General features: G+C 40.1%; 3 protein-coding genes and 1 long non-coding RNA gene across 11 annotated transcripts in view; 2 read left to right on the plus strand and 2 right to left on the minus strand.

Annotated features, from left to right (window-relative positions):
• Window positions 1–4,144: 4,144 nt before the first annotated feature.
• LOC120514306 (adenosine receptor A1-like) lies at window positions 4,145–5,212 on the plus strand. Its single transcript, XM_039734632.1, has one exon. The coding sequence runs from the start codon at window positions 4,145–4,147 to the stop codon at window positions 5,210–5,212; it is 1,068 nt and encodes a 355-aa protein (XP_039590566.1).
• Window positions 5,213–52,052: 46,840 nt separating this feature from the next.
• LOC120515112 lies at window positions 52,053–89,472 on the minus strand. Of its 3 annotated transcripts, XR_005630592.1 has the most exons (4): window positions 89,191–89,472; window positions 71,182–71,256; window positions 53,874–53,895; window positions 52,053–53,779 (listed from the first exon to the last, which is right to left on the minus strand). It is a non-coding gene; the product is annotated as an uncharacterized LOC120515112 (long non-coding RNA). The 3 variants fall into 3 exon arrangements; XR_005630593.1 differs by having other exon boundaries at window positions 52,053–53,895; window positions 89,195–89,472; XR_005630591.1 differs by having other exon boundaries at window positions 52,053–53,895.
• Window positions 89,473–89,668: 196 nt separating this feature from the next.
• Window positions 89,669–111,169, plus strand: LOC120514848 (tumor protein p53-inducible nuclear protein 2). 2 transcript variants are annotated; one of them, XM_039735453.1, is made up of 4 exons: window positions 89,669–90,041; window positions 105,772–106,082; window positions 108,944–109,418; window positions 110,152–111,169. In XM_039735453.1, the coding sequence occupies exons 2-4, from the start codon at window positions 105,959–105,961 to the stop codon at window positions 110,399–110,401; spliced, it is 849 nt and encodes a 282-aa protein (XP_039591387.1). In that variant the 5' UTR covers window positions 89,669–90,041; window positions 105,772–105,958; the 3' UTR covers window positions 110,402–111,169. The 2 variants fall into 2 exon arrangements, with proteins under 2 accessions (XP_039591387.1, XP_039591388.1); XM_039735454.1 differs by having other exon boundaries at window positions 89,671–90,041; window positions 109,283–109,418.
• An 8,850-nt stretch (window positions 111,170–120,019) lies between these two features.
• The window catches only part of ncoa6 (nuclear receptor coactivator 6), a 71,346-nt gene continuing 47,186 nt past the window's right edge, over window positions 120,020–144,179 (minus strand). For 4 of the 5 annotated variants that reach the window (XM_039735065.1, XM_039735063.1, XM_039735068.1 and 1 more), the window contains 3 exons: window positions 138,149–138,176; window positions 133,853–134,013; window positions 120,020–124,437 (listed from right to left, as the gene is read on the minus strand). In XM_039735065.1, coding sequence (XP_039590999.1) covers window positions 124,385–124,437; window positions 133,853–134,013; window positions 138,149–138,176 — 242 coding nt within the window. In that variant the 3' untranslated portion in view covers window positions 120,020–124,384. Of the gene's footprint in view, window positions 124,438–133,812; window positions 134,014–138,148; window positions 138,177–144,179 lie in introns of all 5 variants that reach the window. The other variant, XM_039735067.1, reaches the window with a different exon arrangement.

The raw sequence follows: 144,179 nt of genomic DNA on the forward strand, positions 1-144,179 counted from the left end.
AAGAGCGATTACCACAATGAAAAATCCACATGGTGTAACTGGGCTTCATATTCAAGCCATCCATTTCTTCACTCACATATCCAGCGTATCGCAGGCTAACCTGTGGCCATTGCGCTTAAGTCGGAAGCCTACTCAGACTGTGTCGCTGGTCCATTGTAGTGCAAATGCATCACACATACGAACATTTACGTGGCAACAGTTTTACAAATCCTTAGGATTTGGGAAAGAACGTGAAATCTGCATTGAGACAGCATATGCCAGCAACTGTGAGAGAAAAGCGCTAACCGCTGCGCCACCGTCTCCTTCCTAAAAACAACCCAGTCCAGATTATCCTATCCAGGAAGCATTGGGCACAAGGCAGAACAGGCGGCGGGTGACGGCAATCAATGACAGCCTTAACGTATCAAAGAATACTGAAATCCATATAAATGTCCAAAAACCCCGGAACACTACTTCACTACGCGTTAATATAACAACCATAAATGTAATATAACTTTAGCTATTGACGTTGCTTTTATGCTGGTTATCTTATCTCGGGCTGTCAAATCAACACTCGCTCGTGCCTTTCCCTATCCTGGCAGTCCATCGGTCGCAGAGTCCAAACCGGCACAAGCGATGTAAAGCGGGCTTGTTTTGAACACAATTACCGGGTGGGCTCGTCCATTAATCATCGCTCCCATCGGACAACTGACGGGCGCACTACTCGGAGGATCCATCAAGGTGAATACAATAGCGCTCGACTCTGCTGTTCGGGCGGACTGCGAATCTGCACCCATCCGCTGGTCCATTCGCGTGTTCCCGCTGTTAGTCCACTTTAAGGACAAGGAGTGACGTGGTTTTGGAAATGCAATAAGCCCGAAAAGCAACACGAAGAGAGAGAGACTCGTCCAGAGGTATGATTTACTTAACTAGCTTCACTTGAGCATTTAAGAAATGGAAATGCCGATTGTTTATATATTACAAAGAAAGAAAGACTTTTCACACGCACTAGTTCTGAATAAAGAGTTGTAGTGAAAGAAAAGCTGATCGTCTTTGAAAACTGTTAAAGTTTAAATAGCATTCCACTTCAATTCATTATAAAGGTCAATTAAAGAATGTGATGGTACGAAGACACAATGAAACGATTCGTATCTAAAAATTAGTTTAAAGAAACGCGAAAAGCTGCAGGAGAAGAGAAACGCCGGACACCGACAGTTGCGCAAAGTCAACTTCAGAGAATGATCCATCCATCCGTTTTCTTCATTGGTTTATTGCCAAGTCCTGGTCCCCGATTTTTAGTTAACATAAATAGGTGTCGTCGAAACCACCGTGTCAAATCGTAGTGGATGCACTGAACTGGATCTCTGAACATTATGGACTCTATATTATGATTAAGTATTATTAAAAGGGCCAGATTTAGGCAAACTGCACAGTGGCGCAGTGCTTAGCCTTGCTAGTGATCAGTTCCTGCGGCTGTCATATCCCGTGCGTCTGTCCTCTCGTTTTTTTGAGCGGGTTCTCTGGATACTTTGATTTCATATAATCCAGTGTGACAGTCCAGTTGGGCCTGCATAAGTGACTGCAAGAGTGTGCACGGACTGGTGTTCCAGCCAGGGTTGGCTTCGACATCGAGAATTGCACGTTTAAAAATGGATGTGTGAAAAGAAGCAATTATAATACATTAATAAGAAAAACTGAAGCAGTTAAAAAATTAATAATTGATTGCCATTTTACACCAGAATGAAATATTTTTTTTAATTATAGGCAACAAAGACCTATAGATCTGAATTCTGTCATAACCTTGACTTCTTTTCTTGCTCCAAGTAACTATTTTGGAATGTTTGCACTGATTGAGCACAAGAATACAGTATGCTTTAAATCCATGTGCGCCCATTAATATAGAAAGGCTGTAGTGTCGCAGTATGACAAGAATCAATTCAAACTTAGACGTAAAGATCCCATGTAAATGAGGAGAGATTTGTGACTATGGAGCTTGGGGGGCTTGAAGAGATTTGGAAATTGGCACATATGACAAATTAATATTTGGTGCAGTTCTTTTAAAACAATATTTCATCTAAAATAATCTAGTTTGGGGTAGCATGGTGTTGCAGCAAGGAGGCTGGGGTCCACATCCCGGGTCCTGCCTGCGCAGAGCTTGCATGCTACCTCTTATCTGCATAGGTTTCTTCCCACAGCCTAAAGACATGCACATTTGGAGAAATGGTGATGCTGAACTGGTGGTCCTAGTGGGGTATGTATGTGTGTGTGTGTGCGCCATTATGATGGACTGGCACTCTGCCCATGGTTTGTTCCAACCTCGTGCACGATGCTTGCTCAGGATAAACAGGCTTAGAAAATGGAAAGCTATGATGTCATTTCATTGATGGGCTCCAGCAAAAAGGCAATGTGTCACCTGTGGGCATCATTAGAATTTTATGTAGAACACAATGCAGACATATATTTCGAGTATTGCATAAATTAGTCTAATATTCTATCTTAAAATAGCCCTTTTGCATTGTGCAGATTGGGGCTCTTTTTTAACTGAAAAAGGTGACGCATTAGGACATCTGTAGAAGAAATTGAAGCATTTAAATCTGTGGCAAAAATACAAAAATTTCTACATTTCTTATAAATCTCACACTGCTATCATATTCTAATAGTAGAAAAAAAAAAAAATAAATAATGAAATTAATTGTAAGTGAAATGGTAATGCTGGGTGTAACCATCCAGGAGACACCGGACACAGGAAAACACCAGAGACCCCTCGAGATGAACACGACACCACTAACCAACACATGTCCAGGTCCTGAAAAGCAGATTGCAGATATTTCTTAAAGATATTTATTGTGTAAATGTACATAACTGCTGATCTGTAATATGAAATGTAGAACTTGAACAATGTGTCACCTGGTGTGCTTACATACACAGTGGAACCCCCTGTACATCCTCACAGCACGCCATGCCACTGGAGTGAAGAGCCGAGGACAGACTTCAAGAAAGACCCTGCAAGACGGCCCCTTACCCTAACCCTAACCCTAATGCTTGTGTCTTTGAACCACTCTCTGGGCGCACACTTTAGACATCTGGAAATGGAGTCATTGGTGACATGGTTCCTACACCCAAGGAGAGTCCCTAAGCATTGCGACTCCAATTATGGCAGGTGACCATCCACACTTCACACACAAGTTTCTGATTGGCATAACATAAGCGGAAGGTTTGAAAAGATTTTCTTGGCCGCCCTGGATGTCATTAGCTTAAAAAAACAACAAAACAGGCTTAACACTTTAACACTTACAGCACACAGGCCACTCATCTCCTCTGAAATCTGCCGTAATGATAAAGACAGACAGATTTGGGGCACCTGAAGGCTAACCCCTGTATAAATAAATACATCAAAAATTGCAATAAACGTTGTGTCGACGCGAGTCTCCAAACAGACTGACTCAAGATGGCACAGCTTCTGGAATGAAGGACTCCTGGTAGGAAGTGGAGGGTCCAGGCAGGTAGACATCGGAAGTGACATCACAGATGTTAAGGTTGTCAGAGAGAGGAAGGGAAAAGGTGTTGGTTGACAGCACCCTTACAATCATCTGAGCCTTTAAGGTGCCCCTGAACGCACCCACGTGTGACACTGCGTATTCCACATCAGGGCGATGAGGTCTTGTGGGGTATCCTGATGTAACTGGGGTCAAGGCAGGCAACAGTCATGGAGAGGGAGCCATTCCATCACTGGTTCCACTAACACACACACACACATTTACAGGGCCAAGTCACCATTCAATTTAAGCTGCACATCTTATGGGGGGATTACACACACAGACCCCAGGGTGACCATACAAACTCCAGTATCACACTGGGGTGTAGGATCTGGGAGGCAGTAACATTATACTGTACACTGTACCACCCTGCCTTGCATACAATTGTAAAATATCTAGAAGAAAGGTGCTCGGTAAATAATGAACTGTTGAAATTAAGATGCACTGCTTTGTCAGTAATTTTTTTTTTGTTTTTGCTGTCCTTACAGAAGGCCTTCTATTACAAAATTAACCTTAAGTGACAAATGTGCCATTCGATGCTGAACTGGAAAAAAGCCGATGAAAATAATAAATAAATGTGGTATATCCTTCATATCCGGCGATAGCAGGGTGGATAACACAGCCTGAAAATGCTGCCTGCAACTACACAGAGTAATTTTAGTTCTGGGACGCTTATGCCCATTGGTACCATCATCAAGGTGTGTGGAATGGTAGTCCTCAGTATTTTTATCACGGTGGGCAATGTGCTCATCCTCCTGGTATTCCTGGGCTCCAAGAGATTTTGGACTCCCCAGGGCTATTTAAAAGTATCACTTGCCTTGGCGGACCTGGCTGTAGGAGCTGTGGTGGTTCCTTACTCTGTCTACACAGAAATTGGAATAATCATACTTGGCAGGGACCATAAAGAGTTAAATGGCACCCAGGAGGGGGTATTTGAGCCCTGCTATATTATGGGGCCATTGTTTGCAGGCTGCACGTTTGTCTCTATCACCACCATCTTCCTGTTATCCATAGAGATGAGCATCACCGTCCTCAGACCTTTGCACAAGCACCTCCTGGTCACAAAAAAGAGGACAGTTTTCCTGATTGCCTGTTCCTGGGTGCTGTGTTTCTTCCTTGCGCTAATGCCCCTCTTCTTCAGGCAGGAGATCAACATCGTCTACAACCGCTGCAGCATGATGTGCAACTACGCCTCTTGCAGTTCCTCAAGTTGGAAAGTCATGCTGATTTTTCCAACCTTTGACTTCTCTGTTCTGGGTGGCACCTTTGCAATCAACCTGATCACTTTCACTGCCATTCGCCAGTTCTGTCAGGCCAGGAAACATCTGACACATTCAGCATCTCAAAAACAATTGTGCAGACCTTCTTTCTCAGATATCAAAGCTGCCAAAACCATCGCCATCGTCGTCCTCTCCTTTGTTGCTTCTTTTGTCCCCATTGCAGTTTACGTGGTGATTAGCATTCTGGGATTGGAGTGTTGTCAATTCACATTCTTTGCTTTTTGGATTTTAACATCTAATAGCTGCTGGAATGTGGTCATCTACAGCTTAAGGGACAAGAAGTTTCGCCACAGGATCAAGGAGCTGTGCACACGGACAGTGTTGAGAAGGAGTGGATGTACCTCTGGACCAAAGGTAGCAAGTGTGGGCACCTGTGTCTCTGTCCTCAAGGAGACCCTACATACAGAGAGCTCCTAAATGGCTTAGGGGAGCCTCCAAGCAACTTTGCCAGCACTGGTACCCATTTTGCCAGCTGGATGTAGAAATGAGAACTTCTGTGCAAGGCTCACCAACCTTTTTTTTAATCTTTCAATAATAACAACACTATAAGCTGTGCAGCTTCACATGGTGACAGTTGTGTTTCTACTGGAGTTCACGTGTACAGCTCAAATAACCATTATGGATGAGGATGATATTAAAAGTATTTTTGCAATTCTAATAATCCAAATAATGAGAACATAGAAAACCAATTTAGTATCTGTCTGGAAGGGAATCAATTTACAAATGTACCGTCAACAAGTCTTTTAATCAGATTTGTCCTTGAAATGTGTTTGCTCAGCTGTCATTCCTCTCATCCTCGTCCCCTTCAAGCCCTGCTCTGCCTCACGCACTTAGTGGCTTGGTGTGTTTTATCGGCATTCATCTGTCCCATTACATTAATGTAGTGTCACTTTATTTGTACAGGGTCATAATGGTACTGGACATCAACTTGTGACACCTTTTAATGTATGCTGATGTACACTGATGTTAGGTTTAATAAACGCTGCTTGGTTTTCTTTTTTTAAAGAGATTTTCTGTTATTATATCCTGCACCATTTTTATGTTTATGTTAAAGTGAAAATGATTTTTTGTGTAGTAGCACAGTTATGTATTTCTGTTATATATTACTGGCCATGCTAAAAAAGATTGTGATGCCCAAGGGCACTTACAGCCACCCTGTCCCCGACACAGACAGGTAGGACCCAAGTGCAGGCATGCTTATTTTGGTTTTTCTTTCTTTCCCGTGGGAAACGCCTTTGCCCATTTCCCACCAGTACAGCACAGTCCCAAGCACAAAGCACAGGTCAGCACACAACCTTCTCTTTTTCCTCTTCTCTCTTGACTCCACTCCTCCTGGTAAGCGTCGTCTTCTCCGACCCGGCTCTGGCTTTCGGAGTAGTGGCTCCCAGAAGTGCTTCAGGTGCTCGTCGACCCAGTTCGGCAGCATCAAAGGGCTCAACAGTTCTCTAAGCGTCCCCTGGCGGTGGCCATGTTGAGCTTCCTGCTCCAAACTTGTGGTACCACCGCACTCCAGGGGGCCTGCCCTCTATCACTTCAGGGGAGGCAATGCTCCGAAAACACTACTTCCCCAGATCCTTCTAGATGTGTCCCGCCCGGGTAAGGGCCCTGGCCTCCCACCGCAAGAGCTGCCTCTATGTCACCAAAAACCAAAACATGACGAAGTAGCACAGCAACGATCACTTTAAAAGCAGTGTGATACTTTAAATAAAATACTACAACAGAGAATGATTGAAAGGTTTTTCAAGCACTGAATAAACATAAGACACCTGATCTACAAATTTGGCTTCACCAATTTCAAAGTTTTGTGTCATTTGGCTTCACCAATTTCAAAGTTTTATGTTGGGCTTTAATTTGTTTGTTCAGATGATCTCTGCACCTGCACTCACTGAAGAGTGCTATACAGAAAAGAAGTTGTAGCGTATATATATCTATAAAATTCACTTCTGCACTTTGACCTTCAGGTTTTGGCACGTAAGGATGAGCAGAGTTGACTTCAGCCATGTTTGCTAAAGGCCATGTAGCATTAGACGACTTTTCCAGCAGTTTGCAGTCACGGCCTTCATGCACATAATGTTAGCGAGTTGTAGGCAGCCACAAAATGTCACATACCCAATGATTCACTCTAACTGCTCCGTGCCTCACTCCGATAACATCAAACAGGGTAAGGGGTGAGCTCTGTGTGCATCGGAGCTGATGTCACCTCTGACTGAATTGGTTTTGTCCAATGTGTCTGTAACAGTTTATTTCACTACAGTACAATATATATGGCCCTGCGGTGGGATGGCGCCCTGCCCAGGGTTTGTTCCTGCCTTGCACTCTATGTTGGCTGGGATTGGCTCCAACAGACCCCCGTTGACCCTGTATTAGGATATAGCGGGTTGGCAGATGACTGACTGACTGACAATATATATGCAGGGCCTCATCACCTGCATATCTTCACTGTGGCTATGACAGAACTTTTTAATGAAACTTAAAAAACATTAAATGTAACAAATAGCTGCAATGCAAAATATCTAAAGGGTGTCATCACAAGCATGCCCTGCAATACAAAATATATTTCAAAGTAGTATTAAAACAATAATTATTAATAAAATAACAAATGAAATGGTATAAGAGATCAGTAAGAATAATCTCACCTCACTGTGGCCACTGCAGAACTGACAGTGCGCCCAAATGAAGATGCCCTTTTGTCCTTTAGGAAGGTTCTATTTACATGGTGGGGGTGTCGGTGTAAATTACCCCTCAGTTCTGCAAATGGCACTGTGACCTGCTGAATATATTTTAAGCCCTTACAATGTAATTAAAATTACCAATAAAAATTGTAATACTGGATGGCTGTAAATGGAAGGCTACTTAACTTTCAATCAATGAATTCTCTGCCAGAAGTACAATTTATATAATTCAGTGACAAGAAGCTGGAACACAGGTGTATTGGACATCACAAACAGAAGAGAAGCTCATGTTTTACGTATCACACCAGGACAGATAAAAAGGGTGCCGTACTTGTTAACCTCTCATAAAGCACTGGCAGCGTCAGGCAGCAGGCTCAAGCAGTCACTGAACTTGACATGCGATGAGATCAGTGATTGCAGTCGGCAAGTCCTCCACACACCTTACAAGTAGAAGTAGCGTAATGTGACTTCAGCTTGTCTCAGAACAAACTCATCGATCCTGGTCATAGTTTGTTCGAAATGATACCAAGTCAAATTTTTGAAGAGCTCCAAAATATTAATACCTACTACAGTAATCCCTCCTCGATTTCGGGGGTTGCGTTCCAGACCCCCCTACCCGCGATAGGTGAAAATCCGCGAAGTAGAAACCATATTGTAGCGTCTTCCCAGACGTAATGACGATCCGAGACGGTCACTTGGTTAGTCCTTTCTTTAATAAATAAAAAACGGTTGCTGTTGGCCGCAACCACGCCGAACAGACAGAACTTAAAAAAAACAATCTCACAGCGAGAGCGACATGACCGAACTTCTCTCCTGTCTCCACCCTCCTCGTTACAACCCCAGCGCTCCCGCCCTCCTCCTCGGCTCCACCCCCCCATCCCTCCGGAACCTCCTTTACCTTCCACTCTATTACATGAGAAATAACAGGGACAACAGAATAAATAACTGAGGGATGCAAATCACAGAACACAAACTGCAAAACAGAACTCTACAATAAAGAACAGAACGCTACACTGCTCCCTCCCCACTAAGACCCTCGTCCCGAGGGTCCCACAAAAAGTCCCTGAGGTGCCCGGGGGGTCTTCTCAGTCTCCGAGGCCTGCGGGTGTGAACGCAGGTGGCTGTGCCTGTGGTCCCGCAGCAGGAGGGTGCAGCGCAGGGGGGGAAGTCAAAGGGTCAGCAGATGGAATAGCAGCTGGGAAGGGGGTGGTGGCCACCCGGTCCCTTTGAGAGGGCATGGGCCGCCTAGGGCTCTGTTGAGGCTGACCAGTGCCCCTGTAGGGTGCCAACCTGTCCCTGTGGAGGGCCACCCGCCTTCCCCTAGGAGGGAGCTGAACTCTATAAACCACCTCTCCCAGTCTTTCAAGCACTCTACAAGGGCCCACCCAGTGGCAGTCCAACTTAGGACAGAGACCCTTCTTTTTTCGGGCTATAGACCCAGACCAGATCCCCGGCCTGGAAGTCATGACCTTTAGCCCGCATGTCATAACACCTCTTCTGTCTTATGCCTGCTTTTTGTAGCTGGTCACGGGCAAAGGCATGAGCTGAATCCATTCTGTGCTGGAGCTTGCTAGCATATTCCGGCCCTGGCGGAACAGCGGCACGTCAGGGGGTCTCCCAAAGGTCATCTCCGGTGGTGTGCGCAGTTCTCGTCCCAACATGAGCAGGGCTGGTGTGCATAGGGTGGAGTCCTGTACCGCAGACCTGTAGGCCAATAAGACGAGGGAAGGTGAGTGTCCCAGTCCCGCTGGTGCTCTGCCGTGAGGATGGCTAACTGTTTCACCAGGGTTCGATTGAAGCGTTCAACCAAGCCGTCGCTCTGGGGGTGCAATGGTGTGGTCCGGGTCTTCCGCATGCCCAGGCGTACGCACATGGCTGAAAACACAGCCGACTCAAAGTTCCTTCCCTGGTCACTGTGGATGGTCTCTGCGGCTCCAAACCTTGCAAACATGCCCTCCACCAGGGCATCAGCCACGGTCTCTGCCTCCTGGTCTGGAATGGCATACGCCTCTGGCCACTTGGTAAAGTAGTCCATTGCAACAAGGATATAACGGTTCCCCTTATCTGTACAGGGGAACGGGCCCACTATGTCCACGCGACTCTCTCCATCGGGGCTCCCACTGCCATCTGCTGAAGTTCGGCATGGGACTGATGAGGGGGACCCTTGTGCGCTGTGCAGAGGTCACAGCGGCGGCAGAAGTCTTCCACGTCCCTCCTGACCTGACCCCAGTAAAACCCTTGCCTGATGCGACGGAGAGTCTTTGCCACCCCAAAGTGACCAGTCCCTGTGGCACCATGGCATGCCTGGAGGATATAGTCCCTCAGGGACCGGGAACCACCACCTGCCACCTCTCCTCTCCAGTGGCCGGCTCCTTCCAGGCCCTCTGCAGTACCCGTTCTCTACCCTAAGGGCATCAAATTTCTCAAATAGTCCTTTGGAGGCAGGAGAACACCCTGCCACCTCCTCCCACTGTGGTTTGCGGCCTGCCTCCACCCAGCGTAGCACCGGCTGTAGATCAGCGTCTAGCCCTTGTTGAGCTCTCCACTCTGTTTGGTCCAACATTTGAGTCAATCTGCAAACCGGTCCACCCCCCTCACATGTAGCATCTTGCTCCTCCTCCCCCTTGATCTCGGCCTCCCTGGCCTCTCTCTTCTCACAGTACTTGCAGCCCGCATGCACACAAGGGCGTCGGGACATGGCGTCAGCATTAGTGTGCCGGGTTCCGCCCTGTGCTCCACTGTGAAGGAATACGATGCCAGCTCCTCAAGCCAGCGGGCTATCTGGCCCTCTGGTTCTTTAAAGGACATCAGCCACTGTAGGGCAGAGTGGTCGGAACGGACGGTGAAAGGGAGGCCGCACAGGTAGTACCTGAAATGTCCTATGGCCTTAACAACTGCAAGGAGCTCCCTGCGGTCACGCAATAGCGCCGCTCAGCTTTGTTGAAAGTCCTGCTAAAATAGGCCACTACTTTTCCCCTTCTTCCCCTACTTGGCTCAGCACCCCCCATCCCAACACCACTGGCATCCGTGTCAAGGATGAACGGCCGACTGGGGTCGGGGGTGAGGATCGGAGCGTTGTCAGTGCCATCTTCAAGGAGCTGAAGGCCTGCTCGCACTCTGGTGTCCACACAAAGTCACAGCCCTTTCCTGCAGGCGGAACAGGGGTGCAGCTATACAGGAGAACCCCCTGACGAACCGCCTGTAATAGGAGGCCAGCCCAAGGAAGCTCTTCAAGTCCTTGATGCTGGTAGGCGTCGACCAGTCCCTTACCGATCGGACCTTGTCCTCCAAAGTGCTGATCCCTCACCCCGATCCTGTGTCCCAAAATTCCAGTTCCTTCCTCATGAAGCAGCACTTTTCTGGGTGCAGCTTCAGTCCTGCTGCTGCTATCCTCTGTAGGACTCTCCTCAGCGAACTCAGTGCCGCCTCGAAGGAGCCCCCATGCACAAGAATATCGTCCAAATAAACCAAGCATTCTTGGCGGGGAATGGCATCCAGGACCCTTTCCATTAGCCGCTCAAATGTGGCTGGGGCGTTACAAAGGCCAAAGCTGAGGACCTTGAACTGCCACAACCCCGCCCGGTGCAGAAAGCGGTCTTGGACGGGCCTCTGGGCTGAGTGGGACCTGCCAATAACCGCTGCGTAGGTCTAATGAGGAGAACCACGATGACCCGACACCAGATCCAAGGACTCATCTATGCGGGTAGCGGGTACGAGTCTTTTTAGTCACACTGTTCAGAGGCCTGTAGTCTACGCAGAACCTCATTTTCTGACTCTTCTTTTTGTGGACCATCACAACCCCCGAAGCCCACGGGCTATTGGACGGCTCAATGATCCCTGCGTTGAGCATTTCCTCAATCGCCGTGTCAGCGGCCTCCTGATGTGCCAGGGGGAGGCGGCGGGCGTGTCTTGATCGGCGCGCGCCCCTGTGTCGATCTCATGGTGGACCAGGTGTGTCAGGCCGGTCTCTTCTGAGAGTGCGAAGATGTCCTTGAATTCCCACAACACCTGCCACAGCTGCTCTTGTTGCTCGGGTTGCAGGCCATCACAGCTGCGCCTCCAGATCTCTTTCACTGCCGTCAACCTGTCAGCCTCCCCCGACACCGGCTGTTGGACCAAGGACTGTGGCTGTACATCTCCCCTGGTGTGGATGACAGGGTGCACGGGGACAGGCGGGTCCACCTGCAGGGGTAAGTCCTCCATCTGATGGGTCCCCGCTGCTTTCGATGCCGCTGGAGGTGAGCTTTGGGACTGCGCAGGTCGGACCATCTGCACCATGGGACCCCCCGGGAACTGTAGTGTGTTTTTCCCCAAGTCCAGTACACACCGAGCTGCCCTTAGAAAGTCTAGGCCTAATATGCACTCATCCTGTACAGCTGCAACCCACACCTTAAAGTCCACTACTAGGCCACCTACCCGGATGTTCACCAGCCCCCGCCCCAGCATGGGAGTTAACTCCCCCGTCACAGTTCGAAGCTTGACAGATGTGGCTTCCAACTGCGTCCCTGCTGGAACCATGTCGGGTCTGAGGAGCGTGGCAGTGGAGCCCGTATCTATTAGAGCTACACAGCGCCCCTTCAGGGTGATAGGGACATGGCAGAAGTCCCCAACATGAGTCCAGCCGCGACCCTGATCCATTCAGCGCCGTCGTCTGCTTCTGGGGAAAGCTGAGCCATACTTTCCCGGCTTTGCAAGTGGGCTCTACCCCCCGACGGACCCACGGAGTGGGACGGATGAGTAGGGGTCTGCGCCGTCCCTTCTACGCAGACCCTGGGCCGTTTCCCTGTCGGTCAGCACGCTTTGGGCACTGTACGCTGATGTGGCCGCCCTGGCCGCACACCCAGCAGACAAGATCTCCGCGGCGAGGTCGGCTGCTCTGCGGGGGCTGGAGTGACACAGCTCGAATCATCTCTGTCAGCTCGCTGACCCACGCCGGCCTCTCTGGTCCTTGAATTTCGCTACCCACGGCCCTTGCAACAGGGCTACAGGTGAAGGCATCAGTCTCAACCGTAGCTCCCACTAGCTCCCTCTCCAGCGCTATCTCTAAAGCGTTCTGCAGCGTGCGAGGGTGGGCCAGCTGCGTCTGTACCGCAGATCCCTCGGGACAGAGCCCGGATGAATTGGTCCCTTGCAAGCTCGCTCTGCACCACGGCTGGCATGTGCGAGTAAGCCCTCCTCGTCAGTGTTTCAATCTCTGCAGCTAAAAGCGGGCGCTCCCTGTCAGTCTCTGTCTATTAGCTAGTTCAGAGCGCAGGACAGCGGGCTGATTAAATTGTCCAAACCGCCGCTGCAAGGCCCCAACTAAGGCCTCATAGTCACCCCGTTCTTCTGGGCTAAGTAACAGCAGACAGCGCGAGGCATCATCCGTGAGGCACAGAGCCAGCTGAAGTGCTTTGATGTCTTCGGACCAGTCCGCAGCCTTCGCCAGCAGTTCAAATTGGGCATAAAAGGCCTCCCAGTCAGTCTTACCAGAATATTTCGGCGTTTTCATCTGCGGCTGGACACATAGGGGGCCGCCATTTCTGTTTCCGTTCGGCTTCCCCTCCTTCCTGGTGAGTATTTGCGCGCCAGCGCCGTCCCCCGCCAACCCCGCGCTGAATCCGGCGTCAGCAGCTAGCTTCCTGGCCGTCTGCCTCAGGCGAGCTACGTGCTCCGTATCCCAGAGAGCGTCTATCCTACGTCCCGGATAATCAGCGTTATCACCGTACTCCACCTCCTCCTTGACTTTTGGTCGGCGCCTGCGTTGTCCGCTGTGCGCCATGCTGCTCACGGTGATAGCAGGGTTAGCTGGAAGCTGCTAGATAGCTCACCAAAGCCGAGCACAATCCGCCGGTGTTTACTTCTGACACCAGTGTAGCGTCTTCCCAGACGTAATGACGATCCGAGACGGTCACTTGGTTAGTCCTTTCTTTAATAAATAAAAAACGGTTGCTGTTGGCCGCAACCACGCCGAACAGACAGAACTTAAAAACAATCTCACAGCGAGCGACATGACCGAACTTCTCTCCTGTCTCCACCCTCCTCGTTACAACCCCAGCGCTCCCGCCCTCCTCCTCGGCTCCACCCCCATCCCTCCGGAACCTCCTTTACCTTCCACTCTATTACATGAGAAATAACAGGGACAACAGAATAAATAACTGAGGGATGCAAATCACAGAATACAAACTGCAAAACAGAACTCTACAATAAAGAACAGAACGCTACAATATGTTTGTATGGTTATTTTTATATAGTTTAAGCCCTTATAAACTCTCCCACCCTGTTAACATTATTAGAGCCCTCTAGACATGAAATAACACCCTTTAGTCAAAAGTTTAAACTGTGCTCCATGAAAAGACAGAGATGACAGTTCTTTCTCACAATTAAAAGAAAGCAAACATATCTTATCTTCAAAGGAGTGCCGTCAGGAGCAGAGAATGTCAGAGAGAGCGCTCGCAAAGAAAAGCAAACAATCAAAAAATCAATACATGCTTTTAAGTATACAGAAGCACCGCGATAAAGCGGCATTTTGTAGAGGAGCGTCCGTGTCCTCTGTGCAAACAGCCCCTCTGCTCACACCCCCTCCGCCAGGCAGAGAGAGTGAGAAAGATTGAGAGAAGCAACCAAGCGCCACGCGGAAGCATATCTTATAGCATTGAGGAGTTTTAGTTAATATGTAATACATGCTCTGATTGGGTAGCTTCGAAGCCAACCGCCAATAGCATCCCTTGTATGAAATCAACTGCGCAATCAAACTGAGGAAGCATGTAACCTAAATTAAAAGCCCCATTGTCCGCAGAAAGCGGCGAACCAGCGAAAAATCTGTGATATATATTTAGATGTGCTTACATTTAAAATCCGCGATAGAGTGAAGCCGTGAAAGTCGAAGCGCGATATAGCGAGGGACTACTGTACATCATTTGGCTATTTATTGAATGTGAATCAATCACAAAGATTTTAAATATCCTTGGGAAGCAATGTAAAATACAGGTATACCTTTCTAAAATTTATTGAAAGAGCAGCAGTAGAAGCAGCAGTAGTGATGTCGCCAAGCATTCAGAGTACAGTGAAACTGTAACTAGTAAGGTAAACCTTTTGAACTTCTTGTCCCCAAAACTGAACGCTTAAATCTGCTCATTTAATGCTGAATTTACAGTATGTGCATCTTGGGGGCTCCTAATACCCACTAAGCACACGTGGGGATTTTGCTCAGGAAAATATGGAAGTCCACCAAAAGCATTTGCTTTTGTAATTTCAGTCAGAACTTGACACGTACGGTAGTATCTAGTCATTGACATTTAGAACCCCCATTTTTGTTATGGTGATGTTGAGAATGTGTCATTAATAATATTTTTTTAAGTTTGAGATTTCAACTGATAATGAAGCATGGGTTGCACCTGGATGCTCTAAAACTTAGACATGTTACATACTTACAGTTCACACCAAACAATACCATGTTTGTTTGATTTATATACACTACCCCTGCTTGCTTCACTCACCAACCCCACTGCCTACGTTTTGCACCAGCAACTTCAGGTCTCTGCTGCTCACGTATGTGGATTTCACTTTCACCAAACAACAAAACTTTTAATTCTCGTGGATACGACTCTTCATTGGGAAGAAACACTACTTTTCCCTGATGGTAACATGAATTAAACGATCTACAAGTCTCCGACTTAAACTTTAAAGCAGAACAATATCTACATTCTTCTGTCATATCACCTATGTCCATATATTCGATCTCTTTTTCTGTTCCGTAATTTCACAGAGTAATAATTTGTTAGCGCTAATGCAGTCTTTACTATCAGTTTTTCAAGAATTGAATTATAGTACCTTCATAATCTCTCACCTGCTCTGCATGTACGTTTCATGTTGCGTTAGTGGTATTGATTGCGTTATACATTTTCATTCTTTTTGGCTTTGGAATTCACACTCAAATACTTTTTAAACTTACACTTTTACTGTAACACTTCAGTAAAAACAATATTTGGAATTACCTTTTCATCAGTAACGCATTGTATTTTGATGCTGTGTTTGGAATTTCATGGTGACAATGCAATGTATAACTGCCCGTCAGTGAATATCATTTCTTTCTCTCTACATGACCTGTGTCTGACAATAACATTCACACAAATGAGAAACGATAGAACCGTGTGTGTGGTTGTAAATGTTTTAGATGTGGGCAGGACTTTTCCAAATCTCTTTGCATAAAGTCTTGTCTCACGGGACTTGAAATTATCTCTTGCGGGTCTTCAAATTATTTCCAAGAATGTCTAGTCTCAGGTTTTTTTTTTTAAATCTTTACTATCATTTTTTTGAGACTTTCGCGTTTTAGTACTTTCATTTTCTCTAACCTGCTCTGCATGTGTATCACGCCAACATTTTTGGATTCTTTACGACGTTCTACTTTGTCATCTGCTCTTTGTTTTTTATTTCCGGCCCCAGCGTGGTTAAATCTCTTGGAACAAAGTCTTGTCTCGTGGGACGTGAAATTACCTCTGTGAAAAAGTCACGTCTTGTCCCAGGCTAAAAAGTCTTGTCTCATCCCAGGATTTTTTTTATTATAATAGAGAGATTTGCATTTACTTATTTGACTGATTCCTTTATTCAAGGTGACTTACAATATTTATGATACAACTGGTACATTTGTTTTAGTAATGTGAACAGCATGTCAGAAATTCAGGATTCAGATGTGATATTACACGGTTGAAATTTGCTAAACTAATTTCTTCTAGTGACAAACTTACTTCATTGTTCCCCCATCAGAGTTTGGTTCTGCTCTGTACCCAGTTCTGCAGCCCCTCATGGTCATAAGGATGGATACAAAGGCAGGGCTGACAGCAAAGTGGGTGCATGTGATTACAGAGGGGACATCACCCAGTTCTTAAGTAGCATAACCATAGGGGCTCCTTCAAATTTTGGATAAAGTGTGGAATTGTCTAGAGACAACATGCTGCAGCACTATGAACAGCGAGTACTGGGCTCCTGCAAGACCCATGAAAGCACTTGACCTAAGTCTATTTATTATTTGCTACAAATTCTGAAAACTCATGGACCCTCCTTCACTCAGCATGCCCAAGATGAACATTGCCTTAAACCAATCCAAACATTCCTCCATTTTCTATACACATTCAACATGCACACACACAAAGTAACCCAAAATCAGCCACACTTCTCACCCACCTTGATAATAAACACTACAGAATGATCCCAAAGTGTCACACATAATAAAGCCACCTTTATTAACAGCTAACACTGGTTTTTGAAGGTATCCCCCCCCATTTTAAACTGGAAGCATTGTGAGGTCAAAGGTAACCCTGAGGTCAGATCCCAGTGTTATGACTTCTAAACTATTCTCGTGAATCTAAGGCTGCTTGGGAGTGTACTGGCTCTTTGTTACCTGGTCATGGACTTAACAGACCCATAAAACTAACAGTGGAGGGAAGGATAACAGTTATTATCTGCCAATTTTCCTGTGGAGGTTTTCACCCAGCATAATCCTGGCTCTTCTCATTGAATAGTAAAACCACTCTGTATCCTAAGTGGAAAAAAAACAAACAAGAAAACCAAGTTCAAAGTGAAAAGGAGGCTTCTGAAAGTGGAAATAATCCTTCCAGACATTTCCCAATCTTTCTTTTTTTCCATTACACGCTTTCACGGTTATATTTCAGTATTAAACACACGTCTTTTGCTTCATTGAAGGTTTGTTTCTTTACTGCTTTCTGCCTGCAATGTCACCTGGGTATCTTTTGGTATTTTTTTTTTTTTAATTTCCTTTCTCTTGCCTATTATACTTCAGGATGTGACTTGTAATTTAATTGCTTATAGTGTCATATTGTGTTTATATTGCTAAAACCCGAGTTTTGGCCTCCATAAGTAGCGTAAATTCAGAACCATACTGCAGCATCTGGTCTGTCAATCCATCTGCATTTTGTAGGCCGCCTTTCACACTTTGAAAAGGCCCTCAAGGTGAATCAAGTGATGTAGGGACCATCTTCCTTACTGCTGATAACATCTCCTAATGGATTGTGCTGAGTTGGGAATGGAAAGGTGAATGAAATTGTAAATGAGTACTTACTGCTATTGTCATGTTATGTAATTTTCTCACCGTCATAATCCAGCCCAGGGTTGGGGGTGTACTGGAGCCAATCCCAGCTAGCATAGAGCAGAAGGCAGGAACAAACCCTGGACAGGGTGCCAGTCCATTGCAGGGGGACCACAGACAAACACACCCACGCACTAAACATACACTATGGTCAATTTAGCATCAACAATTCGCCTAACCTGCATATCTTTGGACTGTGGGGGGGAAGTTGGTACACCTGGAGAAAACCCACGTAGACAAAGGGAGACCATACAAACCTCACGCAGGGAGGACTCAGGATGCAAACCCTGGCCTCCTTACTGAAAGGAAGTAGCGCTACCACTGTGCTACCCTACTGTGGCCTCTTCATTAAGTTAAACCACACAGCCGAATAAAAAAGATTCAAATAATAATAGACTTTAGCTGACACAAAACAAAACAGGATTATTAAGCAGCTTGTTAATAAGCTTCCTAAAGCAGAGTATTGCGCCCCCTGGTGGTTACTGCAATACTAGTGTACAAATGTGAAATCAAATAAAGGAATCCAAATATTCAACACTTCTGACCAATGAGAAAACCAGATATTACATAATTTAAGGCGCAACCTCAGATTTAAAGGTTAAAGAGTAACAAGTATAAATGACTTGTAACACTTTCAATTGAATAAAGGATTTGGAGCAAGGGTGACAAGTTTGGTCTTCGATGGCTACAATGGCTGCAGGTTTTTGTTCCAACCCAGTTTCTTAATTAGAAGCCAAACACTGCTTAATATTTTTGCACTTAATTTCAGTTAACTTGTTTGGTAAGATTCCCACCCGTAATGGCGTCTTTTGTTCTTTTGTTCAGTTTTTATTTCTACTTGTTTCTTTAAACCAGCTGTCAATTAGCAAGGAGCTGCACATGATAAAGGGAATTTAGAGCAACAGTTCAATGGACTGGTCCCCAGCAGGGTATCCCAAAAGGCTTTGGCTCCCCCTGACTTTCATGTTGTATTACAGTATGTGGGTTGCAAAAGGATGAATGGGTGGATTTAAGGCAATGTTCATTTTATACAATGCGAAGGCTTTGTATGTACATGATATTTTAACACATAAATATGAAAGGAATTAGATGGATGAATGGAAGATCTTGATTCATCTCTGAGGGTTGTGACAGTAGGGGGCAGTATTACTCCCTTGAACCCTCAGGTACCACGCCAGACACCAGGTAAAAGTGCTGAAATTATTTAATTTATTATTATAATAAAGTGCACCAAGCACCCTCTCCTCCACTTTATTCATAAATCAGATACAATATTAATAACAATAACCAATCCTCCAGCTCCCAGACGCGTTGCCCTCCTACCACCAAGCTCAGCTCGCCGTCTGGGAGCTCCCACAGTCCTTTTATACTCCCTGACCCGGAAGTGTTCCTGCCCAACAGTCCACAAGTCCTTATTCCTTCCGGGTCAGGGTAAATAGCATTTTTCTTCACCCCGGAAGCCCATCGCTCTTCATGTGACGAACTTCCGGGTCATAGGGCATAAATGAGTCCACTGACCTCCCAACAGCGACTCCCGGTGGCCCCCAAGGTATCCAGCAGGGCTGTGCATAAAAACTACATAGTCTATGAGGCCCTGCTGGAATTCGGGGCCCGTCCATGCTCTCGGGAGAGCTCCTCCTGGCGGCCTGGGGTGAGGGCTGGAATATGAAACCGGCCATCCATTACAGGGTATATTTATAATTACAACATCAACAACAACAACATTTGTTTATATAGCACATTTTCATACAAAAAAATGTAGCTCAAAGTGCTTTACAAAATGAAGAATAGAAAAATAAAAGACACAGTAAGAAAACAAAATAAGTCAACATTAATTAACATAGAATAAGTAAGGTCCGATGGCCAGGGTGGACAGAAAAAACAAAAAATAAAAAACTCCAGAAGAAAACAAAAACATAAAAAAACAAAAAGAACATAGGTAGGTTATGCAATTCACAAAGGATCACAATGTGGGAATGAAACCGTTATGGTCAGCGTTACAACATCACCTAAAAGTTCATTTTTATACACAACACCAAACTTGGAACAGTTCATTAAGAAGATCAAACTACAGGAGGACATGCATGAAAGGCTGCAGTTGTGCTGCTGTTAGTTTGTTATTAGTGACAAGTTATCAAGAAAGGTCTCATTGATATCATTCTGGTCTGTTTGCTTAATTCAAAAATAATATTGAAATAAAGAAAGTGCAGATTAGCTCCCATGTGAGTTCCTGTCTAAACAAAGTCATAACTGGCTGGGTGTGCCGAAGTAGAGACTAGATAGATAGATAGATAGATAGATAGATAGATAGATAGATAGATAGATAGATAGATAGATAGATAGATAGATACCAAGGGGAAATTCACATAGACTCTCGACTGCAAGCGCCATTTCCTCCATTGAGGGTGGAGAAGGGCATTCATTTGGGTGCTCAGATTACAGGTGACAGATTTAGAAAGAAACGCCAGAGGTGTCATCTGTTGTATTCATGCCAGGTGAGTCCTCACTCCTTGCAGATAAGGACAGCATCTGATTACTAAAAGACACCCTGCCCTGAAGCCTGACAAAAATAACCCTGTTGTCAATAAGCACACTTTACCTTTTTTGAGGTATTTAAGAGCTTTCATGTTGGAAACCAAAACTTGAATTTCTTGCTTGTCCTCAACAACACCTAACTGGCATTCTTTTCCTGGCAAAGATTTATGACATTTATAGACTTAACCTTGTCTTCTCTGTGACTCATGCCTGTGCTCCTGGAAAAGAATGACACCTACAGCTGTGTGAAGATTGACATGTGGTAATAAAACCCATGGAGAGAAAGAGGGAGGCAGTGTGTAGACCCAGGAGTGCATGTCTACCTCGGTGGATGGTATTTTTCTATTCCCTGGATCAAGGAAATCTATTTTGAAGGGAGGAAATCAAAACACAAATCAACAAGCATTCTTTAGGCATCCTGCTTAAAGGAAAGAGGTGAAAGCAGCTGTGGCAGAAGGTAGAAATGGATGGGTGTGCCAGCTGGGATAGGTGGTGTCCCCCTTCTTGATCAGGAGGTTGTCATAGTGGAAGGACAGAGGAAGACTGCCTCCTGGAGACATGTGCTCCTCCAGTATGCTGGGTGGCAGCTTTCCACTGATGGGTCTCCCATTTGTGGACCTGCAGGACAGCATCAGGTCTGTAGTCCCAATGGCTGCCACTAGAGGGAGCTGCCAGGGTTAGGATCCCCTACTCTACAGAAGCTTTACCTTACCTGAAAGTGCTTCCTGGTGGCAATATTTCACTGGCAGTCCCACCATGTCCAGGTTGAAAAGGAGCTGAACTGACCTATCCTGAAAGTGTGTCCTGGCGTCAATTTTGTTTCACTCAAATTACCACCATTTCCATGCCGAAAAGCAGCTGTTCCACTGCCCCCATGTAAGCTACTCACCATGGGGGAACAGAAAAGAAGAACAGAAAATAATTCCATAGTGTAATGTGGATGAAGAAGTAGCCTGGTTGAAGGTATTTTGTCAAATATAAATATTTATTTGAACACAGAACTTGCACGGGAAAAGTTGTGCCTGGGATATGGGGCTCTGTTTTGCCCCCTCAGGCCACACAGCCTAGCCAAGAATAATTAAGAATGATGAACCTACCAGAAATATCCAAGTGTTTTGATTCATTTTTTTGAAAAAATAAAAATAAAATTATGTTCATAGCCTTGGTAACCTTTGTGGGAGCGTCTGGCATTCCTCAGCAGGGCCAATGGGGCCATGCCGGCTGCCACACATTATTGGAATTCATTTTAGAAAGTGAAAGATAATAATGCTAATAAGAGGTTTGGAGTAGGCGGCACCCAAAGTGTTTAGGTAAAGCTGGAGTCTGCGGGAAAAAACAACTCAAAATGGAGGCAGTGAAGACACAGTGATGAAAAATAGGAAAATACCAATGGAGATACATTGGTATAGAGTATCATTTTAAGAGCTATGAAGTGCCTTGTTATGTTTTAAATAAATAAATAAAGATTAATTAATTAAGTCATTCTCAACTTTGCTCTTCTTCTGAGCCCACTACGACACAACGTCTTAGAGTTTAAGATTTCATGCATAGAACGCTGTTAGAAGACCAATATGTGTCATTTCTTTATTCAGTGATGTTTCACAGGACAGATTATGAAATGCACTGCCATTCGATTTTTCAAGTGTATAATCGGTGCATTTAATTGCTCATTGACAGCTGAAACTCCACCCCGATGTTCTCACAAATACCAGAGTTTAATTCTCGACTCCAGTCTTACATGTTGCTATTATTTGAAAAGGCGCCTCCCCTCATAGCCCAACTTCCTTTATTTGGAGATACTGTACATTAATGAGGTGAGTAGCTAGACGACTTAACAAGCACACAATGATCTCCTCTAACAAGCATTTATTTTGTATGATTATGTTACAGTACTATTTTTGGATGTGGTGCCCTTCAGCGGAGTCAAAGCATGTGAATTAGAAGGGGCAAGTAACTTCTGGCTGCTCTTTGCCTTTTGGTAATGAAATACAAAATAAGAACCACAGAGTTCTGTCCACTTTCAATGTCAGATCATTTCTTTTACTCAAATTATGCTGAATTAGGGCCTCCTTCCACTATATTTAAGTACTTTAAGCAGCATAATGGGGGCTACATGGAGATATAGAGTCGGTCAGGCAGTGCTCAGCACTGGTTAAGGTGCTGGGCTATAAACCTCAAACCTTCCATCTCATCTCAGCACCATTTGTAAGCAGGGTCTTCTTAATATCTGGAAACAATGGGCATTGGCTGGGGGCCCCAGGAGCATAGGGGTCCACAATATTTCTGACGCCTATGTATGTTTCTGTTTTGCTATTAAAATAGGGGCTCCAGCACAATAATTTACCTGGGGGCCAATGATGCTGTTAATACAGCCCTGACTGTGTGACCCTGCACATTTCACTTAAATGTTCTATCCCTCCATAAAAGTAAGCCTTTACGTATAGTAAGACCACCATTGTCAGGATGATACTTGCATTCCAACATTAGCTCTTTCATGTGTGCTTTTCTAATGGCTCCCCCTGCTGAACACAGTGATGGTGCTGCGCTGAAATGATGGGAAGGGCAAGACATATAAAAGGAACAATCTGGCCTAACATTTGGAAACTATTCACTCACCTAAAGGATTATTAGGAACACCTGTTCAATTTCTCATTAATGCAATTATCTAATCAACCAATCACATGGCAGTTGCTTCAATGCATTTAGGGGTGTGGTCCTGGTCAAGACAATCTCCTGAACTCCAAACTGAATGTCAGAATGGGAAAGAAAGGTGATTTAAGTAATTTTGAGCGTGGCATGGTTGTTGGTGCCAGACGGGCCGGTCTGAGTATTTCACAATCTGCTCACTTACTGGGATTTTCAAGCACAACCATTTCTAGGGTTTACAAAGAATAGTGTGAAAAGGGAAAAACATCTAGTATGCGGCAGTCCTGTGGGCGAAAATGCCTTGTTGACGCTAGAGGTCAGAGGAGAATGGGCCGACTGATTCAAGCTGATAGAAGAGCAACTTTGACTGAAATAACCACTCTTTACAACCAAGGTATGCAGCAAAGCATTTGTGAAGCCACAACACGCACAACCTTGAGGCGGATGGGCTACAACAGCAGAAGACCCCACCGAGTACCACTCATCTCCACTACAAATAGGAAAAAGAGGCTACAATTTGCACGAGCTCACCAAAATTGGACAGTTGAAGACTGGAAAAATGCTGCCTGGTCTGATGAGTTTCGATTTCTGTTGAGACATTCAAATGGTAGAGTCGGAATTTGGCGTAAACAGAATGAGAACATGGATCCATCATGCCTTGTTACCACTGTGTAGGCTGGTGGTGGTGGTGGTGTAATGGTGTGGGGGATGTTTTCTTGGCACACTTTAGGCCCCTTAGTGCCAATTGAGCATCGTTTAAATGCCACGGGCTACCTGAGCATTGTTTCTGACCATGTCCATCCCTTCATGACCACCATGTACCCATCCTCTGATGGCTACTTCCAGCAGGATAATGCACCATGTCACAAAGCTTGAATCATTTCAATTGGTTTCTTGAACATGACAATGAGTTCACTGTACTAAAATGGTCCCCCACAGTCACCAGATCTCAACCCAATAGAGCATCTTTGGGATGTGGTGGAACGGGAGCTTCATGCCCTGGATGTGCATCCCACAAATCTCCATCAACTGCAAGATGCTATCCAATCAATATGGGCCAACATTTCTAAAGAATGCTTTCAGCACCTTGTTGAGTCAATGCCACGTAGAATTAGGGCAGTTCTGAAGGCGAAAGGGGGTCAAATACCGTATTAGTATGGTGTTCCTAGTAATCCTTTAGGTGAGTGTAGTTCTGTGCCTTTTGGCCACTGCAGAAGCCTAGAGGTCAGCACTGAGAAGTTTATGATTTTAGGGTTTAACCCTAAGTACAAGTTAGCATTCAAGAAGCCCAGTTAAATATAAAGGGTGATTTATGAATAAATGATAAGCACACAGAAGAGAAGTACAAATAAATAATGAAGGAAAATAAGTGATTTAAAGCATTCCTGGGCATACTTAAAATGATGATGGGACCCTTATTATAATGGAACCATGAAGAAACATCCCTTCCTTACCTCTTCCACTTGTCAGCCAGGTCATTACCATGACCTGTCACTCCACTCCTGACTCCAGTGGTTGAGTTTTTAAGCTCCAACCAGGAATTCTTCTTGGGTTGATTTCCTGGACGAAATCTTGGGTGACGAAGGTCCCCTGGACCATCTGAGGCCAGCCTCCTAAAACTCCCCCTGGTGACCCCATGTTTCCCTGAAGTCCCAAACCCCAAGAACATGTGTAGAGACCTTATTAACATTACTAACACTGCTATGTAACAGTGGGTCATACATCAGTTTGAGGGATTCCTCATCTATCACTTAATGTCCCCCATTGTCCTTTCATGATTATACTGTCTCTAGAACTGCTACTTAATAATGGTGTTGGTCACATTATTTAGAGACCAGGCACCTCGCCTAACTGTTCAGTCGGTTGCACTTTAGCCAGTGCCCCTCAAGCCAGGATATCTCACAGTCATTCTCCATTGTAAAATAACACCCAACAAGCTGAAATTCTGGCCCTCACCATGATTACTGTTACACCTCTGTTTCGATATTTTTGCCCACTGCTTGTTTGGTATACTTCTGCTAGTAGCTTTTTAACTTGCAGATGTAGTGTTTGTATTAAACTTTTCTTTCCTAAATTACAAACTTTGATATTGATATTGGCTCTATTCCTGCCTGCTTGTCCTGATCTGCAGCTTAGCTCATTCTGCCTACTACTTGTGATGGCTCTGCCATCTGCCCTCTTGGTTCTGCTTGCTCATTGCAGCAGTCAATGTCAGGTCCTCGTGCTGAGTGTGCGACTATGATTGAAGGTGTGGACAAATGGCCCACAGTTTACAGTTAGATCTTTTGATTTAGTGAGGATTTTGACATTTCACTCTTTAAAAACTTTTTTTGTACTTTACTTTTTAGACATTTCCTGATGAAGTTTGGTGCATATTTGCTTTCTTTCCTTAGTGTAATCTTCTGCTCATTCATGGCTACTTAGAGGCCATTTAGAAGGCTAACAGAATGTCAGGTTATGTAGCGCCTTGATGGGTGGATTACAAGTCCAAGGAGGTTATGCTCAAGCTTAATAACACACAAAATGGAGAATCTTTAATCTGTGGCACCTCTGCATGAGACCCACCTCTTTCAACCCTCGCAAACATATGCAGTTTTTAATATCTGGAAAACATTTGGGATTAAATTGCTTAGAAATCTTTATATAGACAACATCTTTGCATCCTATGAACAATTACATTCCAAATGTAACTTTCCAGGAACACATTTTTTTTCACTATCTTCAAATTAGAAACTTTGTTAAAAAGAACCTGCCCGATTTTCCTCATCTCCCACCTACCTCCATGCTGGACAAATATTGCACAGTTTCGAGGACTCAGACAGCATTTCTGCAATATATAAAATTATTTTACAGTTCCTCCCTTTCAAAGATCCAAGAGGACAATGGGAAAAGATCTCTCACTCAACATCTCAGAAAAGGAGTGGAAGGTAGCAATGCAGAGAATTCACTCGAGCTCCATATGCGTAAAGCATAAAATTATTCAACTCAAAATTATATATCGAGCACATTAAAACTGTCCAAAATGTTTCCTGGGCAAGATCCAACCTGCAAACTCTGCAATCAAGTCCCAGCCTCACTGGGTCACATGTTTTGGGCCTGCACCAAATGAACATCATTCTGGACCAACATTTTTAAGTGCCTTTCAGCCAGCCTTGGTGTCACAATCCCTCCTAACCCATTTACAGCTGTGTTTCGTGTTCTTCCAGATGGGCTTAAAGTGGAGAAGGACAAACAAACTGTGATTGCCTTCACTACACTATTGGCACACAGACTTATTTTGCTAAACTGGAAGAATCCTAACTCTCCTCTTTTAAGTCAGTGGGTAACTGGTGTTTTATATCATTTGAAATTGGAAAAAATCTAATTCTCACTTAGAGGATCTGTGCAGAACTTTTTCAAAACCTGGCAGGATCTAATCAATAATATTTTAGAATAAGCTCTTAAAGCACTGAGGAAGTAACTCTCTTCCCATTTCTTTTTCTTCTCCATTTATCTTTATCTGCCTATTAAACTCTTCAATCTACTTATTTTTACAAGCTTTAAGTTTGACTCTGTTGGTCATGCTCTCTCTCTCAGGGGTGGGGTTGATTTGTTTTCAATCCTATATTTTGTAAAACAAATTGATCTATTTGTATGGAATGATTACAATAAAATCAATAAAATTTAAAAAAAAAACACTAGTGAGGACTCATCTTGAGTACTGCATGCAGTTTTGGTCTGAAGGCTACAAAAAGGACATAGTGGTGCTAGAAAAGGTCCAGAGAAGAGCGACTAGGCTGATTCCAGGGCTACAGGGGCTGAATTATGAGGAAAAGATGAAAGAGCTGAGCCTTTACAATTAAAGCAAAACAAGATTAAGAGGTGAAATGACTGAAGTGTTTAAAATTATGAAGGGAATCAGTACAGTGGAGATTCAAGATTATTTTAAAATGAGTTCATCAAGAATATGTGGACACAGTTGGAAATTTGTTAAGGGTAAATTTCGCACAAACATTGGGAAGTTTTTCTTTACACAAAGAACGATAGACACTTGGAATAAGCTACCAAGTAGTGTGGTAGACAGTAAGACGTTAGGGACTTTCAAAACTCGACTTGATGTTTTCTTGGAGGAAACAAGTGGATAGGACTGGCGAGCTTTGTTGGGCTGAATGGCCTGTTCTCGTCTAGATTGTTCTAATGTTTTCTACAGAGTCTGTTTCTCATATTTGTCTTGGATTGTCAAGTGAATGATACCGTAATACACTTATAGAGCTATTCTGTCAATTATTTGACTAATTGGGCATGTTATTAAATTAATTTATTCTTTCACACCACTTGCCGTTTACTTTGTTTCTTTATCCCAGTGTTGCTGATATTAAGGTGGCTTAATGGCACATTAGTGTAGCCGGAATATTTTTTTTAATCTTTATACCAGCAAAGTTTTTAGTCAGTTTAAAATCCTTTTTGTGAGCGAAGCATCATGAGAAAGTAAAGGATACCACATCAATTAAAGGACAGAGAATAGCAAAAAATAAAGTTAAACAGTGTATTATTTTCTGTGTGGTCGCAGAAGAGGCAACAACGTTCAGTAGCAAAAGAAGATGAGATGCTGCAACAAAAACACTGCTAAGTAACAGATAATCAGAAATCAAAAGGTGTACTAAAAAGCTAAAAGAACATTAAAAAAAAGCAACATAGTAAAATACTAGAGAACAAAAATGTCCGTGCACACATTGAAACACAATGGACTCCGTTGAAAAGGAATGAAGAACTGCTGAAAGCTCCATTAACAACTTCCTGCCTCCATGGAGCACATAAGGGCTGAGTGGCAGCTCGTGGGCAGCAACAGTAAGTGGGGAGTGGCCACGAGGAAACTGAGCATGCTGGGAGTGACTGAGGGCAGAATGTCAAAGGTACAGTGACAGTTGGAAAATGGAGGAGCATTACAGAAGTCACACAAAGAAAAAAAATGAAGAACATTTGAGAAAACAGTTAACAGTTTATCAGGCTGTTTTACAATGCTACATTATATAAAAGGATTAAAAATACACACTTTAGATATAACCAGTCATAGATTTACTGTACATATACTTAATTGAGCCATGGAATAGAAATCAACAAAAGTTCTGTAGCACAACGCACCCTTTCTGCTCCCTCACAGACCATCAATGGCCACCTGAATGTCATAGTACATTTGGACACAGAACAAGATATGTTGAATGCTAGTACTCATGTTTTATTTGTATGAACTGCAACTAATGAAATTCCATGGAAATGATACTGCTATGACAATAAAGTACTTACTGTAAAAAACATTTTTTTAAATAAACACACTGTATATATTTATATAATATAATAATGAGAGAAAACATTCTGATCACCTGCCTAATATGCTGTTGCTCCTCCATGTGCCACCAAAACAGCTCTGACCTGCTGAGGCATGGATTCTACCAGATCTCTAAAGGTTTCCTGTGGTATTTGGCACCAGAACATTACCAGAATATCCTTTAACCCTTATAAATTGTTAGGTGAAGACAGAGATTGGACTTGTTGCTACAAAACATCTCACAGATGCTCAACTGGATTGAGATCTGGGAAGTTTGGAGGCCAAGACAACACCTGGAATTGTTCATCATGATCCTCAATCTGCAGTATTGCAGTCCTGCTGAAAGATGCCACTTCCATCAGGGAATACCATTGCTATGAAAGGGTATACCTGGTCTGCAGCATATAAGATCTACTTTAGGAACATTGTAGAAGACATAATTATCACATGTACAATTATTTTTTGCTTTTTCTAACCAACAAGAAAAAAGCTGATGGGATTTCTGGGCAAAGAAAACACTTTAATTTTTTTTTATCTTTCACTTTCACAAATTAATTCCAATAATGTGTGACAGCCAGTATGGCCCCGTTGGCCCTGCTGAGGAATGCCAGACGCTTCCACAAAGGTTACCAAGGCTATTTAAAACTGAGCTGTGTTGATGAGAGTGGGTGCTAAAAATCAAAGTGACATGCAACCTTCCACCCCTTTCCCAGCATGCACCTTAAGTTACTCTGGTTAGGTGTTCTCAAGGTTTTAAAAAGCCCTGAGTTTGTTGATATCTGCTGGGACTGGAGCCAGAAGAGTGGTCAGGTTACACTGGTGAAACATTAGCGAATCTCTCAGAGATTATAATAACTCAGACTAATCAAACATGTCATAACATTTACGGATAAACAGAGTGAGGGATACTTGCTGTTGACTTTGCTCATGACCTGCGCAAACTTCGTAATCTCTTTCTACCAGCCATTGTTCTAGGATTATATTTATTTGATGTACTAAATTGTGAAGCCTTCATCAACTTGTTCATGCCCTATACACATCATATGTCTTTCCTTAGATAGATAGATAGATAGATAGATAGATAGATAGATAGATAGATAGATAGATAGATAGATAGATAGATAGATAGATAGATAGATAGATAGATAGATAGATAGATAGATAGATACTTTATTAATCCCAAGGGGAAATTCACATAATCCAGCAGCAGTATACTGATACAAAGAAACAATATTAAATTAAATAGTAATAAAAATGAAAAGAATTAAAATAAAATTAATATTCGCATTTACTCCCCCGGGTGGAATTGAAGAGTCGCATAGTGTGGGGGAGGAACGATCTCCTCAGTCTGTCAGTGGAGCAAGACAGTGACAAAAGTCTGTCACTGAAGCTACTCCTCTGTCTGGAGATGACACTGTTAAGTGGATGCAGTGGATTCTTCATGATTGACAGGAGTTTGCTTAGTGCCCGTCGCTCTGCCACAGATGTTAAACTGTCCAACTCCTACAATAGAGCTTCTTCTTAACAACAAACTTCTTAACAAGTTTGTCCAGGCGTGAGGCGTCTTTCATCTTTATGCTGACACCCCAGCACACCATCGCGTAGAAGAGGGCACTCGCCACAACCGTCTGGTAGAACATCTGCAGCATCTTACTGCAGATGTTGAAGGATGCCAACCTTCTCAGAAAGTATAGTCTGCTCTGACATTTCTTACATAGAGCATCAGTATTGGCAGTCCAGTCCAATTTGTCATCCAGCTGCACTCCCAGGTATTTATAGGTCTGCACCCTCTGCACACAGTCACCTCTGATGATCACAGGGTCCATGAGGGGCCTAGGCCTCCTAAAATCCACCACCAGCTCCTTGGTCTTGCTGGTGTTAAGGTGTAAGTGGTTTGAGTCGCACCATTTAACAAAGTCCATGATTAGGTTCCTATACTCCTCCTCCTGCCCACTCATGATGCAGCCCACAATAGCAGGTGTCCTCCATTCTATAGCAAATTTATTTAGGCTTTCTGTGAGTGTTTGTATTATCCTGCTTATATACAGTATGTATCATACTGCATGTTCTTCCAAAGGCTTTGCCCATAATACTGTATTATTCTTGCATCACATTCACATGACCATAAATCATATTATTGCCATAATCATATCAATGTTGAAAATCATGGCCAAATAGTGGATGGGTCTTCTTTTGAGAGTTCACACTGAAGAATAGGAACACAGTATGTTTCAAAATGCCATAAGTAACACAGATGTGAAAGAGACATAAGTAAATCAATCAGTCAATATGAATGACGCACAGCTTTACTTATCTATAGTGCCAGGTGACCCTGAAGCTCTCATCCCTTCAGTGTCTAATTAGAATTACACAACAGATAACTTTTAATTTCCTAAAAGTATAAAAGGGAAAAAACAAATGTTATATTTTTTAATCAATAAAAGGAAAGTGTCCTAAATGTAAATTTGATTATATGGCTTTACAAATCAATGTGGAAATAAGGAATCAGTATTATTATGGACTTGGAACCTAAACTTCACATATCTCTCTATTATATAAAAAAATCCTGGGACAAGACTTTTTTCAAGAGATTTTTTCAAGTCCCGCCCTCCTCTCAACCATATTCAACCATGCACACGGTATTCTCACCTCTCATTCGTGTGAATGCTTTTGACAGACACAGTTCTTGCTCTCTCGGCTCTTATAAATTTTAATGTTTTCCTCACTTTAAGTTCCAAATGAAAGAAGACATATTATGTCCAAATCTTATTGAAGAATTTCGTCACGAAGGGTTATCAACAGTAAAAATGAGTACATGGGCAATCCTCGACCCGAGAAACGATGAAGTCAAACGAATTAATGGCAAAAATGTTGATCGGTTACATGGCAAATTGGTTACATGCGTATCAATAGACTATACTGAAACAGTTGGTGGTGATTGTGTGGAAAATGAAACAACATCTTACAATATCCCGAAGAATATCTACAACTGTTAACAACGTCTGGTCTTTCTCCATACTGTAGAAAGAAGGAAGTATACAAGAAAGGTAATGTAGTACATCTTCAGGGGATAACATTAGACAACAAAGGAGATCTTGATATGTCATTCGTATTAAAATGTTAACAGTTTCCTGTTAGAATAGCTTTTGCAAAGACAATTAACAAATCCCCCTAATTAACCATATTACTAATACTGTGTTCTTTCATTTAATAAACATTGCTAGAGTCAGACCTCTTACATAATGTCAATGTTGAAAACTTAACACAAACTTTTGTTTATAAGTGGCTAGTTAACTTTAACGTACTTCTACCAGGACTATCTCAGAAAAAGGTGAACAAAATGCAGCACTTGAATTCTGACAAACAAAGAAAATCAGAGCACGTCTCACCATTCGTAGTATCCTTACATTGCTCACCAGTGGCTTTTAGAATAGATTTTAAAATACACTTAATTAAGGCTCTGAACAATTTCTATGGTGATGTGACTAAACAATAATTAATTAGTTTATCTCATTTATGTAATATAGAATGGGCAGAAAGGTGGTGTGGAAGGGGATCTTTAGACCATGAAAGCCCTTGGGGTGAATATTTTCTCTAACATCTTGCAGATTGGAATTTTTGTTCTCCTCTCCTACCAGGCCATGTGACCATAGGATGAGAACTTAGTTAAAATTAAAATTAAATACAGTAAACATTAAATAGTAATTTAAGTTAAAGTGCCCCATTGGAAGTGTTCACATTTATTACTATACAACAAGTAATCTCAGTGAATTTAATTTGGCTTTTTTGGAAATGTTCAAGATTCTTTAATGTTAAAGTGACAACAGATCTTTGCAAAGTGGTTTAAACTTCTTTAGTCTTTGGCAACCGTGACAGCCTCGAGTCTTTGTGGACAAGTCCCTCTCTATCGGCTTTGCACATCTAAACAGTGCAATTTCTCCCCATTCTTCTTTGCAAAACTGCTCAAGCTCTGTCAGGTTGCATGAGGATTGAGAGTGAACACCCTTTTTCACATCCAGCTACAAATTCTCAATTGGATTGAGATCTAGGGTCTCATTTATAAAACTCTGTGTGGATTCAAGTGTGAAAATATGCGCATGACATGGCATAAGCCAAAAAAAAAAGTCAGATTTAAAATAACTTGTGCACACAAATGTTTACTTTATAAATTTTAATCATCTTGTAAATGTGTGCATGTGAACGCACCTCAAACGCCGCCCTCAAACATCCTTGTATGGAGTATACTAATCAACCTCCTACACGTGCAATCAGAACACAGTAGAACTACACTGGACGGCACAGTCGCCTCCAGCCTGATGCACTAAGACTATGCCACCTGCATTCAAGAGTGTCTGGATATGCTCCAGAACCAAGAGCACAAGATCAGTAGTGCTTCTCCTCTGCATTCTGGAGGAAGGATTAAAGTGTCACCATTTGAGTGGGTAGCCACTATTACCTGGAACATTTAGGTTTAGGTTTAGGTTTAGTTTATTTATATAGCACATTTACAACAGCCACACGACTGACCAAAGTGCTGTACATTTAGAAACAACAACATAAAATAGAAATATACGATTTAGCCAAAAGAAGCACAGCAGAAACACATAAAAATAATTTGTATAAATATATCTATACATATACATATATCTACACTTACACACATCTAGGTAGGCAAAATAAGGCCTAGTAAGCCAGAGAGAACAGATGTGTTTTTAAAATAGATTTAAAAATAGTCAGACTAGGAGCCATTCGGATTTCAATAGGCAGATCATTCCAAAGACGAGGCCCAATTACCGAGAAAGCACGGTCACCTCTACGCTTTAGTCTGGAGTGTGGAATTAAAAGAAGGTTCTGATCACCGGATCTCAAACTTCTCAGGGGGGTATATTGGTGAAGCAATTCAGATAAATAGATGGGTGCTTGTTGGTGTAGTGTTTTAAAAACAAATAATAAGATTTTAAAATGTATTCTAAATTGAACAGGCAACCAATGAAGGGACTTCAGAAGCGAGTCACATGATCCATTTTTTCTTTTTTAAAAGAAATTTAGCAGCTGCGTTCTGGACCAATTGAAGACGGGCAATTTGGGATTTGGAGATGCCATAATAAAGAGAGTTGCAATAGTCGAGGCGAGATGTAATAAAAGCATGTATGGCCATCTCCAGGGTCTTGTCAGTGAGATAAGGTTTAATTTTTGCAAGCGTGCAAGCTGATAAAAGCTCGATCCGATCACGGCAGAGACTTGTTTGTCAAGTTTTAATGAGTCATCTAACAGGACACCCAGATTCCGAACCTGTGAAGACCTGAAAGCTGATAAAGGTCCCAGGTCAAATTCCGGGGCCTTCATATGTTCAGAAGGGCCAAAGACTATCACCTCAGTCTTCTCTTCATTTAAGGATAAGAAGTTTTGGGATAGCCAAGATTTAACTTCATCTAAACAAGACAACAAGGCATTCATAGCCAGTGGATCATTTTTCTTAAAAGGTAAATAAATTTGTGTGTCATCAGCATAAAGGTGAAATGATACCCCATGTTTTCTAAAAATCGAGCCTAGAGGTAGCATATACAGAGAAAATAAAGTGGGAGACAACACAGAGCCTTGAGGAAGACCACAGGAGAGAGAGGACGTTGAGGAGGAGAAGTCTCCTAGTCTAACCATGTATTTTCTATCAGATAAAAATGACTGAAACCATTTTAAAACTGTGCCAGAAAGACCCACCCAGGACTCTAGTCTATTCAGTAATATCGAAAGATTGATAGTGTCGAAAGCAGCTGATAAATCTAATAGAACAAGGACCACAGAATCCCCCGTATCAGTGGCTAAAAAGATGTCATTTAACACTCTCAAGAGGGCTGATTCGGTACTGTGGGCCTTGAAACCAGATTGAAAATGCTCAAACAAATTATTTAAAGCAAGAAAAGATTGAAGTTGGAAAACACAATCTTTTCCAAAACCTTAGAAAGAAACGGTAGGACCGAGATAGGGCGATAGTTTTTTAAAACTGACAAATCGAGTGAAGGTTTCTTGAGGAGGGGAGTAATAGTAGCCACTTTCAAATTAGAAGGAACCACGCCTGTTGAGAGGCACTTATTAAAAAAGGACGCTAAGCCCGGTCCGATCGAATCAATGATTTGTGTTAAAAATCTAGGATGGATAGCGTCATATGGAGAGGAAGATGGCTTCAGTTTAACAATAGTATCTTTGAGTGACTGTATAGAGACTGGTTCAAAAGTATCCCAAGACATAGACAACGGCAGAGGAGCAGGCTGCTTGGTAGAGAAGATATGGGCTCCCAGACCAGGTTTACTTACTTTATCTTTAAAAAATCTCGAGAAGCTTTCACAAAGGGCAACAGAAGCAACTGACCCAGTGTGTACCGGGGGATTGACAACAGAATTAATAACAGAAAACAAGACCTTAGGTCTAGACTGATTATGCAAAATTAAATTAGAAAAATAGGTTGCCTTAGCTGATTTGGCAGCTCTCTGATAAGCCGATAGACTATCTTTGAACAGCTGTAGAGAAATGTGTAACCTGTCCTTTTTCCACTTACGCTCAGCCTTTCTACAAATCTGCCTTAGTAGCCGAGTCTCTGCAGAATGCCACACTTCAGATTTAGGTTTGAGCTTAAGAGGTTTAAAAGGAGCAGTTTCATTCAATACATCAAGCCAGGCATTTTGTAACAGACTGAGATGTTCGTCTGCATCCAAGTCTGATAATGGAGAGTCCAACAGTAGATGAGAACAAAGCTTTGTAAAACACTGACTAAAATTAACACTAAACTGAGGTGAGTATACCCTAGTCAGAGATGTCACTTTAGAAGAAACATAAGGAAGGCTAGGAAGGCACATGGAAAATAAAACAGGCTTGTGATCAGAGAGCATAAGGTCAGAGACAATAACCTCAGTAATATCAACTCCATAAGAGAGGATGAGGTCAAGAGTATGTCCATGAATGTGAGTGGGACCAGTCTTTAATGACCTCCCTTCCTCAAACCGCCACCTTATTGTGGTGGAGGGGTTTGCGTGTCCCAATGATCCTAGGAGCTCTGTTGTCTGGGGCTTTATGCCCCTGGTAGGGCCACCCAAGGCAAACTGGTCCTAGGTGAGGGATGAGACAAAGAGCGGTTCAGCAAACCTTCCATGATGAATGAAAACTTTAGACAACGTTTTCCCTCGTTCAGACGCGAGTCACCGGGGCCCCCCTCTGGAGCCAGGTCTGGAGGTGGGGCTCGATGGCAAGTGCCTGGTGGCCAGGCCTGCACGCATTGTTTTACAGCTGGGCACAGCCCGAAGAGGCAACGTGGGTCCCCCTTCCCATGGGCTCACCACCTTTGGGAGGGGCCAAGGAGGTCAGGTGCAGTGTGAGGTGGGTGGTGGCCGAAGTCGGGGAAATTGGTGGTCCAATCCTCGGCTACAGAAGCAGGCTCTTGGGAAGTGGAATGTCACCTCTCTGAAGGGGAAGGAGCCTGAGCTAGTGCGCGAAGTAGAGAGGTTCCGGCTAGATATAGTCGGGCTCACCTCGACGCACGCTTGGACTCTGGAACCAATCTCCTTGAGAGAGGCTGGACTCTCTACCACTCTGGAGTTGCCCCCGGTGAGAGGCGCCGAGCAGGTGTGGGCATACTTATTGCCCCCCATCTTGAAGCCTTTTCATTGGGGTTCACCCTGGTAGATTAGAGGGTAGCCTTCCTCCTCCTTCGGGTGGGGGGACGCGTCCTAACTGTTGTTTGTGCGTATGCGCCAAACAGCAGTTTGGAGTACCCACCCTCATTGGAGTCCCTGGAGGGGGTGCTAGAGGGCATACCTTCTGTCTGCTACGAGACTTTAATGCTCACATGGGCAATGACAGTGAGACCCGGAAGGGTGTGATTGGGAGGAATGGCCCCTCCGATCTGAACCCGAGCGGTGTTTTGTTATTGGACTTCTGTGCTCGTCACGGATTGTCCATAACGAACACCATGTTCAAGCATAGGGGTGTTCATATGTGCACTTGGCACGAGGACACCCTAGGCCTCAGTTCAGTGATCGACTTTGTGGTTGTGTCATCGGACTTGTGGCCACATGTTTTGGACACTCGAGTGAAGAGGGTGCGGAGCTGTTAACTGATCACCACATGGTGGTGAGTAGGCTTCAATGGTAGGGGAGGATGCCGGTCAGGCCTGGTAGGCCCAAACTTGTTGTGAGGGTCTGCTGGGAATGTCTGGCATAGTCTCCTGTCAGAAGTAGCTTTAACTCCCACTTCCGGCAGAACTTTGACCATATCCCGAGGGGGGTGGGGGACATTGAGTCTGAATGGGCCATGTTCCGTGCCTCTATTGTTGAGGCGGCTGACCGGAGTTGTGACCGTAAGGTGGTCACTGCTTGTCGTGGTGGCAATCCCCGAACCTGTGGGACTCTGGAGGCAGCTGATAGGTACCAGCAGGCCAAGCAGAATGCGGATTCAGTGGTTGCTGAGTCAAAAACTCGGGCATGGGAGGAGTTTGGGGAGGCTAAGGAGAACGACTTTCAGATGGCTTCAAGGAGATTCTGGTCCACCATCCGGCGTCACAAGAGGGGGAAGCAGTGCAGTGTCAACAACGTATATGGTGGGGATGGTGCGCTGCTGACCTCGACTCGGAATGTTGTGGGTTGGTGGGGGGAGTACTTCGAAGACCTCCCCAATCCCACTAACATGCCTTCCAATGAGGAAGCAGAGCCTGGGGACTCAGAGGTGGGATCCCCCATGTGGTCAAAAAAGTCCTTGGTGGCAGGGCCCCGGGGGTGGATGGGTACGCCCGGAGTTCCTCAAGGCTCTGGATGTTGTAGGAGTGTCTTGGTTGACACGCTTCTGCAGCATTGCATGGATATCAGGGACAGTGCCTCTGGATTGGCAGACCGAGGTGGTGGTCCCCCTCTTTAAGAAAGAGGACCGGAGGGTGTGTTCCAACTACAGAGGGATCACACTCCTCAGCCTCTCTGGAAAAGTCTACTCAGGGGTCCTGGAGAGGAGAGTCCGTCAGATAGTCGACCCTCGGATACAGGAGGAACAATGTGGTTTTCATCCTGGTCGCGGAACAGTGGACAAACTCTATACCCTTAGCGGGGTCCTGGAGGGTGCATGGGAGTTTGCCCAACTAGTCTACATGTGTTTTGTGGACTTGGAAAAGGCATTCGACCGTGTCCCTCGGGGAATCCTGTGGGAGGTACTCAGAGAGTATGGGGTACCAGACCCCCTGATAAGGGCTGCTCAGTCCCTGTGCGATCGGTGTCAGAGCTTGGTCCGCATTTAAGGCAATAAGAGTTGCACTCCACCAGGGCTGTCCTTTGTCACTGATTATGTTCATAACTTTAATGGACAGAATTTCTAGGCACAGCCAGGGCATTGGGGGGGTCCGGTTTGGTGGACTCAGGATTAGGTCACTGCTTTTTGCAGATGATGTTGTCCTGTTTGCTTCATCAGGCCATGATCTTTAACTCTCTCTGGTTAGGTTCGCAGCTGAGTGTGAAGTGGCTGGGATGGGAATCAGCACCTCCAAATCCAAGACCATGGTCCTCAGCTGGAAAAGGGTGGAGTGTCCTCTCAGGGTTGGGAGCGAGATCCTGCCCCAAGTGGAGGAGATTAAGTATCTCGGGGTCTTGTTCATGAGTGAGGGAAGAATGGGGCGTGAGATCGACAGGCGAATTTGTGCGGCATATATAAAGATTGTCCTGTTTTAAGCAATAATGTCCAAGTTTACTCTAAAGAGCTAGAACCCAGAGCTAAACTAACCCATTCCTGCTGTTGAGAAGCATGTCTCCTCTCAATTAAAGGCTTAGTCTTAACTGTGAAGTCGATTACAGAAGCTGAGCCTTCGTAGACATGTTTAAGGGATAAGTGCTGTGAGAAGTAAAACGTGAGTGTCTATTGCTCTTTCATGGAGACTGGAACTGCCCACAAAACACCGGGGATGATACGTTTGGTTTTATTTTGAAGCCAGTTATGCCTGCTTTAAATTGAACCTAAAGATACGTTCTAGCTGTTTCGATTCTCCAGCAGGAGGAGACTATTTAGGGCTGTGTGGCTTTGGCCATTTGTCACTTACTTTCCTGTTTAAGAGTTAATGGATGTGTTTACTGTTAAGATCTTGAACCCAGAAGTAAATGAATAAATTCCTGGTGTAATGACCAACCTCTAAATTAAATGCTTAGTTGTTACTGTGAAGTCCATTACGGAAGCTGTGTATTTCTAGACATTTTTAAGGGATAAATGCTGTGCGACTTGAAAAGAGTGTCTTAATTCCTGTTTTATGGAGGCTAGAAGTACCCACAAAGCACCGGAGATGACGGGTTTGCTTTTATTTTGAAGTCAGTCTTGCCTGAATTTAAGGGAACCTAAAGATATGTATCTGGCTGTTTTAATGTACCAGTAGGAGGAGTCCATTTTGGGCAATTTGGCATTGTCCAGTCGTTACATACTGTACTGTGTAAAAGTTAATGGCCACGTTTACTCTAAAGATCTTGAACCCAGAGATAAATGGACGCTTCCCTGGGGTTGACCAATGTGTCTCCTCTTAAGTAAGTGCTTAGTTTTAACTGTGAAGTCCATTATAGAAGCTATGCCTTCCTAGACGTTTTTAAGGGAAAAATGCTGTGTGACTTGAAACGCACATCCCAATTGCTATTTATATGGAAGCTGGAAGTGCCCACGAAACACCGGGGATGACAAGTTAGGTATTTGTTCGAATCCAGTCGCGACTTCATTCAAGTGAAAATCAAGATATGTGTCTGGCTGTTGTAATGCACCAACTGGAGTTAATGACATCGTTCACTCTAAAGAGCTTGAACCCAGAGGTTCCTTGAGTTGACCAACATGTCTCTTCTCGGTTAAGTGATTAGGAAGTTGTGCATTTATAGACATTTTTATGGGATAAATGAAGTGAGACTTGAAACGTGTGTCTCAATTGCTGTTTTATGGAGTCTGGAAGTGCCCACGAAACACCGGGCATGATGTGTTTTGCTTTATTTCGAAGCCAGTCATGACTGCATTCAAGGCATCCTACATATATGTGTCTGGCTCTTTCATTGTACCAGCAGGAGACCATTTAAAGCTGTGTGGCATTGGCCATTCGTCACATGCTGTAATTTGTAAGCTATTGGCCATGTTCACTCTGAAGAGCTTGATCCCGGAAGTAAATGAACCCTTTCCTTGTGTTGACCAACATGGCTCCTCTTGATTAAGTACTTAGTTTTAATTGTGAAATTTATTACAGAAGCTATGCATTACTACATGTTTTTAAGGGATAAATTCCGTGAGACTTGAAACGCGCATCTCAATGGCGATTTTACAGTGGCTGGATGTGCCCATGAAACACCTGGGATGACAAGTTTGGTTTTATGTTGAAGCCAGTCATACCTGCATTCAAGGGAACCTAAAGATAAGTGTCTGGATGTTTCATTGCACCAGCAGAAGATGACCATTTAGCGCCATTTGGCATTGCACCGTCGTCACATATTGTCCTGTTTAAGAGTCACTGGACAAGTTTACTCTAAAGAGCTTGAACCCAGAGGTAAATGAACCCTTTCCTGGTGTTGACCCACATATCTCCTCTCGATTAAGTGCTTAGCTTTAACTGGGAAGTACATTACAGAAGCTGTGCCTTCTTAGATGTTTTTAAGGGATAAATGCTTTGATTTTTGAAAAGCGAGTCTCAATTGCTATTTTAAAGAGGTTGGAAGTGCCCACAAAATACTGGGGGTGACGAGTTTGTTTTTATTTCGATACCAGTGATGCCTGCATTCAAGGGAACCAAAAGGTACGTGTCTGACTGTTTCGTTGCACCAGGAAGAGGAGACCATTTTGGGCTGTGTGGCATTGTACTCTCGTCACATGTTGTCCTGCGTTTTGCTGTGTTTACTCTAAAGAGCGTAAACCCTGAGCTACATGGACCATTTTCTATTGTTAAACACTGTCACAAAGATGAGACATACCCAAGATAAAGATTTGGGGCAGCAACCCATATAATCTGGTAACCCAGGTGCAAAGTTGTTCTTTTTATGAAATACAGCACTGAAGTGCATACAACGAGTCCAAGACAAGACTGAGGGAAAAGGGAAAAAGGGCAGGCTTTTAAAGGGGAAGACAGGAAGTGAGGTCATAAGGATCGGGCACGTGTTCATCACTCATTGGATCAAGCCCGGACGTGACATCAGGGGGGCCGGAGCTGGTAAGGTCTGTTTCCATTGGTTCGGTCTCGGAAGTGATGTCAAGAGAGCCAGGTGGAGTCTCCCAGGAATGGTCTACAGGGAAGTGAGAAAAAGAGTCAGTGCACTCTGCCACGTCCCGGCATGCCTCAGAACTGCCTTCACTCAAGCCCTTTAGCTGCCTCCCATGCGCACGTGTGTGACAACAGTTAAATAAAAGGAGAAATGTTGGTCAATTTTAAATTTGATGCCGATTACAGAAGCAGAAGGTACATCACATGCTACCTTGTTTAACAGGTACTGGTTTTGTTTCCTCTAAAGGCATTAAACCCAGAGCTAAATGAACCCTTTTCTGGTGTTGACCAGCATGACTTCTTTGAAATGAATGCCTCTTTTTTAGCTGTGCAGATGATATCAGAAGCATATTAATACTAGACATGTTTATATAGTATTACAGCCATACTTACATTGGAGCCTCACATACAACTTCATGCTGAAATGGACAATGAATAAACAGATTCAGATTATGATTGGATTGATATGTTTGGGTCAATTTTTATATATTTGTAATTAGACTTCATAACTATAAGAGTGTACACTATTCTGTATTATGTTGTCATTTTTAATCACGCTGATTTGTTTGAAGTCGTCCATTTTTTTATTGTTTCTTTAGTTCTTTGTGCCACATCTTGACTCTCTTCATGAATTAATCTTATTATTGTCTCTTCTGTAACCCAGCCACAGGGGATGCACAAACCAGTTTGTTTCTTCATGCCAGTCCCAAGCCCGGATAAATGGGAAGGGTTATATCAGGATGGGCATCCAGTGTAAAATTTTGCAGATCAATATGTGTCCAACAATACAGATTTCCATACCTGATCATTCGAGGCCTGGGTTATCTATGGCCACCACCACTACTGTTAGCCAACAGGGTGCTGGCCAAAATTGGGATACTGTTGGCTGAAGAAGAATGGGGAGATATTTCTGGAGGCCAGAATAGCAGAGGAAGGTAAAGGGAGTGGAACTGAGGATGGGAACTTTGAATGTTGGCAGTATAACTGGTAAAGGGAGAGAGTTAGTTGATGTGATGAAAAGAAGGAAGGTTGATATATTGCACGTGCAAGATACTAAATGGAGGGGGAGTAAAGCCAGGTGGATTGGTGGTGGATTCAAATTGTTCTATCATGGAGTGGACAGAAGAGGAAATGGGTTACGAGTTATTCTGAAAGAACCGTATGTCAAGAGTGTTTTGGAGATGTAAAGAGTGTCAGACAGAGTGATCATTATCCATCCATCCATTATCCAACCTGGTATATCCTAACTACAGGTTCACGAGGGTCTGGTGGAGCCAGAGTGATCATTATGAAGATGGAAATTGGAGGTGTGATGATGAATGTTGTTAATGCATATGTCCCACAAGTTGGGTGTGCGATGGATGAGAAAGAAGATTTTTGGAGTGATTTGGATAAAGTGATGGACATTCAAGAGACAAAGAGTAGTGATTGGAGCAGAGTTCAATTCACATGTTGGTGAAGGGAACAGAACGGATGTGGAGGTGATGGGCAGGTATCGTGTCAAGGAGAAGAATGAAGAAGTTCAGATGATAGTGGATTTTGTGAAAAGGATGAACATGGCTGTGGTTAATACTTATTTTAAGAAGTGGGAGGAACATAGAGTGACGTACAAGAGTGGAGTAAGATGCCCACAGGTAGATTATATCCTATGCAGAAGGGTCAATCTGAAGGGGATTGAAGACTGCAAAGTGGTGGCAGAGGAAATTGTAGTTAGGCAGCATACGATGGTGATCTGTAGCATGACGTTGCAGATCAAGAAGAGGAAGAGTGTGAGAGCAGAGCCAAGGATCAAATGGTGGAAGTTGAAAAAGTTAGACTGCATCTTTGAGTTGAAGGAGTAGGAAGTACAGTAGAGTATACATAAGATGAAGTTGGCAAAGAAGAAGTGGGATAATCAGAGAGATAAAGAAAGTAGACAGGAGTACAAGGAGATAAGGCATAAGGTGAAGAGAAAGGCAAAGGCTAAAGAAAAGGAGTATGATGAGTTGTATCAGAGGCTGGGCACTAAGGAGGGAGAAAAGGACCTGTACCGATTGGCAAGACAGAGGAACTGAGCTGAGAAAGATGTTGTGACTGTAGATGGTGCTATACCAGTGCTTAACCTGACACAGACAGACACTGGAGACACACTACTAAAATAAAGTGCATTTATTTTCTTTTTCGTTCATGTGGAACGTCTTCCCCTTTCCCACGAGTCCACAACACAGTCCAAAGAACAACACTGCACACAATACTTTCCTTTCTTCACCCTCCTCTCTGGCAAGTTTAGTCGTTCTCCTCCCGACTCTGGCTCTCGGAGTGGTGGCTGCTGGCTCCTTTTATAGCCCACCCAGAAGTGCTCCAGGTGTTTGATGACCTATTTCCGGCTGCACTTCCAGGTGTGGCAGAAGAACCGCCCCACAATGGCTCAGGAACAACTGCAGCACCCTCTGGCGGCACTCCTGGATCCCAACAGGGTTGTAGTGAACTCCATCTCCCATGGAGCCCTATGGAAATCTGAGGCACCACTGCCACCCAGGAGGGCTGCCATCTAACGTCCTAGGGGAGGTACTGTTCTGAGCAGGCTTGCTCCCCCGGTCCATACAGTGAAGAGGAGTCCCGGCTGTCTGTAACAGTGTGCAGCAGGTTAGGATAACGATGGGAACATAATCACAAGTGAGGAGGGTGTGTTGAGCAGATGGAAAGAGTACATTCAGAGGCTGATGAATAAAGAGAATGAGAGAGAGAGAAGGTTGGATGATGTGGTGATAGTGAATCAAGAAATGCAATGCATTAGCAAGGAAAAAGTAAAGAAAGGCTGTTGATCTAGATGACATACCTAAGGAAGCATAGAAGTGTTTAGGAGAAATGGCAGTGGAGATTTAACCAGATTGTTTAATGAAATCTTGGAAAGTGAGATAATGCCTGATGAGTGGAGAAGAAGTGTACTGGTACTGATTTTTAAGATTAAGGGGGATATGCAAGGATGTAGTAACTACAGGGGGATAAAATTGATGAGCCTCAGCATGATGTTATGGTAAAGAGTAGTGGACGCCACATTGAGAAGAGAGGTGATGATAAACAAGCAGCAGTATGATTTCATGCCAGGAACGAGGATCACAGATGCGATGTTTGTTCTGAGGGCGTTGATGGAGAAGTATAGAGGAGGTCAGAAGAAGTTGCATTGTGTCTTTGTGGACCTGGAGAAAGCACATGACAGGGTGCCTCGAAGGCAAGATTGTGTTGGTTTGGACATGTGCTGAGGAGAAATGCTGGATAAAATAGGAAAAGGATGTTAAAGATAGAGCTGCCAGGCAAGAGGAAAAAAGGAAGGCCTAAGAGAAGACTTATGGATGTGGTGAGACAGGACATGCAGGTGATGGGTGTAACAGAGCAAGATGGAAAGGACAGGAAGACATAGGAAAAGATGATCCGCTGTGCCAACCCGTAACGGGAGCAGCCAAAAGAAGAAGAATAAGTTTCAGTTTAAACCATGCCATTGTTTTATTCTTAATTTATTTGCGTTGATTGTACATTACTTTTGTCGTGTGTATTTACTTTATGTATTAATTTTGTAATTACATATTTTAATGTTAGATGCGAAAACTTGTGATGATTTATATACATTTATGCAATTAATTAGTTTATTTTTATAATTGAATATATATATATTGTCACACACGTGCGCTTAGGAGGCAATCAACAGGTCCTGAGGTGAGTGAATGGTTACAAGATAGGGGGGGTTGTATGACGGTGCTAATGCCTCTCTTTCTAATCCTACAGAACTAAAGAAGAGAAATAAGTATCACATACCCGCCTCAGACACTTTCCCATTCACTACCTCACCTCTGGCTACCTTTGATGACATCACTTTCCGGTCCCACCATGATGGCGTCACTTCCGGCTCCCGCGGATGACGTCACTTCCAGTCCCGCCATGATTGCGTCACTTCCAGCTCCCGTGGATGATGTCACTTCCTGTTACTACCATTTCCTGTAGCCATCTTGTTCGAGATATAAAAGCTGACAGAAACTCCATCTCATTTGTCGAATGTCTGATATCTTTTGATAATCATCTTGGCCATCTTTTCTTGCACAACAATATAAGGGGCCAATCCCCAAACCTTTATAATCGTAATTTGTTAATTATTTCATCACAATTGCCGTAGTCGGCAGGATAATTGTTCGACATGACTGAAGGACAGGACCTGAATACCGTCTTGAACACCTTGGCAGAGGAGCTGCAACAAGTAAAATTACAACTGGGCGATACCCAAACAAGACTGGCGGAATCCGAGGCACTCGAAGCAGCAGCCAGCAGAGGGGAGACATCAAGGTCAGTAATGACTCAATTTAATAACAGAAGACGATGACGTGGAATCGTACTTTCTAATATTTGAGAGAACCGCCAAACGTAATGCCTGGCCACAATCGGAGTGGGCATACATTCTGGTTCCCTATCTGAGGGGGTAAGCGCAGAGGGCCTATTATGATCTGCCTGAAGAGCAGTCCTCCGATTATGATCTACTTAAGCAAGAAATATTTAAACACTATGGCGTATCTGCAGCACAGCAGGCGAGGGAGTGGCGTGAGTGGAAATTTGACCCAGACAGTGTACGAGGTCTGGGGCAAGGTGAGCCGCTGGCTATGGCCAGGCGTAAATAGTGTTCAGAGAATGGCCGAATTGCTGACAATCGAAACATTTATTAACACACTCTCAGAGAATCTCGCCCAGCAGGTCTGCAAGCAGGAGTTAGCTTTGATGGACGGTCTTGTGGCACTGGTGGATCGACATTGGGGGGGTCTGTAAATCAGGCGGATCAGAAAGGTGCTCTCGCCCATCCCGACAGGTTTGTGTGCCTTCTACCGAGCCCACCCGATTTAATATTGATGTCTCCTCCAAGAAGAAGGAAAGAACCGCCCCAACTCTGCGCTGTTTCAAGTGTGGAGGGCTAGGACATGTATTTACAGTGTGCCCTTCGCCGGAGCCGATGGATTGTTCTCTGGGAAAAGGAGAGAGGTATTGTGCTGTTGTTAACCCCCTATCTTCCCCCTGTACGGGAACACTTATTCTGAATGGAAATAAAGTAAGGGCACTGTTCGATTCCGGGAGTAACATCTCTATTGTTGCTCGCTGCTTTGTTTTACCGTGACAATGGTTAAATCATAAGATCAGTCTAAAATGTATACATGGGGACACCCGATACTATTGAGCTGCTTTTTGTGTTATTACGGTTGGATCTGTCATGAATAGACTAACAGTGGCCGTGATGACCGATCTTCCGTACCCAGTTATATTGGGAAAAGACTGGTCACAAATCAATAGCGGAAAAACAAAAGTTGCTCCTGTAGTAAAAGAGGGCCTGATAATGGATGGTAATATATCGGATCTGATTGCCTCCACACCGTGTAATAGCTCCCATAATAATGAAATTGTCACTATAGAAAACGGAGATGAAGGCACATCTGACACTGCAAGAGGCATACCGCCTCTCGCAGTGCCTACTGCGTCAGTAGCTCTGCCCCTAGGGATATCCCCAGACCCCATTAGCGATTTAACTGCTCAATTTTACTTTACTCCTCTGTCTTTTACAAGGGAGCAATAGAATGATGATTCCTTGAAAAATACGAGAAATGCAGTTGTTTCAGTAAATAGACTTATTTCTGGAGAAACTATACCACGAATGCCTTACTTTGTTATTAAAAATGATTTATTATATTGCGTGGCTGAACATGAGGGAATAATAAAGGAGTTGTTGTTAATTCCATGTTTCTACCGTCGTCAGGTGTGTGAATTAGCCCGTGCTCATTTACTCGGAGCCCATTTGGGGACCGAAAAGACTTTACAACGTATTAAGTTCAGAATTTATTGGCCGGAAATAAATGAGGAGGTCAGAAGTTTCTGTACTTCTTGTCCAGAGTGTCAGATTCGTCAGATTCATAGACTGGACTGTGCTCCTCTTATTCCCCTTCCCTTAATTGATATACCCTTTGAAAGAGTAAGAATTGACCTCGTTGGACCTATTGAAACTTCTTTACGAGGTCATAAATATATATTGGTACTTGTAGATTATGCCACGTGATTCCCTGAAGCTGTTCCATTGTGCTCAGCAAATTCAAAAACAATCACATGGGAATTAGTAGGGATATTCGCACGTTCCAAAGGAGGTTTTAACAGACCAGGGAACTCCCTTCATCTCAGAAACGTTCAGGGAGGTTGTTAGGTTACTCCATATTAAGCATCTGAAAACATCGGTCTATCACCCTCAGACTGATGGATTGGTAGAATGGTTTTATCAAACTCTTAAACAGATGTTATGCAAGGTAGTTAGCGTGGACGGGAGGAACTGGGATCAGTTACTCCCTCTCGTTCTCTTTGCCTATCTCGAAGTTCCACAGACCTCCACGGGTTTTTCCCTTTTTGAACTCCTTTATGGAAGACAACCCCATGGTTTATTAGACATGTTAAAAGAAGGGTGGGAAGAAGAGGTCCTCTCATCCTCTAACATATTAGAATACATCGCACAATTACGCGATAGATTAAATAAAATTCGGCCTGTCCTAAAAGAACATATGGAAACAGCTCAAGCAGCACATTCGTGTTATTACAATCGAAACACCACCCTCTGGGAATTTCACCCGGGGGATCGTGTTATGGTGCTCGTTCCTACTTCTCACTCTAAATTATTGGCTCATTGGCAAGGGCCTTATGAAATTAAGGAACGAAAAGGGCTTGTCGATGATTTGGTTAAACAACCTAATCGTCGACCAGGCGAGTGTGTTTATCATATTAATTTGCTGAAACCGTGGAAGGAAAGACAGGCGGAGACTCACTCCGGTCAGCCACGCTCCCGTTTTGTAGAATATCAATCCCTTAATTTCGGTGATCAGTTATCAGAAACTCAGAAGCAGGAGTTGGAATCAACTATCCTGTCCATACCTGAAGAAGTGTGCGAGCGACCAGGACGCACTGCGCTGATTGAACATGACGTTTTTACAGACCCGGGGGTTATTGTCAGGGAAAGACCGTATCGACTTCTGGAGGCAAAGAAAGTTGAAGTTGAGCTGGAAGTTAGATGAATGCTAGGGATGGACATTACTGAAGAAAGTTATAGTCCATGATCTAGTCCAGTCATCTTAATTCCTAAGCCAGATGGGTCGTGGAGGTTCTGCAATGACTTCCGCTGTCTCAATCATCCATCCATTCATCACAATATATATATTTATAGTCACACACATGCGCATGGGAGGCATCTAAAGGGCTCAAATGGTTGTAATTACATGTCAGAGAGTAGCAGTGTGCAATGATCCTTCCTCTCTTTCCTCTGCAGATCAGCTGAAGGAAATCCTGCCTGAGTCTAAGGATGTCACTTCCAGTTTCACCTTCACTGACATTACTTCCGGTTCCAGTTCCACCAGTTCTCCTATAACCGTCATTTTCAATACTATTACTCTGTTCTGTTTTGGACTCCAGTCTGTAAAGACTGTTTTTTTTCACTCAACCTACTTTTTACCAAGTATAAGAGCTGGCTAACCCAAACTTCATTCCACAGCTGGCATATTCAGCAGGATTTACTCTGAAAATGATCCAGCAGGACCTCAACACAATTCTGGTTAATATGGCCTCAAAGCTCCTACCCCTGAAACTCCAGGTGTGGGAGAATAATGAATGCAGCATGCAGAGTCCGAGGTGCGAGCACAAGCATGTGTCACCGTCCAACAAGGTGTGGCCTCAGTCCCTCCAGAGTAACGAAAATATTGAATCTTATTTTTTAATATTTTAACATACAGCCAACAGGAATCACTTACAGTGTGCAGAATGGGCTAACATAATAGTGCCATTCCTAAAGGGGGAATCACGGGAGACTTACTATGACCTCTTGGAGGAGACAGTCACCAATTATGATGCTCTGAAGACTGAGGTCTTTAAAAGGTACACCGTTTCCCCGGACCAGCAGGCAAGGATTTGTCATGAATGGCGATTTGACCCAGAGAAGCCAACACACTCACATGGCTTTGATTTGTGAAGCAAGGCAGGACACTGGCTACGACTTGAGCAAATCTCTTTTGATCTCCTAATAAATGCCCTTCCCGATTACCTTGCTCAGTCGGTCCAGTGGCAGTCTGTTAAAAATATAGAGGCTTCCATCGTTACAACAGAACATCACTGGGCAGCTATCTGAGAAGGCAGAATGGTCTAAATGCCAAACCAGGACAGGATGTGTTCTGAATGAACCGCCTGCCCGCCACAGCATAGCAACCGTGTGGAAGCCAAAGTACAAGCACACAGATCCCCGTGCTGTTTCAAATGCGGGGACGTTTGGTACACCATACCCCTAGTGCCCTCAACTCAGTGAGCCCATGGAATGTAGCTGGATGAAGGGAAAAGGGTATTGTGCACATGCAAACCCTCTGTCTCGTCCCTGCACAGGGGTGGTACTAGTTAATGTGCATAAGGTGACAGCTTTAATAGATTATGGCAGTTACATTTCCATTTTTGCTTGACAGGAACAGTGGTACAGGTTTCATCAAATATGAGGGCTCACTTAAAACACTCACAGTAGCAGTCCTCCAGAATCCTCCTATCTGGTGATACTGTAGCGAGACTTGACTGACAATAAAAGTGGTTTTACACAACCCACTCCTAAGAAAGTTTTGGGCCTAGTAACAGATAGGAATATTTCATCACAAGCTGGTTGATCCCATTTGGGAACATAAAAGACTCTAGAGCACATTAAGTTCTGAGTCGGGGATTAAAGAGGAGGTCTGACACTTTTGCACTTCCTGTTCGGATTGTCAATTGAGTCAAATTCCTAAAACGGACTGAGCTACGCTAGTCCCCATTCCCCTTATTCATATCCCCTTTTAGTGAATCAGGGTTGACCTAATAGGACCCCATAGGACCCCAAGAGCCCTCAGCTAGATGACATAAATATATTTTAGTCCTTGTTGATTATGCTACTTGATATCCTGAAGCTGTCCCTCTGCATACAGCTACTACAAAAGCAATCACACAGGAATTGGTAGGGGTCTTTGTGAGAGTCGTCATCCCTAAAGAAGTCCTAAAAGACCAAGGGGTGCCTTTTACCATGAAGACATTCAGGGAAATGGCTAAATTACTCCGGAAGAAGCATTTAAAAAACTTGATATACCATCCTCAAAGCGAAGGTGTTATAGAGAGGTTTAGCCAGACCCTAAAAGAAATGCTATGCAAAGTGGGCAGTGAGGATGGAAGGAACTGGGTCCAGTTGCTTCCCCTTGTATTATTTGCCTATCGGAAAGTCCACCAAGCCTCCTTAGTTTTCTCACCTTTTGAAATATTATATGGGTGACAACCCTGTGGCATATTGGAAATTCTAAAAAAAAAAGGTTTGGAGACGAGCTGGAGACAGGCGAAGGAATGGATCAGCCAGGGCCTACGACACATTATCTACTACAACTGACAGCGAAAGTGGGAGCAAAGAAAGAAATGAGATGGGCAGTAAACATTCAATGCTCTTAAGTGGGACATCTGAACTGGGAAGGGCCTCATAAACAACACAACCTGTTCTGTATTAAAGGTGTCATATGAAAGAAAAAAATTAAGAAAGTAAGAAAGAAATGAGAGTAATGAGGAATGGTGATGACAAACAACAGAAGGCAAAGTTCACACATTGTCACTCTCTTGTGGTTGAAATACAAAGATGCAGTTCATAAATACTGTAAAAAAGATGTACTTATGGTAAAAAAAAAAGATCTCTCAAATACTCAGCATATCATTATGTGCTACAACTGCTATATGTTAATGTCCACTTTGAAAGGCACTATATGAAAAAGAATGAAAGTATTTAGAAAGGTCATATAGTGCTATATAATAGCACCCAGTATAAAAGATACTACATGAAGGAAAGAAATATCAACAGTCATTAAGAGGTATATAATAATGTCCAATATGAAAATGAGATGATAATTAACAAAAGGTAAGGTTGGTGTCTTGTCGTCCTCTTCTGGTAGCCGTGGAAAGTTCCAGTACATAAAAATTGTTTTTTGAAGATGCGCTTTTGGTTAAAAAAAATGTCTCTTTCTAACTAAGAATAACTGCATGTGATACAAGTGCCATACATTAGTGTCCACACTAACAGGTAATATGCTGAAAAGAAGAAACTAATGAAGAATGTTGGAACAGTCATTAAACGCTATATAATAGTACCCAGTGCGAAAGGAGCTATATGAACAAATGAAATATTGAAGGTTTTTAGAGCGCCATAAAAGTGTTCAATATAAAAGACGCTATATGAAAGAAAAAAAGAAAGAACGACTAGACCTTCATTAAGTAGTATACATTATTGTCATCTATGAAAGGTGTTATATGAAATAAAAAAGACAGAAACTAAGGAACAAACGACAGTAACTGATATGATGATGATAAACGATAAAAGGGAAAATTGTCATCTTGTTGCCCTCTTGTGGCAGATATACAACATCGCAGTACATAAGTATTGTTTTTCGTTGTGTTTGTATTTTGAAGATGCGCCTGTGGTCAAAGCCTACTGTACGTCTCCCTCATTGGCTTGGCTTACCTTTTAGAGATGTTCAGTATTTTATGTACATGGAATAGTTGTATAATGCAATGTATCAAGCTGTAATCTTTATTTCTGCTATCATTGTTATTAACACAGTTCAAGTAGGGACTTCAACAGTGTATTTTTAAAGAAATAAGCAAAACAAGACGTCCCTAAAAAAAATACACTTTTAAAGTTTCAGAATGGATAGATTAAGTACAGTCTACATCGGGAGATATAAAAAATAAATCTAAAATAAGAGTTTATGTGTGCGGTGATCTTACTACTTCTAAAGTATAGCTCAAAAAAAAAAAAGTCTGGCTGGCTGGCTACATCCTTGCTGGTGTCTCCAGCCATAACATCTTTGCCAGTTCAAAGTACTGCGATACAAGACACAGAGAGAAGGTGGGAACCTAAGAGACGAACAGGGACCATCCAGCCACCCACACCTGCTTTATCCTTGCCAGAGGAGCTGGTGCCGATTGCAGCAAGTAGAGGGTACAGAACCATCACAGGGTAGGATGGGGGACCTAAAAGAAAAAATGTAAACAAAATGTAAAAGTACCCCATTAGGATGTAGGACCCCGCTCTACAGCACGTGATACACTCACCCTCGTCATTAAATTGAAAAGAAATCACCCATCCATGATCTCATAAAAAAAAAACAACAATAAACACGTCAAAAGGAGTGACAACGCTTTTGTCGGGACCCTGAATGGGCTGGCTAAAAGAAGATGGTCCTGGGGGGGTCCACGTGAAGTGACCCCCCCTGTCGGCCGGCCCAGACTGCATCATCTAAAAGGAGATCCGAATTCAGCCGACGGTCAGCCGCGCGAAGCCTTAAAGCGCGTTTAGCTCGGGTGATGTGGTGTAGGGGTTAAGACTTTGACAGAACGACCCCCGACAATGAGCTGGACCTGCAATGGAGCTCGAGTCGAAGGGGGTCCAGAAGAATAATGGTAAGCATTACACTCTCTTCTATTTGCAGCGCCAGCAGACAGAATGGATCTTAAAAGTGTTGCGGCTCCAGTGCAACGGGGGTCCAAGGAGCAGCTCTGCACCAGACCACCAGCCAGGACAGAAGAAGCGGTGGGCTCAAATCTCACCTCTTAGCCTCATCAAAAGAAAAGCTACATACTTTGCGTCCTTTATTGAAAGAAAGAACAGACACCAGTTACTTATTTTTAATAATAATAATAATAAAGAAAACTGACTATTTTGCATTTCTAAAGGGAATTAAATGCTAACAATTACACAAATGTAATAATAATAATACATTGTATTTATATAGTGCCGTCCCCATGCTCAGAGTGCTTTACAAAATAAACAACAGGGAATATATAAAATGGGATACATAACAACATCCACATAAAACAGTAAATAAACATAAATATATGAAACACAAAGATGAACAATGGATTAAAAACAGAAGCGCCAGGTTACTGTTCTTCAATCAGCTCATTCTTATTGACTTCATCCTTAAAGTCGGCAACCTAAATTGTTAATATTTACTGAACTCTTCACACAATGCGAGACACAATTGGCACATTTACTTTGTTCCAAGTGCAGCACAGGCAGTTGAATTCACTCACTGAGGGTCCTACCGTATTAGTGCTAATACAACCACAGGGATGGAATATCAAACTGAGCTTCTGTAAGCACCCCAACGGGCGTATTATTATTTATTATTTGACTGATCCCTTTATCCTGGGCGACTTTTACAGACCCCTTTAAAAAGTAAAACGCTAGGATTTGAAAAATGTTTACCTCTGTCTGCTGTTGTTATTCGGTTTACATTAACAGATAGTAACGAGCGGATTTCGTCCCCGCGGTGCCTGCTGAGCGCCCTTTGAGTCTTCCGGTGTCGCACACTTGAGAGACGTTGAGGTGACCAAAGGGTGTGGGCGAGTAGCTCAGGAGGATAAGCGCTCAGTTCGAAAAGGAAGCCCCGGGTTCAAGACCCCATACCCACCATGTAAGATTTACTTCAAATTATTTCTTAATTGCCAGTTTACATGCTGTGCACTCCAACTTCCAATTATAAAAGACTTCGCAGTAGAGAATTAGCTCCACCCGATAAACGGGCTAATTCAACCTACGTGCTACAGGTGCATGTAGTACAGGACACGTTTATTTAAGGGCTCCGCTGGTATAAAGCACGGCAGACCGCCAGGGTGATGGGTCAGTTAAGGTAGCATAACCGGGTAGACCACTCATATAAACCACCCGTGCACGAATTGTGCGAGTTCGAATCCTCTCCCGAGTATAGGGGTATTAATATAGAAAATAGTCTCTTTAGAAAAATAGTTTATAGTGTACGCCGCTAAAGGGGCCGGCAGTGAAAAGACAGCGACCCAAACCGGCTACGCGGTTCAAACAGACCGACCACTCCGGTTAAAGGGGCAGACCCGAACCTGAGCTGAAGCCCAGCCTTCACCCCATAGATTTCGCCCCACATAACATGTAAACTCTCCATTTATTTGCAGCGCCCTCCATTCTGTCAATGATATTAGGAGGATTAGCTCACTGAGATAGACGAGCCGATTCAGTTCGCCCGCTAAAAAGCGTAGGTGCAGGATTCGAGCACCGTCCTCTCCAGCCGTCATAGGGGGCCAAGCCATTTATTTAAGGGGTCTGCAGACCTTAAGCTAATATTAAATGCGTCTGGTCGGCTTACTAGCCAGTCAGACTCGGAAACTCAACCGGTTGGCCAACTCAGGCAAAGTAGAAGCTTGAGGGTTCGACTCTGCCCCCCCAGTCATAGCAGCAACTAAAATAGGAAACCGCCTCTTTATTTGCTGTGGGACCCCGTGGTGGCATAGCGAAACAAGCAAATGACCCCATGATCAAAGACCGAGTCGGCCCTGTGATCGAGACCGAGGACTGGAAGGGCAAGTCGAGGAGGACCCAGAAGAGTGATGAACAGAAAGACTCTCTCTTTTATTTGACGTGTGGACGGAGAGATGAGTTGTTAAAACCACTGAAACTCTGCAGCAAAAGGGGCACAAAGAATAGCTCTTTAGGATAAACACATTCAAACCCACCAGCCAAGATAAAACAAGGGTTTGAATCCTCCTCCTACCATCATCAAAAGAAAATGTGACCTGCAAAAGAAAGAACAGAAACAAAAACTCACTTTTGATAGTCAGTCATAATAAGAAAACTGAGCATTATGCATTTGTAAAGTGAAGAAAAAAATATAATTATAATAGTACATTTTAATTATATAGCACCTTTTCTATGTTCAAAGAGCATTTACAGGAATTCAGAAAAAGCAACATTGAATATACAACAATAGATACAAAATTATCTCCACATATTGTGGTGTCAAGTCTTTTTAATAGGCCAAACAAAAGTGCCTTTACGTGACCAAACGAAGATGTGAGGTAATAATGAGGACACTTCAATTTAAACCCCATCGGAAGTACAGTTAATTTACAATTCTGACCATTCCTCATTTGCTACTTCTATAAACTTCAGAAGACATTATCATTCCAACTGAAATGAACCCATATTTTGCGTTGATGTAGCAATGCTATCTTTTTCACTTCAAAACAAAACAAAGGTGTCATGGTTCCAATTTATCAACCTCACAGATAATTGCCTATGAAGTGGCAGACTGCAGAGATTTCATGGCTCTAGCAAAGCCAAGTGGGCATCCTGGTATCAAGTGCGAGTACTTGCCTCGAGTTCCCTTTGCAAATGCTTATGTTGAGGCCATACAGTATGTTGACATGAAGACAAGGAAGTGGTGGTGTCTTTGTAAATGTTTAAAACAGCTGAATCGCTGCCCTCACATTTATTTGTCAGTGTGGTGGCTTTCTCTGGCCCCTAATCTCTGACTACCCACTCTTATCTTTCTTCAAAATATCAATACACCTTCTGTCCAAATGTAAGCCATGAGAGCAGGCCAGGTGCCATCTTTTCCAGAAAGAGTCCAAATCTCCCATAAACCTATACCTGTCAATCCTACTCTAAGGTTTTACCTGGATGGCTGAGCAGCACAGGAAAACCTTCAGAGAAGTCCACCTTATCAATTCTACATTCGAATGCAGAACAGATAACCAACCCTCATTCATGTCATGTGTTTCAACATGGACAATGACATCTATATCTATCCCCACTCTGGCCAAGAGCCTGTCCACCCTTTTGGGGTATTCCTCCACCTGTGGACCCTGAAGACAATACACAGTACTACAGTGTCTGCTCCCGGAGGAAACCTGCATTTCCATACAGACTAAGCCCACCACATAGCGGCCTACCACCTCAGAGTTTTCAGAGTCACTCTCCATTTCTATAAGTTGCTGAAAACGGTTTGACATCTCAAATTCTGGAGCCTCCAAATTTGTATTAGCTCCCTTTTTAATTAAAAAATAACTCTTGATTTAAATTAAGTATTACCATTATTTAACACCTGAAATATTTTCCTCTGTTGTCTGCCGGGGTCTTTAGAATTTCTTTCCCTTTGTCCTGACTGCCTACCTAGAGGTCTGTATTCCAAACAGGATGTCCCATTTTAGTTTCACCCCCAGTGCTGCCCCATATGCTGTATTTAAAGAATATGTTTTTTTTTTGTTATGAATGGATGCCTCTGCTCTCAGTCTTATACCACCTTTACATAAACTCTCTGTATTGTACTTTATTTTTAAAAGATTTCTATGGAGAAGGACTGTTTGGTCTTTATCCTCTGTGACTCTGCACTCCCCCCTTTTGTACTCTTTGTTGCGTAGACTTTATCAGAAGGCCTAAAATCCCACAGACTTACCGCTCTTTATCACGTATTGTACTTTAGCATTTATCCACCTTCCTTGCCTTTCTGTCCATCCTGAAAAGAGCTGACCAGAAACAATGACTTGACCAGAGACAATTGTGTGTTGCCTGAAACTACACATCTCACATTTATTTATCAGGTCATATGGTTTGCCAACATTCACATTATACTTTACTTCCATATTATTTTTATGAATATCTTCCTATATAATATGCTACTGTGGCTGTCCATTTGTCCAGGATTTTAAATCACCTGTAGCTCTCAAACCGTTTAAACTATTGACCTGAAATTTGGTACACATATATTACGTGACATCTACTATCCGCTTTTGGGGTGTTGATTGACCTCTAAGGTTATTCCTCTTTTTATTTTTATTTTATACTATTGTAGAATCAACTCTCGACAGTGGCCAGCAGAGAGGCTGTGCGGCGCATGCGTACGGATGCTGTTCTCATTCCCTACCACCTTCGCCGTCACTTCCCCTACCTCTTCATATCTTTAATCATTCTTGAGGCAGATTGAAGACTTAAGTGCCAGCTTAAGTGAAAAATTAAGAAAAACGTACTAAGTAATTGCAACACAAACACTGATTTAATCAGTTTTAACACAAAAACATGCTGACGAAAGAAAAGACGAAGCGGGATGCTAGGGTGGAGAAAAGAAGAAGCAAGCACATCAACCTCTGAGTAAACGAATGCTAAACGTACAGAGAAAGAAAGAGTATGAAAACTCAATGCTCAAGTCAAGTGTATTCACTGCAGGTTATCATGCAGTACGCCGTTACTTATTATCAATAATACATTATTTAATGTGTGATTTGACTCCTGCTTGTCCTTTTATTGTGTTGAACTGCCTGAGGTTATAGACAAACAAGTGAAGTGAGAAGTTGTAAAGTACAATACCTGATAAAAGTGCTGACGTGTGTGCAATTTTAGGCCCTCTAGTAAAGTCTACACAATAATCATTTTGGGAATGCGTCAAATTAACATCATTGTGGACCAAAACTCTGTGAATATTTACCAGACAGCACTGGGGTCTCAATCCTTCCTTAACCCAACATCACCTGTATTTGCAGGACTCAAAAGGTGGGCTTACAGCGGACGGGACCAATGGATCATACTAAGGCTAAGCTAGCAAAGCTATGCATTTATGTGCTCAAGTTAGCGTCCAAACAACGTTTTCGCTAAACGTATTTAGTCAGTAACTATGTAGATTGTTGGTAGCTGTTAACATTTCTCAGACTTTGAAGGTTTCCCAAAGAAATCCACCTCAGGAAGCAGTGGGAGGTAGCCCTTAGACGGGATTTTGAGAAAGCTTTCCTGTGATGTGTGCCATGCTAGTTTGGTAACAGATGCTGTTCCAGCATCATATGATCAAAGCTACCACTTGCTCACATTAATAAACAAAGGAGGTTTCATGATTCCTTCTCAGGGTACGACTGGTGGCGACGATGGCGTACAATGCTGCTGTTCATGCGGCGTCTAGTAATTCTATGCCTATGGTGTGGACAACGGGATTCGCGTATATGGGAAGCCGTTTCAGAATTGAATCATCTTTCTCGATATCAAAATTCAAATTTCTGATATTGTACGTCTTTGAAATGTGATAATCACAGGATATCGCCATTTTAAAAATTGATATTAAGTTTCCTAATTCTGATATCAGCATTTTAAAATGTGACATCCGGGCTGACAAGACAGCACACTGGCGCAGGTTGCACAGCTGCCTCACACTAAGGAATTTGCCTGTTCTTCCCATGTGTTTGCTCCGGGTGCTCCGGTTTCCTCCCAATGTCCAAAAACTTACAGGTTAGGTGAACTGCCGACTATACATTATCCCCAGCATGTGTTTGACGTGTGTGTGTGTTAGCCATCAGAGCACAGCAATCCATGTGGTAGGTCAGTGGTTACTACACTACTTAACATACATCTGATCACTGAAAAATTTTTCCATGGTAAAACTTTATACCTACTCTTTGATTTTCTGCAGTGAATCTGGTCTGGGTCATTGGGGCAGCAGTCTAAGCAAAGACACGCAGAATTCTCTTTTCCTACCACCTGCTCCAAATCCCCAAGGGGGACACCAACTCATTCCCCGAGGTCCCCTTCCAGTTGGACATGGCTGAAACATCTCCCCAGGCTGTCATCCAGAAGGCATCCTATCAGAAACATCTCGTCTGCGCTCCTCACCCCTTCTCGAAGGCTGAACCCAGACTCCCTGAAACTCATTTTCACCACTATTATCTGCAATCTAGTGCTTCGGTCAATACGGAGAGCTCATGGCCATAGGTGACGGTTCAGCACCCTCTCATAAATAAAATAAACTATTTTTGAATTGTACAAATTGCTCACATTGGGATAATATTTAGAGGTTTTGTTTTTAGAATTGTGATATACTTATAAATAAAATTAACATGCCCTCAGTCCTCTATAACCAATTGATATTACATACTAAATGGAACTCCAAGTTAATAAAAAGCAATACATTATAATGGAATCCCATAATAATAAATATATCTTCTTGTTAAACATTGGGTATACCTTCTTGAAAATAACTAACAGAACATGGACTCCTCTGTGGTGCTGTACAGAATAAACCGGATCAACTGCCCCCTAGTGGTCAATGTCTGTTCAGACTGGTGTATGACAATAACCTCTCATTGCCAGGTGTGTCTTTGTGGACCTGGAGAAAGCATATGACAGGGTGCCTTGAGAGGATTTGTGGTATTGTATGAGGAAGTCAGAAGTGGCAGAGAAGTACGTAAGAGTTGTACAGGATATGTACGAGGAAAGTGTGACAGTGGTGAGGTCTGTGATAGGAGTGATGGATGCATTCAGGGTGGAGGTGGGATTACATCAGGAATCGTCTCCGAGCCCTTTCTAATTTGCAATGGTGATGGACAGGTTGACAGTCGAGATTAGACAGGAGTCCCCGTGGATTATGAGGTTTGCTGATGACATTGTGATCTGTAGCGATAGTAGGCAGCAGGTTGAGGAGACCCTGGAGAGGTGGAGATATTCTCTAGAGAGGAGAGGAATGAAGGTCAGTAGGAACAAGACAGAATACATGTGTGCAAATGAGAGGGAGGTCAGTGGAATGGTGAGGATGCAAGAAGTAGAGTTGACAAAGGTGGATGAGTTTAAATATTTGGGATCAACAGTACAGAGTAATGGGGATTATCAAAGAGAGGTGAAAAAGAGAGTACAGGCAGGGTGGAATCGGTGGAGACGAGTGTCAGGAGTAATCTGTGACAGACAGGTATCAGCAAGAGTGAAAGGGAAGGTCTACAGGATGGTAGTGAGACCAGCTATGTTATATGGGTTGGAGACAGTCGCACTGACCAGAAAGCAAGAGACAGAGCTGTAGGTAGCAGAGTTAAAGATGCTAAGATTTGCAGTGGGTGTGACGTGGATGGATAAGATTAGAAATTAGTACATTAGAGGGTCAGCTCAAGTTGGACGGTTAGGAGACAAAGTCAGAGAGGCGAGATTGTGTTGGTTTGGACATGTGCAGAGGAGAGATACTGAGTATATTGGGAGAAGGACGCTAAAGATAGAGCTGCCAGGAAAGACAAAAAGAGGAAGGCCTAAGAGGAGGTTTATGGATGTGGTGAGAGAGGACATTCAGGTGAGATGATGGGTGTAATGGAGCAAGATGGAGAGGACAGGATGATATGGAAGAAGATGATCCGCTGTGGTGACCCCTAACAGGAGCAGCCGAAAGAAGAAGAAGCCAGGTGTGTCACCACCGACCTCTCCACGCCTCATGACAGGTCCTCCTTATGTCCCATACCACCCTGGTGGCCCCCTCAACAGCCAGTCAAATCTCTTCAAGAGAAAACCCAGTGAAGTTCTTTCAGAGAAAATCAGCACATGGAAATTCAAACAGCAGAGGCTACGATTGGCCTGAAATTAGTTTTGCCAAGAGTTCAACACGGCCTTAGTTTCCAAGACTGGAAAAGGATTAAAAAAATGTAAGAAAAGTTTTTTTATTAAAATTTCCTATGAGACCACAAGAGGGCAGTATTTACACCTATCCAGTGTTGGATGGTTTTTATTTGCATAGTGACTTTCCTTTTTCTTAAACTATTCGCATAAATATGTTTAGATTTAGATTATATTATTGTAGATGTCAGTGCAGATGTGGATGACCACTGTGTGCTGGATGGTCACTGCCTGCAGGTTCGGACTCGATGTCCCTTGTGACGGAGTAGAAAGTGGAGACCCGACCTGAAGCCCTGAGCTCACCACAGTGAAGTGACTCCTGATGCTGTAAGAGTAGAAACGCGAGCGTCCATTGCTCTTTCACGGAGTCTAGAACGGCCCAGAAAGGATGACACGTTTGGTTTTTATTTTGAAGCCAGTCATGCCTGCTTTAAATCGAACCCAAAGATAGGTTTGTGACTATTTCGGTTCACCAGCAGGAAGAGACTATTTAGGGCTATTTTGTTTTGCACTCACGTCACATGCAAGATCAGGAAATAAGTTTGCCAAAAGAAGGCATAATGCATTGCAATGGGGTGTCTGTAAAGGCAGGCAAAGTAAATAAACAGAAAAGAGGAGTTGTTGGCAGATTGCGATTACTCAGCAGGCGCGCATTCCTGCACGAATCAGGTTTAGCGTTTGGTCTTTTTATAAGACTGATGAGTTTACAGAGTATACTCAGTTTCCTGAGGGGCCAGCAAGAAGAGCTGCTAATCTTGAACACTTGGGATGAAACGCCCCGACAACTAGAGAGTGCTTGAAAACATTAAGGAAGTATTAAGGGAAACGTTTAGGCTCAACTCATCCCAAAGTACAATTAGCTCCCTCCTCCTCAAATTCAGAATCTCATGTGCCCTAAACCTGGCATGTGTTTCATTAATTGGTTATGAATGAAAATCCTAATAAGACGTAAAATAAAACTTCTGACCATATAGTAAGTGCAGCCTCCCCCTTGCTTTGGCAAAAATTGATTGCATTACTTGATATTAAGTCATCTGTGTTATCATCAGCAATGCGTATTTAAATGGTAAGCACGTTTGGTGTAAAGTTTCAAGTCTTTATTGGACAGAGCAAAATCTACTCCCGCCTGTCATGACGCACCTGCCATAAAAAAGGAAAACAACTTTAGAAGGTACACATAAGCCATTTGCCAGGAATCCATTTGCTGTTTTTTTTTATGTTTATACAAAATAATTTTTTTAACTCATTTTCATGTTATTTTAGTGTCATCTTTGTGACATGAGATTTGTAACAATGATTCTCACTGCTGGTTACATACTGGCGTTTCTCCGAGCGTAACACCTTAACATTGCCGTTATAAAAGATCAGTGATCAGGGATCAGTGAAACATCCAATCTTTAACAAAATAATGGAAGACTCAAGTAGATGATAGTCATCTTTGCATCCATCCATCCATTATCCAACTCGCTATATCCTAACTACAGGATAACGGGGTCTGCTGGAGCCAATCCCAGCCAACACAGGGCGCAAGGCAGGAAACAACATAGACATAGAATTACTAGACGCCGCATGACCAGCAGCATCATACGTCAACGTCGCCGCCATATTTCGAGTGGCACTGCTGTGGAGTGAAGTAATGGATAAAGATGCCTCACTCATGTGCTGCTTGGGATTGTGCAAACCACTGTATGCTCCAAACCAGATCCAGGGGGATTACATTTCATAGGTAAGGCTGAACAATTGTTTTGGCTATATCTGGCCATTTGAAAATCCTGTTCAATAATCTTAACTTTAGCTACGCCAGGCTAAGATAGCAAAGCTATGCAGTTATGTGCTCAAGTGAGCCTCCAAACAACGTTTTGGCTAAACATATTTAATCACTAACTATGTAGATTGATGTTAGCTGTTAACATTTCTCAATTTTTGAAGGTTTCCCAAAGAAATCCACCTCAGGAAGCAGTGGGAGGTAGCCCTTAGATGGGATTTTGAGAAATCTGTCTTGTGATGTGTGCCGTGCTAGTTTGGTAACAGATGCTGTTCCGGCATCATATGATCAAAGCTACCACATTAAAAAACAAAAGAAGTTTGATGATTCCTTCTGAGGGTACAGTCAAGGTGGTCAAAGTAGCTGAGCGTGTTATCCAACAGCCGACATTAGGGCAAGCTGTCAGTATATCCTTGATCAATCAGTTTGTTTGGGCTGAGATTGGTTCAGATGATGTGTTTTTTCTCGAGGAGCACATTGAGGAAACACAGTTTGAAATTGACAATCATCATTTTATGCTCATGTCTTTAGTTGTGTCTGTCTTCCACAAACTAAGGCTGCACCATACTGCCAGACTGAATACTCTCAAATTACAGGATCTGAGAGAGCGAGAGGGAGTGTAAGTCTGTAGGAGATCAGTGAAGTAGGGGGAGCAAGACTGTGGAGAGCTTTAAATGTTAAGAGCGGTATTTAGTATTGTAATCAGTAGTGAACAGGGAGCCAGTGAAGTTGAGAGAGAATCGTGTAGTATGTTCAGTGGATTTAGAACAGCAGGTTATTATCCAAGCAGCAGAATTGTGAAGAAGTTGTAAGCGATGGATACGTTTTTGTGGGATGCCAGATAGAATGGCATTACAGTGATCTGTACATGAGGTGACTCAGGCATTAACCAATACTTTAGTACTGTGTTGCGTAAGAACAGAACGAAGTCTAGAAATGTTTCGGAGATTGAAGAAGGCTCATCAAGAAATGTTACTTATATGGGAGGAATTATTTAATATTAATAATAATAATTATTATTATTTAATAATTGCCATTATTAGTGTATAAATGGATATAAATAATTGCATTTAAACGATTCACCAAAATCTGTTGTAAACGATATTGTTTTAAACGTTATTGTTTTTTCATCAGAAAAACCCGGTTTCCACATCTACCTGTATTAGTTTAAATGGCACTTTTGCCACTCGCAAATAGGGCAGATGCACTGACGTATCGTGTTGACTGGGCAACACAGTGAATGCGGCGTCTATCTATACAGTATATGTCTATGGGAAACAAACCCCGGGCAGGGCGCCAGCACACCGCAGGTCATCTTGGCAGTAAAACTATAATAGGGTTCCTGAACTGATTTCCTGATGGAAAGGTTCCATTTTGGTGATGAGATTTAATGTTTGATTTGGTAAAAGTATTCAATAAGGTAAATCTTTCAACTAGTTTGCACCTCTACTGCTCAGAATTAATCCCAACACAGCTGAGTCAATTGGATTTTAGCAGCAACAAATGTCAGGATTTAGTTAGGCAATTCTGCCAGTGTCATTTTTAGACATGTTGCTTTTGTTGATTTTGTTGTTGTTTATTTTAAATTTCAGTTTTGTTCTGTTTTTGCTTTGCTATTTTATCTAATAGGTGATAAGATTTCTGCTCTGTTTTCCATTGCCATGGCTTCATTGTTGATAGCAATGGAATGCCACTGCTACTCATGGGACACTATATCCTTGTGATTTATGATGTATATTATAAAGCTCCTCCTATAAAACATGGCAGTACCCAGAAGCAAGTGTCTGAGTTTTGTCTCTCTTTGAGCTAAGGAAGAAATCTTAGTCTAATCTAAACGGTGTACGATTGTTTAGGTTACGACGTATTTGGTTTCCTAACTCTGTATTTTGCTTAGTGTTTTGGTTCTTACTTTCTTTGCTGATTCTTGCTAATGACCTTAGTCTGACTTGTAGCTTTATCGTTTTTATACCTATTTAAGCTACAATCACCTCTTTGTCACTTAGATCATTTGAATTTTTCCCCTGTTACAACAGGAAACAAAACACAAAAATTGCACATGTTGTTCAAAATCTGAAAGAGGCCCAGAAGACAACCTATCTCCTAGCCTGCCCATGCAGAGTAGCTGCTAATAAGCACATAAAACATGGCACAATAATAGTTGATTATCAAACAACTAGAACATAATGTACCAAAGTATAAATAAAGATGCAAACTCTTACTAAAAATGAAAAATTTTAAAATTCACATTGAAACCATCTAGCTGTTTTAACAGTACCGTATATACTCACAGATACGTTCTCCTGTGGATAAGTAACAAACTTGATTTTATTATATAATTTCTGGTATTTTATAATGTTGGTCGCAAAAGTCGAATGCGGAAAACTCACATTATTCCTCCAAGAGATTATGATATGACAGAGTAACCACGGAGCACACTGCCTTTTTTTCTACGTATTGCACCCACGTGACCATATGGTAATGCCCAAAATATTCCAAAGTGACGTTTGCACTATTTTGTGTTTTTTGTATCTCACACCCTTATAAACATTTACCGTAACTGCATCCCTTATCTACGATGGCGCGTTCGATCACAAGAAAATATGAAGCTGGTTTTAAATTGAAAGTCGAGTGGCCAAACAAATTGGTAACTGCACTGCTGCAACAAAATTCGATGTGTCTGAGAAACTGATGCGAGATTGGAGGAGGCGAGAAGATGTAAAAAAAAAAAAAAAATTAATTGTCGCAGTTTGGAACAGCGTATAAGTCGGGGTCTGATTTTATGATTGTTTTTTCGGGTTTCAAGACCCGACTTATACGCGAGTATATACGGTAATTAACAAAGCTGAAAATCTTATACTTCCACTTAAAGGATAAAGGGTCTCATTGATGAGATGCACCAATGCCAATGCATGTAACCTCACCCATCAAGTGACACTGTGAAATCTTGAAATGGCTACAGAATGTGTCACTCCCATGTAAGACAGCCTTCTTGGTGAAATGTAAAATGAAATCTTTGTGTAGATGCTGCTCGGTATGCATGAGTGTGTCCTGTGTCATCAGAGTGGCATCTCTTTCAGGGCTTCTTCCTGCCTTCTACCTGATGCTGATAGAAAATTAAATGATCATGGATAAACAGAATGCAAACCGAATGCACAATAATGAAGACATGAAAAATACGATCTGAGCCACAGTGCCAGCTTTGTTTACTTACCCCTTTTTACTATATGATAATAAAGCTGAAGTTGGATATATTCTTCATTTTTCTCTCAGAAGTCATTGTGTGACCTGTCTGGCAGGCAAGAGCCAATCTCCAAGTGCAGTACCACCAGGCACTAAAAGGACCATGAGATGAACAGGGGTATTTTGTGGCCACTGATGCTTCCATTAGAAACCACCAAACGAACTACTCTAAATGGAGTCTCCCGATGAAAACAAAATGGTGCCATGGAAAACAATCAAAAAAAACAAGACTATAAATTTTACTTATTAACCCTCTAAAAACATATAAGGAGATGGTGGCAAAAGCACCATTAATCAAGACACCAAAAGAAGTATGTTTGGGAACAATATACACTTGTTAGAAATTGTTTGTAATTTCCTGCAATTCAGCTTTAATGTCTATTAAAATGACACCCAAGATTTAATAATATATAATAGATAAAGAAAGTCTGATTAAACAAATTTAACAGTATGTGCAAAAAATGGCAGGTTCTCCAGTTAGCGAGGAGACCTTTGTGTTGTTCATCAGTCCCCATTCCCAGTAAAATAGGTCTCGTATGAAGTGTCGACAAGTTCTGTTGTTATTCACAACAACTCGGGAGTGGGTTCAAAAGGGGGCTTGTAAAGAGTAATGGAGGGGAGTTCTATCTATGCTTCCTCTGGTTTCAAACAGTGGTGCAGGGACATCGGCACTCGATCCATGGTGAGTCTCCATGAATGCCCAGACTAAGATCTAATGACTTTGTTGGACACTAACCTAAGTAGATATGTACAACTCCACAGGCACAGTACCTTCCCCCAGATGCCACTCATACAACTTTTTTTGAAATTTTTTAACCTGGTGATATTAGTAATAGGTACCTGAAGGGATTAGAGAATTCCCTTTGGCAAGATGTGCATACATTGTGATTATTTACGATTATTTAACTGACTAAGTATATTTGCATATGCGCACAGCAGAATTAAGAATTTTTGTGGACAGGTTTCGCCACGTGCCTGTCACTGCAGTTTCCCCTGACACCTTAAAATGAATTAAGTGTTTGTGGACAGGGATACACTTGAAATACGTTGGAAAAGGGCAACAAAAACAACTTTGTGAGCACATTCCCACCACTTCATTTTCAAAGAAGCGTCTATCCTTGTTTACATGTAACACACACTAATTACAAAAGTGTCCCTTCAGCCATCTCCACACTCACAGACACGCAGGCTTCACTTTGTTACTCCAATATAAGGACAATATCTCTCCTGCCCTGCTTATCACACAAACATACTGTATGTCTGGTGTCTCTCTTCCTATCTCCTTGTCCCAGGCACTGCTATCACCTTCTGATTGTGTTGTTTGGTTTGAACTGCATTAGCAATTTTTCTTTACAAGTCTGGCTGCCAAGCACTTGCTAACAATGTAGCATTCAAAGCCCTAAGGTAGATTAGGCGCCCAAGCAGGCCACCTCTGGACCAAAGGGCATATTCTGCTCCAACAGGGTAAAGGAATTAAATCTCTCCAGTCTACATGGACACCTAATCCAGGTCTTCAAAATTCTCAAAGCCATTAACAAAGTTGATCCATCTGATTTCTTTCATTTAGACCCCAGAGGAAATCAAATGATTTGTATTTAACACATTTAAGAGAAAATCCAGAAAGCACTTAACACAAAGAGTTATGTGAACTTGTAGCAAATTACTGAGCCAGAAAATGGAAATGGAAAGATTATGTTTGAGATATGGGGCAAATCAACTAACAGCCAAACAAACAAGCCAGATGGAGAGAATGGTCTCCTCTCATTTGTAAAATTTCTGTTTCTAATATAACATGCTCCAAACCACTTAAACCAGTTCAAGGTTATGTGCATTGTTGGAACCGATCCAGTCTTATTTGTGCAATGCTGTGGCCTAAAGAGTTCCCAAGCATGAGAGTTCCAAAAATACACACATCCTTGCTATTTAAAGGAGGCACGGAAGAATCTTTATAAAAATAAAAAAATGAATAAAAGATTTATTTGTACAAAAACCCCTGCTAAACAACAAAGTTCAGAAAGCAGCAAAAGGCACAGTAGTGGTTACCTTAAAAGGCAAAGGCAATTCAAGGCCAACCAGTCCCAATACACAAGATGAAGTCAAAAAGCACAGCAAGTATTCAAAATACTCAGGAAATTAAAAAAAAAATAAATAAATAAAAAAGCACAATAACAATTCTTCCTAGAGAACTCACCACACAACATCAACATTCAATGAACCGCAAGAGACGTGTGTTTTCCTCAGCCTTTATAGAGCTCATGGCAGTCACCTTGACAGTGATGGGTGCCACGCCTCTCGGGGGACCACTGACAAAACACATGGCACATAACTAAAATATATATTAACACTTCAAAATTAAATAATCCACACTATCTATTATAATAAAAAAATCTTGGGAGACGAGACTTTTTAGCCTGGGATGAGATGTGACTTTTTCAGAGAGACACTTTCATGCCCTGCGAGACGAGACTTTGTGCCAAGAGATTTAATCACGCCCGGGGCCAGAAACAAAACACAAAGAGTAGATGACAAAGTAGAACGTCGTAAAGAATTCAAAAATGTTGGCGCGATATACATGCAGAGCAGGTTAGAGATAATGAAAGTACTAAAATCTCAAAAAAATGATAGTAAAGATTGCATTAGTGCAAACAAATGGAAATTATTACTCGAAATAACAGAACAGCGAAAAGAGCTCGAATATATTGTTCAGATTTAAACTTTTAAGTCAGAGATTTCTAGATCATCTAATTCGTGTTGCCATCAGGGAAAAGTAGTGTTTCATCCCAATGAAGAGGCGTATCTGCGAGAATTAAAAGATTGGTTGTTTGGTGAAAATTCCAAGCCCAGGAAGACAAGACTTTATGTAAAGAGATTTGGAAAAGTCCTGCCCAAATCTAAAACATTAACAACCACGCACACGGTTTAATCTTTTCTCTTTTGTGTGAATACTATGGTCAGACACTGTTCGTGTAGAGAGAAAAAAACGATATTCACTCACGGACAGTTATACGTTGAGTTGTCACAATGTAACTCCAAAAATCAAAATGAATCAAAATTCAATGCTATACTGACAAAAAGGTAAAAGCAAGAAGAGATTGAATATATGGGCATAGGTAATATGACATGTAGACATTGTTTGGGTTTAAACGTTACAAGAAGTCGGAGACTTGTAGATCGTCTAATTCATGTTGCCATTAGGGAAAAGTAGTGTTTCTTCCCAATGAAAAGACCTATCCGTGAGAATTAAAAGTTTTGTTGTTTGCAAGCGGCAGAGACGCAAAGTTGCTGGTGCGTAGCAAAGGGAAGGGGGTTGGTGAGCGAAGCAAGCAGGGGGCAAAGCCCCCTAGTTACAGTAACATAAAAAAACAAACAATACAGACATAAAAGCAGTATTTGAACCCCAGCCTTTTGGGTGGTTGTGGACCCTGGCTGAAACATAACAGAGCCCACCTGGAATGAGTTCATCTAACACAAACTACTTTGGGAATGTAAGAGAAGCACCCACTCAGACATGGGGTGCACACGCAGACTCCACACATGCAAAGACGGCGTGGGTTTCAACTGAGATGGCAGTGTGCCACTTTGGTTCGCTGCTCAGGTTATGTACTCTCTAGCAGCAGCAGCAGCACCACCTAATTTCTAGCCTCAGTTTTTACTTTTGTGTGTGGTTTTAACTTGCCTGTTGTGAAACAGATCACCAGGGTACTTGTCTCATGCTTCTGCTAGGACTGACTGTGCCACCAACATTTTCTTATTTCAATTTTTATCATGTCTTCTTTTCTAGCACATTCTTCCAATAATAATGTCTTTCATTCCATTTTTTGTACATGTATTTACTTCTTTGAAAGGTTTCTGTTACTGTTCTTTCTATTCTACTATTTTTTTCTTTTACTTAGACTCCTCATTTTGCTTACACAGCCATTCAATACGGCCTAATGCCTAGGAGGTTGGACTGTAGACCTCTGAATGCAGATTCACTCCCTAACAACACCTCACTGCTAACAAAGCTGGTAGAAATAAGGAAGAAAGTTGGATTTTGGGAAACCATTTTGTGATGCTGTTCTATATAGAAAGCACTCTACAAAGTAAAGGCTGATGGGCACATCTCAATCCCACTAACAACTGTCATTACAGAACTTTACCCAAACTCCTTCCCAAAGCCCAGTTTTAACTTTGCAAAAAGGTTTGCACCAATATAAGAAATATAATGGAAAAGTGTGACACAGCGGTGCAGTGTCTCACACTGTGGTACCTGCATGGAGTTTGATTCCTGCCAAAGACCAGAAAGTTAACCTGATTGGTCCTATGTTAATAAACCCTGCAATGGACTGACACCCTGTCCAGTGTTGCTTTCATCTTTATATCTAGTGCAATCAGGACAAACACCAGGGGCCTCATGTATAAACGGTGCGTACGCACAGAAATGTTGCGTAAGAACTTTTCCACGTTCAAATTGCGATGTATAAAACCTACACTTGGCGTAAAGCCACGCACTTTTCCATGGTACCTCATGTCTTGTCGTACGCAAGTTCTCCGCTCAGTTTTGCAAACTCGCGGCACCCAGCGTCAAAGCAATGGTACTGTTCTTGTGTGATTACTCATTATTTTCATGACGCGGCTTTATAAATACACAGAAACTAACCGCATATTGTTTATTAGTGTAACGCATCTGATTGTAATTAACTTGTAACAATATAATGGTCAGGGAACAGCCATAGTATTCCAAATACCATAACTGCTTTAGCGTTGTTACTCTCACTTCTCCTTCTTCTTCTTCTTCTTCTTCTTTCAGCTCCTCCCGTTAGGAGTTTCCACAGCGGATCATCTTTTTCCATATTACTCTCACTGCACGACTCGGAGTATTTATATCACTGTATCTGAGTGTGAATCACAGCAGCAGCTGATCGGAAAGAGAATTATCGGTATACAGCTTTAAGGACACGCTGTCTCAGCCACTGCAAAACGTTTTAAAGCCTTTCCTGTACAGACCTCGCGGTTCAGAAACAGTTTAATCCCAAGAACTTTAAATGCACTCAATCAATTGCTCCTTGTAGAACGGTTTGTACTTATAAGTACAATCACCCACTGTAAACTTGCACTACAGTTATAATATCTCACAACCTGGGCCACTTTATAAAGCGTATTTACATATGATTACGATATCATTTTAAGGTGAAATGCAGCAAAATATGTTTGTTAAATTATACACATAAAACTTTAACTTCATTTAAATAATCTATATTCTTCACTGGGAGTGTCGTGAAGGATAGAATAATTAAACATGTACTACGAAGATATTTCAATGTTCTTTAAGCGTTTTGAAGAATCGGTAGCTAAGCTTACAGATGGCTTAACGTCTATTACAGAGCTGATTGTATGGCGATCGGTTACTTGGGAAAGAAAAGCAAGGACTCTTGGGGCCATGCCAATATATATTGAATATAAAACAGAAAGAAAATAACAACACAGCTAAAACGCAGCGACAAATTTCGACAAAAGATAAATGCTTGTCATGAGCAGAGGCTCATGAAACACATGTTTAATAATGTGCTTTAGCTCTATCATCATGAAAATGACATCACGTATACATCTCAGTATTTTAGTTATTCAGAGAGCTGTAATATCACAAATGTAATGGACTCTGTGTCCAGTTGGAGGAAGAGAGCCAGTTTAAGAAGCAAGTAGTGATTCACACACATAGATCACATACGAGTAGAAGATCAAATACAAAACAAAGCATTTAACGTGCTACTTTAATTATGATGTGATTTGAGAAACTGGTTAATTAAACGATTTTAAGATGAAGTTTATAATGTTCTACTAAATGACAAAATAAACTACGTGATTAAAGTGGAAATGTCGAGATTGAAGTTGACATTTCGTGCTTTTTCCCCACCATGTGCCTTTTTTCTCTGTACCCTAATAAACTTTCATATGACACTCAGACAGTGGGCTTACAACTCTTCTTTTCACGGCAACTTTGATATGTGACTTCTTTTTTATTTCCGGCACTGTGCGATTTTGTGAATGTGAGCTTTCAAGTTTCTCCAACACGCTATGTCACTCGATCAACTTCCTTTTGTTGATTATACCACGGTTTATTTGAACAAATAGTATGTTTTTCCTTTGCCTCCACTTGGTATTCGCTGAAATTCTTATATTTTCCCCGTGCTTTTCCCATTGTCTTTTCACAGAAGCCTGCACTTAAGGGCGATTTATATTGATTTGCATATTCAAAGAGGCGTAATTCTGGGAGGATTTGGGGCGTTACATAATGCGCGTGCACAAGCGTTAGTTTTCACGCTGATTGGGATTTATGTAACGGAAGAACGTGGAAGTTGGAGTACGCACAGATTACTGCATCTGGATTTTTCTGTGCGTAAATACATTTCGGCTTTTGTGCTTACGCCATGTTATAGTGCGAGTTCTACGCACGGCGTTATACATGAGGCCCCAGTTCCCTACAGCTCTGCATTGGGCATGCTGATTGGAAAACAAATTGATGGAGGAATGGATGCTAGTTGTAGAGATATGTGTCATGCATCCATTTTCAATGCACTCTTTTTAAACTATCTCAACAGTCTTTTAACTAGTGGGTGTGCATTAGGGGCCAAGTAATTGCTGTTGGTTACAAGAAGGTGTCTGCTTTAGGCCTATTAATGGGATCACAAACCTCACTCCAAGCAGTAGGAAGGGGTCCAGTCAGTAGTTCCTGTAAGCCTCACTAGTGGAGCATTGGTGACGTAACCTGGAGAAGAAAAGTAAAAAGAGAATTTAAAGTAAAAAACTGTTTTTGACAGAGGAATTTGTATAATAGCTAGCCAAACAAATTATGAAAATCCCAAATAAAAAAAGAGCCCAAATTTGGAGGCAGGATTTGTTTTTGTTTTGTTTGGTTTACATTTATCCCTTGCTGTTTTCATCCTGATGTGTATATATACTAGCCACACACATATAAAAAAAATTCAAGAATATATACATACACATACAGTCATATGAAAAAGTTTGGGAAACCCTTTTAGCCTGCATAATAATTTACTCTACTTTCAACAAAAAAGATAAAAGTGGTATGTCTTTCCTTTTCTAGGAACATCTGAGTACTGGGGCGTTTTACGAACAAAGATTTTTAGTGAAGCAGTATTTAGGTTTATGAAATTAAATCAAATGTGAAAAACTGGCTGTGCAAACGTTGGGTTCCCTTGTAATTTTGATGATTTGAATGCATGTGACTGCTCAATACTGATTACTTGCAACACCAAATTGGTTGGATTAGCTCATTAAGCCTTGAACTTCATAGACAGGTGTGTCCAATCATGAGAAAAGGTATTTCAGGTGGTCAATTGCAAGTTGTGCTTCCCTTTGACTATCCTCTGAGGAGTGACAGCATGGGATCCACAAAGCAACTCTCAAAAGATCTGAAAACAAAGACTGTTCAGTATCATGGTTCAAGGAAAGGCTACAAAAAGCTATTTCAGAGGTTTAAACCGTCAGTTTCAACTGTAAGGAGTGTAATCGGGAAATGGAAGGCCACAGGCACAGTGGCTGTTAAACCCAGCAGGTCTGGCAGGCCAAGAAAAATACAGGAGCGGCATATGCGCAGGATTGTGAGAATGGTTAGAGACAATCCACAGATCACCTCCAAAAACCTGCAAGAACATCTTGCTGCAGATGGTGTATCTGTACATCGTTCTACAATTCAGCGCAATTTGCACAAAGAACATCTGTATGGCAGATGTTCTCACGCCACAAACAGAGTCGCTTGTTGTATGCAAATGCTCATTTAGACAAGCCAGATTCATTTTGGAACAAAGTGCTTTGGACTGATGAGACAAAAATGGAGTTATTTGGTCATAACAACAGCATTCCAAGAAAAACACCTGCTACCTACTGTCAAATTATGGAGGTTCCATCATGCTGTGTGGCTAGTTCAGGGACTGGGGCCCTTGTTAAAGTCGAGGGTCGGATGAATTCAACCCAATATCAACAAATTCTTCAGGATAATGTTCAAGCATCAGTCACAAAGTTGAAGTTATGCAGGGGTTGGATATTCCAACAAGACAATGGCCCAAAACACAGTTCGAAATCTACAAAGGCATTCATGCAGAGGGAGAACAACAATGTTCTGGAATGGCTGTCACAGTCCCCTGACTTGAATATCATCGAAAATCTATGGGATGATTTGAAGCAGGCTGTCCATGCTCGGCAGCCATCAAATTTAACTGAACTGGAGAGATTTTGTATGGAAGGATGGTCAAAAATACCTCCATCCAGAATCCAGACACTCATCAAAGGTTATAAGATGCATCTAGAGGCTGTTATATTTGAAAAAGGACGCTCAACTGAGTATTGATATAATATCTCTGTCAAGGTGCCCAAATTTATGCACCTGTCTAATTATGTTATGATACATATTGCATATTTTCTGTTAATCCAATAAACTTAATGTCACTGCTGAAATACTACTGTTTCCATAAGGCATGTCATATATTAAAATGAAGTTGCTACTTTCAAAGCTCAACCAATGATAAACAAAATCCAAAGAATTAAGAGCGGTTCCCAGACTTTTTCATATATATATATATATATATATATATATATATATATATATATATATATATATATATGTTTACCTGTGTCACTTAGTTGGCTCCGGTGCCACTCTAACACAGATGCCAATGCCTGCCTGATTAACAGTTCTTTTTTCTGTCTATTCTGTGCTATTTGGAGCACATCAAAGGAAAACAGGTCTTATGAGGACAAACACTGGGCATATTATTCTCTCCATTTTGAAACATCTATAGCACAGGCCTGGAAAATAAAGGGATAAATATAACACACAGTCTGGCTTATGTGTGCGACTCGAAGTGTTTACACCAATCTGTCCGCCAAATGCTCAAGTGTACTGTATTCCACACAGCTCCTAATTTAGGAAAAGGAGCAGCAAGTTCCGGCAATGACATGAAAGCTATGTCTTCACTAAACGCTGGCATCTGTGGTCATAAACACAGTGACTCAGAAAAGGCCAGACAGACCTAGGTGGGAGGAACATGCTGAAGTCTAATGATAGTGCAGGATACTAAGCTTCGGTACATATTAACACCCTTGGGGACAACACCGCTGCCTCCAAGCGATTCATCTGCTTTGTTTTGTTTAACCTACATGCATATTTTTCATTTTCAACACCTAATATTTCACCTGGGGGGGTCTCTTTGGAGATAGCTATTGCAGTTTGGACACTAGGACATCAAACACAGCAGGTGCCAAATTCTTGTTCAATGCACTCAGCTATTTAGTTTGCTCAGTTTGCTCTTCAGCTCCAGTCTAAAGTCACGTAATTCATATTTGATCACCATTTGAAAAGTTAATGCACAGTAATCATAATGGAGTATGTAATCTGAATTTATACCTGCATTTTTATCACTCTTTAATTTAATATTATTTTTTTATCAGTATGCTGCTGCTGGAGTATGTGAATTAATAAAGTATCTATCTATCTATCTGTCTGTCTATCTGTGACCATAAAGTTGTGTAAAGAAGCAGGTGTGCAGTGTACTGAAGATTTGTTTGTTTGTCCACTATACTCAAAATTACCACTAGATAGTCTAGCCTTTAAAATACAATAGCTGCAAAGGGTAAACTCAGTACACCAGTACACCAAGAATGCCATGACATTTCATCTCTCATATGAACCACTACATGAGTCCAGATGATTGGTCTTTGCAAGGCCAGTCGACCAGATCCATGTAAGAAATGCAGGCTGTTTGGAAGCGATTATGAAATAAAGTTTCCCCAAGGTCCAGAAAAATAAAAGTAAGGGAGCTGTTATAAATCCTGTAATAGATTAGCACAATGCCTATGTCAGCACTTTGCAACAATTATTGAGGTACAGTGTCCTCTCTGAATCCTCATTTAATATCTTGGGCTATTGAGTAATGATTAAAAGAGGTGAGATTTCATACATGGCATCTCTAATGAGATCTTCAACTGCTCTCCTGTAATCATTGATTTCATGCAACCTGGATTCAAGCATGGGTAGCCTGACTGTAATGGGATAAGTTGAGATCATCTTCAGAAAAGAAACTCAGTTAGGGCTGATGACCACTGGATTATCACTTGGAGACAATGTGAACAATGGTGAAATCTGGACAACATTCTCAAATAGTAATATGCTGGAATATGTGCTGTTATGGTACGGGATGCATTATAATCAACTCTACTCTTTGGTAAGATCAGTTTGATATTCTGATGCCATTATGTGGATATTCAATCACCCAACATACTAACTTTTGTGGCAGGCTTGCCATGGGCCGTTTACAGTAAGAGAATGCCCAAAGCAAGAAATGTTTATGAAAAATTTGCACTCTTCCCTGGCCAGTAATGTCTTCAAAGATTTAGTGGCCTAAGAGATCACACGAAAACATCTGGTGAAGACTCATCATACAATGTAACATTAAAACTGCTTTACTTACTCAGAAGACCTGGGGTTGCCATTTATATTATGCCACTCATAAGTGACTCCTGCATTAAACTATAAAACCTCAAATGTAGCCACTAAAAACACCAAGCATGGGTTTTATCTGCTAATCATGAACCCCATGTAGGCCCAAACTGGACAAAAATTGTTCTCTCTCTCTCTCATTTGGAATTACCCGTTGCTCATACATTTCTTGTTTTTTTAATGCCAGTTGTGTAAAATGGAGCACGGATTATGCAACTAATTTTCAAAGGATTATTCTGCTCTGTAGAATTTCAACTTCCTAGCCCAGCAAACAAGCTTCTGACATAAACATTTAAGCTGGTTCCATTAACTGTAATACTCCATGTGTGGCCTGCTGCCTCCAGAGTGAAGGTTTGTTGTGGGCTTCCTTTCGGTGTTTGTTTCTTTTTCCTTTTATGTTCTGTTTCAGATCAATTTCTGTTGTTTTAGAACTGCTAATTTGTGAATTTTAGTTCTTCTTGTTCATTTATTTTCCTTTGTGTCTTGGAAATTGTATTATTGTCTTCAATGGTGGTGTAGGCGAAATCCTTAATTTGGAAACAGGCTTCAGGTGCTTTAATCCCCTATCACACCACATGACTTAATTAGATTTTCAGTTCTGGTCTTCTAATCTTCGTGAGTCCTAGACAGTCATCAGACATTCCTAGTCACAGAGCTTCACAACTAGCCACTACAAAATCCTGTCATAGGGGTGAGCTCTTGTGTGTGTGACAGTCCATAAACATTTTGTCTTCAGCCAGAAATTCACTGCAAACAATGCCCACAGATAGAGAAGAGCCCATTTAAAATTAAAAGTTTCTATGTACCTTGAAGAAACGACACCAGTTATTTCGTACCCTGCCTGCCCAGTTAGACAATTGGAACTAAACCAGTAAGAGACTAGTTAGCACTTAATATAAAACACAGCGTTAAAGAAACCGCCGAGTGTCAAATGGGACACATGCAAATGTTTAATAAAATCTCATAGTAAGTTAGTACATTTAATATGTGAAAATTAATTGTAACTGAACAATAATAAATATATTCCCTGTGACCCTGCATGGGATAAGGTGGGTTTGAAAAATGGATGGATGGATCATATATAAATAATACGGTAACATAGTGGCTAGCACTACCACCTCACTGTTTCAGTATCCTGAATTCAAAATCTAAAACTGTCTTGTTGCCTGTGTTGTGTTTGCACGTTGTCCTTGTGTGTGTGTGTGTGTGTGTGTGTGTTTTTAAGGCAAACTATGTGATGGATTAACTGCTAATTTTACACTGGCCTGGAGTCTGTCTGTGACCTGGCATTGTATTACACAAGTGCCCCCCCTAGGTTGGCTCCTCTAAAGTACATGATGCAAGTCTGGATGAACGCTGTCCCTCGAGACCTTGAAGTGGACTAAGCTTTTTCAGCAATACTCCATAAACTTTGCTCATGAAGCTTAATTTTTAAACCTGGCAATGTGGACAGCTATAGTTTGGTGCTGACCATACCTTCCACACATGTGTTAAAGCAGCAGGTTTGGAAAGGGACATGTCGCCAAGGACGCTCAGTGTTCTATCTTGTTTTAGGCCTTTATAAGAAGACACCATTTGGTAGGAGGATTATTTCCACTGGTATGCAAGAGTTTAAGATCAAGGTCAAAAATTACAGCCTGCACCAATAACCTGCCTTGACTGGTACAATGCACTGCTGAGTATGTTACTTGAGGGTAAAACCGAAAATAAATGACATATTTTTGAGATGAACAGTACCTTACAGTGTAGGAATAACTCCTTGTGTGTTTTTTTTTTTTTTCTCTGCTACACAGAAATGGAAATGATCACGGCGGAAGAGTAATTAAAACTGGCTGACATTTATACGGAACAGCTTCTCCAGTGTAGCGTCCCTGCTTTTGCTCAGTGCAGCTGTATTCACATAAGAGTCTCTGGCACATTTATTGGCAGGGGTTCAGCCACATTCTTGCCATTCCACCAACTCAACACCCATTGCATGGCAGCACAGACTGTTTAAATACTTTTTAATTTAGATCTGAAAGGCATCCAGAACACTGTTTAAAGAGCCCAGCCTACTAGATGAGGACAGAAGGAAATCTAACAGTAAATCACCAATTAGCTTAGCACATACAGTATTGGGATTTGGGGAGAGGGCTGGAGAACCATGACAAAACTTGCATGAACCCAGGAAGCAAATGCAAACTCCATCTGGACGACTGACTAGGCTGCGAATCAAATCCGTATCCCTAGTGCACTCTCCTTGTTATGAATGAAAGTCAGTTCATCCAAGTACGAAGTGCAAGGTCTACCTAGATAAACTTGAGAGCCACTACAAAAATCAATTAGATAGGAAAGTTGCTTTTTTCTGATAAACTGATGCATCTGCAAAAACATCCTGTAAGCAAAACATACTGACAGCAAGATTAGAAGGATTTTATCGAATTTTGCAGCTCCAGCATGCACATTTTCTGCTCTAGGTTCAATGTGAAAGATACCACACAGATTATTGAGGTAGGTCACAATTGCTGTGCTGGCATAAAGACAGGGGATTTCTTTAATAACCAGTTTTACCTTGGCAACCACCTGTTTTAAAACTCATGAATACTCAGGATAACAATCTCATGAAATGATTGAAATTTACCAACAGAAGGCAGCTAAGGCGAACACAGCTCTCACAAGCCTGGAGCTGAAAACCAGCTGAGATAATTGGAGTTCTTGAGTATGGAAATAAATAATCAGTGTTTAAAAAGTAACTAAGGATGATTATTGTATACAGTGATTACTATTGTAAAGTCATTGAACAAGGATTTACAATATTACATTTGAAGGCCCCTGTGCCTCCATCCAGGAGGTCCAAACCAATTGTCTCCTTTCGATGTGGAGGAACAGCAGCTCCAATCTGAGCTCCCCTTGAATGTCTGTCTGTCTCACCCCATAACCCCCCTCCCCCACCAAGGCTGAGCCCAGGCACCCTGCGAAGAAAACTCAATTCTGCTGCCTGTCAGAAATCTAGTTCTTTCAGTCACTATACACACCTAGTGATGACAGGGCAGGGTAGGAATGTTGATTGACCGGTAAATGTAAGAGCTTTGCTTTTCAACTCAGCTCTCTCTTCACCACAAATGACCAGCAACAGATGCTACTCTGATCCCCCTGTAGATCTCTCACTTCTGTCGCTCCCTTCTTTCCTCACTCATGAACAAGATCTTGAGACACTTAAACTTCTACGCTTGAAGCAGCACCTAATTCCCAACACAGAGAGGGCACACCATCCTTTTTGGGCTGAGATCATTGACAATGAACTTGTAGGTGCTGATCCATATTCCAGGTGCTGATCCATATTCCAGCTGCTTCACACTTGGCTTCAAACTGCCCTAGTGTATGTGTGAGGTCTGTGGTAGAAATCAACATCGTAATTAAAGAAAGAAATTTATCCTCTACAAAAACACAGGACAAATCAGTAATCAGGCAGGAGAAAAGCTGTTCCTTGTATTTTCTAATTACTCCTCAGCAAAATGTCTTGGTGGGGGCATTCTTCAAAGGCAGTCTGTTACAGCTTGGTCAGAATGATCAGGGAAACAAAGAATTGAGGTTCATTTTATAAACTACTAAATTTACATACAGTTTTAATCAATGCATACATTTTACTCTGGTTGGTTCATTGGTTTACACCCAAAATAAAATAAAAGTCTATTATATTATATTCTGGTTCTTCTTATACCTTTGAGTTGAGCCATCACCCTTGAAATTTCTGTGCATATAATAACCATTCATTGTGATTGGTTACAGGACATCTGCTGACTTCTTATTCATCACCTAGTCATCTTTCAGTACATTTTTTTGTTCACTTGACCCCTGTCTGGCTTCCTGATATACCTAAACAGGTTTCTGACATGTACTAACCCTTTATACTATTTAATTAAGATAAATCCTTCTGTTACCCTAAAATTATTCTTCCACAGGTCACAGTGTGACCTTTTGATCTGCAAAAGGCAGAGATGTGATCCAGAGGTGACCAAACTGGACATCCCCCATTCCTTGGCTGCACCTAGAAATTCTGCCCATAAAAATGAATAACAGAATTGGTAACAAACTACAGCCCACCGAAAATGAGCCTGACTTACTGCAAACAATGCAAACCAAGCTTTTGCTCCAGTTGTGCAGGGGCTGAGTAGTCTGAAACAGCATGCCCAATACTCCTGAAGCACCCCTCACAGGATGCCCCGAGGGACATGTATGCCTTTTCCAAGTCCACAAAACACATGTACTTGTTATGGATGAAATATGACTAGCACAGAAGTCCAATAACAAAGCACCGCTCGGGATCACATCAGGTAGGCCATACCTTACAAACACTCTCTTACAGGTTTCACTGTTGTCGTCCAAGTGAGAGTAAAGTTCCCTTGTAGGAAAACCGAGTCCCCAGTGGGAGCAGGTATTAATGTTGCTATATTTTCATCTTCATTTCTTAGTAAATGCACAGAAACCCAACACTCTTTTCCAACAGTTTGAAGAAAAAACACAAAATACATACATAAAATAGATGTAGTAATATGTTTAAATACATTGCTTTAAAATGTACAAACTAATACTTGCACATTTTGGTTTAATATAATTAAAATAACCATTACATTGATAAAATTTCCATTAACCTAAAATAGAAAATACACCACAAAAACAGTACGTTTAAGGTAAAATTCAGAAACCCAAATCACACTTGCTACCAAGGTACTTACTAGATTTTACATTTTTCTCATTACGTGAGGTATTAATTAAGAATGATATACGCAAGATTTTATTCCATACGGTTTATTTTTGGTGAGGTGCACTGCCAGCTAACCATCTTGCACCCCTGTCTTAACCAAGCTGTGTAGCTTAATACCCTTGTCCTCTTATCTTCCATTAATGGACCAGCAGACAGCTCAGTTTTTCTCCTTCATTTCGTGCACTTTTGCATCCCACCCGTAGTGATTTCCTTCCGAGAATCTATCTTCCATGAATTCTCTTCATACAGTGCTGGAGAATAACTGATAAACGTACAGTATTTTCTTGAGTGACCTTTTATTTGCTTTACTGTATCGAATGACTTTCGCTTGTCCAAAGTACTAATCAGGACTCTCACTAATTAAACTTTCACTAAGATCATTTAATACGATTTTCTAACATCCTGTGTTATAATACCTAGAATTGAAGACATATTTGAATAGTTCAGCCCGACAAAACTTAATACTGCCCGTTTGACGTCCACATAATTATGTTTTACCCTCGAAACAAGCTCCTTTTTGTTCAATAAATGATTAACAATGTCTCTCTCAACCGGGTTTTTTATTTGTTTTTTTAACGTTTTGTCGTGATCCCGTCTAATTTAACACTGTCATGTATTTTCTAATGGTGTCAGTAATTATTCTATATTTAATTTTTGGAACCTAATGTTAGCCCGTCGCTCGTAAACAAACGGGAACGCGCTCTATGAATGCATAGGCGCAAGCATCTATTCGAATGCACTGAAACATAGTGGCGGCTCTTCATTGGTTATAAAGATTCAGCGTTCAAAAGACCATTGGATGTTTCTTCCGCGGCTGCGTCCTGCGGGATCAGCTGCTTCTGCAGCGCAGTCTCAAAATAAAAGTGCACTATAAATACAAAGGGGGAGAAACAGCATTACAGGAGAGGAAGACTATTTAACGAGTATTCATGCAGTTATTGCGTTATAATCTGAAGGATATTCTGAGTAAACAGGTTGCAACTAGCATGTCAGTTGGTTTGTGTGTAAGGCTGTGAACTCAACAAAACTCGTATGTGTTTTCGCTCAAGTAAACAAAAATTATACTTGCTCTAAACGGCTTATGGATTACGTTTATTTTTTCCATCGTGCTTAATTAATCAAACATAAAACAAGTTATGCTTTTAGAAGCATTTCTGCTTTATTAATTGCTTTTCACGTAATTCTTTACCGACACGACATTCACCAATAATATGCATGAACTATGGAGTCATAATTTTGGTGACCCAGTTTACACATTTTTTTATACGATTTATTGTTTGATAGCATACTTAAATATTGTGCATTGTTTTTATAACTTTTAGTGAAACCAGTTAAACACAATGTCTAAAAGATAATCTAGGAGAAGAGCAGACTGAGCAAGTATGGTGGAGGAATACACCACACAAGTCAAGCCCAGTTCAATGCAATTTCGTTTTTTTATAGCGCTTTTCATGAAGTGCAAACGCAGTGCACTGCAACAAGTTCTCAGGAAAAATAAAAACTTAACTTTAAAAATTACTATTTACATAATGACACTACACACGAAAACAAAGATTTGATTAAATACAGAGGAAAACAAAATAGCTTGAAATCAACATAAATGGACCCCAGCAATATAGTGTGTGTGTGTGTATATATATATATATATATATATATATAATACATACACGTATATATATAACTACATATATAAGTACAGTAGTTAGTGTTTTTGATCTAACTATAACAGTCTGAAATTATATTGCTTTGAAAAGTACTGTAATTGAATATCAGCATTTGACTGTAAAGTTCAGCTCCCATCCATTCATTCTGCCTATGATCAAACAAAGGGATTTTTTTTTTTATTAAATTCACATTGGACTGCATATTCCAGAAAACACTGGAGTATTTCCTTAGTTAGCCCTGGGCAGCACAAACACTGGGACTTGCATTCACTTCCTGCCACCTTGTGTCTAAATTAGTAGGCACTCCATCTTCTTCATATCTTGGTTATGTCAAGCCATTAACATACTAGGAGACATTGTTGATGACTTGGGAGCTCAATCCGTTACTGATGGTTCAGCACAAGTGCTTATTCCATCCTCTACTATATTTCTTGTAAATCCAGTTGAGGTTTGTCCTTACGATACAGTATATGGTGCTCTGTACCTTCTCTTCCCCCACCCTCTTTTTACTATCACTTCTTCCCTATCACCCCAGTTGAAATCTGTCTCTGCTCTCCATTGTGCTTTGTGTAAAGTAGCTTACAGGGTTTTACCACTGTTCTCAAAATGGAAACATGTCTTTTCTTCCTCTCCTGCATATTTATCCCGGTACACTATTTTTAAAAACATCCCACTCTCCTCCAAAAATCCTAATGCCCAATATACTCAATGTAAGTTTGTACATTTCCTATATTTTACTCATTGAAAGCATTGTATTATGGGTCTGCAATTTTTGCTCTGTAAACATCCCAGTATTTTTCTTTTCTAACACTACCCACATGACGCTTCCTAATGGTTCCTCATCTATGATCCTCTATTCTTGATCCTTTCTATAGTTTTAAATCCATCACCCTGTGTCTGTCTCAAGGATCCCACCACTCTCCCATCTCCCTTCTATACAGCAGAGGCTATTCTCTCTAGAGACCATTACAGCCATGCCGCTTCTGGCCTTTCAGTGGAAATCCCCAGAGTCTTTCATATGCCTAAGCTCTGGAAGTCCTCTCCCTGATCTGCGGACGAACAGGCCAATCAGTACCAGTGTTGGTAAGTACGTTTCTGTAGTTGATGTGTCAGTGGTTGAGTGGCCAGGTATTTGAGATATGGGGACTTTTTATCCACACTACCAGGCTTCTCTTAGCCATTCTATTTCTTGGCCTGGACTACAGTTGCAGCCTTCCCTCACAAACATTCTGTATTGTCCCTTAATTTTCCAATTATATTCACCAGTCCTTACAGGCTTGGATTTGGAAAGGTGTTGCTTTACCTTTTACCTTGTAATCAGTTTTCATTGTTTTGCTGTTCATATATTGTTTGAATCAATAAATATTTGATCACAAAAAAAATGAATTTGTTAATTTCAGTTGTTCTGATATTAATAAGTGCCTGCTGGCCGACTGTTTTCCCTCCAGGGTTTGTTCTGGCTTGTGCCTGATACTATCTATCAGGATTTGGACCATTACAACCACATTTACAAGAAGAGTCAGATTAGGAAGACTATTGGATAACTGGTTTGATGTTTGCCTGTAATTTTTCCACTGCTGCTGTGATAGCTTGTTTCATACACAGAACTGAGCTCACAGTGTCTTCATTTGGGTGCTAATCGTTCTATTTTTTTGTGTGAGTAACGTAACACTAGTATTAGTTTGGGTCAGGTTGTGTTGCTCCCTTTAACTCCTTTGTACAAATGTAGTTATTCATGTATATACTATTTTTGAAATTTTGAAAATTGTTTACATGCACAAATGACTACACAAAGACCTTAGAATTATGGGTATGTGAACACATTAAAACAAAAAAAATTGGAAAACATTTGCCTTCTTAGTCCTTAATTTCTGAAAGAAGCTGCATCAATCTGTTAATAGATACATAGGAGTATACAAAAATTGGGACTAAAAAGGGCCATTCAGTCCATTAGTTATGTCAGCTTCCTACATTTACCTTAAAGCTAAACAACAGACCACCTAAAATGCTAGCGGCCACTGTTCTTTAACCTTGGTGTCTTATTTGGTAATGTGTTCACTTCTCACTCTTATACCTGCTTAATCCAGTTATGTGTTGTGGGGGCAGCAATAGATGGAAGGCCCCATTGTGAAAGACTAGAGGGAGCACATGTGTGCCAGCCCAGACAGGAGATCAAGTGTTTTACAATCCAACACCACATCCCAATAGCATAGGAAGTAAGAGTACTAAGATTTAAGCCTGATCACATTACACAACTCCTTCAGCAGTTTACAGTCATAATCTTCCTTTACATAATTTTAGCAAGTCACAGGCAGATAGTGGTGGTGTACTCTCGTGAAGCCAGTCACAAAATATGACATGCCCAGTGACCCATTCCAACTAGTCCACGACTCTCCATGACAAAATCAAACAGGTTTTACCATTTTAAGAGTATTAAAATAAATACTTTTTATTATTTTGAAAAAAATCCTGTTATGAATCTAAACCAGTGATATTAAAATGTTCAGCTATTAAAAAAAATGTCTTATTCAGTGCTTCTCACACCTGATAACAGAATGATGGAAGACAAAGTTCACTCACACCAATTTCTTATACAACAGTCATTTCCTGCTTCCAAAGACAATGCTTACTTAACTGAATTGATCAACCCAAAAATATCAACTAGTAAGTTTTACTTTCAAAGAATTCTTATTGTTCTACTTTATTTAACTAAACTTACATAGTCCAGGTAAGCAGAGAGCTGAGGAGACTTCATGCCAGCAAAGCAGTAGTCCAGATGGAGTATCTCCACGACTGCTGAAGGCCTGAGCGCTGGAGCTGGGGAGTCCTTTACAGTGTGCCTTCAACCTGAGCCTGGAACAGGGGAGAGTCCCGAGGCTTTGGAAAACACCTTGCATTACCCCAGTCCCATGGGTTTCACATCTTAGTGAGCTGAATGACTTCCAGCCTGTCGCTCTGACGTCACATGTGATGAAGACCATAAAGCGGCTACTTTTTCACCACCAGAGGCCACAGGTCAGCCATGCCCTTGACCCTCTGCAGTTCACATACCAGGAGAAGGTGGGAGTGTAGGATGCCATCATCTATATGCTACAATGATCCCTCTCCCACTTGAACAGAGGCAGTGGTGCTGTAAGAATTATGTTTCTGGACTTCTCTTGTGCCTTCAACACCATCCAACCTCTGCTCCTTATGGACAAGCTGACTGAGATAGGAGAAGATTCATACCTGGTGGCATGGATTGTGGACTATCTTACAGACAGACCTCAGTATGTGTGTCTCGATAACTGCAGGTCTGACATTGTGGCCAGCAACACAGGAGCGCCGCAGGTGACTGTACTTTCTCCAGTCCTATTCAGCCTATATACATCAGACTTCCAATACAACTCAGAGTCCTGCCACGTGCAAAAGTTCACTGACGACACTGCTATCGTGGGCTGCATCAGGAGGGGCAGAAGGAGGAGTATAAGAAGCTAATCAAGGACTTTGTTAAATGGTGTGACTCAAACCACCTACACCTGAACACCAGCAAAACCAAGAAGCTGGTGGTGGATTTTAGGAGACCCAGGCCCCTCCTGGACCCTGTGATCATCAGAGGTGACTGTGTGCAGAGGGTGCAGACCTTTAAATATCTGGGAGTGCAGCTGGATGACAAATTGGACTGGACTGCCAATACTGATGCTCTGTGTAAGAAAGGTCAGAGCCGACTATACTTCCTTAGAAGGCTGGCATCCTTCAACATCTGCAATAAGATGCTGCAGATGTTCTATCAGATGGTTGTAGCGAGCACCCTCTTCTACGCGGTGGTGTGCTGGGAAGGAAGCATAAAGAAGAGGGACGACTCACACCTGGACAAACTGGTGAGGAAGGCAGGCTCTATTGTAGACACGGAGCTGGACAGTTTGACATCCGTGGCAGAGCGACGGGCACTGAGCAGGCTCCTGTCAATCATGGAGAATCCACTGCATCCACTGAACAGGATCATCTCCAGACAGAGGAGCAGCTTCAGCGACAGACTGCTGTCACCGTCCTGCTCCACTGACAGACTGAGGAAATCATTCCTCCCCCACACTATGCGACTCTTTAATTCCACCCGGAGGGGTAAAAGCTAACATTATACAAAGTTATTTTCTGTTTTACCTGCGTTTTTATCACTCTTTAATTAAATATTGTTTTTTATCAGTATGCTGCTACTGGAGTATATGAATTTCTCCTTGGGGATTAATAAAGTGTCTATCTATCTATCTAGTAACAACATTTTCAAACTAATCAATCCTCTAAACAGAACGTCCACCTATTGCAGGGTTCACTTATGAACCATACACTGGGACAACTTAGAATCGGCATTGAACCCAACAGCCACCTCTTTACCGACATCGGAGGAGAACTGAAAATTCCTTGCAAAGGATGGCTGGATGTGGAAATTGAATCCAGAATGCTAGATCCACAAAGCTGCAACGCTAACCACTGTGCCAACATGCTATCCAAGTTCAAATAATTATTTTTCAGAATTACTTACAAAGAAATAAAGCAGCAAAATATTCACACTTAAGCTGAGAATAGTAAATCATTAAAGGCATCTATTCATTTTCAAATTAGCTCCAGACATACAGGGTCTTTGGTAATGAAGCCCTGGGCAAGAAATAACCTTACAGTGTGTTAAACACACTACCTTGCAAATACTGTTTGTAAGAAAATATACAGTGCATCCGGAAAGTATTCACTGCGCATCACTTTTTCCACATTTTGTTATGTTACAGCCTTATTCCAAAATTAATTCATTTTTTTCCTCAGAATTCTACACACAACACCCCATAATGACAACATGAAAAAAGTTTACTTGAGGTTTTTGCAAATTTATTAAAAATAAAAAATTGAGAAAGCACATGTACATAAGTATTCACAGCCTTTGCCATGAAGCTCCAAATTGAGCTCAGGTGCATCCCTGTTTCCCCTGATCATCCTTGAGATGTTTCTGAAGCTTCATTGGAGTCCACCTGTGGTAAATTCAGTTGACTGGACATGATTTGGAAAGGCACACACCTGTCTATATAAGGTCCCACAGTTGACAGTTCATGTCAGAGCACAAACCAAGCATGAAGTCAAAGGAATTGTCTGTGGACCTCCGAAACAGGATTGTCTCGAGGCACAAATCTGGGGAAGGTTACAGAAAAATGTCTGCTGCTTTGAAGGTCCCAATGAGCTCAGTGGCCTCCATCATCTATAAGTGGAAGAAGTTCGAAACCACCAGGACTCTTCCTAGAGCTGGCCGGCCATCTAAACTGAGTGATCGGGGGAGAAGGGCCTTAGTCAGGGAGGTGACCAAGAACCCAATGGTCACTCTGTCAGAGCTCCAGAAGTCCTCTGTGGAGAGAGGAGAACCTTCCAGAAGACAACCATCTTTGCAACAATCCACCAATCAGGCCTGTATGGTAGAGTGGCCAGACGGAAGCCACTCCTTAGTAAAAGGCACATGGCAGCCCGCCTGGAGTTTGCCAAAAGGCACCTGAAGGACTCTCAGACCATGAGAAACAAAATCCTGTGGTATGATGAGACAAAGATTGAATACTTTGATGTGAATGCCAAGCGTCACATTTGGAGGAAACCAGGCACCGCTCATCACCAGGCCAATACCATCCCTACAGTGAAGCATGGTGGTGGCAGCATCATGCTGTGGGGATGTTTCTCAGCGGCAGGAACTGGGAGACTAGTCAGGATAAAGGGAAAGATGACTGCAGCAATGTACAGAGACATCCTGGATGAAAACCTGCTCCAGAGCGCTCTTGACCTCAGACTGGGGCGACGGTTCATCTTTCAGCAGGACAACAACCCTAAGCACACAGCCAAGATATCAAAGGAGTGGCTTCAGGACAACTCTGTGAATGTCCTTGAGGGGCCCAGCCAGAGCCCAGACTTGAATCCGATTGAACATCTCCGGAGAGATCTTAAAATGGCTGTGCACCGACGCTTCCCATCCAATCTGATGGAGCTTGAGAGGTGCTGCAAAGAGGAATGGGCGAAACTGGCCAAGGATAGGTGTGCCAAGCTTGTGGCATCATATTCAAAAAGACTTGAGGCTGTAATTGCTGCCAAAGGTGCATCGACAAAGTATTGAGCAAAGGCTGTGAATACTTATGTACATGTGATTTCTCAGTTTTTTTATTTTTAATAAATTTGCAAAAACCACAAGTAAACTTTTTTCATGTTGTCATTATGTGGTGTTGTGTGTAGAATTCTGAGGAAAAAAATGAATTTAATCCATTTTGGAATAAGGCTGTAACATAACAAAATGTGGAAATATTGATGCGCAGTGAATACTTTCTGGATGCACTGTACCTAACTGCACATTTTAGAACTCAAAAACTGAAAATGGAATGTGTAAAACAAGAGGTATGATTTGGTAAGGATTTAAAGTTGTCCTCCAGTTAAAAAAACTGGAGGAATTGAAAAAATCAGCAGCCAGTATATTTGTAGGATCAGGACAGAAATCCACTTGCACGTTCAAAGGCAGCATAGCACCTTAGAGCGCAGCAGTGTCTTGCCTACCCAGCTTCAAGGGCCATGGATTTGACTCGTGGCCTGATGACGGTGTATGTGGAAGGTGAATGTAGGGTTTTGTCTGAAGACTCCGTTTTCCCCGACACATTCTGTAGGACAACTTATGGTTCTGAATGGGTTGTGTAAATGGTCCGTTTGATAAATCGGTGGCACTTCAGGGTGGGTTTGCTCCTGTGTTATCCCAAATGACGCAAGCCTGTAATGATAAAGGCAGGTCAGAAAAATGTATGGATGATGTAAACACCAGAAATAAAGCCATCGCATTGGGATAAATTAATATTGCCTCATTTCCACCTCTGCAAACTTAACCAACACAGTTTTCTCAGTCATTTTAAAAGCAGATGCTCCAGCACTTATTACCCCTTACGTGACACGTAGCACCACACGATTTCTGCTTTTACACTGGTCTTGCACCCATCTTCACACAGTGCCCAGGGTCCCTGTTGTTTAAATTTGATTAATTAGTTTTGCTTGAGTTACTTTAATAAAATCTTTCAAAAAGTCAAGGTAGATAATAACACATGGTTTAATGCTCTGCTACCTCATAAAACTCCAAAGTAACACGGAATCTCATCTGTCTGAACACAGGCCAAAAATTGGCATTAAAAAGCTCATTCTCGTCTTTTTAATTTGCAGTTTGTTCCATCGTCAGTTAACAGACCCGCAGTTAGCAGAACTCGCCCTGTGTCCTTTTTATGCAGTGTTATAATACTGGTAGATCTAAGAAATTCTTTAATTTCTCGTGACGTCTGAAAAACATTTTAAAAGTTTATTTTAAATTTTAGTGTGCATATAATTATACTTGAAATTGTAATCAAATTTCTAGTGTGCACATACGTATTAGTTTATACATTTATTATCCACAGGCCCCAGAAATAAATCCAATAAAGTTCCATTATTAAAGTCTTAGATGCACAGTTGATATTTGTGTTAAGACTAAAAGTAAAACTTAAGAAATTGTATTAAATTATAAAGGGGCGGTAATGTTCGTAAACTTAAAATACAACTATTTCATTATATGCAAAGATAATAACACTGCACAACTGGCTTCTTCTTTCGGCTGTTCTAAACAGAAAACGAAGACAGCGACAGCAACAGCGATGTTTAAAAGTGAGAAATGCAAGTACGCTCAGTGTGAATATGCAGTAGTAGGAGACAACCAATACCACGCAGTGCCCACCCTAAAAATGAGACGTAAACAAGTAGGGAGATACATACCAACCTTTGAAAACAGCGGACGCTGCACGTTATTACAATTTAGTATTTGCATAAATCTTCACAGCACAAAGGGCTCGAGTAAGCTTCATGTATTTCCTCATGATATCCAAGCGCAGAACATACCTAAACCTCATTAATAACTTATGAATAAAATACATTGGCATAAATGTAACTTTCTGTGGGTGGACATGATGCAAGTGATTCAGAAGCACTTATAAATGTTTCAACCTTGGCTCGTTGCACTATTACAAATGCAACTCCAAAATCCATTATGGCGGCTCAAAACATACCACACGAAAGCTTGGCTGAAATCCCTTAGTGTGACGTTGTACTGAGGTCAACCCAAGCCCTAGCTCCACCCATACGAGCAGCAACAAGACCACGCCCACACCTTGTGGAGCGACACTATTGGTTTTTAGATTAGCGTGGGCGTGGAAGGAGGTGGGGATAACAATATTGTGACCTCACAATCAGCTGTTCGCAATATACTAAATTCTGATCTGAGGATCAGCTGAACGCTGCAATAACAAAAAAAATCTGCAGGAAGAAGTAACAAGCAAGGCGAAAATAATATACATATATTTATTTATTTATATATATATTACAGAAGGCCGCAAACCGTGTAAAGCTGCAGATTGATCTTCATATGGGCATTGAATTGTCTATTTAATACTGCATTTCTTCTAAGAAGAATTTATTTTTACGTATTGTGAACATTTTTCGTTTTAATTTTTTATTTTTTTAGAACAACTACCTCAACTATAAGGCTACCTAAAGCTGTGCTTTAAGACATTTTATCCGATATTTTATCGACAGCTACGTTTACACCTTTTATGATACGACAAGAGCAGGTAAGCACTGAAGAATTTCTATACAGTTCATTACGGGCAGTTTATTGAAAATAACTAACTGCAGGGCCATCTCATTCCTGACTACTGGACTCGGTATAAGCAGATTCGGACTTTTATTTTACCAGGTAATCATGTATTAGCTCAGATTACACTGTACCTTCAAATTGTTCGTCGCAAAAAGATAGCTGTTTGAGTAGACTTTCTAATCTCATATCGCTAACATCATTTGCTGTCGCCTTTCGATACTCTCGATCTGTGGGCTAAAACAAATTATATATTGACATGTTTAGTCATTGCGGTTGCTATGTGCCCCTTCATTCTCAGTTTTTAACACCTTTACACGTCTGGCGTGCTCGTCTTTATATTTACCGTTGTTCGGCTTTTTAGAGTTCAGTAGTTTTGTCTTTGAAAGCTTAATGTCGCAGAAATCCGATGAGACTTCCTTCAGCTATAGTATGGAGCGTTCGTGTTGTCAAGGAGTCGGCAACAAAGGGCCTCTTTTCATCCCTTCTCTCTCCTTATTTGCATTTTCCCGATTCTGGGAAATCGGGAAAAATATGCGCCAGGTTCGCTTCTATTGCTGTTGTTCTTTGGTGAAGGGTAAAGATCTTGCTCTGGAAACTCTGTACCCCGAGGTCACTGTGGTTGCACCGTCAGTGCCTCACCGGTGACATCTTGTGTCATTGACTAGCCCCCATCTTCCATTTCCTATCATTATTATTTATTCGGCGTGTCTGTTGTGTTACCATCTTCTTATTTACTTCCTTCACTTGCTATTATTTCAGCCGCGTTTAATCGGTGTTTGCCCTAGAATTGAAAAGCAGTAATAATTTTTTATTCAATTCTCATTTAATGCCACCGAATAGACACTGATTCGTTCTCGCATACATTCATTTTCTTCTTCGTCGAATGGGGTGTGTATGTGTGACAATGTGTAGTTACATACATATTTTTTTTTTATCCGTTTACATTGATAAAGCGATTCCGTGACGCACGTAATTAGCATAGGACGCACTCGTAAAAGAGGTGTGGTTGGTCTCGTTTGCCACGCCTACACAGTACGGAATAAAATCGTAAAGAGCCGGCTGCCGCTCCTGACTGCCAATATCCCAGTCTCTTCTCCTCCTGTAATTGTATGCCTTTGGAAGGTGCTGTAGCATATCGTATTTTTCGCTCGCACAATTACTACAACGTACGTATTTGAAAAGTACATCCCGTTGGATAAAAATATCATATGCACACCATAAAGTGTAATTGAACGTCTCATAAACTATTGATAGAATTATAATACCGAAAACATATAACAACATACACAAAATTCCAAACGATATTCAGACGAATCAGCAAGTATATATCCTACACCTGATTAAGAGTGGAGGAAGACTACAGTCAGAAGCGAATAACTCCTCGTCCTAGTTTAAATGGCTCCCCTTTGTCTTCCTAACAGCTGGGATTCTAATTTTTACATGGAGTGTCAGCTTGATCTATTCAGTGTGTTTACAGTTTGTACTGAAGGATTGGCCCATGTGCACATGAACAGCCATCTGTGCCGCTTTATTATTGCCAATTTTCCGAGCTGGGGGGGGTCACCGCATCAGGATGGCAGGTTTTTTGTGGAGTTTTAAGCATTTCAGGAGGTCCCAGTTGTCCAGGCAGCTGTGTGTGATCCCTATAACAAAATATAATGGGAGTTTCATTATGGATTTTGTATTATGACCATGAAAGGCAATATGTTTGATAAACACTGAACGATGTGAGAATGCATTGGTACCAATACCATGGGCCTGTCTAGTAGGCTCCCTTTGGCATTTTCATTTGTAAACAGCGGTATGAATGTGTTTCCTGTGCATTGCCATGTTTAATGGTTGGTTTCTAATGAATACATGCATTTGACTTTGCTTCATTGAATAGAGTGCTGCTAATAACGTCTCATCAGATTTGAACTATTTTGGAAAATATAATGGTATCCTAAGAATTTGCTGTGTAACCCACTGGTTTACATTTCCCTGTCACTCTTCTTCTTTCATTTCATCTTTATAGACACTCATTCATTATGGGGCCCCAGGGAGAGGTGAGTGTTAGTAAATTTGGAAAAGGGACCATTTTCTTTGAATTTATACTCCTAAATCAACTTAACTGGGTTTCTTATTGAGAAGGCCCATGAAGCCCAAGGAAAACCTGCAGTGTCAACTCCAGAGGTTCAGAAGTCTGAATCATTCTGGCCTTCCAGCACTGAGTGGTGGCAGTGTTTGCTCTACTTCATCATTTTATTATTATTTATTATTATAATCTGTGGAAAGTGGCTTTGACATGTAAAGGTCCACTGTTTCTCACCCAATCTGAAGTCTGTCAAGTTTGGCATGTATTTAATATTTTAATGTATAAGTATATGGGTTTGTTCATAGCCTTCAGCTTTATAATTTCTCACACAAGCTGACACAGCTAAAAAAAAAAGGAAAGTGTGTGTGTTTTATTATTTTTTTTCCCTTCTCTCATTTAACTTATCAGAGATATTATTGCCAAATCGGCCATGTAGGAAGCCACATTTAATCTACTGTATACAGAACTTCACATCTGCTTCCTTCACAGTTTGCTCAGAAGAAATAATTGTGTAATAATAGTAATAAAGTACATTGCAAAGTCAAATTGCATGAGGAGACCTCAATGAGAAAAATGTTTAAATTTTTTTATAGTAACTGCCCAATGTCGCATCTCTGGAGGACGTGTATTGTGAGGACTGTGACTTCTAAGAGACCTATGAAAACAAATAAATATATATACATATGTTACACCATTTTGATTGGCCTTAATACAAAAAATAGAAACTGCATCTGGTAACAGTAGGCAGGAGATGTGCATTGGTAAGACAAGTGTGAGGAATGCAAACACAGAGTATCTCGGTCTAGGAATTAAAGCTCAAGCCTTGTTATTCTAATGCAATGTCTGGCATTGAATAATATCTTAATTAATATTCATCCTCGCAAGTCATTATAATGAGCAGAGAAGAGCTTCGAGCTTGCCTAGTGTGCATTTATGTTAACAATGCCTGACTGCTGTCCATCTGTTTTTTAAGCAGCATTCTCATCCTCTCCCCTTCAGGGAACTGGCTCAGTGGAAGTGCTTTGTTTGAATCTACTATGCTTGTGTCTCCTTTTGTCATCTTCTCTGTTCTATTTCATGTGGTAAATCATAAGTACTAATTGCATGGATAGTGGGAACGAATGATAAATACTTGACCCTAGCCAGGAAGGTCTCCATTTCAGGACATTAAGCAGGATGCTTCAGCTAATGCCCTGCAAAGGGAGTGGCACTTTATTAGTCATTGATGGGTATACTGTATGTGTGCCATACAATAGAGAGAGACACCCCAAGGTTTTTTTTCTTAAGGATCTGTTATGCAACATTAGCAACATAATTTTACTTATTTATTTACCTTGGATGCAACACATTACAAGTAACCACAATGACACCTTTGAGTTTGTAGAATTTCTTTCTGAAGCTGCAGGATAAGGGTTCAAGTGGCACATATAATTTAGTCAAAGTGATAAGGGGTGATTTTTGAATCTGATTAACACATTTAAATTAGGTATGTTGTAACTGGCATGCCATTCTGGGCTGGGTACCACCAACAGTTACAAATGCCAGGCCATAAAGATGAACTAGGTAGTCACCTAAGGCGGTAAAGGGGAGGGAGGGCATTTTGTCAACTCTTATTCTTCCCTGTTCTGACATCTAGGTACAACTCGCGTGGTTCATCAAATGGCCACTCACATGCGACTTGCACAAAAACCCAAAGAGGAAACTCCCTTTCCATCAATAATAATATGAACAGAAACTCTCTGGTCTGGGTGCAACGTTTTCAGTTTTACCCAGGGCTGCAAAAAGGCTAGAGCTGGCACTACTGTAATGCCAGGACCAGTAGTGGGTGTGTAAGATAGATATGGGATGAAGAAGCAGTTGGTTGAAGTTACTATGTAGTTTAAACACTTGGTGGTAACTAAGATAACCATAATATTAATAAGTTGGTGCCTGAAGACTGAACCTGTTTTCATTAGGCTGTGCCCTTGCATTATTACCTCACACTGAAGAAGATGGATGATAGCTCCCCCAGGTAAAGGTACACTCCTTTAGCTCAGTCAGTGAGGCTATTTGTATTTCTACTGTGCAGCTGGGCAGGTCAGTGAGAAGTTGTGTGTTTGAGTCCAGGAGAGTGCAGGGGTGGGTACAGCCCAAATCTCTTGCAACACATTCAACTGACATTTCGTCAACTATTACTCTTCCCTGTTCTGACATCTAGGTACAACTCACGTTGATCATCAAATGGCCACTCACATGTGACTTGCACAAAAACCCAAAGAGAAAAGTTGGATGAAGTATAAGAGGTAAAAAAAGATGCTAACGCTCTATAGGACTCAAAAGAATAACTAATCTAATGAAGCAAAGTGATCCTAGGCCAAAAAGACAAAAATATAGTGTCCAAACTGTAATGAAATCTGTTCCTTAAATCATGACCAATCAGTAACCTTGAAACAACTAGCTCATAGGTACAAAGCAGAAAGCTAACTTGTGAGCGAGCATGAATCACATCCATAATGTAATGACCTTCTGCCCTGTATTTGGGGAAAAAAATGCAACACAGGTCAAACTTATTTAATGAGAGGATTGCTTTATCTCTGGTCAAAAAACTTCAGTACATCTATCCATCATTCAAGAAATGAAATTGATAAGGGTTGGAGCATAAATCTAGACTTAAAAATCCACAGGGTACGTAAAACAATGTCCTAAAAACAGAAGATGAATTTGTGAGGCTGAATACGAGATAAACAATTACACTGAGTGTAAGGAGATAGTTTTAAATGCATTTGAATTTAAGATTCAAGTAAAGGTTAGAAAACTGGAAAGTAATTACAGTGTCCAAGAAACAGCATGCAGACAACCTCTAGGTCCAAAAGTCTACCTGCCAACACCTGCGCCATACTTTTTCTTTTCAATGTTATGGTTAAAGATGGAGACCGGGCCCAAAAGAGAATATAATTTTAATTGTTTGGACCGGCCTGTTCCCTGTTGCTATGTTTATTTGTTGTTTTATTATTGAAAACCAAATGAGGGGGGCAAAAACAACATTGACAACAAACTGGTGGGAAACTTTGTACTGCTGTCATTGATGAAGTTGGCATGTGTAAAACTGCAACCCAGTAGCACATGCATGTTTACGTCAAACCGTAGGTCAAATTGTGAATTTGGGATATGCACATTGCCCGTATGGGCTTTTTTCTGGTTATTCAGTTTCTTCACACATCTAAAAGACTTGCCAGTTGGTTTGGGTTGTTAGGGGAGGAGTTAGCTGGGTGATAAGCTGACCTGGATAAAGTGAGTTTGCCCTGTGATCGATTGACATTCCATGCAGAGCTGCTTCTAAATTTTTTTTTGCATGCATTTATAGGTTTTGTTGGGTTTATAGGGTTGTTATTGTCACATTGAAATTCTTACTTGCATGTGGTAAGCAACATGTCGGCACCCACTGGCACCAAGATAAGTGAGTACATCTACCTTAACGTGAAACTTTGGTCTTTGTTACCTTATCTCAAAGTTCTAGTCAATATCTGCCTTATGTCGGTTGTGTGGTTGCCACCCGATTAACTGCCTCTACTTCCTTTTGTCTTTAGCACACCTAATGCTTCCATCTGCGTGCCTCCCAACTTCGATACTATGGACAGCCATACTCCACAAGTGTAATCGGCTCCTCCTCTCCACACAACTCCCCTTCTCTTCTGTCCTGTCTTCGAAAATCCACATGTTTACCTTTCCATTTCTTTTACAATTTCATGTTCTGACTTCATCCGGCACATACCACCTTCTCGTAGCATACACTTGCATACAGACATTGAACAAGCTTCTGCGCCAGTGAGGATCCAATTTATTATTCTGGTATACTACAAAAAAAAAAAAAAATCCTTGACCCGGTAGACTTTAAGAGCCTTCATGTCAAAATGGATGTTTGCAGGCCTACCCTATTTCAGACGCCTCAAGAAGTGGCAGACCTCTTCACGTTGGCTAGCCTTTAAAGGCCTTGTGCCTGCTTATCATAATTTTTAATAAGTGGATTTTAAACTTCTGTTTTTAGCCTATATAGCCCACACATTTGGTGAGTCAAGGCGACACAGCGCCAGCTTGCCCTGCAGGAAGCAAGGATGTTAGCTTGTGGTCTATATTCTGCCTGATGATTGTGCCATCTGACCACTCTTTGGTTTGAAATATTTTCTAATTTAAAATACAGTCACAGCTTGACTGGACTCTGATTATAAATGGCTAGGCTTTCATAACTGATTTGAGAAGAAAAGTTCAGCCTTTGAAGAAAACTGCTCAAGAAGAATCTTACATTATGGCCTGTCTGCTCATGTCCTCCATCTTGGAAATCTAGTCAACTGTGTTTTCACCTAATGTTTTCATCTACCATATATAGTGTACCAAATGTTACAAGAAAGAGAATAAAAAAAAATTGGTTAGCTGTGATCTATCTATCTAAAAAAGTGAGAGAGATTTTTAAAAAAAAAAAAAAAAAACCTTTGTGGATTAAGTAGGGATAAATAAGGAAATGTTCCTTGGCTGACACTAAGATCACAAAAGGTCCATTGTGGCTGTCCACACAGCTGCCTGCTTCATTGTGGCTGGCAGTATCAGCTCTGATCCATGGTGTGGGAGTGGGGACTGGCTGTGTCTATTGAGCAGATGTTCCCCTTTGACCTCTGGTACCTTGGGATTTAACATTCGGTGCTCCTGCTTTACAGGATTGGTCCTTCGCCTGCTGAGTGTCCTCCAGCTGGTCTACTAAACCAGGGCAGCCCACCTCCTGGAGTGGCCACCATTCTGAGATTTGGGGGAGGGGATGGGATAGGGTCCTAGGCACATCAATGCAGTGTTGAATGGTTAAACGTATGGGCTGAGACTGTTTAGTGTGCTCTCTGGCAGACACTCTGCTGAACTTGACATTTCCAAGGTGATTGTATATATGTCTCTTTCCTGGGTATTTATACTGGAGATGAGCCCATATGTCCCTCTAAAGGCAGTAGGCACTGGCTATTCCTGGAGCTGCTTCTTTACCAAGTGTAAATTTAATTTTGAGAAAGATTGTGGAAGAACAAAAAAGAGATCTGATTGATTTCCTTATTTGTTTTTAATAGCAGTGCCTTAGTAGGTCAAGAAGATTAGCGAGAGCTTTTTAATTCGCTGACAGCATTTAGCAGATTAGTAAGAAGTGCATGATTTTCGGCCAGGAATGTGAGCTGCATCCAAAGGTTTACTTTCATATCACGGACAGTCTGCCTCCAAAGGAAAAAAAAAAAGATTGGGTCTAACGGAACTGCTTTTTTTTTTGCCATGTGAATCTTACAGTATTTCTCGTGCTTGAAATAAAACCTAACCAGACTTTCTCCTTAACATGTCAAATAAATGTACATTTACACTATACAGTATACATACATTATGAGAGCATCTATCTAAAAGGCAGAAGTGGACAATTTCCTGCTGTATTTGGCATTACAAATATCCTCCTTAAGGGTCCAGTAGTGGGCAGTAAGCTTACTGGGTTTCCAATTGCCTTGGTGCCACTTTTCTATTTCAGAAATGCCCTGATGAAACTACTTGTATTACTCAGATTTCCAGGGAAAAAAAGTCCAGATGAGAATGTAAGAAATGCATTTTTAAAGATGTAATCACACAGCTGTTTACACTTCGATCATCAACCAGCATGGACGTGTACCTCAGACAGGAAGCGGCCTCCAATACGTCCAAACGCGCTCCAGCCTGAAAACTCTGGTGCAACAGACTTCTGGAAAGTTATACAATGTTCAAAATCAGCAATAAAAATGTTATAATCTGTAATTTATTTTAAAAAATGCTCAGAAATTCCATCCATCCATTATCCAACCCGCTATATCCTAACTACAGGGTCTGCTGGAGCCAATCCCAGCCAACAAAAGGTGCAAGGCAGGAAACAAACCCCGGGCAGGGCGCCAGACCACCGCAGGGCGCACACACACACACCCACACACCAAGGACAATTTAGAATCACGAATGCACCTAACCTGCATGCCTTTGGACTGTGGGAGGAAACTGGAGTACCCAGAGGAAACCCACGCAGACACAGGGAGAACATGCAAACTTCACGCAGATAAGACCCGGGAAGTGAACCTGGGTCTCCTAACAGCGAGGCAGCAGCGCTACCCACTGAGCCACCATGCCGCCCTGCTCAGAACTTAATAAAGTTTATTATATAGCCTTAAAAAAAGTACTTTGTGGAAGTAAATCCATAAGACCTCTTTGTGTAAGCACACTGACTCTTAACATCCATCATCTAGAAGACTGCTCCTCAGATCCAGGCTGGCTGCAAGCCTGTGTGCTTTCTACAGTGGTTAAGTGCCCAGTATTGACCATCAGTTTCCAGATGAGTAGCATGTAACATGGAGCTTGACTGCTCGATTGTGTGTTACTCTGGTGAAAAGCTATGCACTTCTCGACTTTGATGATGTCTGCATTTATTCCCAAGGAACTAACTGCTATTCATGTTTCCATTTTGAGAGCCAGACAAAAACAATGGATATACACAAAGAATCAAACCGTCACTACTTCACTGTAGTAGGGCAGACAGTTCATGCTTCTTCTACCCATACATCCATTCATTTTATGAAATGGGTAGCCAGGGTGCTCGTACCTGAGCCAGATTAAGTTCACCATTTAATTGACTGCATGTACATTTGGCAAGGTGGATGAAATCAAAGTCCTCCGAGAAAATTCAGGTGGACCTTGGGAGGAGCTGCACATATAGCAGTGAGACCACAATGCCTTTGTACTGCCCCACAAAAGTCTTACCATAGTAAAATATTAAAGAAATGTCTGCGATCTCCAGTTTGTGTAACTGTTTATTATTTTGTGGTGTGATGCTGAAATTGAAATATTTTAGTACACTGGAGGAGCTCCTCTTACTGTATTGCTCAGATGCTGATGAACACTGTGTCCAGGCCTCGAGATAGAGTCTGGGTTTGAATCTTTGGCAGACTGGATGATTGTGTGCTGGCTCCAAGAACAAAGCCATTTTTACTCTGGCTCACCAAACACATAAATAAAAATATAGTGACATTTGTGCACTTTTCTCCAACTTTCTCCTCTTTGGTGTGCAGGACGTCCAAAGGGCTGAACCATTCTGTAATTAAGAGTGAATTAGCAGGCTGTAGGAAAGGATCTGCACGTAAGCAGGCATCTGTGCAAAATTGTGCGAATTCAGTCTTGAAATGTTCTCCAGTATCTCATCTTATTTTGTTCCATTTGTATGTATGTATGTATGTGTGTGGGAGTTTTTAAAAATATGAAATTGACACTAAACAATGTTCTTGTGGTTGGACTGGAATTTCGAATACTGAGCGGCTGGAAAGCACGTACAATCTAACGGTGACGTTGTAGTTAATTTTATACAGGGCCTTTCTTTTTCAACATAATCCAACCCCCAAAAAGCCGCCTATGTAGAACATAATAAGGAAGCCAATGTAACAAAAGTGTTTCCTGCCACACTCCCAAAATGCCTTTCCTCCTTTGGTAGACACCAAAGTACAATTTAAATGGGAGACGGAGTAAACGCAAAATAGGTTAATGTATAAAAATAACCGAGCTGCTAATAAGAGACCTGATCTCTGTAGTGATTCTTCTGTAAAGAAAAACAGCTTGATTGGATACTCTTATTTATCTTGATTAAAGATAACATGAATAGATGTAAAGTAAAAGTGAAAGAGGGCGAACAAATAAAACAAATCTATAAATAATTAAACAACAGTATTGAGTTAGTAAGGGATCGCTCAAGGTGATTGCTGTTTCCTGGAGAGAGAGGGAAAAGTGAAAGCTTTATTTGATGGCTCATTTTTCTTGACAGTAGATAACAGCAATGAAAGATAAACGAAGCTTGACATTCTCAAACCCGATTAACCCATTCGGCATCGAGGGCAGGCCAGAGCCCAACCTAAGAGCATTGAGCCAGAGCAGGAAACAGCCCTGGAGGAGACGCCAGGTGATCAGAGGACCCACTCACTAATTTCCCACCCAAACAGGACCAATTTGGAGTCCAAGTAATATTTAAGTAAAACCCAAATTATCCCGCCTTAATAAAAGAATAAGTGTCTGCGTGTGTCTGTCCGGTTGCTATGTCTCTGTCATTCCAACAGCTGGTATTATCACAAACATTAACACTCTTTTTACAAATCTTGTACCAAATGACATGTAGCATAGCAGTGGCGCTGCCCACAGTCGTGGGCCCCTCCTGTCTAGCATAACTCTTAGTAATTTATTCACAACTAGAGCCTAGGGGCTGGCTGGGCAGTGGCATTTGTGACTGCTGTGACAAACAAACCAGCTCTCTAAGTAAAATTTGTGGTAACTTTTTAAGTTGCTTTATTACAGCCGCTGTAAGTTAGCAAAAATAAAATAAATTGTAGGAATGGAATGTGAGAGGTGTGGGTGGTAGTAGTAGTAGTACATACATCTATGTAAAATGTGGACCCGCTTACTTTTCCAATCAACTTTGTGAAAGAAGATGATTAAAATATAATTTAAGCTACAAAAGTGAAACTGTTCTGTGCTATAAAATGAAGTCCTTTCAATTTGTAATAAACACCGGCTGGCAGGATATTACTACACAATCGACCTGTTTTACACAAGTTCTTAGAATGCACTGTAAGCCATACTAAAGTACACAATAAAACAGATTATGGATTTGTTAAAGCTTACAAAAGTGCAACTGACTGACAAGTCACAAATCATATTACTTCTAATATCACTAGTGCCTTAAAATACTCGCTTGCGTGCCTTCTGCGGCGCAAAAGTCTCAACAATGTTTGACACGTCAAGTTGTCTGACTTGCTAGTTTTTGAATGAGAGTACAGCCAAGCCATTTAAGTCTGTCTTGCGACATGGTGCGTTGAAGTAATTTTTGATGGGTTTTAACTTGGAGAACAATCGTTCACACACAAAAACAGTCACTGGTATAGTCATCAGTAACACGTAAGCCGTGCAAACATCCCTGGAAGTTGACAACGGTGCACAGTGATCTATCAGCAACAGTTCAGCTACTTCGAAAACAGTTGACTTGGTTGACAGAATGGATTGAAAACAAGCACGAAATGACAACAACTGAGCGCAAAGCGGTGGTGAAATGTCAGTGCTATAGCATTCAATGAGAAGATCGCCAGCAGCGTATAATTCGTCATCGGACATTGAGGTCAGAGACATTGAACATTGAAGCCACTGCACTGAGACTGTGAAGCTGCTGATTTAGTTATTAAACATTTTTTAAAAGTCTGTATGGCCCCGAGTTGGCCCCCCAAGCTCGTAGGCCCTTGTGCTTTGCACAATCCATTGCTATGCCAGTGTAGCAGAGATGTACGCATTACGTGGTGCACTGCAAACAGTATCGCTGAGGTCCTAGTTGATTACTTAGATTTCAATTTGCTTTGGATGGGTAGTACAGCTAGTTAAATGATACATTTGTAAGTTGATGGGTTTCTGGGGTCATGATTGTCACATGTACAATGAAACTCTAATTGGCCACACAACACATTCACATACTCCTGTGCCATGATTAATGAGTATAACAACCTTACTCTAAAACTTCTGTCTTCCTCACCTGAAAAATCCCACAACACCGTTTAAACAAACAATAATATCGTGTATTAATTTTGACATGTCTTAAGTAACAAGAGTGCTGAGTTAATAAGGGACTTGTTCGCCATGGTGGTTGCTAATCCCGAGGGAGAGAGAAGTAAAAGATTTGTCTAATGCCTCATTTATCTTTAAAGTACAAAATAAGAATGCAACAAGTCAAAACATTAAATTGTCACTCTCAAGCAATAAAAAAAAAATATCAACAATGCCAGGTAATGACGGATTTGATATCCCTGGTCGGTCTTCTCTTGTGCGAGCATTTGAAGTTTCATTTGATGCCCCATTTTTCTTGGCGGTAGATCACAGAAATTAAGAATAAATTAAAATTAAAATGGGTGAGTGGATATAATACAAAATGAATGCATTGATCAACAAGTAAACGAGCAGAGTGTTAGAGCTTTAGAGCAAGCTTCATGTGATACTCCATTTATCTTGCCAGCAGGTCAAGTGAAAAGGTCCGAGCTCTCAGTGTTGCATATGATCTCATACTGGGCACTTTCACCGGATGGCCATATTGATTCGGCTGCAGGGAAACCAACAATATTACTCCTTATTGGTAAAGGTTAAAGCCAAATGTTCAAGTAAAATGAAAACTGGGAATAGCAGTGTTCAGAAGCTGGTACATAAAATAAGACATGGTATGTCAGTAGCTAGGGCAAGGGTCAGTGGGAAATCCCTGTTGGAGCCTAACACTGGAACTTGGACAGTACAAGTAAATGAAAGAATCGGGAAGACAAATGTACCCATATCTCTCTCTCTATCTCTCTATCTATATCTATATCTATATCTATATCTATATCTATATCTATATCTATATATATATATATATATATAATATGTATATATATGTATATGTGTATATGTATGTATGTGTATATATATATATATATATATATATATATATATATATATATATATATATATATATATATAATGCCTTTCACATTAATATCCCCCACACAAACAGTTTTGCGGGTATAACACAAACAGGGTACCATAATTGGCCAGAGGTGGGAATCGCCACCTCTAAACTTGTGGATTTAAGTCCACTGCCTACCCTACCTACTGTATGTTACAGATTCTAAATTAATACATAGTCCTTTTCTGTCTCCAACTCACAGATATGCCTTAATTGTCACATTAATCAAATCAGTAGCATAAAAGGGCACATTATTTGTCCGGTCACAAGATGACACATGGGAGAACTTGTCAGAAAAGTGTGTCCTTCTGTTGCTTTCAGCAGAGTTGAGAGCATTTTTGTCCAATTTGTAATAGAGGGACGGGTCATTAAGAAAGGAAAATTGAAGCTGCTTTGCTTCTGCCTCAGTTGGCATCGTATTAATTTAGTTAAAGAGAATATGCATAACCAATAAGTCAGATGACAGGAGCTTGTACCGAGTAATTGAAAATTACTAAATTCAAAGACAAAATGGCCAATCTTGACCTGGAGGAAGCAAGCTCCTTTGAGGGTTCGTTTGATAATGCTTCACTATCCTAGCTATTGAAAATGCTATAAAGAAATTTTACCTTAAAGAATAAATCCCAAAACCAATATATGCTGAGAGATGCTGTGCTGAAATGTCAATAAATGTGCTAGTGACATCACATTGGAAGTGATGTGTGCCCCAAACAATACAACAAATAGGAGGATGGGAAGCCATGAAGGGATGAGCACTCAAAACGCATCCTTTGACTAAGGGGGCTTGTCCTGGGGGTTAACAAACAGAATAAAGAAGATGTGGGAATTTGGAACAGTTCTGCAAAATCATCACTGGACACGGATAAAAAAAACTGCTTTATAAAGAACAACTCCTGTACTTAAGGAAGCTGATTAAAATGGACTGGTTGTGCATTCAAGATAGCTTCTCCACAGCTCTGGAGTTAGATTCGGATCCTGGTAAGACTTATCCTAAAGATGAGCATGTTGGTTTATCTGGGGTGTGAGTACCCTCCACTTCACTGGTATTCCATTTGGGGTTGGTCCCCACTTTGAAATCTCTTAAGATATACTTTACTATGACCTTGTAATAAAGTGAACAGGTTTTAGAAATGAATGGATATTATCCCATACTGGGCACTTTCACTGGATGGCCATACTTTGAGCTGGAAATCGAGAAGCACTACCCTTGCATGCAGAGTTAGGGAGTCTGAAATACATTACCAAGTTGCGTAGCTGAAGTAGGGGCCCTAAAAATACATGGATGAGATAATAAGATCATGTATCTTACCAAACCTGCTTGATGAACTGAGTGATCTCTTCTTCTTTGTATAATTTATGCTATAATTGCTGTTATATATACCTATGATAACACTTGGCTTCTATTTTTTAATTCTGCAAAATGAAACTGCTTTGACTGGTGGTGTCACTTCAAAATGCTTCAGGTGCCAGGCTTGAATTCAGCCACTTGCATGAACATGGCATGTCCTCCGTATTGACTTCCTCCTTCCTGTGCTATTTGGTTGACTGATGATAAACCAGTTCAGTGTTTGAGAGCTTTGTGATGGTTTGGCAGTCCATTCATTGCGTGTTCCTTAGTGAGTTAAAATATCAATGTTCTCTATCTTTAGGGCAGCAGGTGTGTTAGTGACATCCCAGATGGCATTCTTTCACCAAATGTCTGGTACTACTTGTGTCTCAGTACCATAAGCAAAGTCTTCTGGACCCCAAAACTGCTACATCTTTACCTTTCTATGATGTAACCGTACTGTTCGGTTTTTTTTTTTTGTCCTGTTCTCGATTGTGTCTGCAAAATCATCAGTTCTCCTGTATAGATCTGTTTTATATTCTCGATCGCTCAATGTAAATTATGAATACCCAAATTGGGTGTGCCCACCTTGATATACAAGCCTTGAAAATTCAAATCCTTTATTGTAGAAGTTTCAGTGGTGTTCCTATTCAGAATCGTCCTGGTGTAGTGGCTGAAGCACTATATGCTTTTGTAAGGAAATGTGCTAAATAAATAAATGTTTTCGCTGGATGGTGCAACAAGAAAATTAGACCCCCCCACTAAGACAGGGCCTCTTTCTGTTTGAAGTATGCAGGTAGTTTCCATGTTCTCTCTTGATATAAGGAGACATGATCAGCTCAGAAAGTCCAGGTTTTATGTAAACCTCATGAGACTGCTACAGGCTCCAAAACTAGCAGACATATTTTCCTCCTCATTTTTGCATAAAAGTTTTCCTTCTACATAACCTGAGGTCTGCTAAACTGTTACAGAAAATGAAAGCCTTGATCTTGAAAGTATTCAGCTACAAACAAGCATACCCATCCATGGAGCCTGTGCTTCTGTTTCAAGCATATTAGTCCATCCATCCATCCATTATCCAACCCGCTATATCCTAACAACAGGGTCACGGGGGTCTGCTGGAGCCAATCCCAGCCAACACAGGGCGCAAGGCAGGGCACAAACCCCGGGCAGTGCGCCAGCCCACCACAGGGCGCACACACACTAAGCACACGCTAGGGACAATTTAGAATCGCCAATGCAATTAACCTGCATGTCTTTGGACTGTGGGAGGAAACCGGAGCACCCGAAGGAAACCCACGCAGACAAGGGGAGAACATGCAAACTCCATGCAGGGAGGCCCCGGGAAGCGAACCCGGGTCAGCATACTAGTCTCCCTCATGAAATGGGAGACTTAAGTATTGTAATTAAGCGTCTCTCTCTTTAATGAGACGTTCTTTAATCTGTATCAAAGACACTCCTTTTTAGCCTATTTAGCCCTCTTGGGGGTCTTCACTTGGATGGGGCACTACAGGTATGTGGAATAAGGACCTTTAAAGGACCTTTAAAGCTATTAGCAATTGATTAAGTACGTTGGGCTGAATACATAATGCATCTTGGTAAACCAGATGAACACTATTGCGTTGATGCCAAGTCAATGCTTTACATGTTAAATTCCCAGTTTACCCTTACTTGCTGTCCTCTTAATTTCCACAACCCACACCTGGTTCTGACTATTGGCTTTCCCGGCCTTTTTACACTTTCAGCTGTCTTAATGTCTTTTCCTTCTTTCCTTTCTCTAGGTTTTTGCACTAGTACCAAGTGAAACCTTACAACTGCACTGAAAACTGCCTCGCGCCTGAGCTTCTGGCCAAGAAATTAGCAAGACTAGCACGCTGTGATTCACACTGGACCTTTTTACAACAAGTTGTGATCTGCAGTGTACAACTTTTCACCTTCACTTTCACCAGCTTGACGGGCATAGCTACAATGTTCCAGCGACTGAGCAGTCTCTTCTTTGGGAGCCTGGATCAGACGCCTGAAGGATCAGCAGAGCCCAAACCTAGTGTGTCCGATGCCGATGAAGATGGTTGGCTTCTTGTCAACCTACCAGGTGAGTTGCCTCGCCAGGGTCATAGCGCTATAGTATGGTGAAGGAAGGTAAAAATACACTGGAGTAGTAAAACCAAAGTTATGTTAAGTGATACACTGGAGTAGTAAAACCAAAGTTATGTTAAGTGGAATCTCTTGGGCCTGAAAACCAAAGCAAAAGGTGATCGATGTAGACCTTCAAGGCCTTATGTTACAAACTTATAGCACAAATGTTCAACTCTACTAAAAATAAACACTTCTTTATTGAATTGCCATCAATAGATAAGGAAAGCAACTATCTGTATTGAAGTAATAGACCAAATGAACTTCAGAAAGGCATACCCCTGTTCACTGTGATTCAGGAAATGCCATGCAGTGAGGCCAGCTGCTTAAGTGTGATCTTCTGCAATTTTGCCACCCCATGTATTTGGCTTGGAAGTACTGTGCCAGTTTTTTTCTTGTTTTACGTTAATTAGTGCTATCATACTTTGGAGGATTAGATGCTCAAGAAGAGACCTCATTCCACTTTCACTCATTCTCCCCAGTTTCAAAACAAGTGAGCAGAGATATTAACACTGCTTGGTGCTACCCATGGATCTATGGTGTTACAAGTCATTCCCCCTCTACGCTCTGAACAGAAAGAAACAATCTTGGCCCTACATGAAAATAATGACTATTGCCCTGCAAACACTCAAAACACCCACCAAGTTCCTGCTGTACCATAATGTAAACTAACTAGCCACTCCACTCACCCACCCACTTGAACCAAACGTGCCTCTGCTTCAGTCTGCCAATGTCATCTCACACAATTGTCATGACCAAAGTTCATCTTCTAGAATGTGAAGGCTAGCTGCTCATCCACGTCAACCAAGGAAGAACCTCCTCACAATCGGGTTAAACCTGAATCTAGTTTTGATTCCATTTTTTTTCCCTGGAAAGTTTCTTAGAAATGCATAAAACTTCATTGCCTCCTTCAGCCTGATAATCTGGGTGAGTCTTCAATAGGGCTATGTCCATTTTAACATCACAGATTTTTTTTTTATGTGGTATCATAGTACCAACAAAACAGCTGAAACACTGTTGTACATTTAAGTGCTTGAAATCCAACTTGAAAAACTTCATTTTAGCAAACAATGGATAAAATGGACAAAATATTATCAATACAAGTTGCACACTGATGGTAATTAGGTAAATTGTATAGTAAAGTAGTGTTTAGTGGAGCTTCAGTCCTGCATTTGTATACCAGGCCCAGTCACCATCTGTATGGAGTTCATTGACCTTGTGTTATGTATGGCTGTGTGCACCCTGTCCAGTGCTGGCTCCTGTTGGGATACTCCCAGGCCCCATTATACTGAACTGGGTTATGTGGGTTCAAAAGTGAATGGATGGCCACAGGGTCATCAACCATGCACCTCTGCCTAAAACCACAAATGAATCCAGGAAAGTGCATTACGTCCCTTCTATTGAGGCAAAATCCTGTAGCCCACTTTATTTATGTCTCCATATATTGGAAGAACATTCACTTTCTATTTTATAACCCATATACTTAATGAATCAAACATGGTGCTTCAACGGTTTCTAGCAGCTACCTTAAAAAAATAAGGTAGGACCGTCTCTATATTTGAACCTGCTCTCTGTCTACTATAAGATCTTTCTAATAATTTTTATCTGCCATATTGCCAATATTTTTCTTTCAAAAATAAGATGGGATAACTGCAGTATGATCTATTTTGTCCATATATTCTCAAACCTGCCTGCTGCAACTCAGGGTCATGAAAGCCACAGCCTACTCCAGCACCATTAGGCCCATGGCCAGACATATTAAATCATATACCCATCCTTTTCAGGCAAACTTTGTCATAAAGTTATGTACAAAACACAGAATGCAGAATGTAAGAGAAAATGCTACAGTCTGTCAGCCATGGGGAACAGGTGTATCCTCCACACAGACAGTAACCAGCCCAAGGCTCAAACCTAACCTCATTAATCTTTGAGGAGACAGTGCTGCCCCCAACATCAACATGCCACCCCATGTGAAATTACAAGAATTCAATAAGGAACCAGGACAAGGTTACTATGAACCAGATCCTGTCCCAGCATTGCTGGATGTAAGGCAGCAACCAAATATATGGATATGTTGCCAGTCCTTCATAAGGGAGACTTGCGCATCATAGTTTAGAGTTGCCAGTTCATCTAACCTGCATGTTAGATGACAGCTCAGAGAGACAGGGTGAAAATACAAACCCAATAATTGAACCCCAGAATCGAGGGGTGGTTCAAAAGTGAGGGGTGAATTTCGGATTAGTGGATTTCAACCAAAGAAATGGAGTGAAATTCCACTTCCTGCCTTCAAGCCAGGGGGCCTACGTAGGAGCCCCTAAACACTTAATTCGCACATATCTTGGCTTAAAAACTATTTATTTTTTTGCAAAATGGGCACAAATTGCGGTCTGTGAGCAAATCATGGCATATGCCTCCCCCTGTATTTCCTTCATCCACTGGCCCCTTGAGTAGTCTTTTTTTCTCCATAGATATTGTCATAACTTCCAAGCAAATTGAAATTAACAAATACGAGTGGTGGGACTGATGTGCTCTCATAAGCGTCTATGAGGAATGGCTGCCCCCTACCCTAGTGTTTATTGCAAAAGAACTTTTATCACAAACATTTTGTAGGAGAGAAAAAAAGTTCACTCTGATCCAGTCTTGCATTTTTTTTTGCTTGAAACAAAAGGAGAAGGTATTCAAGTAATTAATGCTGCCTTTTTCTTTTTGTGTCTTCCCCTCCCACCCTCTCTCTTATAATGAATGTATGCACCTACATGCTACTTCTTTCTTTTAATCTATGGATCCTTGCTTAACACCTATGGCTGCCCCATCACTAAGACATTCACAGAGCTTGCTCTGGGGAAGGTAACTGGGTTGAACAGGAACATGAGAGGGACAGGCCCCAGAGACTTTCCCCTTCCTCATCAGACCATTCAGGGAAGATAATGGAGGGGTATGCAACACACCCACCCCCTTCTACCGCTGGCCGCTGCAGGACACGCCCCTCGTCCTGTTCTCCCGATTGGACAGGGTTCATAACTTTGGAAAGCCCAACCTCCTGCCCACTGGGCTCTTCTCCTCCGACCCCGGGGTCACAGAGTGACTGCAGCGGCAGGTTCAAACCCCGCTGGATGGATGAGAGTTGGTATGTCACCCCTCCCCCCTGTTTTACTGCAGAAGGTGCCACACCGGAAAGCAGCCCATTGGAAGATTTGCTCATTGAACATCCCAGCATGTCTGTCTACATGGAATCCGGCATCCAGTCAATCAATGAGGAGATCGAGACACTTCCACTTCACGAAGTCAACCTCAGGTAAATATTATTAGATGGCGACTTTGAACTAACGAGTGTTTTAAAACATGTGTGCTATTCACACAATTCAAGCACCAGACTATGCCATGATTCTACACTGTCATGGACCTACAAGGCCCAACAGACTGGAGGGCTCTTATGGGCTGTCGCATTTTCATGTCACAGTGAGCCATCATAGGTCAAACTTGCATCCAAATATGTACTTGGATGCTTTAAGTTTAATTTACTTAATATGAATCTCCTCACCTTTGTGATGTGGAGGACAAGAAGAAAAACACACATGAGCAGAGAGAGCTTGGCACTGACAGTAACCAAGATGGGTATTACACCCAGGTCACTGGAGCTTTAAGACTTCAGTGCTATCCATTGGGCCACACAAGATCTAAAAAATGAATCTGTAATCAGTGTTCAAATGTATATATGAGCAAAAACTGCCCATCTGTATTAGGAATCATAAATAAAATAATTGATTAAAATGATACCTTTTCATTAGAAACTGAATTTCAGATTATTTGTCATGCTATAATATTGCTTGTAAACCAAATTGTGGCAAAAATGTAAAAATAGATAAATTAATACAAAACTGTATTTTCCTCATATTTAAGTCCACATTGTTTATGTAAATAAGTGGATGCGTTTGTATGCACTGTAGCATGTACAGAATGTGTGTATGCACTGTAGCATGTACTTTTTAATGTGCTGGTTTTTTTTTGTTTTCCTTCCCTTTCCCTAGAGTGGAACCTCTGCCTTCAGGTGGACAGACTATTACCAGCAGAGCATCACGGGTCTCCGATATGAACATTATGTCAAAGGTCAACCAAGTTTCTAGAGTCCAACGGGCCAAGGCACGGGTTGAGAGACGGCAGCTAAGCAGAAACCTCATGCAACGGCAGAACTGCCTCCGCGAGAATCTTCCTCAACGTCGCAGTCGTGGCAAGGGGAGCTTTGTGCACCAGCCATGCCGGCGTCAGTTTAATTATTAAGTCAGAAGGGCTGTTTACACTGAGGGCTTGACACTTCCATCCTTCCCTCTTGCCATGCGTACTGCCCTCAGACCTTCTGAAGTCAGGCACTAGTTAGTGTCTCCATGATGTTAGTTTTAGTGTATGTTTTCTGGCTGTGCTAACATTATTTTTTCCTTTTAAAGGGACTTTCCTTTCTTTTTTTTTTATACAACAGGCCTACATTTTTACCCTAGTCCGGCTGTTTCATCCACCTTCCAAGAGCTGTTGTGCCTAAACTTACAATGGACAAATGGAGCACACAGCTACATTCTTTGTAAAGGCAGTCCTGTATAGATTTCCACAATTTGTCATTCAACTTGATGTCTTCAGCATCATCACTGGGTTTCAGAAGCAGGATTAGAATTAAGATGGCTTCACACTCTGAGCAAAGGCAGCTTTGTGCTACACTTGACTTCAGTAGCTTACAGAGAAATAGTAGGATAACTGTAGCTGTTACTTACATACGTCCAGTTTGTGTAAAGTGAGTATAAAAATGATTGTAGCGGTGACACAGTAGAAGCGCCTTGGAAGATGTGCTAAAACATTAGAGTTAAACAGCATTATATTACTATGAGAGTGCAGCTCTGGAGTTTTGGATTCAAAAAATATCATTTAACCTGTTATTTTTAATTATCCGTAGCAGACACTTTATTTAGAAATTCAAAGTTTGCTTATAACAGGTTCTAACCATTTCCTTCTTCTTCTGCTAACTTGGGTGGAAGCACAATAGAGAGAAAAAAAAAAAAACATTTTCCCAAGTGTAAATGTGAACTTCTTCTAAACCGTCAACTTCTTCTAAACAGTCAACTCATCAGTGTTCTAAATCTACTTTGTAAAATGTACATTAGAAAATCTTATTTGGACATATTGCAATGTGTCAGCATTCTGGTCAGTGTCATTGTAAATATCTGTTTTACGGTGGACAGCAGAAGATTTGGAATGGACGGAGTTATATACAGTAACCCCTCCTTGATCTAGGGGGGCGTTCCAGAACCCCCCGCGATAGATGAAAATCCGCGAAGTAGAAACCATATGTTTGTATGGTTATTTTTATATATTTTTAAGCCCTTATAAACTCTCCCACACTGTTAACTTATTAGAGCCATCTGGACATGAAATAAAACCCTTTAGTCAAAAGTTTAAACTGTGCTCCATGACAAGATAGAGATGACAGTTCTTTCTCACAATTAAAAGAATGAAAAAAATATCCTCCTCTTCAAAGAATGCGTGTCAGGAGCAGAGAATGTGCGAGAGAAAAGCAAACAATCAAAAAATCAATACGTGCTTTTAAGTACGCCGAAGCACCGCGATAAAGCGGCATTTTTTAGAGGAGCATCCGTATCCCCTAGGCAAACAGCCCCTCTGCTCCCACCCCCTCCGTCAGGCAGAGAGTGTTAGAGAGAGACAGAGAAAAGCAAACAATCAAGCACCACGCGGGAAGCACATCGTATATCATTGTGGAGTTTTATTTAATATTAATACGTGCTCTGATTGGGTAACTTCTCAGCCATCTGCCAATAGCGTCCCTTGTATGAAATCAACTGGGCAAACCAACTGAGGAAGCGTGTACCATAAATTAAAAGACTCATTGTCCACAGAAATCCGTGAACCAGCGAAAAATCAGTGATATATATTTAGATATGCTTACATTTAAAATCTACGATGGAGTGAAAAGCTGCGAAAGTCGAAGCGCGATATAGCGAGGGATCACTGTACTTCCTACTCCAGTCTGCACAAATTACAACTTGGCAGACTGTTACTTTAAAAAAATTACACATTAAAGCCTTTACATATTAGCATCAAAGGTGTCGATACAAGCTGAAAAATTCTACGGATCCAGAGTACACGTGTTTGCTTTACTAAAAATAATGTAACCACAAGCATGGCTATAATAGCCATATGTAGGTCTCAAAATGGTGTCAACAATAACCAACACTGAATGCAAAAGTGCAAAAAATATGAAAATGTTGTTTCAGGCAGTGGTAACAGGCTAGTGGTTTACACAAACTAGTGTGATATATTTAGCTGGCTAAGTTTACTTTGGACGATGAGCATATGAGCTTTTCATCAATTCCACTAAAATTTTCAATCCAATTGAAAAATCCCAATATTGCAGACAAAATTAGAAATTTACAAACATGTTCTTTTTAGCTATTCTAGTTGCTCATAATGGGTCCAGTACACTTCTGTTTCCATACTGTCAAGTCATTCCTGTGCATTTCCTGTTGGAAACCCATCAGGGAAAAAAATATCAGAATTTCTAGATTAGGAAAATCAAAATCCTTCTAAATCATTCATTCATCAACTCTCTGTACCTACTTATGTCCGTGAGTGCAAACCGGGTCCCATCGCTACACAACTAAACAGGTGAATGTTAGACTTGGCAGTCAACCTAATCTGCGTGTTTTTGGCAAATGTCATTAAACTGGTGTCGCCCAAAGAAAACCAAAGCAGAGTATTAATCCATAGCCCCTCAATTATCAGAACTGTTCAGCATGAGGGATCTTTGAAATAACCTTGTAGTGGAAACAAAATAACGTAATCTGAGAAATCATTAACTAGAAACTGGGGACCTTATTGGGAGAATTACTCTACACAACTTGTTACTCATTTAAATGCTTGAAAAGGCTCCTTATCAGTTTATCTGAGCAGTCTTATGGTCTGTGCATTAATAACAAACAAAAATGCAAAAGTATTTCGAAAGCAGACATAATTCTTAAAGTCTTTCGTTAGCCCAGTCTAAAAAGTAAGAAATATATGGTCAAGTTAAAATAACAATTCAGTACAGACAGCATGTGATAAAACAAATAAACGTTTTTTCCCATTTGGAGGGAAAAAACTGGGAATTAAGAACATTTTTATAACATCTTTATGAGACTAGCACAGTGATCAGCATTATTCCTCACAGATCCTACATTCAGTGGTTGTGTGGCATCTGCAATGATCTTTCTCCCACATACACAAATTAGATTTACTAATGTTAGATTAATTGGCACTTGTAAACTGGCCCTGTGTGATAATGTTACATGAGTATGCCCTACAATGGACTGGCATCCCCTCCAGGGTGATTTCTGCGTTGCCACAGTGTAGTCAGGACCCTCAATTAGATTTAGTGGGTTCAAGGATGAGAAGAGAGCTATTAGTAAAATGTCATGCAACAATTTTAATCCTGCATATAAAACATGGGTTTTTAAAAAAAAATTGCATCTATCGTTCCTTCATTAGAGAAGATTTATTATAAATGAATCTACCAGCATGAAATAAGGTGTGGCTTCAAGTTTATTTTACAGGATTTAAAGTTCAGGTCTGCAAAGAGTGACTTTCTTCTCAAATGGAGCTCTTTGCACACATTTTTTGGCAGGTGCACACAAAGAAACTGCCGTGATTCCATCTTGAGAGATTAGTTAGAAAAGGTAAATGCTGAGAAGGAAAGAAAAGCATGTTGATGATGGGAATGTGGTGGACAGAGATAGAGAGAGAGAGAGAGATGGGGAAAGATGTGTAGTTTAGAAAGTATTACAGTAAGTGTGCTGGCTAAATAGGAAAATAAAACTAGAGATGCTATACTGAAATCGGCAGAGTTTGACCCCAAAAAATACCGTTGACCATGTTTTAGAAAATCCTGACTGCAGTCTATAAATTCCACAGAGTTCTATTTTTAAATTTGTATAATTTAAATTGAATACAGGGCCATTCACAAGGGTTATCTGGATGTTCGATATGTTCACATTATCAATCGAGTCAACTCCAACATAAAGTTTGATGCTGAGTGTACGGCCTGCACTGACAAAGTGAGGTTGCTACTACCACAAATCAGTTAATTTGGCTTGTGCTAAATGGTGTAAAATCTGAACAAAAGGGAGGAGTAAATAAGATTCAGTTTATAAGACTCGGCTTGCACTACTCGTAAAGGGGAAGTTCACCTTCTTACGTCATTGGACTTGTTTCATGCTATACAAAAGATAACATGCATACCTAATTAAAGCAGATCTTGTTCCTGGTAGTCTTGGTAAATCAAATATTGGTATGATTTTTATCTTTTTTAGTAGTTGTAGTCTGTTTTTCACATCTTGAAATGTAGGAAGCCACAAAATATCAATGTATGACATTCACTTTGAAAATTTATGAACAATTGATAATACTGAAAACTGTACATTGTCCTACCCCTTCAGAGTTTGAAAAATGGTAGCTAAAAATGTGTGGGAGACTTCTGCTGATAAGGAGGTCCTTGATTAAAAAGAAATCAAAACATGTTGACATTTAAAATTTTTCATTTGGCTTGCATCAAAATTTGATATACTCTTAAAAGTAGGTGTATTTTAGCTTTGGTTACTTAAAAAAAATTGTAAGAGGGAAAAGATACACTAGCAATTAAAATAAGTATCCAAAAGGGTGATTTCCTGTCCCCAACTCTACACTGAACTGTAAGTATATCTGCTCTATATTAACATAAGAGTACCAGTATTTAGCACAACTCACCTCTGTAGGAAGGCAAGTCTTCTGAGCGACAAACTATTTGTGTATATGTTTCATGCTGTCAAATTGTGTCAAAACTGCCCAGCAATATACTGAAAAAAACTAAATATAGCCCAGATAAAAAAGAAATTGTCTTTTTGTATAGCCAACGGCTATTTTTGTTTAATCCATCAATAAGCTGTATAGCTGCCTTTGCTCAGTTCTGTCTGTCTTGGTGGAGATAGTGGGATCACTTTTTAATATCTCTTTATTCCAGCTACAGTGCTACTCTTACAATATTTTTATATTCAGCCTCTCTTACTGAAGATGTTTTTATTGCTACATATGATTGCATACTCTGGGAATGCTGAGACCCCATACTTGTTTAGATCATGGTGACTAATTAGGGGGCTCTCCAAAGGAAATCTGTGAATAGAGTTAGGCACCTCACCCAGCACAAAGTGCTAGCAGTTATTTGTGAAGTAGTGCTCTCCTTAACAACTTTTTCCCAATGAAACACTCTAATATTTGACTAGTCTGACATTAACCTACATGCCATCGTAAGGTGTGTTTTCTTTGCCAATTTATACTTGAATAATTTACCCAGGCACTTCATGTAATGAATGCTGCATGCTTATTAATCTCAACATTGGAGAAGATTTTTCTCCCAGAACTCTTCATTAATATGCTTGCTCTGAAAAAGGAAAATTGGTAGAATTATTAGTCAACCAAATGAAATTCATGGAATGAATTAGCCATCTGTGGCTTGCAAAATTTCTTACATTCTTATGAATTTGTTGGGTAGGTCTTGAAATTTACATTAGTGTGATGAATCTGTGTTGGGGGGGGGTTGCAGTTTTTGATCTATTATGAATTTTAGTATGACTTTTCAATCTGTTTCTGCTTGTTCACATTCACTTGATGAGCTACACTCCACAATACTCACCACTACTCAGTTTGATTACTTCTATTGCTCAAGTTAGCGCATTTCTTTCACAATATGGATCAATGCAAGAGCTCCGGAGGCTCCTATGCTGGGGTGCCTTTTAACTTTTTATAGACTGCATTTTGTAGCCATCTGTTTTAAGAAATACCATGTTTAGCTGAAGGTGTTTGATTTAATTGAGCTACTAGAGGTTTTCAGTTGGAATGTAAAGTTAAGGAACGCAAGGACTGGACTTGAGTGCATCAGTAGTGTGGGCAAAGCACACACAGCTGGAGATGAAATGCCTTTACTTCCCTGACTAGAAACATTTTAGCACCTTCTCTGTTTCTCTCAATTTTTTTAAATATTAAAAGAAAAAAATATATATATGGTGCTGAAGTATATTGATATATACTTATATTTGTAAATTATAGAAGTTACAGATGTAAGTTTGCATATGCCGTTTTACATTTTGTGAATTAAGCTTCAGATGTGTGCAGTGCAGATTTTTTTTCCCTTTTCAGATAAGGGTGTGTGAATGAGAGGAAAATGCTAAAGTCAATTTCTGTCAGTGTGAGTTTTTGAAAGATTTTTATCCTTTTGTTTTTCACAAGATTGACGCCTTGGCACTCAGGGACTTTGGATGAAAGATAAATAATATAATGTGTGTGAAAGCTGTCATAAGGATTAAAAAGTAATATTACAGTTTGTGAATTAAGGTAAATTTTTGTATGAGTTATGTAGGAGTGTATGTCCATTGGAGTAATAATGCTAAGCAGTATTTTTGATGTATAGGTGAGTGCCCTCTAGTGGTAAAACCATGTATGGCAGCTTTAAAAATTGACAAAAAAGACTGCATGTAGTGAATCAAAAAATAAATACTGTACTGTATCTTTTGGCTGACCAAGAATCTGTGGCTCAGTAATAATTGCATGAAGTGTGTCAGTAAGGAAGCCAGCAGACTCATGCCCCATTTTCCATTTTGTTTTACAAGGCAAAAAATAGGAAGGAATAAATGGTTAATGTGTAATTTTACTGTGTTGTTCATTAATCTCATTTGCCATTGTACCTTTTAATGAATCCTCCTATAGTGGATGGCAATTTGTATTTTGAATGGATATACTGAATATGAATCACCATACTTAAGTACAAAGTCACCAGATCATTTAGTTTTATAACATTATATTAATTTTCTCCTGTTTAATATAAATGGAAATCTTTTGTCAGTAGGTAGCGCTTTTTTGGCTCAGGTATGGCAGCCATAATAGACCGTATATATAAATTTGGTTTCAATACAGTTCTTCACTTTGAAAATTTCCAAATTAAAAGAAAATGTTTACTTTTAAGAAAATCTGTTTAATCTTTAACTTAAATTTGTAGTCATATAAAAATAGCTGATTATGCTGGTGCTAAGGCTGGGGTTTATAACTATAACAGATGTCACATACTGTTGTGGTTTTGTATTTATGAATGCAGCAGCACAGACTTATGATAAATAAAAGGTTCTTCCAGTCTGCCTGTGAAGCATGAATTTTTAACTTCAGTTTTGTTTATTTAATTTATTTTGAACATCTCTTAGATTCATAGATGCAAACTGAAAATGTGTCCGTATTCTATGAAACGGTTTGGGATTTGCACATATTGCTCAAACACTTGACCTCTTTTTACTGAGGTCCCACAGAATACCACTGAGGACAAATAAAAGCCTTCAAAACATCTAGATTATGACTCAACTTTTAATACAAATGGCTACTCCATTTACAAAAAATTGGATTCAAGTACTAAATGAAGGGATTATTTTGTGAGGCCTTTAAAGGGAGTTTTTAGAAAAGACGGTAATAAAATGTGGTGGATGAGGTTTCCTTAGACTGTGAGGAGGCACAAAATCTCATGTCTTGGGAATTATATAGGATTACAATTTAAAATATCCCGTAATGTTAATCTATAAAGAAATTTTTGTAGGAAATCTGTTGAATGCAGCTGAAATACTGAAAAACAATTAAAGCTGATCACCTCTTTTGAGCTTCTGCAAGGTTTTAACGTCCCCTTGAAGACAAATTGTCTGTCTGTCTGTCTGTCTGTCTGTCTGTCTATCTATCTCAGTAATAATAGCTGTCTTTTTAATTTGTACACTGAATGTCCTAATTACTGAAACAAAACTCTGGCACATTCCCTCAATTTAAACCATAATGCATTTAGAACAGACTAGGATTTTCTTTTTCTTAGAAAATACTCTTCCTTCCATTCAGTTTTAAGGTCACAAGTAGCCAGAACCTATCCTGTCTGCGTTAGGCAAAAAGCAGGGAACAATGGTTGAGAGCATGAAAGATACATTCAGCAGCATACCTATACCTGGGCAGCTTACAGTTAAAATCAAACAATCTATATGTCTGAGGAGTTAATGGAAATCCTGCATTTTGACTGGGCCTGGATTCAAACCCAGTTCTCTGCAGTTGTATGGCTGCATCTCTCACCAGTGTGCCAACCCTATGCAGTATCTTTAAATGCTTGCATAAAATAAACTGATAAAATATATACCGATTATCACTTTGGTTAAAAAATAGAAACTAAATATACTGATATGTATATAAACATACTTGAAACATACTTGTTGCAATAGATCAATCCTTTTATATTCAAACAAATCAAACACCTGCCAATTGAGGCATTTATTTTTTTGTTTTAAACACGAAAATTAAATATGACAGGTACTTAAGTGTGGGTGCTGAAAGCCATTATCCAGTAAAGAACTATGTACTTTGAGGATGTGGAGCACTGGAAAAAGTGGTCCCCCTTAAACCTTTAGTACTATGGGAAAAGTAAAACAATTAGTTTTAACAGTAAACAGTTGGTTCAGTCATTGCATATTCATTGTCAATTATTCAAGAAAGTAATCTTAGCCGAAGTAAAATAAGTGAAAAAAGAACACGTCCTTTTATTAATTTTGTGTGCTTAGGCTACTGGTAATCCAGTAATCCTGATGAGAAGCAAAATGGCAAAGTAAGAACATAAGTCAGTGTTCTGTGCAAAAAATATTAGGAATTTTACAACAAAAACACTTTAAACATAACACAAGTCTGAATAAAAGTTTATGTCCACTACAGCATTATTGCAATGGATAAAAAGCAGCTTGGAAATACTTTTAGTTATCAAATCAAATAAAATGTTATAAAGATTTACCTTTAGTTCCATTCTGAATTTGGAATATTAGCTGAATGCTAGTCATGCTCACTATAAATTAGGCCGGTGAAGGTGGAGTGTGTGCTGTAGTGGATAATGCTCCTCCTTCATGAAAGGGAAAGACAGTTGTGGAAAACAAATGCAAATCACAGAATTTCATCCCACTCCACAGCAAAACTATTTTGACATATCTATCAATAAATCAAATCAAAGCTCACCCTGCTGGGTTCTGACATGTAACATTGAGTTTGTATTAAGCCCAATCTAAACTGTTGCTAATCACATTAAAATGCTTTTTTCTGAGTGCCTGTGCCACATACATTGACCTTATTTTTATACTAGTGTCACCAAGTTAACTGTGACAACAAAACAACTGTTACGATACTGAACACCGCCCAGGTGACTACAGATGCCAGAGTACACATATACGATGATGATCTGCTAGGGCCTTCAATGTTCACAGCAAAAAAGCCACTGACTAACAGTCTTGGATCTTTGTTTACTCTGGTGCTGGTAGCAGCACCGACTGATAGATTGGTTTATAATTTTGCATTCTTATATTTCAAGATTGTCAGTTTTCTTTTTTTAATATATAAAGTGACACTTCTGAAGGGGCAGAATTCAAAGATTTCAATATTAGCTCCATGATTAACTAGCATTACCTACTAATCATGGTACATATAATTAACAGTAAATTGAACTTGACTACTGCACCAAAGCTTATCCTACAAACACTGTGACAGCTAAAAACATGTCAGAATATGGAGATGTGTTAGGTACTTTATGAATTAATCCTGATTTTATATTAAGAAATCCAAGAACCCACCTAACAAAATGATTACAAATTTCATTTTGAAATAACTATTAAAAAAAAAATCTGCTTTTATAAGTTTTTTTATTTTATTTAATATTTCATTTCACTTCAAACATAATACTAAAACTATGCCAAACAATTTGGTCATTTGCCTATATTAACCCACATTTTTATATTAAAATTAACAAAAGCAATTTATTAATTGAACAAAAAGAAAGACACATTTTTAAAGAAATACAAGTAGTAACATTTATTGTGGCATTTTACACAATTACAAGATACAAACCCTGAAATATTTTATTCTTTCTTTCAATCTCAGTTGCATGTGTTCTCGGTCTCTGGTCCATTTCTACAACAGGTTTATGTGAGAAACAGGTTTATTATAAAAATATTTACAACAAATCAGGTTTTTTTATAATCAACACACACAAGAATCTGCATCAGTTTGCTTCCATTCAAATACAGTACTTAAGACGTAAAAAAATATTTATGAATGCTCTGAGCAAAATTAAAGTAATGCATTATAAGTTATTTAAAATCTTGTCTCAATATCAGAAAAGATGAGTGGAGGAACAAAGCCAGGCAAATAAATTTGTGATGATTCTTAGTGAAACTAGACAAAAAGGGTAAATTACATTCTGCCTTCACGTCTAAATGTAGACATGTATAACCAGCTTTTAAATCTAGCCTCATCATGTGAATAATTTGTTATTGATTTCAGCCTCATCTAGAAATGAAAACTTCTTACTTTTACTTTACCCACAATATTCATTTTCTCATTTTGCAAACCCTTCTAGGTCCTCAGTTTATTAAATGGTTGGTCAACAGGAAGTGTTGCCTATAGAGTCTTGCATATATTTCTCACGAGCGCTCCACTGAGGAACACAATACCATTTTAAAATGTCTAAAGTAGACATTGCCTGTTTAAGCAAGAATTTCAGATACAACCTTCACAGCACCTAAAAATGTATAATAAATGCATTAGCTACGCTACAAAACAAAAACATATACCACAACAACACTGTCACTTTAATATGACTGTAAAGAAGAGCGGTGTTTGAAGGGTACATTTAAAAAAAAAAAAACAGTGCCATTTCAAATGATTAATTATAAAAATACTTGGCTACCATTTTTTGTAGAAACCTTACTATCTGCAGCAAACTTGTTATACTTGTAAACAGGAATACCACTATAACCCTATTCATTTTGAAAAAAAAAAAACAACAAAACAGATAACTGATAGAAAATTGGTACAAACAAATAAATAGACTGTCATAAAGGGCAAGTGAATTATGGTTAAATGAATGTTTTTTCCCTCTTTTGAAGGAATTATTTGAGTTTGGGGGTGAACATCTTAGTTTTATCCTTCTAAGAATAGAGGCCCCACTAAGCAAGTCTTGGGAATATAAAGATATATATAAGACGTCACAGCAGATTATTTTCATAATAAATAACAAAAAAAAAAAAAAGATGTCCTCATTCTTTAGAAAAGTCTGCTTGTGCATTTATTATGTTATTTCAAAAAAAAAAACTGTAGTACTGTACATACACATTTCATTTTGCTAAACAAAAACATAATGAAATGCATAATTTCTGTAGTTGTAAAATACAAGAAATTCAAATGCACTCACTTACTATATAGGCATACTGATGTTGAATAAGCTTAAAAAATACTAGAGCTGCTAAACTGGGTAACTTGATAACTTCTTTGATTGGATTCTCTTTCACATCTCACAATGGTTAAAATATATGTTGTTTCTGGGTAAAATATTGCAGTACACACACATATTTAGTGCATCACCTTGAAAGAAATACAGTATGATTGGCATATGTATAGTTGACATTTAAAAAGGAAATAATTATATGTTTATGTCTTTTAATGGCATTAAGTACTTTTTCCTGCGGTTACTTTGAAAAAATCATGGTGTAAAATGATGCAGCTATATTCTTATAATAAAAAACAATAAATAAAAAAAGTGGACCAGTCACATCATTAATCTAGTATTAAGGTAATGGAAGGACTCAAAATCCCAAGTATCAACAAGGTGGCATGAGCTAAGCATGCCATGAATGGCCAGCCTATCCCCTTTACCGCAACATTGATTCTTGTGATCAAGTGCCAACAGTTCAATACTAGATTAGTTGCATCCCCAGGCCTCACTTCTCTGGCTATTTATGTGAAATTTCTTTCAAAGTCCCACATGAAAGAGAACCTTTCACTATTAAAATAGAGAAAAATGTGACTGTTACTCTGCAACTGTTGTTCTTCTATCAGTTATTTGAGAGACTGAAAAAATAAAGCCATTTCAAAATTATTGCGCAACCAGCAATATATAGGTATGTGTCTACAATAACCGGAAGCAAAGCAGCTGCATAAACATATACTTTACATATTTCATATATAATGTGTATAATATGTACAGTATGGTTGTGCAGCTGTATTCTTTAACAAATAAACACATGGTATATAGGTTCAATAGTACACTGAAATGCCTGCTACCTTCAAAATGATGCCACTTAAATCTAGCATAATGTTGTTTGGATTCCTCTTAATGCTACAATATTTATCACTGTGCATTTTAAGCATCTGCAAATACTGTTGCAAAAGTATGCCAAAAATATAGTCTGATGTAATTTGTATAAGTTAATTGTACAACATATGTATATCACATAACTATTTCTTATGGGCAATCCTAATTTGTATATTAGATAAATTACGTTTACTTTAAAATAATGTAAAATGTTCCACAACCAATAGAACAATTATTGGTTTCTTTTATAATGCAAGATACAGCTTTGCTCCTGCAGTGGAATTCCTCGTCTCACTTGCTTATAAAGCTTTCATGCACTAACAAGATTCCAATTTTCACAAATCAGAATAGATCAATACATTGCATTTTGATGGCATTTTACTCTTAGTATTAATTTACATATTTTTCTGCTTCTTTGATTGTATTCACAGCGAACAGATGACATCATTCTAATTGCACTTACTTCCTGGGTGTTTCAACTGGTAAAGGACTGAGAAATAAACAATAGAAAAACCAGTACTGTGTTTTTTGTTTTTATATACATACTACTCTTTCAAAGGTGTGTTGCAGTAATTTTACCAACTGCACAGATTTGTTAAATTAACAAAAATTTAGAGTAAGCAAGGGCATCTTAACAAGAAGAGGAATTTTCAGGGTGTTAACTGGTTTCACATCATGACTAGAGGCTGTGGTTTTACCATCCGATTTCAGTACTTAAAGGTTTTCTGCCCACATTTATTCAAATGTGCATAAGTACAAGTAAAAGTAAAGGACAATACCTTGAATTTACGTCTTAGAACACAGGAATAGATTTAATGACATTATCTTTAATCAGAAGGCATTCACATTTTTTCCCCAGAATAATCTAAAACAACATGTGGAAACCTGGAAAACAATATACCTAAATGTACTCTTTACAATCTTCAGACTTACTTCACTCAAACAATAACAACTTCATTTCCTTAGACATGTACAACTGTGTCTGCAAAACCTTACACATATACTTCAGTATATCTGTATTTACATAAAAGTGCTGTTGAACAAAGAGAAAATTAATTATTTATTCTTGGGAGACAAGCAATGCCTCTGGTAGTTATTCAACTACCACTGTAATCTTCACATGAAAGGTAATAAATTCTGGAAATTCTACATATGGTAAATTTCAAACACTACTTTTTCATTAAAATAATTTAACCTGAATTTATAACTTATATGTGTTTTACGGTAGCCATTCAGGCCATCAGTTCCACCACTTGGCTGATTTTGATAACTTATTATGACTATTTTAAAAAAGAAAAAAAAAAATCACCATATCACCATACCACTGATGGCAGAACACGAAACAGCAAAGTAAACAGCAGTGATGATCACAAAATTCAACCCTTGGCTCTATACATTATAGAAAAGATTTACAAAAGCTGTGAGAATACTTCATTAAGGCCTAACTGGATTGCTATATAAATATTAAAGCATCTGTCTTATAGTCTGCCTTACAGGCTCAGTTCATGATGCTTCAATAAGGCAGAAATGCACTACGGCTGAGATTTAAAAAAAAAATTAACTGTTTTGATTCCACATTTTTTATACTATATGGCTGTTTTTGTCCTTTAGGTTTGATAGGGATGACCAATTTATCTGATCAAGTTCTAATAACATATGCAATGGCACAACAGTTGTTGAAACGGCATTATAAGCAAGCTTCAGAAAGCTATGACTTAATAGAGCAGGACCTCAAACTGTTAATGCTACTCCAACTCAACTGCAGCTTAATACAAAGAAGGTGGTTTAAAAAAAAAAACAAAACAAAAAAAAACCTAATTAATCTTTTTCCACAAAAAATCATACATGATTTTTAACATTTCTAGAACATTATTCAAAAGAAAAAAAAAGCAGTAACCTCTAAAACTCACATTGATGCGGGAAATGTTATCATTAGAATTAACATTGTTAAAAACAAACTGTACACAATTATAATTTCTTTAAAAAAACTTTGCCCACAAAAATATTAAAAATAATACACAAACATTTACAATTCACAGGTTAAGAATACAGGTGCTTTACTTGGATTTCCTACGCTTGGCTTGAGTTGGGCTGGCGCTTGTGTTTGAATCTGTAAAGAAAACAGGGATTTAGCTTAGAATGCAAGTGTAACTATATGCTGAAAAACCTGAAAGTTGAACATTTACTAATACCGAATAGTACACTGAATGAGTCTTTTAAGAGGTATATTTTAATTTCAAGAGAAATCTTGACACGTTTACCAAGGTGTAAAATGTTATTTGACAAATAGCAATTGGTTATACAAATACCTGAGTACAATTTTCAGTGTTGGTATACTATGAAATACATTACAAATCAAACAAAGAAAAAGAGATCTTCTCAATTATAGTTTTACGTTTAGAGTTGTGTTACCAAACACATTTGCTAGTTTTGATTTGATTTGATTTAATATACTTTGTCAATCCCCAAGGGTCATTTCAAATTAGCCATCAAATGCTAGAAGTATTCCTGGGTTTAACTGTACATCAGTTTTACTTCTGAATACTTTTATTTACGGTCTCTGGTAATGTTGTATTCTTTTGCCCTTCCATGCAAAAGAACAATTATCTAGTTACAGGACTTTTGTTTCCTCAGTTGATAAAAATTATAACTGTATTTCTAAAATTAATATCAATATTCAAACCAGATGTAATTTCCATCCATACTTGATTACAAGGTAATAATTTATGAAAATTTCAATCAGACAAAGAAAGGAAAAAGAACAAGAAGTTAGTTTTTAACTACCAAAACATGATGTGAGAGTTTTTATGTGCTGACTGATTACACATATGTTACAGTCACAAAGATATTACTTAAATTAAGTCTACTGGCCATTTACTTATTTTTTTTTACTTTGGTTTTCAAATGTGCCGTTTCTTTATCATTCTACATTCCAATTGCATTAATGAACTCCATACCTCTACATAAACAAATGTAGATAACACCCCATCCATCCATTTTTTAAACAAACTTCCATTAGAGGCTCATTGCAGAGAAACAATCTATCCAGGAAACAACTAGAACATGGATTTCATTCCACTGTATCACAAAATGCACTCAAACCAACACATTCTTAAACAAAAACAATTCAGTTCTTATTGATCCTAACCTGCAAGTTTTAGTGATGTGGAAGGAAACCAGAGTATCCAGAAAACCTTACAAACATTAGAATAACATGAGAATTCAAAGACAGGTATCTGGCTGGAAATGTGTATCTTTCACCCTAGAATTGTAAAGCAGCAAGGCTTACAAGAACACAAACTGTACCACACACATACAAAATAATGAGCACTAAATTTATCTATCTAAAATTATTCTAGAAATATGGAGTTGAAAAGCTGGTACTGCATGTAGTTTGTCTTTCAGGTTCTGCAATTTACTCTGCTTAACATCCTGACATCAGATATTTAACACTTTCAACCTTACAAACATGACATCCACCAGCTAAAAAGATTTTTTATGAGGGCAGGCTACTATAAGCCTTATTTTATGCTAAGACATATCTAATAATTATGGACATTTTGATTAACATTTTATTTGGGTAATGAAATCTTCATCATTAAATAAACAAAATTTGTAAGGGTTGCCTTCTGGCCAGTGGCAAGACAATAACATATTCATTTTCAAAGGGAGACATGAACTAGAAGTGTGCATTAGGTTGATTTAATCTGTCCTTTATCTTGCTACAAGAAAATATTATCCATCAGCAGCTGAATAATTATGTATGGTGTGGTCCCCAGCTGGGGCTGGAGCTCGGCCGGGACGCCCAGGAGGACCGGAGGAGGGCTTGTGCCTCCTCCAGACCGAGAGGGAGCGTCCGTCCTGGTTATGCTGGAGGCCTTGGGTAGAGGGCTTGGAAGCCCAGCCCTGTAGGGACCCGTGGCCACCGGCAGGCGGCGCCCCAGTGCCTGATTATCCCAGTAGCCCGGCACTTCCGCCACAACAGGAAGTGCCGGGGGGAAGACGACAGGGGACACCCGGAAGGCTTCCGGGTGCACAGCCAGCACTTCCGCCACACGGGGGGTGTGTCCGCGGGAGATTGCCGGAAAGCAGCTGGAGCCCATCCGGGTTCCTATAAAAGGGGCCGCCTCCCTCCAGTCATTGACAAGAGTCGGGTGGAAGAGTGGCAACGTCTGGAGGAGGAAGGAGGCGGTCAGAAGAGAAAGGAAAGAAAGAGAGAGAAAAGAAGAAGAGAAAGAAGAAGAAAGAGAAGGCATTGGAGTGGCCTGGACTGAGGGGGGTTGGTGAGCAGAATTGTACAGAATAATGAAGAATAAACCTGTGTTTGTGGGTGACATTAACGTGTCTGCCTGTCTGTGTCCGGGGCGAGGTTCACAATTGGAACGCCTGAAAATGCACCCATTGTCATTTCTGTTCTGTTTGTCCAACTATGCACAATATGCTGCAAATAATAATGCAAACGAAAAAATGTGGGGGACCTGCTTTAGTTAACTTCCTTATACTGTACATAATTATTTTAAGCAACTATAAATATATTTCCATGATCAAAGTAAGTTTGTGTTTTTTGGTTTTTAAGTCTAGATAGGATATGGGTTTATAAATCACTTTTCTATAGAAAAAAATCCAACCTATGTTTCTCTGTAAAAACTATCATTTACACATATCTTTTACAGATCAAATGCTTAGTTTAGTGACTTGTTAAAGATGACACAAAGAACAGTCTTGGGATCTCCGAGCAACATCAGTATGGTGTGAAAACGTGCTCAAAAAATAACATTAGCACATAACCTGATTATGCAAACTGAAGATGAACACTGCAGCTTTACTAACTAGTTATGCACACATTACATTTCAAGGGTATTTGCACTCTAACTTATCAGCAAAGTATGCATAAAAGAGTGACAAAACAGATGCGTTTATCCTGCTATAAAAAGAAACTGGATTTACCTATACTATAGTAAACAATTATTTAGATTTTAAAATAAAACAAGGAGACATAGTGAAATCAAAGTTTTCACTAAGGATTTTCTGTCCCCTTGTATTTTATTTTTGACATTTTCTATTTTGAAGACTGTGAACAGCAGGAAAAAACATAAATAAATACAAGCATTTAATAAGTATTTCCTGCTCTTTTTATACTTTATTTTTGAGATTCTGTAGATTCTCTATTTTGAAAATAAACCATAGGAAAGAACAAACACTTTCTTTCAATACGAAAGAAATGACTACCTAAATAAAACTATTCAAAAATTTTGAAATATCAGTGTTATGTCAAAATGAGCTGCTGTATCTGTTGTCCATTCTTCTAAACAATACATCTCACAAAAGGGCTGTGTTATACTTGAGAAAGACATGTGTGGAAATAATACTTTCAGAATGTAATCAAAGATTTTCTTAAATACCTTAAGAACAGTGAAAAGTGCTGAAAGTTTATAGACTTTTTTATTTTTTTATTTTTTTTTTAAATCAGTCTTTCAAACGTTTACCCCAAAGTAGAACAGAACAGCACTCAGCATGAACAGCAACTAAATATACATTTTAATTAGATATTATTTACTAATTAGCATAGTCAGTCAACTCAATATATGTACTTAAATATTATACTAACATCAAGTGACCTGCTAAATTTAGTCATGCTTTCATGTTGAGATGGAGCAGTGATGCTCCAATTGATTGGACACTGACGTAAATCAGCCTATTTTTCACTACAAAAGACCCTATCAGTAAATTGGATGATTACAAAAAACGGTAGCGAGTATGTCTTTTCTATTTCTGCAAACTTCCAGTAAATGGAGAACAGCAAGGCAAACTTTACCAGAAAAGGAGAGAAGACTGGAATATTAGCCTTTACATTAAAGGAAATGGACTAAAACTGCGGAAAAGGAATCGGAGGAGTTGACCTGTGTTATTAGTCAGTCAAACAGCAAGAAAAACTACTTTAATGAATCCAGACCTTTTTATTTTGTCCTTTAATTAACACAAACACTGCTTGTCTCAGCTTATTTAGTGAGCAAGCTTGTGTTTAGTACAGCAGCTTACATTTTCAATTAGAAAAAGAAATAATAAAAGAAGAAACTGAAATTGCTACATAGTAAACAATAGACTTGTTATCTTAATAGCAAAATTTGTGTATTTTACTTGTAAACTTGCTGAGCTTTTTAGCTTTGCATCTTCCTGATGAACATCTTATGACTATCTGAAATATCTGAAACAGTTTTTTAAGGATTAGACAATTGGTGAAATCTACTTTTTTCAATTAAGATTTGATTTAGGTAAGTACATCACAGAAGAAATAAATCAATGTCACAGCTTGCAATTATGAGAAACATTTTCTTTTATGCCACCTCATATTATGGACAAATATTTTCTGTACATATGTTATTAGTTACAAAAGTTATGTATTTTAAGGGAATTTTATTTATTTTAGTATTTATATGGTCACTCAACAATAAGCCTACAAAATTTTACTTTGCTAATAAAAAGGAACAGGTACCACCAGTGGTTTATAATTTAATATAAAAAACAACAAACTTAACAGTTTAATGTAGAACATAAGGCTTTTACGCATCTGGTCATATGGAAAGCTTTGTATAAAAAGGGTTTTCAAAAGATAAAGAACAAAAGTCTGAATTGGTATTAGACTCTGTCAGTTCAGTAACATGAAATCACTATCAATCCTGAAAATAACTGAAGTATTTCTAACCCAGAGCAACTAAAACTTTCCATTATTCTGCCACAGAATGTCTATTACATTATAAGATTTATGAATATTTATTCAGAAGCAACTATTTGGAAAGGGAATACTGTACTCTCAACATGCCTTTAACTAAGAGTAAGAAAAAAAAAAAAAACAAAACAGAAACACACACAGAAAAAGATGAGCTAAAGGCTAGCACATGCACTCTGAGGGGAGCATTTTATCTGGGAAAATGATATTAATTAGAACTATGAATTTGCAAACATTTTTGAACAGGAGCCATGTAGTTTAATATCATGTGACTCATTAAGAGAAGGGAAAAATAATTAAAACTTTGTGTTCATATGTCTATTTTTCAATCTTTAGCACAAGCATAACAATCTCTTTAAAAAAAATAAAGAAAATGATAACATATCTGTGTTCCGTCCACTAGTGTGAATGTATAAGGAAGTTTAAATAATAAAATTGCATTCTCAATAAAGCAGTTTTAAAATTATCTGTGCAAACAATACAGAGACCAAGATATCTATTCCCACTACAGACTTCATACTGTAAAACACTAGAATTCTCCGCTCACAGCACATTAAAAAGTAATTTAACAAAAAAATTTAAGATGATGCCTAATGCTACAACATAGACTACTGCAATTTTAAATTACTTAATTACTTGGTACATTTGTACAAAGAAAAAAAAAAGCCAAGACACTCACACAATGAATAAAAAAACAATTCAGCATTAAAGATCTACAATTTTACTTCAGGGCCAAGATGTGCATGTTTATATCAAATATACTACAAAAGATTTTGAATTACCTCACGTTAAATAAATATGAACTAGGTTTCTAACGTTATATCACATGCTTGTACTTATTCTTGCGATTGCAAAATTAACATATGAAGAATTTCTTTGAAGTGACTCTCAGAATGCTCTCCCAGTCAATAATGACTATGAAAAGGCTAGGATTTACTTTGAAAAAAATTACAAAAACAACAGGCATCTTACAGCTAGTTTTATATTATTGCTAAAATGTGCTTATATACTCTCAATTTAAACAATCAGGAGAATAAACAAAAACTCTTTAGGAAACTTGCACTTTCAGGGAATGATGCACTGTTCAATTAAGTTGTCTTTACTGTTCCACTGTACAGAAAATACACGTATTGTGCTGAATTTTACTAATCAATCAACTTTTATTTTACACAACATCAGTGTGTACCCACTGACAACTTTGTCCTCTTCTACATCTCATTAACTACATAAAATGTTACTATGCTCAGCTGATTGTAAATTTATATTACCATCCTATCAAGCAATAAATCCTGTGCACGAATCCCTACTTAAAGCATTTTATTTTAATATGCAATTACTTTCTGTAATTTATTGTTTATTTAATGACTAGCTGTGTTACCTGGCTTCCTCTGGAAAAATTTCTAAGTCAGTGGGCCTCGATTATAGTGCCATTGGTTAACCATATGTATCAGAAGTACTATGTAACTAAGTACTTTTCTGTAAATAACACATTTATTTGTTTTTACCAGGGACTAATATTATTAGTTCACTTAAGTTGCTTACTGTTGAACATGCTACATACAGTCCTTGGTGGTGCTGGTGTTAAAGCGATTGCAGAAATACTCTGTATTAAATGGCATTCAGTAATGTTACAAAGGTGATTTAAAGTTGATTGAAAGGTGTAAAATGCTAAAAATCTTGACTCCCCATTAGCATCAAAGCATAAAATTAGTACCAACTCAGTATATGGTGGATTTGAAAAATTTCTACAACAGAAAAAAAAAATGTAAAAATTATTTTTACTCACTCAAAACCCACTGTCCTGTTTCCTTCTTATCACAATCAGAAAAACAGCATCAGATGATGAAACAAATTGCATTTCATTCCGTTCAATTGTGGCTTGGCTCCATTGATTAATTTGAAGTGTTTCTTTTTTTTATTTAATCTTTGTTTTATTTATTTATTTCAAAATTGCTTAACACTGACAACAGTGTTGTTGGTTTTTTTTCTTCAAAAATGCAAGTCTATGCACTGATACAAAGATATGTAGTATAATCAGTTTATCTTAGACTTATTGTCACAAGTGACACACCCCAGCCAAAGTGATTGATAATGGCACACAATACTTTTGCAAACCCCCTTCCCCCCTCTTCAAATAGTACTCTATTCATAAACGGAGGATGGGCATTACCCCTAAATACTGACATATCGAAATGCCATTTATTTTAGTGGATATCTACTTTCCACATTCCATGGAGTGGGGACTGCAATATTATATCAACATAGGTTAATGCTTTATTCAATATAGAACTATACATTTTTGGTCAAACTTGCTTAAAACATATAGTTTCTCCATGAAAGTCATCATGATGTTTATTCCAGTCTCAGCTAGAGTATATTTGCCAACCCTGTCTTCATCCTATTTTTGCAACATTTCTATATGTCAAACAGGAAATTCCTACCAGCAAATATGTTAAGAAATACATTCCTCCTTTGATTGGTGTATGATGTTTTATCCAGTCCCACAAACCTGTATTTCTGGGGGAAGGCTGAGACACCCTTTGCAGCCTGTGCAAAAGGAAAGGAACCCTTGAGCACATTCTATGCAGCTGCTCTAAAACCCTGGGAGAAACAACTTCAACTGACGCCAAAACCAGGTGCTGAAAACAGTGGCCCAGACAATTTGCACAGCTTTGCAAGAACTGTCGGGTGACATGAGTAGTAAGATTTAAGAAGGCAGGGAGGAACCTTAGACACCTAAGAAAAGCTTTAACAGATGACCTCAGTACATCTACCAACTGGCAGATGAGTGTCTACCTAGTGAGGCAGCTCAAGTTACAAGTTCAAACAGTCATGCCCTTGTTGAGGTCAGACATAGTACACCTGTCTGAGTGAGCTAGACAGGTGATTATGCTGGAACTAACTGTCCTCTGGAAAGACAGGATCTGTTAGCCCTTTCGAGGTTGGCCACAAGGGATTTAATGGCCAATCTCTCTGCCAAGCCTTCAGTCATTTGGGCGTTACAGCCATAGAAGAGCCATCAATACTACAACAGAGGTTGCCGAACAGGCCTCATGATGGTTCTTGATAAAGAGAAATGACCCATGACTTGCTACTCAGGCACAGGCTAGGGTCTGATTAGCCTCAGCTGGGTCACCTGGCACACCAAGGAAAGGGTGTCTGATATTATTAGACCCGAAACACCCAGTGACCCCTGGAAGATCACTGATGATGTGTCTGAGGGCATCATAAGATGTTTTCAAATAGCAAAGAATAAAATGTTTATTGGACCAAAGTGGATTAACTCTACTTAAGCTATCTTTCTTTTCCTCTTATTTCTTTGCAAATAATTTAAAAAATCTATTTCAAAATGAACACAAGTAGGAGAAAATGCTATCAATTTACTTAAAGAGTAAAGCAAAAAATTAACTGATGCTACTGTGAACCAGAAACTGTGACATATCAATAAACAAGCCTGTGAATATATCAAAAGAAACACCTGCACTGTTAGTAAACATTTAACAACGTAGACAGAAAGCCAATGAAAGTATTCTATTAAGTAGCAAGTTCCTTTAAGGGCAAAGATGGATGTCAATAGGAACTAACTTTGAGAAGGAACATTTTATTAGTGACAAGTATTACATTTTTCTGGAGGGCATATTTCACCATTTAATAGCACCCCTAAACATAATAGTCAGTAGCTATTACTTTTTCTTTACAAACTATACAGTAGCTACAATATTACAATTATCATATACATGTTAGGATAATTTTGAGAATGAGTATCCAAAAAGCAAATGCCACATCAGCTGCAGGGGACAACAATTAAGCAAGTGTTACAAAATGTTGACAAGTAACTGTTTTTAATTTGACCCACACCAATACAGATACTTTTCATAAAGTTACTGTCCTCTGTTAATGTAAACCTCTCATTTATCAAAAAAGCAAAATGAAGTATTGTTGAATACATATTCAAGACAACGACTCATGGAACATAATCTTTAAGTATTAACAGGGTTAAACTTCCTTGTTATTCTTCATTAATGGGTCTAATTAATTAATTAATTAATTTAATTAATTAATTAAACTCAATTCAAAATTATCTTTGTCACTTTAAAGTATTTGTCATGGTGCTTTAAACAGTAGAATGGCATTTCCCCATTGCATACAAATTTAAAGGATTACAATTTTTCAAATATTCAGTTATTTGCTTAGTTAGAATCTAAAAGTTAATAAGTTAAGTCATGTACAAACACAAATTTAAAATTGACATTTTTTAATTCTCAGAAGAATGGAAGTGTATCTTTCTTGTTATCTGTAAATGTGCTAAACAGAATGAAGTGTATATACCAGAGAAAATTAGGGGGATTTGTATTCATGAGATTCACTGAAATAATAAAGCAAATAACAGAGTTATACTGTAGAAGTCCCTGACAGCACTTGGAAAACATATAACTCTTTAAACTATTAGGAGAGTTCAAGATGTGTAATTCCAAAGTAGTATATATTATTTTTTTCTAGAAGAGGCAGATGATGCATTACCATTTTCACATACCAGTAAATATCATAATTTACTTATACATTGCTCAAATTTATTTGCCTGCCTCCACTGCTGGATTTTGAGATTTCTTCACTGCTTTACTCTTTCCTTAACGTTCTTCTAGGTTTTCAGTTTTAAAATTATTTAATATTATGTTATTAATGCAGCTCTAAAGCGCTAGCCTATTAACACAACAAAAAACAGTTAGGGAATCACCGTATGTGAAAAGTTATACTGACACATTGTCTTGAAAGACGTCTTCTCCCTAGTTTGATATACCTTTCATGGTGGGAACCAGTGAGGGACTAGGTCTGGCTGGTCTTTTACGCTGCCCATTTTCAACTGTTTCCTGTGGAGTGGACCCTTCATCTGTGTCCCTCTCAGCACGAGAGCCTCGCCTGCTTGGAGGCTTTGGCTTTTCGGGGGCACACTTTACTTCTCTGGAATAGTGAAACAGACCATATTAGTTGCATCTTAGTAAGTTATAATTTACATATATTTTAAAGTTACTAGTACAGTATATGTTCATTAAGAAAAATTATCATTTACATTTTGAACAGAAATTAAAAGCATTATAATATGTACCAATATATATTTCACAAATACACATAATTAAATGTGGAATGCAGCATAAATATGATAATGACCAAATCATAAACATACTGCTTGTTATTTATGCATGATAGTACACACACACACAGAGGCAGAACCTCTGTTTTTCCCATTTGATCCTGGGGTTCATCAGGGGTGTGTTCTTGCTCCTACTCTGTTCAATGCTTGTATGGACTGGGTGTTGGGCAAGGTCGTGGGGTCCAGTGGCTGTGGGGCATCTTTTGGTGAAGAAAGATTCACAGATCTTGACTTTGCTGACGATGCTGTGATCTTCGCGGAGTTAATGGAGACTTTGATTGTGGCGCTCGAGAGACTGTGCGAGGAGTCTGAGTGTCTGGGCTTGTGAGAGTCCTGGATAAAAACCAAGAGCCAGGCCTTTAATGACCTCTTGGACACAGCCATCAGCAGTGCGTCTGTCTGCGGAGAGAGTGTTGACCTTGTTGAGAGGTTTACTTACCTTGGTAGTGACATTCATGTTTCTGGTGACTCTTCCTGTGAAGTCAGTAGACGGATTGGGAGAGCATGGGGCAGGGGGGTCATGAGGTCGCTGGAAAGGGGTGTGTGGTGCTCCTGATATCTATTCAAAAGGACGAAAGTTCAAGTCTTTGGAGTCCGGTGCTTCCTGTATTGCTATATGGTTGCAAGACATGGACGCTATCCAGTGACCTGAGAAGAAGACTGGATTCCTTTGGTACTGTGTCTCTCTGGAAAATCCTTGTGTACCGTTGGTTTGACTTTGTGTAGAATAAGCGGCTGCTCATGGAGTCCCGAATGAGGCACATTACCTGCATTGTGAGGGAGCATCAGTTACGGCACTACGGCCATGTAGTGTGTTTCCCCGAGAGTGATCCAGCTCTTAAGATCCTCATTGTTGGGGACCCGAGTGGCTGAACCAGGCCAAGTGGTCGCCCACGTAACACCTGGCTGCAGCAGATAAAGGGTCATTTCAGGAGGGTGGGACTGGACCGCGTGTCTGCCTGGAGGGTTGCCAACCAGGATCTCGAGCTGTTTCATCCTGTAGTGGGTGCAGCAACTCACTGTAACAGTGCATGCTCCCCACTTGACCTGATAGTACCACTATTAATTAAATTCATAGTAAGCTTGGTAATCATCATAATAATACATTTTATTTATATAGCGCCTTTCCCATGCTCAAGGTGTAAAAACTGATCTTTCCAACTTTCAGTCTTTTTCACCACAATAAGAAGTCATATAAATTATAAATATTATATTTCAAAATGAAGTAAAAAAGTAATTTCCTCAATAATTGCACACATTTGACAATAAACATTTTCAGGTCTTCATCCTAACTTTATTGTAAGATAAAGGGCACCTGCACGATTAAATAATAAGTTATTTATTGAATGAAGAAAATTGTACAATTATTAACACTAATCTTTACTAAACCAAGAGAAGCCAGCAGTTCTCTGAATGTTTTTTAGGATGTGGAAGAACTTTCTGGATGATTTTACACTGCACCTGTAAAATAATTCGGCAGGTAGGCTACTTCTGGGCAAATCACTACTCTCTAGAGATTACAGCTCTTGGGGCATTTCACAGCCTCAGAAATTGACTGTAGACCATTCCTGAAAGACAGGTAGCAACAACTATTTATTGATTTCCTCAGAAATTTCCCTTGGCAGTAGAACTATGTGTTTGATAAATATTTGCTGTAAACTTTGACACTGATAAGGTTCAAATTAAGTTGAAGTGATATTGGTTGTGGTGAAATGTGGCCCATGTTCATTTAATTGACTGTAATTATCCCTTAAACTGGTTTGATTTAAGAAAGGTGCCAGTGTCAGATAAGTAAGTTCACTTGACAAATTAAACAATTTAAAATGTGTTATTTTTCACTCATGTGCCATTAAATATTAGTTTTTTAGATGGAAAACCCTTATTGTCAAAAATGTTAAATAACAGTGGTAATCATGACAGGGTGAAATACTTTTTTCATATCTCTGTATGCATTGTGTAACAGCTTCTATGCATACAATTAATTTGGTTAAAGGACTGACTCTACAGAATAATTACACAAGACTCAAATTACTTTGTATATTATTTCTTGTGAACAGACCAAAAAAGTATGAAGGGATACACACGTAAATAACAGTATTGTGAAATGTGACAATTCATAACAATATGATATATAAACATAAATTAATGTATCATTAAATATGTTTTTGCTGCTTATTTCTTTATGTATTTATTTAGTTAGGTCTTCATTTATGTATATTGTACATACACTGTATATTGTAGTGACACTGCATGCAATATGAAACAAGACTTTAACTTATCGAAGTTAAAAGGTTGGGCTGTTGGAAGTACTGTTTTTTGAGTATTTAAATTGTCCACAGTGTGGAAATATGCACTTTGCTAAACTTGAGAATTCTGTGGCTCATGTACATGTTTAATGTTGTGACAGGTATAAGTGCTATAAAGACTTGTCCAGAAATTCTGCATGAAGCTCTGAACTTATCATTTGGTGTCTATATCTGAAGTATCTAATATAAATGTGGTACTTCATGGTGTAAAATCTATGCTCACGCTTTGGACAATTCAACAATAAAAACATGACTTGCTAGAGCCCACCCTCTTAACTTTGATGAGTGAAAAAGACAGTTTTCATTTGATGGCTTATTTCATGTTGAGTATGTGGTCAATGGAATAAAGAATGAAAAATAATGCATATATAAAGAAAAAGCAACAAAACAATTTTGTAACCCAATTATTCATGGTCACAAGTACTAATGCTGTTGTAAGGGGTAAAGAACTTGAATCGTTTATTGTCCTCATATTTATAATTAACATACCCTTTAGATAGCAGTGCATCCACACATAGACTGATTGAGATGATCAACTGATGTAGCAGTTTGAGTTTAAAGTGACAGACTTTTGTCACTCTCTTTCTCCACCGACAGACTGAGGAGATCGTTCCTCCCCCACACTATGCGACTCTTCAATTCCACCCGGGGGAGTAAATGCTAACATTACTCAAAGTTATTGTCTGCTTTTTATTTTTTTCATTTTTATTACTATTTAATTTAATATTGTTTCTTTGTATCAGTATACTGCTGCTGGATTATGTGAATTTCCCCTTGGGATTAATAAAGTATCTATCTATCTATCTATCTATCTAAAGTGACAACAAACACTCATATAAAAGGATTCAAATAAATTAGAAGACTAATGAACATATTGTATATTTCATCTAGTCAACATAGGGAAAATGAATCATTTAAAAAAGTTTGCTACTTTGTGGTGTTTATTCTCATTAATGTTATATTTTATTGTCTAATTCCATATTTCCAAATATTTATGATGTATTCTACATTTAGCTCCAACAGTTATATAAAACTACATTTGTTAATATAGCACTGTTACATTATCTGTTCTAATGCAACTAGGACAAACAACCTTGCATCTATCTATCCATTTATTTACTAAAACCTCTTATTTCACCAACCAGGTTTTATAAAGATGAAGCCTATCAGAACAGCAATCATATTTTCATGATGCTGGAGTCAACTTCAGAACGTATTAGCTAATTTAGAATTACTACTTAACATTAATGGCAAAAAAACACAATCCTGACAGGAATCTCAACTTCATGAGTTGTGAGACAACACTGCCAACCGCTACCGCTGGCTGCCTAATTTAAAAGTATTTTATATATTATATATCAATCAATGTAACCGCCTGCATTACACAAATACAGCCTGATTTGGATACAGAATCAAATTTACAGACTAAATAGATCAGTAAATCCTACAATAGCAGAAAAAAGTTTAGTAGTCTTCAAGAATGTCCATCTGAAACTTTCAATTGATCATTAAGTGCCAGTCCTACCAAAAAGACCTCATTTTGCAATTTTCATACATTTGGGGAATATGATTTATGTCTCTCATGTAAATGTTTACTATGAGCATGATTTCATATTTGGTTAATCTAAAAAAAACTTACCCCTGCTCTGTTACAGTAGCTGATTCTTCTGCAAAACAAAATGTGGAAAAAAATACATTACCAAAACACAAAATAATAATGTTAAACCCTTTTTCTTACAAACTCACATGTTTCACATCTCTAATGCTAAATTAGTTGTTGCTTTTCATAAAGAGTATAATAATAAACAACTTTTTCTCAAACTTACAATATTATATTGCAGAACAAAAAAGTCAATGCACTACTACATAACCACTTTTAGATTTGTCATTAGCAATGAAAACATTTTTAGTTAGCTAAATTACTGTAGAAAAAAAATAAAAATGTTTATTTATGTAACTAAAAAGCAGTATAGTTGTGGCCAAAAGTTTTGAGAATGACACAAGTATTGGTTTTCACAAAGGTTGCTGCTTCATTGTTTTTAGATCTTTTTGTCAGATGTTTCTATGGTATACTGAAGTATAATTACAAGCATTTCATAAGTTTCAAAGGCTTTTATTTACAATTACATTAAGTTTATGCATACAGTCCATATTTGCAGTGTTGGCCCTTCTTTTTCAAGACCTCTGCAATTTGCCCTGGCATGCTGTCAATCAACTTCTGGGCCAAATCCGGATTGATGGCAGCCCAATTCTTGCATAATCAATGCTTGGAGTTTGTCAGAATTTGTGGGTTGTTTGCTTGCCCACCCACTTCTTGAGGATTGACCACAGGTTCTCAATGGGATTAAGGTCTGACGAGTTTCCCAACCATGGACTCAAAATTTTGAGGTTTTGTTCCCCGAGCCACTTAGTTATCACTTTTGCATTATGGCAAAACTTTCTCAAAAACTTTTGGTCACGACTGTAGACACTGCCAAATGAAGACAAGTTCATTTTACTTCCAAACCTGGTTTTCAAGATAATGCAGATTAAAACATACACAGAGACAGAAATCTGTTACTACATATATTGTTCACATTTAAGTTGTGGCTCTTTTTTCTTTTTTTAAACTGATTTCTGAAAAAGGACCAGTCAAGTCAGATCCACTAAGGGGCATCACTAACTAAAACATATTACAAAATAATTACATTTACAGTAAAGAGATTGACTTATCCTCAATAGAGTTCAACACTTAAAAATGACAATGCAGTATATTATTGACTAAGTGATATAAGCAAAACTAATTATAGTTTACATTGATGGTCTGAAATTGTATGTTTCTGTCTTTCAGACAGCTTTGTTAAGAATAATTTGAACACTATTTCCAATTTACAAAATACAATTGACAATCACTGTATAATGCTAACAAAATTAATGCATCTCCATCCATCCATGCATTCACTACTTTTTTCATTTAATGTTTGAGAAGAGTAAGTGCAAATACAGTAAATTTCATACAGCATACTGCATTATTTTAGCTACTGACTTGCCTTTATCCTCTTTTTACAAATTTAACTAGCTAAGTATGATAATGTAAAGTAAAAACAAAGTATCTGCTGCTGTTCTGAAGGCTGAAAGTGAAGATATGTACTGTATATATGAAAACCTTACATATTCAATGTCAGTTTAATCCATGTTTAGTACATGAGCCTCTGAAGTGACATGAGTAAAAAAAAAAGAAATTCTTATTTCTGAAGCACAAATTTTACACTTTCTTGTTCACATGTGAAATACATTTTTTTTTGGATTAATTCCTTTTAGGGGCTCCATTCAAATCTTTTAGCGATTCTGACACTTTTCAGATGACCAAACCTTATACAAGGAGCTAACAAAGGAAACTGGATTAGTCCAACACTAAGCAGAGGACACTAATCCAACACAATTACAAAGAGGGATGGATACAAGTATGTGGGGATCAAATATAATAAAAATAAATACCAGCCTGGAGAAAAAAAATGGAGATTTGATTATGATACAATCTAAAGAATTAGAATTTGGACAAATGAATACAATAGTTAACATTGGATAACAAGGGACTCAAACATTACTATCAATTAGAAGATCAAAATAGCATGTTTATAACACTAGAACTACAATTAGCAAGATTGAAAAAATCAAGTTCAATTAATGTGGTGAGCTGGCACCCTGCCCAGGGTTTGTTTCCTGCCATGCGCCCTGTGTTGGCTGGGATTGGCTCCAGCAGAACCCCGTGACCTTGTAGTTAGGATATAGCAGGTTGGATAATAGATTGGATGGAAGTTCAATTAAACCACCTCTAGATGTTTATAAAAATAAACTAACAAGAAAGAAATGTTTCTCTAAATTAATACTTTTTAATCAAGATTTAAATGTCGTTACAGAATTAGATGTTCGAATATCAAGGAGAAGGCTATTCCAGAGTTTGGCAGCCATAACAGAGAAGGCTCTGTCACCTTTTGTTTATAATCTAGTGCATGGAATAACACATAAGCACTAATCAGATGAGCTAGGAGATCTGCCTGTATGATAAAAGTTCAACATATCTTTAACATGTATTGGAGCCAGACCATTCAGAGCTGTATAAGTTAAAACTAAGATCTTAAACTGGATACTGTAACTAACTGGCAACTAATGTAATGAGGCTAAAATAGGGGTGATATATACAGAGGATTTAAAGCTAGTAAGGAGGCTTGCAGCAGCATTTTGCATCAAGTGCAGCCTAGACAAACTGATTTTGCAAAGGACTGAGAACAAGGAGTTAAAATAATCCAGCCATGAAGTAATAAAAGCATGGATTAATTTCTCAGTGTTCCCGAAGTCCAATATGGGTCCAACTTTAGCAATAATCCTTAAATGACAAAAACAAGACAGTTATTTAATATAAAACTCAAATGTTTAATGTAGAAATGAATAGAACACCTACATTTCTGGCCACAGTATCAAAGTTAAGAGCTAAGTTTCCCAGGTAATCTTTAACCAAATCAGAATTTATGCCTCTGAACCAGCACTTGTGGAAAAATCACAACTGCAAATGCTGTACTATAATCAATAGTCAATATGTTCCTGTTGAGCACAACATTACATCACAATCCACGTCATGGCATCACACAAAAAAGCACAGCAATCGCAACCACATTTATTACAATTTTTTTGTGGAATTAATTGCAAAAATTATAGTAGAACATATTGTATTTCCTAGCTTTAACAAAGCACATTGTTCATCGTTGCCTTTTCTCCATTTCTTACAACAAAAAGGCAGAGTACCCTTTTTCTCATGCCCTAACTGGACAGAAAGGTATTATAGCCCTTCTATAATGAAGAGAATAGGGTAGGGGCTGAAATCACTGAGGCCCATCCTTTGTGTATGAAGCGGATATGCAGTGAATGTGCACAAAGAAATGAAAACACTGTGAGCAACCCGCAATAATGGAAACTTGACATGGATGTGAATTCTTCTTCTTCTTCTTTTGGCTGCTCCAGTTAGGGTCCTCTGCATGTTGTTCTATTACACCCATCACCTTCACGTCATCTCTCACCACATCCATAAACCTCCTCTTAGGCCTTCCTCTTTTCCTCTTACCTGGCAGCTCTATTTTTAACATCTTTTTCCCAATATACTCAGTATCTCTTCTCTGCACATGACCAAACCAACGCAAACAATACAAATTGACACAGATGTGAATAGAGAGCAGGAAAAAACCCTTTAAATAAAATAAAGCATTTCATTTGTAACTGATAAAGTTGTGGGAAGGAAAGGAAAAGATTCTAGCCCATGACAGCAATATGAGAAATCCTGAGTTTCTAAAAAGTTGGAATTATTTTGGATAATAAATCAGAGTTACAAAAGGAAGTTCAATTTTGAGAAGCAAAACTGTGACCGGAATTAAATGTTATTTTAAAAATGCATTTCAGGCAGAAACGTTTTTATAAACTCTATACTAACACTTGAACATTTGGAATGAGCAATCTCCAGGGATGCTAAAAAAGGAAATATCTTCTGTATCAATATTCTTGCCTTCCCCAAGTTTGTTATAGAAATTATAACTGAATTAACCAACACACTAACCCTTTTTAAGTCTTAAGTGATCTGTTTTAAGCAGAAGGCTCTTCTTTAAAAATACAACATTTGCCTTATTGCAACTGAGATGGGCTAATATGTTTTGCTTTACTGCAGGATTTAGTCTTTTTCTATTAAATCTAATGCATTTATTGAGCAGTCAGATATGTTATGGTCTATATTTTGGATGTCACATTTTTTGTAAGTAATTTAAAGACAACATTCTAAGATTCATAATATTAAAATAAATAAAAAAAACAGTCCTAATACAAATTAAGCCCATGTTCTCAAGCATGATATAAGCATGCATGCAGATTAAGACCAGAATATAGTTCATGGTAATATACAATCAAGTCCCAGAAAACATCAGATTGTCACCAAAATCAGGAATATACTTTTAGCTACACATCAAAAGTATGACTTTTAGATACTACATACAGTTTTTCCACCTTCATGGACAAGACTGCTTTATAAAAAAGTGTGTACTCAAGCCTCTGAACAGTCTGAACTCTCAGGCACATGTCAAACTTAATACCATTGGTGGGCCACTTTGACTGCCATACGTGCATCAGCAGGCCGCATTGCAACAAATACTATTATACTATTATACAAAGTTACTGTAGCTTTCTTTCCAATACTGAAAACTTTAAAAAATGTAACACTTAAACGTTTAAAGAAAAGCAATTTATTTCCATACACTCTCCATACAACAGTGTACAATTAGAGTCTTAGCTTCTTAGCTAGGTCCTTATATTATTATATTATATTCATTATATTATATTCATTGCTTATATAGGTGTCTTAAAGTCTGAGATCTATTTCTTTTGTCCCGACACTTGGCATCTCTTGTTAGTAACCTGTTCGTCAATATCAGGCTTGAAATCTTGTGCAGCTGCAACTTTTATGAGGGATGAAAGGTGCTCGGCAGTAAATCTTGAGCGATGTGGGGTTTTGGTAGCTTTCATTAACGAAAACAATTGCTCACAAAGGTAAGTGCTTCCGAACATAGACAGTACTCTCGATGCAAACTTATGGATCTGCACATACGAGGGTGGCAGGTAAGCATACAAGCCTGGCACACCAACTTCGTTGTATTTTGCCTTTTGACTGCAGTTCAATCAATTCAATTTGTATATCCTCAGGCGCACTCTCAACGTTGTAAGAGAACAGCGCAAAGTCCTGTTCGTGTGAAATGAAATCATGAAAATGCTCACTGAATTCACTGCTCAGTAATTCAAATTGGAAAACAAATCCTCCAAAAATCTAATTTTACTTTACTAAGTTTACTTCAAAGTTTATATTGTAAAATAAGCCGATATGCAAAAAGCCCCCTGACCTACACTAATTTTACAAACTCAAAATCACAAAAATTTGTTAATAAACAACTCACCAACTTCTCGCATCCACTTCAAATCTTCAGCTGTAGTCTGCACTAACTGTTCATTACAATACTAGCACAAAATTACATAAAACTAGAGCAAAAAAATGTGAAAATATTACTACTCATGATGGTCAATTCTGCCCAGTGGCCAGTCTCAGCAGCCCAGCCAGTAGTGTAGCCTAGCAGGGGCGGCTCTAGGCTCGTGGCAGCCCAGGATAGACAAAGAATCGGTGGCCCCTTTGCCCGCCAATGTCAATTTGGTATCTTATGCACAGCGGATGGCCATGTTCGCTGCAGACACTGCATGGCCGCCTCGTGCTCATGACATGCTTTTATATGCGCGTGTCCGTAACTTGAAAACCTAGTGGTGGCCCATGATATTCTCATTACGGCAGAACGTTATAATACTACATATAGCTTACTGCTCCAACTCTAGCGACATTAGTGAATACAGCGTACTACTTAAAAAGAAACACAATGTTTTTCGGCCACATTGCCGTCAGCTGTGTGGTTATTTTCTGTTTCTGTTTTATATTCAATATATATTGGCGTGGCGGCCCTGTGCAGGTGCACAGTTTGCACATGCCTAAGGCCGCCCCAGCTGCCCGCTGCTGCAGCCTAGCACTTCAGTTTCAACGTCACGGTTCATTAACTTTGGTCAAGGCTCGTGGCTATACTAGGTATGTACTAGGTATACTATGATGTTTCTGGTAC

This window comes from Polypterus senegalus, chromosome 14 (genome assembly GCF_016835505.1).
Source record: "Polypterus senegalus isolate Bchr_013 chromosome 14, ASM1683550v1, whole genome shotgun sequence".
NCBI lineage: Eukaryota > Metazoa > Chordata > Cladistia > Polypteriformes > Polypteridae > Polypterus > Polypterus senegalus.

Bases quoted from the DNA above. Each gene is read 5' to 3' on its own strand.
- LOC120514306 (XM_039734632.1), top strand. From the start codon at position 4,145: ATGCTGCCTGCAACTACACAGAGTAATTTTAGTTCTGGGACGCTTATG.
- LOC120514848 (XM_039735453.1), top strand. From the start codon at position 105,959: ATGTTCCAGCGACTGAGCAGTCTCTTCTTTGGGAGCCTGGATCAGACG. The intron at 106,083-108,943 runs GTGAGTTGCCTC...CCCATCACTAAG, and splicing joins GCTTCTTGTCAACCTACCAG to ACATTCACAGAGCTTGCTCT. The intron at 109,419-110,151 runs GTAAATATTATT...CCCTTTCCCTAG, and splicing joins CTTCACGAAGTCAACCTCAG to AGTGGAACCTCTGCCTTCAG.